The 144179-nt window shown below is 41.1% G+C and overlaps 1 protein-coding gene across 1 annotated transcript; it reads right to left on the minus strand.

The window, feature by feature from the left end:
* Nucleotides 1-22830: 22830 nt before the first annotated feature.
* LOC124788481 (UDP-glucosyltransferase 2-like) lies at nt 22831-121499 on the minus strand. Its single transcript, XM_047255752.1, has 7 exons — nt 121365-121499; nt 85886-86068; nt 76145-76323; nt 66575-67034; nt 66272-66494; nt 34929-35148; nt 22831-23943 (listed from the first exon to the last, which is right to left on the minus strand). The coding sequence occupies exons 1-7, from the start codon at nt 121497-121499 to the stop codon at nt 23667-23669; spliced, it is 1677 nt and encodes a 558-aa protein (XP_047111708.1). The 3' UTR covers nt 22831-23666.
* Nucleotides 121500-144179: the final 22680 nt, after the last annotated feature.

Here is a 144179-nt window from a genome sequence, read left to right on the forward strand (position 1 = left end):
GACAAATGAAGGATTTTAGGACATACGTTTATTAGAACGTTGTTATTCGTATTGTCTTAAGAAATCCCTTACAAATTTCTGAAGGTCTGTTCTTCGACACCCAATATAAAAATATAATCAATAAGTGCCACGTCATGTAGAATTATAGACGCAGCTCTATAACATGAACTTAAATGGCCATATTCTGACTTCCCGGACGATTAGTTTCAAACACTACCTCACTTTTTCCTCTGTATCAGTTAATTTTACTTTGACTGATTCCTTGAGTTGTTGATATCCCGGTAAATTTTTTTTCTGTGAAGTAGTTAAAAACTGTAGTTATTTCGGCCTACAAAATCCATAAAGCTGGCCTTTCCTCGTACAAACTAACTAGATGCGTAACTTCTTCCTTAGCCTATTTCCAGAAGTTTTCTTCCTTACCTTTTCGGCAACACATCGCTGACATTCAGTCACGGAGTGTATCCATCGGGATGGTACTCCCATCTGGCCCGCCGCAAAAACGCCGGTACACGTTTATAGTGTGGCACGTTGCAGTGTTGCTGTGGCGCTGTGTGTAGTGCGCTAGTCTGTTATTCACATTTTCTTATAAATCTGGGATCAAGTGCCTACAGTGACAGTTTCTTTAAATTTTCGTTTGTTAATAATACGATATGTTTATAGCTTATTTGCTGCGAAGCATTGTTTAAGTATGGAACTTCCGAAATGGGCTAATTGTTTGTTCTGTTGATTTAGGAGGTAAAATGGACAATTTTTCGTTCTGGAACATGCCACGGCCACGTATCATGGCTCAAAATAAGTAGTTTCGTGGGTGGGACTATGTAATGTTTTAATGAATACGTCAAAATATATTACAAGCGGTAGCGTTGTACAAATCTGGGACGCAAACCGCTTCTCACCACAGGGACACAGTACGGCCTCCCACCACACCCGAGTCGGAGTACTCTCAGCTCTCCCAACAATGCGGGGGTAGATTGTTTGGTCTGAGGGCCACGGCGAGAAGTTCTCTAGAGATGGGGATAGCCGTCTACGTGACACGAGAGGTCTAAACTCGCAGCTCCTGGCTATGTGACAGTTCGCAGTGCTCTCGCTCGGACAGTGCGGGCGAGCTGACTCTCGGCGTTGTTTACACGGCTTTTTCTTTATTTTTTATCCATCAGTCTTGTGCCTGGTTCGATGTAGCCTTCCGCTAATTCCTCTCCTGTGACAGTCTCTTCATCTCAGAGTAGCACTTGCACTCAACATCTTCAATTATCTGCTGGATGTATTCCAGTCTTTGTTTCCCTCCACCACTCCCTCTCATACCATGAGGTTTTAAAAGTTGCCCTACCATCCTCTTACCTGTCAGTGTCTTACGTACGTTCTTTCCTCGCCTACTCTGTGGAACACCTCCTCATTGCATACCTTACTGTCCACCTAATTTTCAACATTCGTTTGCAGCACCACATCTCAAATGTTTCGATTCCCATCTTTTTCCTCACAGTCCATGTTCACTGCCATACAATGTTGTCCTCCAAACATACATTCTCAGTTCTGTCTTCCTCAAATCAAGGCCTGCGCGTGATATTAGTAGACTTCTCTTGGCGAGGAATGCTCTTTTCGCCAGCGGTAGTCTGATTTTGATGGCCTCCTTTCTCCGTACGTAGTTGTTTATTTTGCTGTCTAGGTATCAGAATTCCTTAACTTCACCTACTTCGTGACCAACAACCCTCGTGTTAAATTTCTCGCTGTTCTCTTTCGGTGCTTCTCATTATTTTCGTCTCTATTCGAGTTATTCTGAATCCAGATTCGATACTCACTAAACTATTGGTGGCATTCAGTAGATCCTGTAGTTCTTCTTCACTTTCACTGAGGACAGCAATGTCATCAGCGAATCTCGTTATTGATGTCCTTTCACCTTGAATTTTAATTCTACTCTTGAACATTTCGTTAATTTCCTTCATTTCTTCTTCTAGATATAAATTGAACAGTAGGGGCGAATGTCTACGTTCCTGTCTGACACACTTTTTAATCTGAGCACTAAGTTCTTTGTCTTCGACTCTTATTATTCTCTCCTGTATCTGGTACACATCGTATATCAACGGTGTTTGTCCAAACCTAACCCCCCGTTTTCTCAGAATTCCTACATTTCCACCATTTGATATTCTCATACGCTTTTTCCAGGTCGACAAATCCCATGCACGTGTTATTGTTTTTTTTTTTAGTTTTCGTTCCATTATCAACTACCTCTCTGGTTCCTTTACCTTTCTTGAAGTCAAACTGATCGTCATCTAACACAGTGTTAATTTTCTTTTAGATTTTCTGTTCTTGTAATCAACTTGGATGGATGAGCTGTTATGCTGACCGTGCGATATTTCTTGCTCTTGTCAGCTCTCCAGTATTCGGAATTGTGTGATTACATATTTCCGAATCTCAGATGTTATATCGTCAGAATCATACACTTTACACACCAACGTGAATAGTCGTTTTGTGGTCACTTCCCCCAATAATTACAGAAATTCTACTGGAATGTTTCTATGCTTTCTACATTATTTGATATTAAGTCCTCCAAAGCTCTCTTAAATTCTGATTCTAATACTGGATCCATTATCTCTTCTCAATCGAATCCTGTTTCTTCTTCTATCACATGAGACCAGTCTTCCCAGTCACAGAGGACTTGAATGTACTCCTTCCACCTATCCGCTCTCTCCGCTGCTTTTAATAGTGGAACTCCCATTCAACTTCTGCTTTTAATTTCACCGAAGGTTGTTTTGACTTTCGTATATGCTGAGTCAGTCCTTTCGACTATCATTTTTTTTAAATTTGTTCTCATCCATCACGCAGTCATTTAATTTTAGTTTCCCTGCACTTCTTACTTATTTCATTCTTCAGCGACTTGCACACCTGTGGTCCTGAGTTTCCTAGAAGATTTTTGTACTACATTCATCGATCAGCTGAAGTATTTCTTATGTTACCCATAGTTTCTTCGCAGTTATCTTCTTGGTACTAACGTTTCCCTTTCAAATTTCTATGATTGCCGTTTTCAGAAATGCACATTATTCTTCCACTGAACTATTCAACTGAAGTGAGCTATCCGTTAATGCAGTATCTATAGTTTTAGAAAACTTAAGGGACATCGCTTCATTCGTAGTACGTCCGTATTCCACATCGTTGGTATTGATTCTGCCCGACTAATCTCTTCAACTTCGTCCTACTCTTCATCTTCACTCAACTGTGTTCTGCGTCTAAATCTGCTCCTAGGTGTGTCTAACAGTTCAGTATCTGGTTTCTGAATCTGGGTGACCATGATGTTATGTAACTGAAATCATCCTGGATCTCCCTGCCTTTTCCGAGTATATCTTCTCCTATTGTGGTTGTTGAACAGAGTGATCGCTATAACTACCTGAAAAATACTGCAGAACTCAATTTGTTTTCCTTCTCCCTCATTCCTCGTACCAAGCCCATATTCTCCCGTAAACCCCTCTTCCACTCCTTCCCCTACAATCACAATACAGACCCCCCTTTAGGTACTGAATTACCCGTTCGATATCCTCATATATTTTCTATATTTGTTCGTCTTCATTTTACGATGTCGGCGTGTATACCGGAACTACCGTTGTCGGTTTTGGTTTTCGTAGATTCCGATGAGATCAACCCTTTTTTTCTAAACTGTTTACTGTAACACGCTCTGTGTTCTATTTTTCTATTCATAGCGAATCCTACTCCAGTCACACGATTTTCTGCTACTATTGACAATAGCCCATGCTCATCTGACCAGTAGTTCTTGTCCTCTTTCCATTTGCTTCACTGACCCCTTTATATTTAAATTGACCCGTTGTATTTCTGTTTTCAGATTTTCGACCTTCCCTGCCACATTAAAACTTCTGACATTCCATGTCCCACTCGTAGAGCGTTATACTTTCGTTGGTTGTTCAATGTCTTTCTCGTTGTCTCCTCCGCCTGTGCAGCCCCCTACCGGCGACCCGAAGGGGATACTATTCCGGAATCTTTTGCCATCGTGAAACTTATTCATCATAGGCCACATGTCCCGTCATTATACATTATGTGTCGTTAATGCAGTGGTTTCCATTGCCTTGTTCATACTCATGCCGTTAATCATTGATGGTCCTTCCGCCTTTAGGGGCAGAGTCCAACCCCAAGGGCACGAGAGTGCCCTGATCCTGTGTCCACTCCGCCGCCCTCTTTGACAAGGCTGTTGGGAGAATGAGAATGACATTTTATGCCGTAAGTCGTCAGTCGCCAGTTCTAATGATTTCTATTCAAATTTTGAGCTGTGTCGTTATTCGAACCCAGGACTGAGGGCGTTTTTGTCGCTAATCGAATCCTCGTTCCCTAGACATCGACAATTATTGCTCACAATAGCTTCCAGAGGGTGAAAAACTCGCACGAGTATATCTCGATTAAACTTCCGCCTCCTTCATGGTGATCGTTTCTTGCAGAACGATCGAAACAATGACAATTCAGATCACATGAAAAATACTTCACTGAAATCGAAAACCACGCCTCTCTTACTTGATAGTAACCTACATAAGAAGAAAAAAAATCCACTGACAATCGACTTTCTTAAGTTTTCATTTATTCTGTATTAATGCTCAATACCAGCAAGCAGCAATTTTAAAGCCACTGTTGACGAATTGTGTGGATATGCTGTAGTGTGTCACTTGTAAGGAAAAACAAACTGAAAAGGCGCTGTGCAACTTAAAACACACTTCCGTCGATATTGTGGGGTCTTCCTGTGACATGGACAAGGGCAGGAAAGGAAGGGGGAAGTGTGTTACCTGGTTTCTTTTGGACAAACACGTCTGAAACAGCCATGTTTCAGAAGTGAGAGATTTTATCTTCGTCCCCAAAGTATTAATTGGTCATTATTTTTTGCTAGTGGCAATTGAGATATTTTTTACTTTCTTTTTACTCAAACCGTATATCTTGTTAGTCAGGCGCACCTACAAGATTAATTGTGGGTGCTCCCGCCGCGGAGCACCTATGTACTCGTAGCTGGCGCGCATGCAAAGCCGTAGTCTGATAGCATTTGTGGTGCATCTGTATGGAGTCAGAGGCTTCGAGTGCCGGCAAAACGGTTCCTGCTACATCTGTCTATTTCTGACACTTACTCTTCCACCATAAAAAGGTGTTCGTAACATAATGATGCATAAGCTCTCAGGCGTTAAGTGCCTAACGCACCTTTAGAATTTAGATGATCTCCTTCACTGGTACATTTTTTAATAATGACTTAAAGTTGAAGTTAACCCTTAGGTCCGTACACTAGGTACGAACGACTCGGGATTGTTTACCAAATGATGCACCTTCTGAATTAGAGTTATCGCCTGAATGTACAGTACTTCTGGGAATTTATATGATGTGAGTGCGGTTCGTAACATGCGGTGTGGTTCCTCTAGCTGAGTTGTCTCCTATTCTACACTCTATTATCAGAAGTGCCTGTGAATTTAAGAATATCATGCCTGTCGGATCTCCCGTCAGTTAATCGACAATGCGTAGTTGAGTCTGTCCTCCATACTGGTATTCTGATCCACTACAAATTTTTCCATCCGCGCCTCCCCATTCATACCATCCAGTCAAAGTAGTGTTGTTTTAGTGGTATTCTTGACAGATTCTAGGAGCAGGATGTAATTAAACTATATACTACCTGAACGCAGTAATATTCTAGTAGTAAATAAATCATCCTGATAAATGTCAGCCGGCCGAAGTGGCCGTGCGGTTAAAGGCGCTGCAGTCTGGAACCGCAAGACCGCTACGGTCGCAGGTTCGAATCCTGCCTCGGGCATGGATGTTTGTGATGTCCCTAGGTTAGTTAGGTTTAACTAGTTCTAAGTTCTAAGGGAATAATGAACTCAGCAGTTGAGTCCCATAGTGCTCAGAGCCATTTGAACTATTTGATAAATGTCACTTGTTAAACGAACTGAAACATTGGTCTAAAAATCTATATGCGAATGCTGCCATATAATCGGAAATATATTATTGAAGATGAAAATGATCCCGAAAACGAAGATTTACACAAATGATTGAACTGTTAACTACGTGTTGTTTAGAGAGTTATATGAAACAGTCCGTTGGTATAAATCAAGAAAAGTTTTTAACCGCCCAATACTGCTGGAGACAATTTGTGTTATCTGTAGGGTAATATGTTTAATCATTAGAGAAGGGTTTCCTTTAGCAGCTCAGCTGTGATTCTCTAGTTAACTTCAAGGAAACAGGTGAACGTTAGCATTCCTTAGTTACAAGTAATTAGGTTGACTCTCTCAGTAGGTAACTTCACGCTCGCAGCCATTCACTCTGTAATTCAGAGACCGCGGTGGCAGGAGGTAATTATCCGTTTCTGGAACGACAAACTTGCACAGAGAACGACGAGGAAGTGCTCGAAGCTCTAGTCCACGGCAGTACAAGCACCTTAATCAGGATGTAATTAATGTGGTCGCCAACACGTTAGAGTAATAACTGTTTTCACTGTCACACGACAGGAATTTCTCCACGAATTCACCTTCAGAAGCAATGTCTTCTTTAGTTAGGGTTATTTCTACATATTCTGCAAACTAAGGAAATCATGTAAAACACATTGAGTCGTGTGTAATGCCCAAGAGTCTAAATGTGAAGCATAATTTTAGAAAATGGCATATTAACATTACCTTCATATCGCTTGAAGTGGAAACCTAAAATGCATCAAAGAGAAATTGTTGATCATGAGCGTTTTTAAGGTCCAAGTGTTATGATGTGGGGAGACATTATGTTGCATGGGTGTAGTGACCACCAAGTCGTCACGCTCACGATTAACGCTATTGAGACTATATACTTCTTCCCCCTGCTCACGTTTTCAGTCAATGCGTGGCCTCATCGTACTGCGCAGGTGGAGAACGAGAGGGTATTTGGCGAATGAACTAGCCTGAGTTTCCCCCGTCTTCAATCCCATCCAGCACGTATGGGATGCGTAGGGGGAATGTATTGCAGCATGAGGATGTTGCATAACACGCATTGCCGTCCGTGATGATTACGCACTCTTCCAAGAATCACATCCCACCTTTTGCAACGTCCAGAGAAATATTCATAAATAAATTTGACTTCGGTGTACAGCACATCTGTTTCACCAGAGATGATGTGTCAATGGTCTCATTTGTACTAAGATTGGAGTACACGTGAGGTGCCCGTTTGCTTCCACTGCCCTGAGTGGAATGCATAAGTTTCAATTAATGTTCACCAACCTGCATTCTTCGATAGTTGTTGTCCCCAGTACAGAAAACAGCACGTTATGTCGTGAATCCGTTATCTTGAGGCTGTAATAAACTCTTAGCGAGGACCTGATATTTTAGAAATAATTAAGTTTCCATTCAGTTTCTCCATACGTGATGCCAGGCTGTGGCTAAGCCATGTCTCCGCAATAGCCTTTCTTCCAGGAGTGCTAGTTCTGCAAGGTTCGCAGGAGAGCTTTTGTGAAGTTTGGAAGTAAAGCTGTAAGTAAAGTACTGGCAGATGTAAAGCTGTGAGGACGGTGCGTGGGTTGTGCTGGGGTAGCTCAGATGCTGCCGGCACGGCACGGCCCTGCGTGTTCAGTTAGAGGGCCGATTGTCCTCTGTAATAAAAAAACTGGGTAAAGGAATCAATGATCAACTTGAACGGATGTCATGTGACGTCCGCCCAAAATGAAGGTGGTAGAGCACCTGCATGCGAAAGGCAAAGGCCCCGAGTTCGAGTCTCGGTCCAGCACTTAGTTTCATATCAGCGCACAGTCCGCTGCTGAGTGAAAAACTTCATTCTGGAACATGAGTTTCCTTATAGAGTCTCTCAACTGACACCTACCGTGGCAGACATGTCTGTCCTCCCACACATCGAACCAGCTAAATATTACAGCCGGAACACTTCGCCCGCCATCCAAGTTAGGTGCGATCCCAAAATCACCGAAGTGCTCCGCCTGCTTTTTCGTTTAGCAATTGTTTATTATTCTGGTGGTTATTAATACTTGTCAAATAATAGAATGATAGCACGCTGTTGAGGTATGCTTTAACATGAATGCAAGTGAATACGCTGTTTAGTTTCTCTAATTTTGGTAGCAGAAGTGTCGTTGTGGCACGTTACTTCCGAAAGCAGCAACCAATCGCGGAGAAGGGCCACAATTTAGGCTGTCTTTGTCACGATACCCGTATCAAAAAAAAAAGGAAAAAGACCATCTGTCATCTGTACGTCACACCATATTACGTCATTTTCCCACTGCTGCCTTCTCATCTGCTCCAGAATGAGCTTCTAGTACCTGAATACGATGGCTGAAAAGCCACAACTGTTTCAAATGTAATTATAGTTTTTGAATAAAAGAGTCATTTCACTTAGGCTCATTGCGTATTTCTTTGAGTTTTCTGTTGTATTACACTGCAGCAGTTCTTTGTATGTATGGTAGAAATTTCATAGAGCCGTCTCACACGGGATGTGTTTCTCACCGCGAAACGCACCAGACGTCGGGTCCATCGTGGTTGCTGCACGCCCTGAAACGACCTGCTACATCTCACGGCACGTGCTCCTCACCGTCATCTGAAACCTCAGCCTTCTGCTACATCAGATGCGTAAGTCACAGATCTTCTTTACGAAATGGACGCTCGTAAAATAGCTGCATTAACTTTGTTAGATATTGTCGAAGAAAATGGGACGAAATCGCGAGGAAGTTCCTGGATTTGACGACGGCTGGAACAGCGAATAATCCTGCACAGTGGTCTCAAATACATACCTGTATAAATAATACTTCAACTTCATAGAATTTTCATCCTGTTTACCATTTTAAATTGAATACAATTAATTTGTGATGTCCAGCGCCAGTTTATGCATTAATAATATCGCATTCTCCATATTGCATTGATTAAAATCAGTCTGAAGTAACGTATTTCATTATATAGATTTCAGGATCGAAGTTCGTTTCGTAATTTCATTTGAATAAAAGGGAAGATTTTTTTCGAAACTGCTCACCATCACTGAGAAAGATATTTTTTGACAAAACACTAACATGGGTCAGTCCATGAAACCAAGACATATGTAAATACATATTCCACTCACAGTTTCATAAGAGTAAAAAGTTCCCTTATGTAACTTGTGTTTACTTTCGGACGTGGACTGGCTGTTAGGGTAAGATTTTTGGCCACTGGAGAAACATTCAAGTCATTGGCATTTGCAGCCAAAATTGCAGCAGGTACGGTATTTATAATAAATAATATCGAACACTGTAGTTAATAATTCTATTAAATTATTAAGGAAGACCCAAAATATTTTAGGAAACAAAAAGTGGGAAAAAGGATGCAAGAAAGTGCATGCAGACGTGACACCCGTCGTTTCACCGCCTACGCCACTGTCAAGTGAGCTGCGGCTTCAACATAGGAGCCAGGTCTGCGTATATGGTATACACTGAGTAGGGAGTGTATCTACAACTTCATTATTTGATGTACAATTATGACAAAGTATAGGAAAACGATGCGCTTGCCGTTAAATTCTAACGGTATACTTCCATAGCACAACTTAGAGGAAGCCTTTATCTACCTATATGTAGTTATATCTCACTTTATTATGACAAATCATAGCTAAAATGACGCGTTTTCTAGGGATCCTCAATTCGCAGGTGTTTTGAAATATTCAGACCAGGTAATTTTAGATAGAGAAAATCAACTACATACGTAGTTTAACTTAGTACTATATTTCGGCTGCCCGGTTCAGCTTGGGAGCTAAAAACGATGCCGAATCTCATTTGCCGCGAGGAAATAATCTGACATGCCATATTCTTCATTTCACGCTCTGCAGTGTAGTGGAATGTGGAATTTCGGACTGTGACGTCACTAGCTCCTTGATCACCTGCGTTTTCATGTTTCGTGAGAGGACGCCTTTATTTAGCAGTGACACATCATCCTGAAGATACTGAGGTGTTGCATTGAGCAGCTTATGGTAAATCATTTACTGAAGTCATAATCGTCAAATATGTAATGTAATGTTAGCTGTGTGACATAAGATCGGTTCAACGATGTTAGAACTTGGGAGATCTGATTATGCATGTTTTGCCAAGAAATGCTAGACTCCTCGAGATAATTCTCTGTCCAACGCGGTTTGAGAAACAAGAATAAATACTCCCATGTTTATGCACATCGTCCACAGAGTCACTTTCCATCACCAACATCTACTTCATTAACTGAAAACGTACGCACCAGAATGACAATACTTGTTATTAAAAATAGTGGATACGCTTTGGGAAACGAACCGCTAGATGAAATTTGTAATGTAAGTTTTATCTGAGATGAAAGTATCGTCTTATAATATCTGTTAACGAAATATCGCCAGACGGAAGGTTACACTTAAAAAAGGGTATAAGGTTCAGCAACGTCGAAGAAAGAAATACTATTTCAATTTAAAACATATAACTGGTTCAAAACAGAATAAACATAGTAGCAAAAGACGTCTGAGCATTACAAAGATACATGTAATACCAGTCGGATATACCCTCATCAGTGAAATTAATCCCAAACGCGGCACGAAGTAAATCGAACAGTAAACCGAAATTAAGTAAAGAATGAGTGAAGTAACTGCATAATGTTTCGGATTAAATGACCAAAGTTCGAATTTGCTAGCAGGTTAGCGTCTACTGACTTCACAAGGCACAAAAAGTTTGCAACAGCGCCTAGAAAACATGTTCATCTTTGCAGTTTACAGCCCATTCAAACCACACGAATTAGTGAAAAACTTAAGCACGGAATTCCTCGTAAATGATTTTATAGAATGACCTTGTACATGTACAATCCGTTTGGATAACCACAATAAATCGGGGAATCTCACCAACACTGCAAACAACTGGTCACCACATTTAACACAAGTCATCCATCTGAAAATCGCATAACATCAGAGAGCAGCTTGAAAAGCTCCAAGCCCACGTGTTGGCCTACATCCCGAACATGGTGTCTGTAATCGACTTTGACAAACATCTGGCTCACGAGATAAAGTCAAAATCAAATATACTATTACTATTTTTCGGTGCGCCCTATCTTCCGTATTATTTAATCAAAAATTTAAGTTATTGTACTCTTTGAAAAGTCTATTTTGAAAATATTTTTACCAATAACACTATAGAAGGTGCCATGTTCCGCCAATCTCTTTAATTAAGATGCAGAACAGCTGTTGCAGTAGATGGAAATTTTTACGCAAGCGGAGTCCATCACGCGTTTTCGGTCGTCTAAGTCGGTATAAAAAATTTAGAAGGCGCTACCTATTGAAAAACTAATTTTACTATTATGCGTAGCTGTGGCTTGAGTTATTTACTTTCTTTAAGTAAGCGTTGTGTTCTATGCGAAGTAACACTAATGCACCAACGCTGCTCATTACAGTTAAGATTAGATTAGATTTGATTAGATTAGATTAATACTAGTTCCATGGATCATCAATACGATATTTCGTAATGATGTGGAACGAGTCGAATTTTCCAATACATGACATAATTAGGTTAATTTAACAACATACTTAAGTTAATATAACAACTTTATTTTTTGTGTTTTTTGTTTTTCTTTATTTTTTATTTTATTTTATTTTTTTATTTATTTTTATTTTATTTTATTTTATTTTTTTTGTTTTTTTTCTTAATTTATATCTAAAAATTCCTCTATGGAGTAGAAGGAGTTGTCATTCAGAAATTCTTTTAATTTCTTCTTAAATACTTGTTGGTTATCTGCCAGACTTTTGATACTATTTGGTAAGTGACCAAAGACTTTAGTGCCAGTATAATTCACCCCTTTCTGTGCTAAAGTTAGATTTAATCTTGAATAGTGAAGATCGTCCTTTCTCCTAGTATTGTAGTTATGCACACTGCTATTACTTTTGAATTGGGTTTGGTTGTCAATAACAAATTTCATAAGAGAGTATATATACAGAGAAGCTACTGTGAATATCCCTAGATCCTTAAATAAATGTCTGCAGGATGATCTTGGGTGGACTCCAGCTATTATTCTGATTACACGCTTTGGCCAATAAATACTTTATTCCTCAGTGATGAGTTACCCCAAAATATGATGCCATATGAAATCAATGAGTGAAAATAGGCGTAGTAAGCTAATTTACTAAGATGTTTATCACCAAAATTTGCAATGACCCTTATTGCATAAGTAGCTGAACTCAAACGTTTCAGCAGATCATCAATATGTTTCTTCCAATTTAATCTCTCATCAATGGACATACCTAAAAATTTGGAATATTCTACCTTAGCTATATGCTTCTGATTAAGGTCTATATTTATTAATGGTGTCATACCATTCACTGTACGGAACTGTATGTACTGTGTCTTATCAAAATTCAGTGAGAGTCCGTTTACAAGGAACCACTTAGTAATTTTCAGAAAGACAGTATTGACAATTTCATCAGTTAATTCTTGTTTCTCAGGTGTGATTACTATACTTGTATCATCAGCGAAGAGAACTAACTTTGCCTCTTCATGAATATAGAATGGCAAGTCATTAATATATAATAAGAACAACAAAGGACCCAAGACTGACCCTTGTGGAACCCCATTCTTGATAGTTCCCCAGTTTGAGGAATGTGCTGATCTTTGCATGTTACGAGAACTACTTATTTCAACCTTCTGCACTCTTCCAGTTAGGTATGAATTAAACCATTTGTGCACTGTCCCACTCATGCCGCAATACTTGAGCTTGTCTAGCAGAATTTCATGATTTACACAATCAAAAGCCTTTGAGAGATCACAAAAAATCCCAATGGGTGGTGTTCGGTTATTCAGATCATTCAAAATTTGACTGGTGAAAGCATATATGGCATTTTCTGTTGAAAAACCTTTCTGGAAACCAAACTGACATTTTGTTAGTACTTCATTTTTACAGATATGTGAAGCTACTCTTGAATACATTACTTTCTCAAAAATTTTGGATAAAGCTGTTAGAAGGGAGATTGGACGGTAATTGTTGACATCAGATCTATCCCCCTTTTTATGCAAAGGTATAACAATAGCATATTTCAGTCTATCAGGGAAAATGCCCTGTTCCAGAGAGCTATTACACAGGTGGCTGAGAATCTTACTTATCTGTTGAGAACAAGCTTTTAGTATTTTGCTGGAAATGCCATCAATTCCATGTGAGTTTTTGCTTTTAAGCAAGTTTATTATTTTCCTTAGTTCAGAGGGAGAAGTGGGTCAGATTTCTATTGTATCAAATTGCATAGGTATGGCCTCTTCCATTAACAGCCTAGCATCTTCTAATGAACACCTGGATCCTACTATATCCACAACATTTAGAAAATGATTATTAAAAATATTTTCAACTTCTGACTTTTTGTTTGTAAAGTTTTCGTTCAATTTGATGGTAATAATGTCTTCCTCTGCTCTTGGTTGACCTGTTTCTCTTTTAATAATATTCCAAATTGTTTTAATTTTATTACCAGAGTTGCTGATTTCAGACATGATACACATACTCCTGGATTTTTTAATAACTTTTCTTAATATAACACAGTAGTTTTTATAATTTTTGATAGTTTCTGGGTCACTACTCTTTCTTGCTGTCAGATACGCCGTTTACTTTTATAACTTCATTTATTTAACCTTCAATTCGTCATTACTCTACAGTATTTGGAATGTGTGTTATTTAATCATTCGTTATGTTTGAGTCATTTAATTTCCAGAGAAAGGTCTCCCTTATGCACACATTCTGTTCATTCTGTTAAATGAAGAAAAAGTAGTTTCAGTAGAAGATTTAGACTCTTCAGTTTGTGCAGATATTCAAAATAAATGAACAAACCTTGTACCTTTTGAAGTTATCCAGGAATACATAGGACCCGGATTTTGCAGTACTATTTATCCAGACACACCACGCATGCAACAAATAAATTTTCCAAAAAAATTATCGAAAATATTTTCAGAAAGAAACTAATTCAAGTTCTAATGGCTATCTTCCTTACAGGCGACACAATAACAGCGTTACAATGACAGTTCGATCATTTGTCATTGATAATCGGTAGAGCGTACCACACTGCAGGTTTATACGTAGAAAATGTCTGTGTCATATCAGTTTCGAGCCTTGTTCTTCAATCACATCTGTCTAATATCTGTAGAAATAAGTGTATACAGGAAAGGACTGTCCGGTGTTATGACTGTGTTTAGGATATGAAGGTCAACAGCAACTCATTGACGAAATGGACATTTACTTCAGCTGTCGTTATGTGAGTCCACCAGAGGCTATATGGCGATTAAACGAACGCCGATTTTTACACCAATTTTATAAGATCGAGCGACTGCCTGTCCACTTAGCGGAAAAAAAGTAATTATGTACTTTCAGGCGGTGTATTAAGCTGCCACTAACGTTTATAGAGACTCAAAACTCACGGCATTTTTTTCTAATTGTGCCAATATGATACTACCACAAGCAAGTACCGTCACCACGAAATTCCAGAATGTTTTGTGTGATCAACTAACAATAGATTATTCGCAAGAAAAGCACCAAGTGTTTTGGACACATCTATATTGTCAATCCAGCCAATGTGAAAGGAAATTACCTCCGAGTAATACTTGTGAAAGTCAAAGGACCGCAGTCATTTCATGATGTAACCTCAGATGGTGAGATACCGTGCAATTATTTCCATCAAACTGTAGAAAAATTACATTCAGTCGTTCATGAAACCGGTTGGAAAGAATGTTCGGTGGAGTTTGCCGACACCAAATGACAACCCAGTTGAGATGGCTTTTCGCCATCATCTGCATATTCTGTTCTCCTGCCAATATACATATACATGGGAGTTGAGCTACATATCAAGACATACATTCCGAGAGACATTACACCCCCACCTAAAGCCTACAGCCTCACACTGCTAAAATATGAGAATGTTTTTAACTACCATGACAAATCTTGCCAGCATTTAAACCTGCCGACCTTTCTTGTGATGGTCGCGCAACACACAACATACCCCTAGAGCATGGAGGAAGAATGTACGAACGGCAAGACAGCTTATGAAAAGCTAAACGAACAAAAGAAGTCAAATGCTGAGGAATTCTTACTTTCAGTAAGAAATAAGATTACAAATTTTTACTCAGTGACGGACCTGAAATCTGCGGAAAAATACTTATCTACAAAACTCTGTATCACATAGGTCTATCACAAGGTGAAATCGAGGTTTTTTCAACATTTGCATGAACATGGATTGATGCCATCTCCTACCAGGGGAACGACCATAATACTCTGTTTTCAAACCATCTGTACCCATCTTGAGTACATAGGTCTCATGGATTAGCACTCTCGCCAGGGATGAACAGCCTCTAAGTAACTCTGGTATCATTTATAGGGAAGATATAGCTGTGGCTCCCAAAGACACACTAATCGTTGTCGTCCAATTTTTACAGATCATAATGAATAATAATATCCCGTATGTAGGATAAATAACTCTGTTTGGTGGAAATTTCCATCAGCCTTCGGCAGACACGTCATCAGAAATGTCGTTGCAAAAGCTAAACTTAAACGGTCAGTCTTATCCCCTCATGTTAAAAATCATAAGTTGTCTCAAACTATGAGGCCAAATGGTGATCCCGTTTCCACTGAACGTTGACTTAAACTGGGTAACGGTAATTTAGGGCCTCAAGGAGATTACTTCAATGAAGCGATTAAAATTCCTAAACATTATTAGTGTAATTACGATAGTTTTATTACCGCCAATATCACATAAATTAATGAACAAAATTTTTCGCAATTCTATGTCACGAAATGATGACTGGATAACACTTAATGAATTCGTCATTTCTAGTTTTTTACCTGGATAATCATAGACTTACCGCAGTCCTGATTCTGACCAGCGACTAATGTGCCCACAGAGTTCTAGAACTCTTTAAATGGGTCAGGTTTATCACCTCATCAATACCTTTTAAAGAAAATAATGATATTAAGTTGATTAGAGTTTCTAACGATGATTATGGAGCTACTAATGGTGCAAGGCAACAGTTAAGTCACTTAAGCAAGTCACTTTATCAAGCGATAAAGCTGTAGTTATCATCGTTAGATATTGAATATCGCTTGATTTTTTTTTCCTTAGTGTCCAAAGCTTCAGCAATTGATAATTATTTTTTACTTGAAATGTAAGTACTGTTTCTTTTTTGCACTGTTAGTCAGTTTTCAGTCTTAAAATTGTATTTCTAAGCTCTTACGTAGACAAAAAGTTACCATGTCTGCTGCTGTCAAGTAAAACATAGCCTATTACTTCATATACTAAATAGTGTTCATATTAACATTCATCTGTCGATATTGTAAATGTTAAGTAGCCTGCTTGTATTTGTTGCTACTAGATGGTACTCTTGGTGTAATGTTCACCTGTCCGCAGTTGCAAATGCGAGCGCCTCTGTCTGTTGCTACCTGTAGCTTTATATGCATCATGAGCAGCCCATAGTGGCTTGCCTTCCATGTATTCTTTTTTTTTTTCTAAATTCTGACTAACGATTTATCGCTTGACATCTATTTTATGAGTGACATGTAAGTACTGTTTCTTTCTAGTACTGTTAGTCTGTAGTTACACTTTTATACAAAAAAATTCCCATAATTTTGTACTTACGTTGTAGGCCAGTTTTACTGTTTTATTTCTGATGAAGGCACTCATAGAAGTACCGAAACCAGGTCAAAAGACTTAATTTTTGCAACCGAGGGCTGTAATTGCTTTAATTTAAGTTTTAGGAGTATCTATTTGAGATAAAACACAGTCATGAATGTGCAAGACCTTGAGTTAAATTGTCCGCATCAGAAATGGCATGTGCTCTGCGTACAAGAGTCATAAGGATGTAATTGGTTTCAAATTTCAAATGGTGAATGGCACATGTACATACTCTCCCTGTATGATATTACATTTCCTTTACAGTTGTTACTTCCCAATATGGAACATTCAAATGAAGCTTCTGAAACTATGCTCCCTCCCTCCCTCTCTCTATCTCTCTCTCTCTCTCTCTCTCTCTCTCTATATATATATATATATATATATATATATATATATATATCTTGCAACCTGATTATCAGTGCTGTTTTAGGCGCAATGTGTAACATTTCTACATTTCGATAGTTTACTGCAGATCATCTTATTTCTCAGACTATTTATATTGTCTAGTCGTAAGAAGTGAAAAATGTATTAACCTTAGGATCAAAATCTTACTCATTTGGTGAAAATTCAATAGCTATGTTAAACTGTTGGATGATTAAGCGTACTCTGTATGTGACGTGTTACAAATGTGCCAGCCTTCATATACCTATAATTAGCAAATATGTAACAAGTACAGTGAAAACTGCATCTGTAGCTCACAGAGAGAAACGAACCACATTACTTCGCAACGTTACCGTAGTGAAACAGAGGACTGCGTCATCAGGTATAGGTTCAGTTAATTTTTGAATACGTGTGATTTTGCTGCTGTGTGTCATAACTGTTAAAAATGAATACTGTAAATAATTCTCCTACTCCGATAGAAACAAATTAAGAATGGCTAGTACGAGTACACATTTTTATCCTGGTGCACTGCTACAGGGGTGTCTGTACGATTAAATATACTTGCCATGAGATAGCGGTAGTTGTGTAGATTTGGGTTTCAGCATAAACGCACATTGGCTTCTGAATATTTTATTCCTATGCTGTTGGCATAGTTCCAAATTATGCACACATGATTGAAAAAGTAAAAAAAAATGTGAACTGGAAAATATCTCAGAATAATAAATACAATCAATAAAAGAAATAGATTCCGATATCATTTCTGAAATATTTACTCTGCCTTCCATTTCTATTACATCTTTCATATAATTTATTTTAATGACATAATGTGTTTAGTGATAGAGGTTAGTTCAGGCTAGATGAAAGTTACTGTTCAATAAATAATCTCATGTCTGTGTCACATGCTGTAACACTGCTACTCTTTTGTAGTATAGTTGGTATAGAATTGATGGAAAGCTCTGCAATAAACACGAACTTTTATTTGATAATGACTGTACGTGTAAGGAACGTATATGATTGAAGTTATGAAGTTTTTAAGATGCAATCAACATGTACTCTGAAAATCATACGTTTATCCGCAGGAGCCCAAGGTGTAATGCTAAATTTAACTGTTTTATGAGTAACCCAGTCGAGGAGTGCTCCTGCATTACCACAGCCTATTTGTATTACAGTGAAACAGAGAAACACCAGTAGGAAATAAACTATGATAAATTAATCGATTATTGTGATACCGTAGTTTCTCCTGGACTGTTTACGAGAATACAGCCTGGTGACGTCGTTGACATCTGCCGAAATTTCGAGATGAGCACACCAGGCAATTTGCAAGGCATAATTGCAGCTGGTAAGCACTGTGCAAGTGAATTTTAAAAGCCCAGTTTGCGGGGAAACTCAAGAAAGATAACACGCATGCGAATGCACGCACACACACACACACACACACACACACACACACACACACACACACACACATTGTAAGCATTAGCGACATCACACAAACCAAAGACGCAGAATTTAAAACAGAAAAAGCGCCGTCTCAGTATACTGTATTACTGCTGTCTCACCTGTTGATTATTTATTTCGCTATCAATAAATCCTGATGCCGGTAATGTTTGGTTTTTTCTGATGGCGCTAGTGTTTCCTTTCCACAGTGCTTATTTGATGCAGTTACACCTTGAAAATGGCAGTGTGTGTTCCTGTCGAAATAGTGGGGGTTGTCGACGACATCGTTTGGCTGCATTCTCGTAGTTATTAGTTTTTTTAATAATATTTTTCATCAAACTATAAAGTTACAGATTGGGTTGTTACATTTCTGTTGTTCACTATAATTTCGGAGGGCTCAGTGATAAGAACAATTTACTTATATTCACAACATAAACAAATTACAAAAGAAATTGTGTATCAGTGACATTTCAAGGATTAGGTATTGAGGATGGCATACCCTAGCAGCAAGAGGTTTACCATCTGACGCTTGTTAGCTGCATACTATGTTTTTACAGGAGTAAGCTTCCAAAGTGGATAAGACTACAGTGATCTTTTTCTTTATAAGCTCACAGAAAGTGTCTTGGCCTGTTTCGCAAAGATATAACGTCACCTTTTGGTGACATATCATAAATTCACTGCCATGCAGAAAGCGAACAGACTAAATTTGAAACATTATACAATTTATTGTCTGTGCTTATGTCATAGTTGTTGCTAATGAGCAGGATACATAGTAACAAAGTGGCAAACAGCTTTTCTATTGTAATCACCATTATGGTATACTGTTATAAGATCTTAATTACAAGCCAGCCGCGGTAACCGAGCGGTCTTATGCGCTTCAGTCCGGAACCGCGCGACTTCTACTGTCGCAGGTTCGAATCCTGCCTCGGGCATGGATGTGTGTGATGTCCTTAGATTAGTTATGTTTAAGTAGTTCTAAGTTCTAGGGGATTGATGACCTCATAGTGCTCAGAGCCATTTGCACCATTTCTTAATTACAACATTTTTTATTGCGAGGCATTTCATTTTATGCACGATTTTAACTAACATCATTCTACAAACGACAGGGACAACTAATGCTGCTAATCTCCTGGTCATGAATCATCGTGTTAATGTTTGTACGGCAATAGTAATAAAAAGAACTGCTAGAGATTTAATTTAACTAGATTCTTCCAGAATAGTATGACTTTCAGATCGTCCCCAGACTGAACCATTGTCAAACTCACATAAATAAAACTTGTCTTTCTTCTGATTTGCATGTATTTTGATGAACAGTGTCATTATGCCACAGCACACAGGTATGACATTTTAAGTTACTGAGAAACAGTGAAAATTAAATAGAAACTTATCACTGCAAAGTTAGTCACATTTACAATGTGTTTTTAACATTCGTGTGAAGAAAGTGGCCTTACAGCATAACAGCTACAGAGTGAACAGATTTTGTTCAAGGCATCAAATATGGACTGAATACTGTAAATGCGTAAAAGTAACGAAAAATATTTGATGGAGTCTTCTACTTAGATGAAAACTGATTTCTGTATGACGACACCACACTTTTCCTTCGTGGTCACTGTTTTCCGTGCTGTGAGTGTAAGACTAACAGTGTAACGAAAGACGGAGGCAGACTATTGAACTGTAATGTCATGGTAAATGTAGTTAGTACAGATGTGTTAACTTTTTTTCTGTATTACTCGCTTTCGTGAGCAGTACAATATGAACTTTGGTGCCTATGTGATGAGAAAAACAAGAAGTTACAAATAAAGAAAATCTTTTAACGCAGCAGAAATGAAATTATACATTGATAAATTAAACAAGACACGCGCAGATGAGAGATGAAGTTCCTACCACAAATGTGTTGTGTTACTGCAGCAATGCGTTGACTGGAGATGCACACAACTGAAGTTATGGGCAGAGCAGTACTCTTTCATCATTTAACAGTAAGTACTGAAACTAGGTTGTAATAAAAATGATGTAGACTAGAAGAATGGTAACAGGAACTGGACACATCGAGTATTTTCCTCGTAGCAGTTTCCAGTTTGATGAAATACGCATTCATGTATGCTGCGCACATTGATTACAGGGGACAGTCTCTCAGAGATGGTTCCAAACTCACTCACATATGCTGCGCTAGTTCATGCGTATGATGCACCAACATCTCAGTCTCACATTTTGCGTGAATCGAGAAGGTCACAAAGATCTGTTACTTCACAGCGCACTCCTCTGGAGCGTCGTTTGTTTCACAGTACGAGTAAAACTCGGAGGGGGTGCCTGACTGCGACAAAATATATTATTCATTGGTAATGTTGATTGTTGCCTACTTACGTGGTGGGCCTTAATCAAAATGATATTTCATTCAATTTTGATTTACAATTAAAGGCTTTTGTGAAATTCTCTTTTCTTTAACAATATTGAACCTTTGTGAAAATATTTTGTTACGTTAATCAACGTTATACTCTCTGAATCTTAAAACATGATCATACACTCCTGGAAATGGAAAAAAGAACACATTGACACCGGTGTGTCAGACCCACCATACTTGTTCCGGACACTGCGAGAGGGCTGTACAAGCAATGATCACACGCACGGCACAGCGGACACACCAGGAACCGCGGTGTTGGCCGTCGAATGGCGCTAGCTGCGCAGCATTTGTGCACCGCCGCCGTCAGTGTCAGCCAGTTTGCCGTGGCATACGGAGCTCCATCGCAGTCTTTAAAACTGGTAGCATGCCGCGACAGCGTGGACGTGAACCGTATGTGCAGTTGACGGACTTTGAGCGAGGGCGTATAGTGGGCATGCGGGAGGCCGGGTGGACGTATCGCCGAATTGCTCAACACGTGGGGCGTGAGGTCTCCACAGTACATCGATGTTGTCGCCAGTGGTCGGCGGAAGGTGCACGTGCCCGTCGACCTGGGACCGGACCGCAGCGACGCACGGATGCACGCCAAGACCGTAGGATCCTACGCAGTGCCGTAGGGGACCACACCGCCACTTCCCAGCAAATTAGGGACACTTTTGCTCCTGGGGTATCGGCGAGGACCATTCGCAACCGTCTCCATGAAGCTGGGCTACGGTCCCGCACACCGTTAGGCCGTCTTCCGCTCACGCCCCAACATCGTGCAGCCCGCCTCCAGTGGTGTCGCGACAGGCGTGAATGGAGGGACGAATGGAGACGTGTCGTCTTCAGCGATGAGAGTCGCTTCTGCGTGTTTGGCGCCGTGCAGGTGAGTGCCACAATCAGGACTGCATACGACCGAGGCACACAGGGCCAACACCCGGCATCATGGTGTGGGGAGCGATCTCCTACACTGGCCGTACACCACTGGTGATCGTCGAGGGGACACTGAATAGTGCACGGTACATCCAAACCGTCATCGAACCCATCGTTCTACCATTCCTAGACCGGCAAAGGAACTTGCTGTTCCAACAGGACAATGCACGTCCGCATGTATCCCGTGCCACCCAACGTGCTCTAGAAGGTGTAAGTCAACTACCCTGGCCAGCAAGATCTCCGGATCTGTCCCCCATTGAGCATGTTTGGGACTGGATGAAGCGTCGTCTCACGCGGTCTGCACGTCCAGCACGAACGCTGGTCCAACTGAGGCGCCAGGTGGAAATGGCATGGCAAGCCGTTCCACAGGACTACATCCAGCATCTCTACGATCGTCTCCATGGGAGAATAGCAGCCTGCATTGCTGCGAAAGGTGGATATACACTGTACTAGTGCCGACATTGTGCATGCTCTGTTGCCTGTGTCTATGTGCCTGTGGTTCTGTCAGTGTGATCATGTGAGGTATCTGACCCCAGGAATGTGTCAATAAAGTTTCCCCTTCCTGGGACAATGAATTCACGGTGTTCTAATTTCAATTTCCAGGAGTGTAGAAGTTGAGCACTGGAATAAATTTTCTCATATTAATTTCCCCGGCTAGTCAGTTCACTTTAAAGCAAAAATCTTTAGTTCTTATTTACAATTGCGGCCCACACATGCGCGAGAGTGTTTTTTCTTACCTCCGTTAACCATCACATTGTAGTCGGAGTCCTGGCTGGCTCTGGCTATCGGCTGTTGTACTGAAAATAAGAATCTTAAAGCTACGTATTTTCAGCAACGTCGGGCAGCTGTGGAGAAAAATGTATATTACGTTAATAGTGGTCGAGTTTATAGCTTCCGCTAATATTTATAAATTAATATCGCCACGTAAAGGCGTCGCTGGCTGCATCGGCCGCTGCGATTGTTGCACTGTAAATTGCTGGAATGCAGGTTAATTCAAGGAAAGCGGACATGAAATCGGGATCACCTCTTACAAATTAAAAGTGAACAATAATATTAAATCAATATATTATCTGCTTAATTAGTACAAATATGCTTACATCTGCCAGCACTCGCAAGATGTCCATCTACACGCAACCAAGACAAGAGAAGAAGTGAAGACGACTAAAAATTTAACAAAAGAGAGTATCACATCGTCTCTTTAGATCATTTTGTTATGTTTCTTTGCCCTCGGAACTTACACAGAGAAATTTTTATAATACGGAGAAAAATGTATGTTCGCCTGAGCTGCTGGTGTCCACTTATTATTCAAATTTCAAATGTCTCTTCTTTAAAAATACTGTTGTTTTATGTCTTTTCTTATTATTTCACTTGGGACGCTATACGCAGTAGAAATGAAATTATACAGCGATAAATAAACCAAACACATTTAAGACATGCGCAGGTGAGAGATGAAGTTCCTACCACAAATGTGTTATATTACTGCTGCAACGGTGATGCTAATGCGTTGACTCGAGATACACATAACTGAACCTCGGGGCAGAGCAGTACTCCTTTCTGGCATAACATTAAGTATTGAAACTAAGGTATAATGAAAATGATGTAGACTAGAAGAATGGTAACAGGAACTAGACACATCGAGCATTTTCCTCGTAGTAGTTTTCAGTTGGATGAAATATGCATTCAGGTATGCTGCGCACATTCATTACAGGAGACAGTCTCTCAGAGATGGTTCCAAACTCCCTTACGTATGCTGCGCTAGTTCATGCGTATGATGCACCAACATTTGAGTCTCACATTTTGCGTGAATCGAGAAAGTCACAAAGATCTGCTACTTCACAGCGCACTCCTCTGGAGCGCCGTTTGTTTCGCAGTACGAGTAAAACTCGGAAGGGGTACGAGACTGCGACCAAATACGTTCGAAGCGCTGCGTGATGAGTCCGCCAGTCCGCTGGCACCTGCGTCACTGTTTCTTCAGTTTGCTGGGCCTGCAGATGAGTGCCAGCAGTCGGCGCGTCAACTTGTAGAGCACAAACGTGACCGCCGCCGCTGCCGCGACGACGAAGCCTATGACGTCTAGCAGCAGCAGCTGCCACCAGTGGAGGTCCAGGGCCGCGGGCCGCAGGTGCGGGGCGCCTCTGTGGCGGATCACGTACTCCACCCACCACAGCGCGTTCTCCAGTGACGTCGACTGGTGCTCCCGGTAGATGGCGGAAAAGCGCTTCATGTTCTCGCGGTAGCTGCAACAGGAAATGGAAATTGTGCACAGACAAGTTCACGAGACATATGCACACCCATTCACACGTGTTAGAAAGATGTATGTAAGGATGGATGGATGAATGTTACACATGCCCTTCTACACCACTGGACCTATAATAGCCGAGCATGGTGTATGCAACACTTACTATGTGGAAACAGTTGCTACCTATGACAGTGGTGGGATCTCTCTTACATTTTCGCTATTCCTCCAATAAAACTGCAGCATCAAGCACGAAATTTTATTTGTTGATTCCTTAAAACTAATTTCATTCGCAACGCATTTCTCATACAGTATATACATATGACACTGAATGTACCTACAATGGGTCATATGGCGTTATAAATAACGCGAAACGTCAAAAATTGTCCCGTCATGCGCAACTGGTACGTTTAACGTTATCACTTCTTTGCAACAAATTTCACAGTCAGTATCCCCATATGCCCAAGTATAACTACAAATTTCTGTCATTATAGGACAAAACGTTCTGTAGATATGACGTCATAAATATTCAGTTGTGTGAAAACAAAACGACAAGGCGAAATTCGCTGCAGAGACAGGTGAAATATGTGTACAAATACGTGTGAAATGTATAAAATACAAAGCCACTGGCAGAGAACTCCTACTACATCTCGGGATCGATTTCATCCGAACTTGGTACACGTATTATTTACTATCAGGAAAGAAATATTGTTGGGCTAAAAACCAGCATACCACCGCTACGGGTGGGGTTGATGACGTGGAGAGTGATGGCGGAAGAAAGAGATGGACAGAGAGTGAAGGAGGACATAGACAAAGATGTGAACAAGGAGGATATGGAGAGGGAGGGGGAGGGGGAAATGATGAAGCGAAGATGTGGAGGTACACAGAAAGAAGGGGAAGAGGAAGTGGACAGAGGATGGATACTGGATATGAAGTGAGATGAGGAGAATGAGATGGACAGAGTAAGCAAAGAAGAGATGGACAGAGAGTAATGCTACGAATAGATGGATACGGGGAGAAAGAGATGGAGAGAGGGATGTGGTAGACGAGGTAAAGAGAATGAGGATGAGACAGAAGCGGTAGGAGGAGATAGGAAAGAAGGAGGCAGACGGAGCAGATTAACCGGAGGAGAATGAGTAGGTAGACAGAGGGGGGTAGGAGCAGATGGTCAAAGAGAGTGAGGAGGAGAAGATGGATAGAGCGAGTGGTTAGCGGCAGATGAACATACAGAGGCTGAATAGCAGATGGACAGAGGGCAGAAGGAGTGACAGGAGGAGATATAGAGAGTGGAGTGAAAAAGGTGGACAGAGAAAAGAGGTAACTAACGAATAGATTTGAATTAATACATACCTGTACCACGATGAGTACATAGCTGTTATAACTAAAATGTACTCTGTAGTTCACATCCATAAGTTTCCTGACCATTTATTATCATCATTTCATTCTAAATTGCCAAAATATAGTAATTACTTCTTCTCAGTAGCTCCGATATATTTTCTTCCATTTCCACAATTTTCATGATTTCCTTATTTCTGATGTTCTGTAATCATGAGACTACAGCACTTCTTTTACAGCTATCAGTTTCCATTGCCAGCAAATCTTTCGCTCTGTTTCAACAACATTTCTACTATCGGCTTGAATTTTGTGTTTGGTTTCTTATCGCATCATTGGAAAGGATTGTGTTCAGTTATCGAATAACATGTTTGTCTTGTCCAGTCTTATTTTTAATATCTTCCACTTTTTCCCAGTTGCAGATATCTTGGTAGACCAGAGTATTTAAAACTTCATTAACTAATAAAAAAACCAGCATTTTAAAATTACCTGCAGTCAGTGAGACTGCTCGTAACCAAGTACTTCTGCACACTCAATTTTGTTTGGGTTTATTTTTAAACCCCTGGAATGAATACTTAATCCATCTCACCATTTTCAACACTTATCACCTGGTCATCAGTAGTAAGAGATAACATAGTTTATTTTCTTGCAGTGTCATTCCTAGTATGCCGTATTCACTCCTCCATGTCGCTAACACCTCTTCCATCACTTATGAAACGTGTCGTATCCGTTTCCTTAATTTGAATTCCTCTCAAAACACATTAACAAAATTTCTTAAGATCCTACACCAGAATATATGGCTCCAACAGCATTTCTGTTGGATATGAGGACAGCATTACTTCCGCTCAGCAAACATTTATGTCAAAGTATTACATTCTATGCCCTCCATACGCCTCCAAACATGAAATAGACTATTTACTTGTTATAACTTTCTTGGAGTCTTTTATGACGAGATGCAGGAAACAATGTAAGCAGAAAGGGACTGCGAGTTTCGTGGTTGTAAATACTTAGCAATATCTAAACGTATTTATTAATTAGTTCAAGAAATTCTATCACATGTACGAGATTACTCAAGCAAGGTATTCAGTGCAAATTTCGCCAAAACGCAAAAACACAATGAAGCACACAATAAAATAGCCTTGATGTTAGAGTTTTACCACATTATAACAAACGTAGGCATGAAACAATGTACCAAAGATAATAACGCAACAGTGCATGGGGAATACACACAATAATCTAGCTTGTCCGAGAACACTAACACCTAAAATATATTCAAGCAAAAGCCAACACTCAAAAGAACATCGAACAACAATTAAGAAGAGGCAAATATCAGGAATAGAGTACAACAGTCCAAGTTGCACTCCGCTGTGTTCAATAAATGAGAACCACAACAAAAACAACTAGAAAAATGTATGAAACAAGGAGAGATTAAAATTTCACTGAGAACTCTAGATGTCGCTGATGCATGTCATTTCACATAATGCCAGGATGTAGAAACGTCACTCGTCACTGCACGGCAGCATACTTCGTATCTTTGTAGTGTTAACATGTATGGTGTATTGATGTCCGTAGTACTCGGAATCTCAAATTTTTTGACGAAGCTTGTACGGCTCTTGCTATAATTCTAACCTTAGTAGCCATCATTTCTAGCTTCAAGATTCCTTCCTCAGAGCAGTAGGACTAGCTGCATTGTGCACATGACGTAACCAGTGTTGTGTGGCACCAATATCAGATGGTATCTTTTTCGTGGAGAAGATCACCAGGTTTGTGGATGACTGAAACATGGGGAAGCTGCGTCTCCCAATAGTAACTTTCTTTCATCAACATTTCAATAACTGTGCATTAAACTTGCTTAACGTTCTGGCACAGGTACCTCTAAATAGCAATCTTCCACCAGCTTAATTCGAAAGTCAGAATGACATGTGAAGCCAAAAATTAAATCTAAACGAGTAGGCAGGTAAGCTCTTCGCGCGTCTTCGGAACTCCGCCTAGACCAGGCTCCCAAGCAAAGTAGCGGTACTGCCTTACAAATGTGTGCCTGACGCTGACAGTTCTACATCAGTTTTTTTCAAATTCAGTAAAGTATTAATCAGATCGATGGCAGCAGACATAGTTGACAGATGTCTGGGGCGGTTCGTCAAATCTTAATTTTGCGCAGGAATAGTGAGTCTAGAACACTCTAAGAATACGTAACATGTAATCAGTTACTTATGTCACAAGATAAAATTTTTAAATATATCAGTAACTTGTGATCGGTTTAACTGTAGTGCATAATGTTTGGGACTTGCAGTTATCATGTCCTTCTGCAATAAGTACAAGTGACATCCCCATAAACTGAATGAATCTGTTATTTACGCAACAAGAGTTCGTCGTTAACCACTTAGTACAGCCGTAAGAGAACGGATCTAGAACCTACGTGCTGCTGTCAGCGTAGGAGACATCTTTAGAAGATTTTCAAACGTAACAGAACTCTAGGCGTTTAACTGAGGGCAGCGGAAGCAGCTAGGCACCTCACATGTTACGCATTTCCTGAACAAATGAGATTATTGACAAGTAACTTGTGGTAACACACAGGAGGTTGATGATTTGATTTATTAATTCAATTAAACATATTAATTGTACGCCGAACTATTTAATGAGACTGTACTTCAAAGTACAAAACGACACAAATTATGTAGCACGTTGCATTTAGTCAGGAATAAAAATGTTGCGATGTATCTTTATAATGTTCTTTGATTATGAATTTTTTTGTAATTCGGAAGCATTTTATGTGAAGCTACCTCTTTATGGTTATTTTTGGATCTGATGATAGTCGTTCCTAATAGAAATTCATAACCTAATTGATAAACATTTGTCGTTCGTAAATGTCATAATCTAACAGATAAACATTAATGGTTGGTATCTGAACTTACAATGAAATAAATAAATCCTGGGTCACTGGAGAATACACAGCAGGCCATTAATATTGCACTTCCAGGAGGGATAGAATAATACGGAATCAGAGAGAACTGGACAGGACAGCTGTCGGAAAGGTTCTCAAGATGAGAATCTTAGGGTAACAAGTGGTGCAGCATTATGTTTTTGAAATATGATGTATCGGGGACGTGGAAGAGTGTGTATCGAAGTGTAAAGGCTGCTGTCCACATTGATACCTATGGAAATCTGAGTTGACCATGTTGGATACCCCTGACACCTCACATCATTACGGCAAAACCTGCACGTGTTTGACAACAACTAATGTACTCTGACAACATCCATTCTGCCCGGAAGCTCGACAGGCAGTTACAGGGACTGGACAAGAAATAGGAAAACATCAAGACAAGTGAACGCTCGAACATAAAATCAGACGCTAGCTTAGCCTGCGGGTTTATCGCACCTGTGCAGTCTCCTCAATACGTTACAAGGGTCTGTCGTGGTCAGAGAAGTATTCTAGAAGTATTCTGATAATTGTGTGTGTAACATGGACCAATTGTTAGTGCTCTTATGGTTGGTGCTTCCAAGCCTACGTGTTTGGCTTCTCAAGTGCCAGAGCCAGTAAAATTTACACAGCACGCAGGGGAACGGCGAAAACTTCATCCAGAAAGCCGCAACGCGGACGAAAGTTCGTGTTGAGTGAGCATCGCAGACGGTCGTTACAGAGGAGGGAGGAAAATAAGGTAGCTGTAAAGGTCAGTGCAGAGCTGAAGGTGTCCCTCGTGAGCTGTATCAGCACCAAAATAACACGAATGGAGCTCAATAAGCAGGGAATTGGAGGGCGAGCAGGAATTGTAAAACCACTATCAGGAATACAAATGCCCGTAAAAGGAAGACTTGGTGCCGAAGTTATTAAACCGAGACTGTGGAGCAGTAGACGAATGTCATTTAGTCGGGTGAATCTTGTGTGCAGGCATCCGTGGGCTCTATGGTTACTCTGTAAGGTCACATTACAGCCCAGGACTGAGTGAGGATTTCGGCTGTGTGTTCCAAAACGACAGGGTTTCGTAAACACAACTCGCATAGTCCAAGACCGGTTTTGTAAGCGCGAGGACGGTATTGTAGGATCATCCCTTGGCAACACACTCACTAGATCTCAATATTATTGAGACTTTGTGGTCTTCTTGGAAGAGAAGATTGAGGAATCGCTGTACACCTCCATAACCGTTACCTGTACGTACCACTATTTTACAGGAAGTGTGGTATACGATTCCTTGTAAACCGTATACGATCTGTATTTAACCATTCCAAACGCCTGGGAAGTGTTTCCAAAGTCAACAGTTTTCCTACACCTTATCACGCATGCTAATGTGTTTTGATTGTTGGTGTTTCCATATTTTTATCCACACCCCGTTCGGCCATCATGCTTCAAGGCGCAAAACCTTTATTCATATGTGTTCAATGTTATCGTTGCACGCACTGTTGTGTGCGCGCCTTCTTGTGCTGACGCGTAAGGGAAGCCGATACTATCTGTTCTGACCAAGGTGTGACAGACGTCATCACATTGTCCATGTTTATACTTACCTTCCAGCAAAAGAGTCAATTCCCCAGTTCAGATTGCGTAACGTGAGCGTGTGTTTCTGGACGCTCGAGCGCACGTCTTTTCTCTCAAGTGCTACTCGCGTTGGGTTGCTGATATCCTGCGTAGTGTGAATGAGCTAAACTATGACATGTTGATGTCTGTGATATCTGTGAATGGCACTTTTCGGTGACTGCTATTTTTAGCTGCTGTCTGTTGCGGTTGAAAATCATATTTTACTAATTCACGACTTCTGTCCCTCTGCACTCCATCAACGTTAAAACGCGATTGCGCAATTTATCAGCGTAGATGTTTACACTGTCGTTGGTCGCAAATAATAACCAGTGAATATCGTTTAATACGGCCTAATTAACAATGGTTTCACATTCACGTGACACTAGTAGGGTCGTGACCAATGCGAGCAGCAACATCGCTAATTTATTAAACACATTCCTAATGACGATCCTGCCATTATCAAATACCATCATGTACCGCTACGCTTTTCTTGATCTTATGCTACGTTCTTCTCACTATCATATCCGAGTACTGACTGAGAAATGTTTTACGTATGATAAACAGTTCCCAATGTGCGATATGGCCACGTCTTCTATCTGAATCCGACAAATTCCACAGACGGCTACCCCTTTGTCTCGCCTTTCGTAAGTCCCATAAACGTCTTTTTCTGTTGAACAATACTATAAAGATTATTGACCACATTTGAATACTTGTCAATGGAATTGGCCTGGCCAATCATTACTTCAGACATTCACTCAATATACGAAGCTATCTGTATCCATTTAAAGTAACAAGTAACTGTGAATCAGTGAAATATGTTTCCACAAACTCATAATAAAATCGGCACATGTGGGCTTAGGACAGGTCTGACATGCACATCGCCACATAGATAGACTTCATGAACTGTACTGCGACCTTCGTTATCTCTATGGCAACAATGTTCTTTTTCATGATTGTGTTCCATTTGAAATTTTTCCTGACGATACACTTCCTTATGACATAACACCCGTCCCATTTTGTTCTAACATAAATTTCGTATTCTCAAATTGTCCATTGTCTTGTTGAAAATAACACCATCATTAAATTGAAGAACCTGGTGATTGCTTGAATGTATAGTGTGGGTGATTCTAGTCAGCTCTATCCCCAAGATGAGACACTGTTAGAGACCACAATAGTGAAGAACATAACATTGTCATCAATTTGGGGATACAGCCTCCTAATGCAACTACTTGCTCTGGACATAGCGCCAAATCGCTGTGTACATCATGCAAACTAATAGTGTATGTGCTTTCTGACTCCATAACATATCCTACACCAGAATTAGCCCCAAACTACGGACTTTCTCACCTACTCCGACGTATTCTTCAGACAGTCATCGAACCTCGCCATTCGCAGCAGTTGGCAGATCAATAGTTAGATGTTGACTTTCGTTTCCTGAAGCATAGCGACCCAAGACAATCCAGGTGCTGTGTAACAAAAGGCAGGATTCAGGGTATATGAGATGCATGCACTCCAACAGTTCTCAAAACATCAGCAAGCAACCGCTCTTCTCTGTCAAGTTAAAGATCGAAATATTACCCTAAATTAAGATGTTGAACTCCAGACATATATTCACAGCATGCATATATTCTGCACGCAATATGCTTTGCCTGTAAGATTACAGGTTGATGCAGCTATGTCAGATAGTCTGGTTTCCTCGAGTTTTTCCATGCGGTCCTGTCACCTGTATGGGAAAACCCACTTCCTCGTACGGCCTGAAACTTTGCGTCCTGATGCAGTGTTTCAGCAAGCTTGTGGTGCTTGCGTAAAACGAAGCGAGTCTAGGAAGTCGAGGGTAATTCTTGGCGTCATTCGTGTAGAGAATTAAATATATTTTTCTACACTCTCAGGCAGGGCATCAACCTGATCTTTCCCCATACTCAATTGAGCCAAGAGTTCAACAAGAAAGTGAGATACATACCCACAGATATTGTGAAAGAAAATCAACATGTGTCACCGTATGCTATACTTCAGTTAACATGCATTGTGAGCTTGACCACGGAACTTTCAAATATTACAATCAACCGCATTATTGTACAGATCATCATTCTCCTGCTACTTGTACTTGAGAACATTGTTGCTGTAAAGCTTATCAACCTCCTACGAAAATTTTTTGAGCTCAGGGAACAGCCAAACCACAGGATTATCTGCAACAAATGCTTTGTGGTGATTAGGCCTAGAATCATATGTACACACAATCTGGTATACATGTACACATGATATATATTTTTCTGAGAACTACGTGAGGCTGTGGCGTCGCCATCACAGGAGCAAGGAGGCAAGAAATGTCAGTAAACACTACAAAGGACACCGAATCTAACGGTCAGCATTCTTAAACTTTCAGAACCTGTTTCCCTCTGTCGGCATGACAACGCCTACCGGTTTCTTGGTTGAACAGTTCACAAGATGGTTTGCTAATATCTCGCTTTCAGAAAAATCATAGAGATATCTGAAGCAAATATGTTGTTCATGCCCATGTTTACTCAATTGGGATGAAAGGAGTAAGGACATACCTTTGACCCACACCTAGTGAATATGGTTATTACTATTCTCCTTGCAGAATAGCACTATGTTTTCACGCATAGTTCATTGACCGGCAAATTCAGACTAATGAAGACGTCTCCAAATTTCGATTGTAACATTACTGTTATCTGATTTGCACTCATTCAAAGCATAAACATGTGCGGTTATCTGAGTATTCTGAGCCTAAAATTTAGGAATATTCAGGACCTTAACGGGGAACTCGATACCATCAAAGTAATGAAATTCAAGAACGTCAATATCTCTGCCTTATCAAGTAATACGCTGCGGATCTTTCTTGTAACTCCTCTCGCAATCGAGAATTGACCGTGTAAAACAAAACTCATCTTCTTTTATTTTGAACGTTACTACATGCCGGCTTACAGACTATCTTCTCAGGAATTGGGATGTAGCTCGACCAAACATTTATCGAACCAAAGACATGTGTCTGGATGTCGAGATGTAGTATTTGGTCTAGTGCTTTACCTGAGCTTCTAACTTCTATCTTTGAAAACTTGGCCTGTGTAGCACTCTAGGTGAATTCATGAGACCACTTAGTGATTGAGGTACTCCGGATACCACGCCATTTCCCCCCAAAATGTACGCAATACCCGTCTTTTCAACGTCAGAGTTCTGTTTGGGCGGGATGCATGAGATTACAACATAGTACAGTGCTACACTTTATGAAAGAGTACCGCAGTTTTAAGGAGCTCTGATTCCAGAACAGAGAAGTACGCTTTAAGAACACTAGTTGAATATCTGTGGCCTTCTGCTGGATTCTGTATGTGAGAAAATGGGATGCTCCTCAAATGCATCCTCAGTCACCCCATAGTTTAACTGCACCATTGAGTCACTGATCTCGAGCCTTTTACTAGTAAGATAGAAGAGGAAACTGCTGCTAGTCATAGGATCAGTAGAACTACTACTGCTAGACGATGATGACTGAATCCTTCCAGTCGACAAAGCTGGCTGCGGCGAAGAGCAAGGAGGTACTTCATGGTGAGCTCACTTTGCGAGGTCATTGGTTTGGACAAGAAGGAGATGCTGTTTCAGGCCAAAACAACACCCAGGATGTAGGGATGGCTAGCATGTGAAGATATACAAAAAAATATTATATTAACAAATCGATTTCATAGGCGCATTCTTCAAAATTCGGTTTAACTACGAAATCTAAACTCATACCACGAAATAAAGTATGCACTTACATGGCAGTTCGTCCTCTGACAGCCTCAGACGTTTGCTGTCTCTATCACTGCTGTTCTTTGATGTCGATGAATGTTTCATTATGAAGCTTTCACAGATATCGATGACAAGCACACAAGAAACTGTAAGCACAGACTGATGGTTAAGACACTCACACATACACACGGCTGTAACCACAGTTTTGAGCAAAATGACAATGAGGGTGGAAGGGGTAGGATCTACAAATGCTCTATCTGTGCCCACTAATTTGGCGGGAACCTGTAGGAATGCCTATACAGGGGAAAAAGCCAGGCCTGAATTTGGCAAGGAACCAATAGGATTGCTTCTACATCGGGAGAAACCAAGTCTGCAGGTTCAGACAAGTTAGGATTTTTCATTTGACAGTTGTTGTCACATGTTTGAAGAGCACACATGCTCTTGAGTTTCAGATATCTAAAGAACCAGATATAAATGTTCATGCCTTGTCTTATACATGCACACGTGGTTCTTGGTGACACTCATACGACACGCCTGAAGATTTCACGACTGGAACGTCGAAACTGGTTGCCTAATAAAACCATATGAATCTAATGACCATTGGTATGATATTATTATATTATGTCAGGTATTTTTCATATAGTTCATGACAGCCATCATGCAGACCAGATATGGGAAGACAGGAAACATATTGCTAAGCAGCCAGTCTTTCCAGGAATGTCCTTGATCCACATGTCACAAAGCAGATGTTTCACATCAAAACAAGTTGCCACTAATGCAAATCGCCTGTGACGTTTTGGATGGGGCTACATTGTTCACAGTATCGGGTGTTGCAGTGCAGTTTCGGAATGTCCTTTAAGTTTCTCCTACCAGTTTCTGGTGGCACAGGAAAATTTTCCCACAGGATGCACTAGTTGTTCTCTAAATAAAGGAACACCCGATGTCCTTCAACACTGGCAGCTCAGACTGATCATTTCTCACCAATTCACAGATATGTAAGGGGGAAGGGAGTGGAGGGTGAAGAAGAAGGAGACTGTGGACATGAGGAGGAGGGGGGGGGGGGGCGTGTGGAGGGGAAATGCCAAAACATCGTCTGGTGATCTCATCAGTGTGACGCTGCCACATCTTTTGACGCCATCTTGAATAAATATGGGAACACTGAGGACAGTACTCATCTCCACCTGGTGCCCTTATTAATGCAGGTGCACGTGCTGTTCTCAACCCTCACACTCCATTGTGTTGTTTGCTTTAAACATTGTTCTGATTTCATTGGTATAGTCCATTTACTGGTGTACTATACGTTTCCATTATTACAAAGTGTTCGTGACATTCGTACACCCAGCAAAAGGAGCCAATAATTTATATCAAAAAAGAGAAAGTTCCGTCATGGAATGTTCTTTGTGACTTACCTCGGATTTCCCAAAACTGTCCTCACTGCTTCTAAGGTAGACTCTTTGGTAATAAGCTTAAAATCCAGTTTCACTCCAATTCCTGCACTGACCATTTTGGCCACGTTGTACCCCTGGTCACCAAAAAAAGGCATTCCGATGAGAGGTACGCCGTAATATGATGCTTCATTGATGCTTTGAAGTCCTCCCTGAGTGATAAAAAGTCGAATTCTTGGGTGAGCTGGAACAGAAGAGTGGCGAAACATGTTGTTGGTGTAGCATACACAAAATCGTAGCTTAAGATTGCTACAATGTACAAATAACTTGCGTAATTATCGGTATTGAGAGGGTAGATCTTGAAGTAGTAACCACAATACAGAGTATTTTAAACGTATGGCAGTTTTGATACGTATGCCACTGATATGATTGAATCCATGCACCATCTAATGGTTAATGAATAAGAACTGCTTGCTTTTATCAGTCAGAGCTGTAGAGCTGTGCACATTATTACGAGTAGGATGAAGACGAGAATACACAAATGTAACAGCATTCCGGACTATTATGCCCACCTTCAAGATATCCTTCCCAGATGAGGACGAAACGTTGACTTTCAGAATGATACTCTTCTGACCAGTGCACAATTACATTAAAAGCATAAGTTCGGCAAAGAGGGAGAATGTGTGACGGCACGTCACGTAAATATTGACATTTTTATCGGTTGTAAACCGTAGTTAACGTATTTTATGAATATAATTAGTATAAATGATACAGTTGATGTTCTTGAAACAACTGATATGCAGCAATAATTTAAGAGTAACATCTTTATTTAAAATATGTCTATGAAAATAAAAAAGGATCGAAAAGAGACGCGACAGTACGCCCAAGGAGGAAGGACGTTCTTTCTTACACACACTGTTTTGTTTCGCGTTACGGAAGGCAGCCATTGAAAGGCTACACATATTTATGTAAGTTATTCTGTATTCTGGTAAAATAAACTAATCATTGTAATCAAAAAATGAATTTCTTTGTAATAGTTGCCACCTCGAATGCTCGCAGTGGCTAATTATTTTTAATAAGCATTTTTTCAGTAATTTGCGCTGCGGGAAGCTCATCTTGCGATGCAGCCTCTGGTCGGCCATTACGCGCCGAAGTATTAATTTATTTTTCAGTGTTAACAGTAACTGTAAATGCGAGAGATTTCGTCGTAAGAACATTTTTAAATTGCAACAGTTAATTAATTTACGTTAAGGCTCATTTTTTTTTTTTAAATTGTACAGATTCCATGACTTCAGTGAGTTTTATCTTGGCCGCTCCACGGCAACAATCGAAATTCTCTCGAGCCTTGCTATGCAATCAATAAATAGAAATCAACAAAATTACATTCATTTCAGTTAACGGCAACTATATTTTAGTCATCACGTTCAAAATCGAAAGTTGGTACATGAATAACAGCGGCACTTCAAGAACCCGTTTCATATTGACTTATGCTCATAAGTAAAAGTGATAAGAAAAGACAAATCCCTGAGAGAAAGAATCATGCTCTAACAAAAGAAAAATTCACCTGATAAATTGAATATAAAATATATATATATATATATATATATATATATATATATATATATATATATATATATATATATATAACGTAACAAATGGCACCGACGTAACAAATGTTACTAAATTTCATAACGCAGTGTAGTCGGGGAGGTGAAATGTCGCAGTGCACAGTCCTGCACAAATATCATTACGGCGGTCTTCATACGAATCTGACGTTATGCCTGACTAGTAGGAGGGAAGGGAGCGACTACATGTTCATTCGTGATGGCAAAAAACCTAGACTGGTCCAAGACTGAACCGCAAATGGGACATACGAACTGGTAAGCGGTCGTTTCTAAACAAAGTATTGCCACGGCGTCTGGAATGGTTTGGAGAAAACACGAGAGCCAGCATCTAAATCGGCGCTCAGGTAGTTTAATCTAAAGTCATCTCAGTTTGAGTCAAGTGCTTTTACGTAGTGCACCATGCCGCGTGATAATGTATCCATTCTTGCTCATAGAAATGGGTTTAACCGATTGTCTCCCTGCATTATATTGCACTGGTAAAAATGAAAAGGCAAGCTGGCGAAATCAATTAAAATAGCAACCAAACTAATGATCATTCTTCAGTGAAGCAATCCATACCATATCTATGACAATTCTCTCACTACAAATATATGTAAGCAGAAGCTCAGTTTAGTGTAATCTACTGAATGAAAGGTACCGAGCGCTGAAACATTCAAGGTCTTCTTCTACTAAAACTGATTTAGAAATGAAGAAATTTGCGTCTTGTGAGGAACTGGAATCCGCATAGTCGTCCATGAAAAACAAAAGACGATACTCATAGATAGTATTTAAATGACCTGGATCGTGGTGCGATCGGTTCACCATCCTAAAAGGTTGTATATGCCGTCACGAGGCACCATACTCATTAACTGACATGATTTAGTGGGGTTGCAAAAAACGGTTAGAGCAAGGCAATTCAGGTTTACTTGCCACATCGTTGTCGAGATAATGACTTTGCTACGTGAGAATTCAAGGTACCAAATCAGTTGCTTCCTTAATGACAGTTTAGTAACCTCGGTAAAGCCATTTTAAATCATTTAACCTTCATTTGGATGCAGCAAGCGCTTAACAGAATAAGTATAGTTGGGCCACTTATACAAACAGTTTTGGATATATACACTCCTGGAAATGGAAAAAAGAACACATTCACACCGATGTGTCAGACCCACCATACTTGCTCCGGACACTGCGAGAGGGCTGTACAAGCAATGATCACACGCACGGCACAGCGGACACACCAGGAACCGCGGTGTTGGCCGTCGAATGGCGCTAGCTGCGCAGCATTTGTGCACCGCCGCCGTCAGTGTCTGCCAGTTTGCCGTGGCATACGGAGCTCCATCGCAGTCTTTAACACTGGTAGCATGCCGCGACAGCGTGGACGTGAACCGTATGTGCAGTTGACGGACTTTGAGCGAGGGCGTATAGTGGGCATGCGGGAGGCCTGGTGGACGTACCGCCAAATTGCTCAACACGTGGGGCGTGAGGTCTCCACAGTACATCGATGTTGTCGCCAGTGGTCGGCGGAAGGTGCACGTGCCCGCCGACCTGGGACCGGACCGCAGCGACGCACGGATGCACGCCAAGACCGTAGGATCCTACGCAGTGCCGTAGGGGACCGCACCGCCGCTTCCCAGCAAATTACGGATACTGTTGCTCCTGGGGTATCGGCGAGGACCATTCGCAACCGTCTCCATGAAGCTGGGCTACGGTCCCGCACACCGTTAGGCCGTCTTCCGCTCACGCCCCAACATCGTGCAGCCCGCCTCCAGTGGTGTCGCGACAGGCGTGAATGGAGGGACGAATGGAGACGTGTCGTCTTCAGCGATGAGAGTCGCTTCTGCCTTGGTGCCGAGGATGGTCGTATGCGTGTTTGGCGCCGTGCAGGTGAGCGCCACAATCAGGACTGCATACGACCGATGCACACAGGGCCAACACCCGGCATCATGGTGTGGGGAGCGATCTCCTACACTGGCCGTACACCACTGGTGATCGTCGAGGGGCACTGAATAGTGCACGGTACATCCAAACCGTCATCGAACCTATCGTTCTACCATTCCTAGACCGGCAAGGGAACTTGCTGTTCCAACAGGACAATGCACGTCCGCATGTATCCCGTGCCACCCAACGTGCTCTAGAAGGTGTAAGTCAACTACCCTGGCCAGCAAGATCTCCGGATCTGTCCCCCCTTGAGCATGTTTGGGACTGGATGAAGCGTCGTCTCACGCGGTCTGCACGTCCAGCACGAACGCTGGTCCAACTGAGGCGCCAGGTGGAAATGGCATGGCAAGCCGTTCCACAGGACTACATCCAGCATCTCTACGATCGTTTCCATGGGAGGATAGCAGCCTGCATTGCTGCGAAAGGTGGATATACACTGTACTAGTGCCGACATTGTGCATGCTCTGTTGACTGTGTCTATGTGCCTGTGGTTCTGTCAGTGTGATCATGTGATGTATCTGACCCCAGGAATGTGTCAATAAAGTTTCCCCTTCCTGGGACAATGAATTCACGGTGTTCTTATTTCAATTTCCAGGAGTGTAGAAGTAAAAGTGATACGGTGGCCTGCTAATAAAGAACTCCTGAAGACAGACGTTGACTGTGGATATTGGATCACAGACACAGTCCCTTTGTTCGGAGATGTCAATAAACCCGCCGAAAGATATAAACAACCATGCATGAGCAGCGCCTATTAGACGGGGGGGGGGGGGGGGGGTCGGACCCCCGATCAGGTCCAGTCATTCTACCAGGAACGAGGTACACGGCTCTTGTTGTCTGAAGTTCAACCATGCCTAGACGGTCATTACCGCGGTTCGATGGCGTCCGCATTATTACTTTGTGCCAGAAATGGCTCTCAACAAGGGAAGTGCCCATTCGTATCGGAGTGAATCAAAGCGATGTTGTTTGGACATCGAGGAGATACAGAGACAACAGGAACTGTCGATGACATGATTCACTCAGGCCGTTCAAGGGCTACTACTGCAGTGGATGACCTCTACCTGCGAATTATGGCTAGAAGGAACACTGACAGCAAGGCCACCGTGTTGAATGATGCTTTTCGTGCAGGATGCAGTGTTACGACTCAATCTGTGCGCAGTAGCCTGCATGAAGCTCAACTTCACTCTCGACGTCCATAGCGAGGTCCATCGTAGCAACCACGACCCATGTAGTGTGATACAAAAAGCATGTCGATGGGCCCACCAACGTGCTGAATGGACCGCTAAGGATTGGCATCACGTTCTCTTCACCGATGAGTGTCGCATTTGCCTTAAGCCAGACAATCGTTGAAGACGTGTTTGGAGGCAACGTGATCAGACTGAACGCCTTAGACACACTGTCCAGCGATTGCAGCAAGGTGGAGGTTCCCTGCTGTTTTGAGGTGGCATTATATGGGGCCGACGTACGCCGCTGCTGGTCACGGAAGGCGCCGTAACGGCTAATCTATACGTGAATGTGATTCACCGACAGATAGTGCAACTATATCGGCTGCATACTAGCGAGGCATTCGTCTTCACGGACGACAATTCGCGCTCCCATCGTGAACATCTTGTGAATGACTTCCTTCAGGAAAACGACATCGCTCGACTAGAGTGGCCAGCATGTTCTCCAGACATAAACCCTATCGAACATGCCAGGGGTTGGTTGAAAAGGGCTTTTTATGGACGACGTGACCCACCAACCACTTTGTAGGATCTAGGCCGAATCACCGTTGATAAGTGGGACAATCTGGACCATTCGTGCCTTGATGAACCTGTGGATAGTATGCCACGACGAATACAGGTATGCATCTATGCAAGAGGACGTGCTACTGGGTGTTAGAGGAATGGGTGTGTATAGCAGTCTGGACCATCACCACTGAAGGTCTTGCTGTATGGTGGTACAACATGCAAGTGTGGTTTTCGTGAGCAATAAAAAGGGCGTACATGATGTTTATATTGATCTCTAATCCATTACTCTGTGCAGGTTCCGGAACTCCTGGAACCGAGGTGATGCAAACCTTTTTTGGTGTGTGTATATCCTGTGATGACTGTTGCATGATTACTTCATTGTCAGGCATATGCTTCTAGACGAAGTGCCTGTCCTCAGCACCCTTTTTCTACCGTGTGGAAGGTTTATTTGATGTCTTTTTTCGTATATTACACAGCGAAGAAACCTAAACGTGACGTGTCTGTTTTATGGTGTCGTACGTCAGTCGGTAGAGACGGATCACTTAAAGGATCACTCTGCCTCTCTGTTAAGACCCTATTTTTGCTGCGGAACTCACGAAGTTATCAAGTTAAAATTTATGTTTCATATTAAGGTCTGTGGTCTCTTGGTGGAATCAAACCATGAAGGTCCTAAATTAAGGCACTCAAAAGATATGGCAATTTAAGTCATGTATTTCGATATTTGTTAACTCACTCAACAGAACAGTACAATATTTCCCGTTGGCCTAGAATTACGGAATTCGACAAGAAGCATGATTTCACACTACAAGAAAAGAGAAAAAAGATTCGAAAACTGTTAATCTGCAATCATGCCCATTAACGTGTATTTTAGCCATTTGTCGTCCGTCTATCTGCCTGTCCATCTCTTAAGGCACCGTTTCCTCTGAACAGCTGCAAGTATAAAGTTGAAAGTTTGTCGGGTACTAGGGTCAAAGGTTCCGTGGCTGTGTAAAAAACGTGTTCCTGTAAGTGAATGTAATCAAAATTTAGGTAATTTATGTCACATACCTGGTACTCGCAAAGTCAGTCATTAGAACGTGTAGATTAACTAGAAACACCACAACACAGTGCCTAATACAATTTTTTATAGTTTTTGTAACCATAACGTAACTGCGAAGTAATTTCTGTCATACGTACCTTTTATTATTTTATTAATATTGTCGTATAATTAAACGTAAAAGATTTAATTCAAACAAACTAGAGAAGAAAGAATACTCTAATTATGACGAAGTAAAAACGGTGGCCTAGTCTGCGATATTTGCTATTGTATCGAGCCATAGAACACGTTCCAAATAAGGAGTACTGTCTCTGGGTTCGTAAGCGATGAGTCGGGCAGAAGCAGTCCTCAGAAACAGTCGCTAGCGACAAGCGGTCAAGTGCGGAAGCGATGCGAGGACGTGTAACGAATAAAATGTAAGATTTTGTGTATATGGCAAGACATATTATGTTGTTGTAAATGGGCACAAGACATCGTCAACATGCGAAATTAATATTCAAAAAGAGTTATGTGGAGCGACGGTAAAGGAGAGCCTGATGCAACATATTGTCGACGTATAATGCCTTCCATCGCACCAAAAGCAACTAATCAAAGTAAGATCAGACCAGTTTCATCTTTACATTGTACAAGGCTAGTCATCATAGTAGTTCTTCATATCTGAATAACAATGTGTATATATATATATATATATATATATATATATATATATATATATATATAATAACAGCAACTGTTACTGTGTAAATGGCTGTTATCTCAATCATTTAACTAACTGGGTCCTGCACTGTCACCATTACCGACTCCGAATCTGTTACCACTACAAGAACAATAAAACAGTGAAAGTGATGTGCTTTTATTAATTTCGGTACCTAGACAAAGAAGTGCAATTACCAAAACTGAATATAATCCAAAATTGTTATTTAACAGAACTTAAGTTTGGTGCTTGCTAGAACAACTAGTTAAAGCATAATGCCTGACAATGAAAGAGTAAAAGCATAAATTAAATGAATATTAACAAAACATTATTTCAGAATATTACGTTTAATGTTTTCGTATTCAATGATATTACGCAACAGTGTAGTGTAATATTACTTATTCTTCGCTGGATAAAACATTACGAAGTTTCCAGAAATAACTTACCATAATAAAATCAAGTGTTTATGAACATCTGCATTTCTAAAATCTGTAACAGCATTACAGTGAGTAATGCAAAGCTATTCATTAACAAAAGTGTTTTCAAACAATTAACTTTTATGTGGATGAGTTCAGTACAAATTGTTTTGCTCATTTTCTGATTAGCTTTAATTTCTGGTATTAAGCGTGGTTTTACATCCGAGTTCAAGTCAGTGCTTTTGATTCAGTTCTCACCTAATTATAATTCAGTGATTACTTCATAATTAAAGTGTGTAAACACTTAATCATCATACAGTAATTTTTTGCTTACACAACAAGCTTGTGGACGTTATTGAATAATTTGGTATCTAAAATTATAACAGATTCAGTTTATTTATTCCAGATTGCACTAATTATTTCTTATTTCTGCCTTCGATCGTTGTCGTTCAAAAGTAGTGATGTAGTTACGATCCTGTTGTGGCTGTATCTGCATTTCTCTAGATTTCCATTATTCTTCGGAACAGATACCTTTCCCAAACAACAGGGAATAATTGGGGCAGAAGTTTAGGTCCATTATTCGTGACGATATTACTGACTAGGACAATAATCACTCGTACATTGTCCTGAGCCTAGCAAAATTAAAATCTGATTTTGAATTTAAAACTAGTTAGTGAAGCTTCTGTTCGAACAACACAGGGAGCAAAGATGCTGAATCCTATAATGCAGGCGAAGCAGTTACTAAAAATTCTTGGGGGGAGCTCACAATTGTTTGACGGCGAGCTGACTTAGGATAGTAGAATAAGTAGTGCAATGGATATGGTTGATGTAAATAATGTAACCATAATATAAGAGATTGTCGATTCTTATCATGAGAATTCCAACGAGACATTTAGAGAGGATAAATCATACGGAAAAATTTGAAACTAAAACGGAATCAACATTACGTCAGTCACATGGTTCGGAACCAAACGGTTTGAAAGCTTTCGCTCAAATAATAACTGACGCAATATCTTCTACAGCCAAATCTTTCATCAGTGTTCGTTAAGAAATTAAATACCTGCTTCTAACCAATCACTGAGCAATAAAATAAGTTGTTTGGGTCAGTCAGTACATAGTCAGTTGCATAATAAAATAAGGTCTTTAGAGACCAGAGTCGGTGAGGAGATAAAATCTTTAACCCAACAAATGGACGGTAAAACAACTGAGGAGATAAATGAGCTAGATGGTAAATTTGAGAGTAAACTGGAGCCATTAAAGAAATTACTTAAGTGTGAAAGAAGAGAGCAGAAGGAGGACTTGTACGATGCGGTGAGTACTAAAGTAACTCAGAATGTCATTTCTATTCACGGGGGTTTTCAGTGGAAAGATTCGGGAGGATGACGGTTCTATCCCGCGTCCGGCCATCCTGATTTAGGTTTTCCGTGATTTCCCTAGATCACTTCACGCAAATGCCGGGATGGTTCCTTTGAAAAGGGCACGGCCGATTTCCTTCCCCATCCTTCCCTAACCCGAGCTTGTGCTCCGTCTCTAATGACCTCGTTGTCGACGGGACGTTCATCACTAATCTCCTTCAGGTGAAAGTAGACTAGGATATTAATGCAGTCAATGATATACAGGAATCAATCCGTAATGAACTGGATCGATCTGTTAAGAGTTTGAATGGACAAATCGTGAAGATTCTGAACAAAACGGTAACTAAGTTAAGGAGACAGTAACTATGATCAACACTGATGTACAACATAAAACCGGAGAGCTATAAGTTAGCTTGAATCATAAATTCGGTAAGTACAAAAGCAAGGAGGTAGAGAGTTTGACGTCTGGAAGAAAAAAAAGAACAGTCAGCTGAAAAGCCTAGAGACAGTAAAAAATTTCGTTACCACGTTGACGTTCGTATACATGATAAACCAGATGTGGTAGTGAATGAAATTGTGAGAGTTATGGAAACAACACCGGGTCCGGTGCGTGCGGGTAATAAGGCGCCACCAATAATAGCCTGGTGTTCGGGTGCGAAGAAGCCAATTGTCTCTGTTAATAAACGCGAAACAGTAGGACATGACAGGAAATGGCTGATGCCACTAGGTAAAATGTATGATGGGTTAGAAGAATGGAAAGTAAATGAGAAAATCAGTTTTGGTGGGAAGAGAGTTCAGAATACGAAGAGTAATGATAATCACGAAATGTGTGAGACGAATGGAGTGAGCAGCCTGAGAGAGATGATGCTTAATATACGAGGGTGAGTCAAAACCTTAAATATTTATTGTGCAGAAGTGGTACAAAGCTGTATTACTTTTCAACATAATCTCCCCCACGCTCAATGCAAGTCCTACAGCTCTTACGAAGTGTATACATTCCCTTAGAAAAAAATTCTTTTAGAAGTCCGCGCAAACACTCATGCACCGCGTGGCGTACCTCTTCATCAGAACGGATCTTTGTTCCTCCCATTGCGTCTTTGAGTGGTCCAAATTATGAGGAAGACACTCAGAAGGCAGGTCTGTGATTGTTGCAACTGTTGTACAGGCAGTGCGTGGCCTTGCATTGTCATGTTGCAAATGGACACCTGCTGACAGCAGTCCACGTCGCTTTGATTTGAGTGCAGGCCGCAGAAGATTTTTTAAGAGATCTGTGTATGATGCAATGGTGACAGTGGTCCTTCTAGGTATGTAATGTTATAAAATGACACCTTTTTCGTCCTATAAGAGTCAGCATAACCTTCCCTGCTGATGGTTCTGTTCGAAACTTCTTTGGATTTGGTGATGAGGAATGGCGCCAATCCTTGCTCGGTCTCTTCGTTTCCGGTTGGTGGAAGTGAACCCAGGTTTCGTCCCCAATAACGATTCTTGCAAGGAAGCCATCACCTTCTAGTTCAGAGCGCCGAAGAAGTTCTTCACAAGCATCAACACGTCGTTCTCTCATTTCAGAAGTCAGCCTCCGTGGCACTCATCTTGCAGACACTTTGTGAAACTGGAGCACATTATGCACAATGTGATGTCCTGACTCATGACTAATGTGTAAACATGCTGCAATGTCGTTCAGTGTCAATTGGTGGTTTTCCTTCACGATGTCTTCAACCGCTGCAATGCTCTGTAGAGTCACAACTCGTTGTGCCTGACCTCGACGAGGAGCATCTTCCACGGAAGTCACACCATTTGCGAACTTCCTACTCCATTCGTAGACTTGCTGCTGTGACAAACATGCATCACCGTACTGAACCTTCATTCGTCGATGAATTTCAATAGGTTTCACACCTTCACTACGCAAAAACCAAATAACAGAACGCTTTTCTTCCCTCGCAAGTGGGGTGGCCATATTATACTCATACTGCGACGGTATATGTGCATCTGCTCTATGCTGCCACCTTCAGGCCATTCTGCACGCTGTTTGTAGCACGCTTACCAACTTACAGGATGACGGGGCGAAATTTCGATTTGTTTTTACAATTAAAGATTTTCATTTGACTCACCCACGTAGATAAAGTTAATGAGTGTATAATGAGTAATATTGCTGAGATTTCTGAATATGAGTATAATGAGAAGGATGGGGCACGTGAAGTGCACATGTATATAAGTTTTGTTGATGCCATTTACAATAAAGCCGAAATCGACCGATGTGAATGGACAGCCAGAAACTGTAGCATACGGCAAGATTATACAGCTTCTGAAAGTCAAATGAAATTTGTGAGCGAAGCAGATGACTGCAATGTATGCGAAGTGAAGTAAGAAGTAGTTCGCTCAGAGGACAGTGATGAGGAGAGTGAACCTGCCAATCATTTAAATACATCGAAAGTTAAACATGTTTTGTATCAAAACACGGGTGGGAACAGGAGAAGGCAGAAAAAACACACTGAGATGTTTTGTGGAGTGATTTGGAAGTGAAGTAAGATTTTTTAAGGGAAGGTAAAGCCAGTCGGTCGAAGTGATGCGATCAAATTATGATACCTAGTGGAGTATGTTGAATAGAGACACAGGTGTTAATGGATAGTGGTAACCAGGTTAGTGTTCTGTCTCAGCCATTATATGAGCACATTGAAGCTGTAACAGATATTGATGATATGCCTATTATGGACTAAAAGTAATAGGTGCCACTGGTGTCTACAGTAAATGAGTCAAGACTCAAGTCTTGTTGTAATTGTCTATTAAGAGCATCTTCTTTGAGCAAACGTTTTTGGTGGTGTCTCATTTCAGTACTGAAATTATTGATTGCATGGACTCGATGATGAAACAGAAGGTTATTATTCACTACGATAAGAATGTCTTGGGAGAAAGTAAATTAGAAATAACTTTCGATGAAGTTGAAAGGACGGCTGACGATTAAGATACATCGTTAAATCTAATTATGTTCCCTTTGAACTAATGTTATTGTTATCATATTGTCAATGATATCATGTAAGAAATGCGAACATGATATCTCCCTCCTATGATGGATTTGCAACTGTAGTGTTAAACGTTTAGCGTATTTCTACGGAGCAGATGGAAGAGTTGTGTAATTTTCTGATTAATGACACGGAGATATTTGCAGAGAAACGCTGTCAGGTATGGGAACGTTACCCAATGAGGCGTTCGTTCGATCAGTTACCAGGTACCATTAGCTAGGAAAGAAGCAGTGGAGAAAGAGTCAAACCACATAGAGGGACGGCGCGTTGTAGCACGATCTAAGAATGAATACAATAATCCACTCGTTTTCGTAGAGAAGAAAGATAATGGTGTTGGAAACTGGACAGATGTACGTGATGTTAATAAGGTTGTGAATCGTGGAACGGGTCGTCCTCAATGTTTAGATGAAGTGTTGCAAAAGTTTCACAATGTGCGGCATAGTCTCAGTCTCACTGCTGGCTGCTGTCAGATACCTCTTTTTAAAGGAATCAAGAAAATGGACAGCATTCATTTTTACAGGAAAATGCTATGAATATAGCGTTATACTGTTCGGTTTAAATACTTCAATCTCAGAATTCATTCGAGCCTGGATGGACTGTTAAGGGAAGAGCATAGTACCGGAATTACGATCTAGGTTGACACTTTACTGAAACGTGCTGAGGCACGAATTAACAGACGTGATTCTAATTCAAAATAGGTAAAATTCAAGAAATGGAAGAGTGTCCTCATGAAAATTCACGAAAAAGCTAATGAAATGCGCAATGAATTCTCTAAATTCAAATTTATTCGTTATGAACTGTATGAAATTGAAAGCATTCCACACCCTAATGTTTTCTGCTCTACATACCCTCACGCAGTAAAAGATAAGAGGTGCATAACTTTTTGGACTTGAAGCACCAGAGCAGGAATAATTAATATTTATAACATATGCAAATAATCGTTTTTTGTAATTAGTTTTATTTTCGTTTTTATTTTTATTTACTTTCATTAAATGAACAGCAATTAGTTTTAGAAGATATATTGTACATCTAATTAGTGACCTCAGATGAACGTAGACTTGTCATTTAAGTTGCAGGTAAAACAGAAATAGGTGGACGTTTGTTAGAGCACAAAATAGTGTTTGTTACATTACGAGAGGAATAGAAAAATGAAATAAATTACATATGTAAAGGTGTGCCTATGCACATAGACCACATGCATGCCAAAAGTGAAAGCTGAGCTGCAAATGGTACCAGGCAGTGCTCCACTAATCCTTTTCTATTTTCAGGAGAAATAAATTATGAGAAAGTAATTATAAAAAGAGTATATAGTATAGATGTAAACCATATAGTGTCATAAATATAAACAGTGATTATAAATTGTTATGTGGACACAGATGGTGTCAACACGATGTGAACAATTTAAATGATTTACTTGATTAATGGTAATTAGCTTTCATGGTACATTAACTAATGAAGATCACTAATATAGGAAACAGACAGTGATTTAACCAGGTGCAATTACACACTTCATTTGATTTGTAACAGAATGCTAGACAACAGTGTAGCATGTCTAATAATGTTCCTTGCGTACATACCTGTGCATGTGAGAAGATATTTTCTGATAGGAACTATATTAACAGTAAACAATTTTCATGTGAGTATTTCATGACGACTGTGTAAAATACAGAGCAACATAGTTCTCTAAATTTTCTGATTTGATTACGTTGAAAAGTAACCAATGTTATCACCTTTTTGTTGCTTGTTGGGACGCTTCCTTTAGCTTTTATTTGACAGTCTAGACAAAACACAGTACCTAATAAAATTTCCACATAATTAATTCTATAACCATAATGTAAGGGGATATAATTTCTGTCATATGTATCTTTTACTATTTTGGTAATATTGTCATATAATTTAATGTTAAGGAATTAATGCAAACATACTAAATAAAAGGTATATAATATTATAATGGATGGAAAACGGTGGCCCAGTCAGGTAAGTTTGCTATTGTATGTGTCAAAGAATACATTTGAGGTAAGAAGTATTGTTTTGGGGCACTTAAACGCAGTGTCGGGCAGACGTAGTCGGTAGAGAGAGTCGCGGTCGTCAAGTGGTCAAGCGCAGACGCGATGTGCGGGAATGTGAAGAATAAACTGCAGGATTTTTAATATATGGCCAGGAATATTATGATGTTGTAAATGGGCTCAGTACATTGTCATCAAGCGGTATTAATTTTCAAGACGAGTACTGTGGGCCCAAACATACTATATGGTGCTACGATAAATAAGAGCCTGTTGCCATCGTTTGTAGACGAATAATGCCTTACATCGCACCAGCGGCAACTCATCAGAGTAAGATCTCACCTGTTCCACATTTAGATTATACAAGGTTAGGAAACATAGTAGTTTTTCTTAACTCAATAACAGAGCGTTTAGTGTAGCACGTGTTATAGTGTAAATGAATTTTAGCTCAGTCATTTATCTAACAGGGCCGTATCATATCACCATCACTGACTCCGAGAATACCACCACTGGAAGAATAGTAAAATATTGAAAGTGATGAGCCTATGTAGATACGGTACCTAAGTCAAAGAAGTGTAATTTACCAAACTTTGTAGTATCCAAACCGTCATTTAACAGCAATGATCTCCGTTGCTCCGTAGAACAATTAGTTAGCGACTAGCGCCTTACAATAAAGAAGCAAAACCGTAATTTAAATGATTATTGGAGAAATATTACTTATGAATAATGCAGTTTATAATTTTTGTGTTCATTGCAAACTCTGCTCGCGCTTGCTTATTGCGTGGGTAAGTGAATCATTTGGAACTTCCCAGATATAACTTACTATAATAGAAAACAAATACTTACGAACATTTGCATTTCTGAAATCTGTGACGGTTGGTATTACAGCGAGTAACGCAAAGCTATCCATCAGATGAACTGTTACGCAAACGATTAACTTTTACGTGTATGATTCCAGTACAAATTATTCTGCTCGTTTTCTGACTGACTTGAATTCATGGTATTACTATGTTTTTGCATCTGAGCTCGAGTCAGTGACCTTGGTTTGGTTCTCACCTAATTACAATTTAATAATTACTTCGTAATTACAGTTTATAAACAATTAATAATCATACAGTAACTTTTCTTCACATATGAGCTGGCGGCCGTTTTTAAGTGATTTGGTGTCGAAATGTATGTCAGATACAGTTTATTTATTGCAAACTGTGCTAACTATTTCTTTATATATACGAAACTACACTTTGAGTTAATTAAAAGTTCTAAATAACACGTGCACCTAGTATTCCCTGTTGTTTGGGGAAGACATCTCTTCCGAAGAATATTGCACATTCGGATAAGTGCCTATTCAGTTGTAACCGAATAATTGTAGCACGACTACTTCTGGACGACAACGATCGAAAGTGATATTGACGAAATGGTAAGAATAAGAAATATATATATACAGGGTGAGTCACCTAACGTCACCGCTGGATGTATTTCGTAAGCCACATCAAATACTGACGAACCGATTCCACAGACCGAACGTGAGGAAAGGGGCTAGTGTAATTGTTTAATACAAACCATACAAAAATGCACGGAAGTATGTTTTTTAACACAAACCTACGTTTTTTTTAGTTTTGTTAGCACATCTGAACATATAAACAAATACGTAATCGGTGCCGTTTGTTGCATTGTAAAATATTAATTACATCCGGACATATTGTAACCTAAAGTTGACGCTTGAAACCTCCGACGTTCAGTTGCGCGTAATGGGGCCCCTTAGGGAAATGGCAGCAAGAGAGGGGAAGAAAACCAATGTGCACTCCGTGTGCATACTGGGGGGAGTCATTCCAGATGTGGAAAGGGTCCTTCCGGATGCCATGAAGGGTACAGGGTGCACCCATCTGCAGGTGGTCGCTCATGTCGGCACCAATGATGTGTGTCGCTATGGATCGGAGGAAATCCTCTCTGGCTTCCGGCGGCTATCTGATTTGGTGAAGACTGCCAGTCTCGCTAGCGGGATGAAAGCAGAGCTCACCATCTGCAGCATCGTCGACAGGACTGACTGCGGACCTTTGGTACAGAGCCGAGTGGAGGGTCTGAATCAGAGGCTGAGACGGTTCTGCGACCGTGTGGGCTGCAGATTCCTCGACTTGCGCCATAGGGTGGTGGGGTTTCGGGTTCCGCTGGATAGGTCAGGAGTCCACTACACGCAACAAGCGGCTACACGGGTAGCAGGGGTTGTGTGGCGTGGGCTGGGCGGTTTTTTAGGTTAGATGGCCTTGGGCAAGTACAGAAAGGGCAACAGCCTCAACGGGTGCGGGGCAAAGTCAGGACATGCGGGGACCAAGCAGCAATCGGTATTGTAATTGTCAACTGTCGAAGCTGCGTTGGTAAAGTACCGGAACTTCAAGCGCTGATAGAAAGCACCGAAGCTGAAATCGTTATAGGTACAGAAAGCTGGCCTAACCCAGAGATAAATTCTGCCGAAATTTTTACAAAGGTACACACGGTGTTTAGAAAGGATAGATTGCATGCAACCGGTGGTGGAGTGTTCATCGCTGTTAGTAGTAGTTTATCCTGTAGTGAAGTAGAAGTGGATAGTTCCTGTGAATTATTATGGGTGGAACAACCGAACTAGGTTAATAATTGGCTCCTTTTACCGACCTCCCGACTCAATAGCACTAGTGGCAGAACAACTGAGAGAAAATTTGGAATACGTTTCACATAAATTTTCTCAGCATGTTATAGTCTTAGGTGGAGATTTCAATTTACCAGATATAGACTGGCACACTCATATGTTTAGGACGGGTGATAGGGACAGAGCATCGAGTGACATTATACTGAGTGCACTATCCGAAAATTACCTCGAGCAATTAAACAGAGAACCGACTCGTGGAGATAACATCTTGGACCTGCTGATAACAAACAGACCCGAACTTTTCGAATCCGTATGTACAGAACAGGGAATCAGTGATCATAAGGCCGTTGCAGCATCCCTGAATATGGAAGTTAATAGGAATATAAAAAAAGGGAGGAAGGTTTATCTGTTTAGCAAGAGTAATAGAACGCAGATTTCAGACTACCTAACAGATCAAAACGAAAATTTCTGTTCCGACACTGACAATGTTGAGTGTTTATGGAAAAAGTTCAAGGCAATCGTTAAATGCGTTTTAGACAGGTACGTGCCGAGTAAAACTGTGAGGGACGGGAAAAACCCACCGTGGTACAACAACAAAGTTAGGAAACTACTGCGAAAGCAAAGAGAGCTCCACTCCAAGTTTAAACGCAGCCAAAACCTCTCAGACAAACTAAAGCTAAACGATGTCAAAGTTAGCGTAAGGAGGGCTATGCGTGAAGCGTTCATTGAATTCGAAAGTAAAATTCTATGTACCGACTTGACAGAAAATCCTAGGAAGTTCTGGTCTTACGTTAAATCAGTAAGTGGCTCGAAACAGCATATCCAGACACTACGGGATGATGATGGCATTGAAACAGAGGATGACACGCGTAAAGCTGAAATACTAAACACCTTTTTCCAAAGCTGTTTCACAGAGGAAGACCGCACTGCAGTTCCTTCTCTAAATCCTCGCACAAACGGAAAAATGGCTGACATCGAAATAAGTGTCCAAGGAATAGAAAAGCAACTGGAATCACTCAATAGAGGAAAGTCCACTGGACCTGACGGGATACCAATTCGATTCTACACAGAGTACGCGAAAGAACTTGCCCCCCTTGTAACAGCCGTGTACCGCAAGTCTCTAGAGGAACGGAGGGTTCCAAATGATTGGAAAAGAGCACAGATAGTCCCAGTCTTCAAGAAGGGTCGTCGAGCAGATGCGCAAAACTATAGACCTATATCTGTTACGTCGATCTCTTGTAGAATTTTAGAACATGTTTTTTGCTCGCGTATCATGTCATTTCTGGAAACCCAGAATCTACTATGTAGGAATCAACATGGATTCCGGAAACAGCGCTCGTGTGAGACCCAACTCGCCTTATTTGTTCATGAGACCCAGAAAATATTAGATACAGGCTCCCAGGTGGATGCTATTTTTCTTGACTTCCGGAAGGCGTTCGATACAGTTCCGCACTGTCGCCTGATAAACAAAGTAAGAGCCTACGGAATATCAGACCAGCTGTGTGGCTGGATTGAAGAGTTTTTAGCAAACAGAACACAGCATGTTGTTATCAATGGAGAGACGTCTACAGACGTTAAAGTAACCTCTGGCGTGCCACAGGGGAGTGTTATGGGACCATTGCTTTTCACAATATATATAAATGACTTAGTAGATAGTGTCGGAAGTTCCATGCGGCTTTTCGCGGATGATGCTGTAGTATACAGAGAAGTTGCTGCCTTAGAAAATTGTAGCGAAATACAGGAAGATCTGCAGCGGATAGGCACTTGGTGCAGGGAGTGGCAACTGACCCTTAACATAGACAAATGTAATGTATTGCGAATACATAGAAAGAAGGATCCTTTATTGTATGATTATATGATAGCGGAACAAACACTGGTAGCAGTTACTTCTGTAAAATATCTGGGAGTATGCGTACGGAACGATTTGAAGTGGAATGATCATATAAAACTAATTGTTGGTAAGGCGGGTACCAGGTTGAGATTCATTGGGAGAGTGCTTAGAAAATGTAGTCCATCAACAAAGGAGGTGGCTTACAAAACACTCGTTCGACCTATACTTGAGTATTGCTCATCAGTGTGGGATCCGTACCAGGTCGGGTTGACGGAGGAGATAGAGAAGATCCAAAGAAGAGCGGCGCGTTTCGTCACAGGGTTATTTGGTAACCGTGATAGCGTTACGGAGATGTTTAATAAACTCAAGTGGCAGACTCTGCAAGAGAGGCGCTCTGCATCGCGGTGTAGCTTGCTCGCCAGGTTTCGAGAGGGTGCGTTTCTGGATGAGGTATCGAATATATTGCTTCCCCCTACTTATACTTCCCGAGGAGATCACGAATGTAAAATTAGAGAGATTACAGCGCGCACGGAGGCTTTCAGACAGTCGTTCTTCCCGCGAACCATACGCGACTGGAACAGGAAAGGGAGGTAATGACAGTGGCACGTAAAGTGCCCTCCGCCACACACCGTTGGGTGGCTTGCGGAGTATCAATGTAGATGTAGATGTAGATGAAGCACGGACCACGGTCGGCGAGCAGCATCTGCAGGGACATGTTTACGATGACAACCGTGTTTACGAGCGTGGCTGTAGTTCACTGTTGTGGTTTGGTCTAGCTGTCGCAGTGTCCGCATGTCGCGCTTGCTGCTATTGTTATTCTGCATTCGTCTCCGCACGCAGACCAACTGTAGTACACCGTGTTACCAGACGTCTGTGATAGTGTAGTGTTGTAGGAGCTGTGACCATGGTGTATTCGAACTCTGAAAAGGCGGAGTTGATACTCATCTATGGCGAGTGTCGACGAAATGCAGCTGAAGCCTGCAGGGTGTATGCAGAACGGTACCCGGACAGAGAGCATCCAACGTGCCGCACATTGCAAAACATCTACCGCCAACTGTATGCAATAGGTATGGTCGTAGCAAGCAAACGGGTCCGTAACAGTCCCGTCACAGGAGAAACGGGTGCAGTTGGTGTGTTAGCTGCTGTTGCCATGAACCCACACATGAGTACACGGGACATTGCGAGAGCCGGTGGACTGAGTCAAAGTAGTGTCATGCGCATACTGCATCGTCACCGCTTTCACCCGTTTCATGTGTCGCTACATCAGCAATTACATGGTGATGACTTTAATCAAATGGTTCAAATGGCTCTGAGCACTATGGGACTTAACTTCTGAGGTCATCAGTCCCTTAGAACTACTTAAACCTAACTAACCTAAGGACATCACACACATCCATGCCCGAGGCAGGATTCGAACCTGCGACAGTAGCGGTCGCGATGATGACTTTAATCATCTAGTGCAATTCTGTCAATGGGCATTAACAGAGAATGCTTTGCAGTTCTGCCTGTTTACCGATGAAGCGGGTTTCACAAACCACGGGGCAGTGAATCTACGGAACAAGCATTACTGGTCCGTTGACAATCCTCGCTGGCTCAGATAGGTAGAGCGACAGCGACCGTGGACTGTAAATGTATGTTGCGGAATCTTTGGCGACCACCTCATTGGTCCTCACGCAACAGCTGTAACATACATCGCGTTTCTACAGAATGATCTGCCAACGTTGCTCGAAAATGTCCCACTGGAAACGCGTCGACGTATGTGGTATCAGCATGATGGTGCACCTGCACATTCCGCAGTTAACACTAGGGTGACCCTCGACAGGATGTTCGACGGGCGTTTCATAGGACGTGGAGGACGCATAAATTGCCCAGCCCGTTCTCCTGATCTTACAACTTTGGACTTCTTTCTGTGGGGTACGTTAAAGGAGAATGTGTAACGTGATGTGCCTACAACCCCAGAGGATATGAAACAACGTATTGTGGCAGCCTGCGGCGACATTACACCAGATGTACTGCGGCGTGTACGACATTCATTACGCGAGAGATTGGAATTGTGTGCAGCAAATAATGGCCACCACATTGAACATCTATTGGCATGACATGTCGGGACACACTGTATTGCACTCCGTAATTGAAAACGGAAACCACGTGTGTACGTGTACCTCACCCCTCATGGTAATGTACATGTGCGTCAGTGAAAAAGACCAGTAAAAAGGTGGTAGCATGTGGACGTAATGTGCTGTTCCAATCTCTTCTGTACCTAAGGTCCATCATCGTTCCCTTTGGATCCCTACGTAATTCGATGCTCTCCGTTACACGCGATCGAACAGCGGAGGAGTGGTACTCAAGCGTCAACTTTAGGTTACAATATCTCCGGATGTAATTAACATTTTACAATGCAACAAACGGCACTGATTACGCATTTGTTTGTATGTTCAGATGTGCTAACAAAACTAACGGGGTTCTATTTAAAAAAACGTAGGTTTGTGTTAAAAAACATACTTCCGTGCATTTTTTTTGTGGTCGAACCGGTAGGTCTAGCGATAAAGTGCATGCCTGGAAACCTAAAGGCCGCGGGATCGGATCTCGGTCGGAGCAAGGATTGTTCACTCTTACTTCTAAACCAGCATTCTACTCTCAACGATGTGAAAATTCTCCAGAAACAACACGTGCTTCGGATTCCACTTTAAACTTAAAATCCCCTTTTCCTAGTTCGGAAACTGCCGTAGTTTAAGGACATTGAAGTCGCTGAAGTGCTATCAAATAGAAATACTTATACATGGTGTAAAGTTTTTAAGTTCACAAACCAGGACAACTTGAAAAAAAAGCTCAGACGAAAATGTGTGTAGAACACAAAGTTAATTGTTTTCGAGAGGGACATCTGCTGGTGCTAAACTTAGACCGCCACCCCAGCCCCCTGTGTGTAGGGTGGGAGGCAACATTAAAATTTCAAATGGGAACCACCATTTTTTATTGCATAATCAGATTCTACATAATAAAGAATGTACAATTTGTCTTAAGCATTTGTTTTGATTCTTGGTAGTTGGTGCTGTATTTAAAGATAATCCATGTTCTCATTTTTGCATGTAAAATTGTCACGGCTAAATAAAAAATGCTTATTTAATTCATAAATATTGATTCACTTAAACTAAATCTCTCTCTCTCTCTCTCTCTCCATACGGTGGGGTTTGAGAGAGAGGAATTGGAGTTTTATAAATGATAACCCAGATATTAATATTTATTATTATTATTATTATTATTAGTCGTAAAGCTCCCAACATGGAAGACGCTAAGTAAAGATGGTTCACTTCTGGGGCTTCTTATTCTTCTTGTTTGCCCACCAGGTCTTCAATCTTTGCGAGAATTCAGCTTTTCTTTCTTCGCTCCATTTTGTTCCAGTTCTCGGCGCTTTTGTCTCTGGTTTGACCTCCCATTTGTCAACTTTAAGTTTGAAATTGTTTCTTTTGTTCATGTCTTCAGTAGTAATGTTGGCTAATTCCAGATCTTTCTTTACATTTTTGATCCATTCTCCTCCATTAACAAGGGATGCTACGTATCTTACTATTTTTTTTGTAAGTCTGTGATCGGGAAGTCTCATTATGTGGCCATAGAATTTTAGACGCCTCTTCCTCATGTCTAGCTCTATGTTAGAATATTCTTCAATTTTATAATTTTTCTGTAATCTATACCCTCTTTGGTCCATCTTGGTCCCAGAATTTTCCTAATGATTTTCCTTTCCTCTTTCTTCAGGTTTTCCATATCTGTTTTCCTTTTAAGTGTCAAGTTTTCGCTGGCATATAGCATTATTGGTTTAATTACCGACTTATAATGTTTAATTTTTGTATTTATAGATAGACATATTTTATTGTAAATGTTTTGGACCAGCCCTAGACCCCTACGAGCTTTTAATATTCTTTGTTGTTGTGAGTATTCTTCAGAAATTATCTCTCCTACATATTTAAAGTATGGTACCCTCTTAATTTCTCCATATTTGGTTTGTAACTTAGAAATTTCTAGATTTGTTGTTGTAAACACCGTTTTCTCAAAAGATATTTGTAGGCCAACTTTTCCTGCACACTCTTTTAAGGTTTCTATCTGTTTGACTGCCATTTCACTAGAATCTGCCATTATTGCAAGATCGTCTGCGTAGGCTAAGTAGGGGATTTGTAGGTCATCTTTTTTGGTTCCCAGTGATATTGGTTTCCAGTACTTTTCTTTTTTGAGTTCTTTTTCCCATTCTGCCATGACTCTATCCAGAACTAAGCTAAATAACAGAGGTGATAATCCATCACCTTGTCTAACCCCAGTTTTTATCTCAAATGATTTTGAAAGTTTTCCCATGAATTTCACTTTGCATTTTGTATTTGTTAATGTCTGCTCTATGATGTTCCGTGTCTTCTTATCCAGTCCTTGTTCTTCAAGAATTTTAAATAGTGTGGGTCTGTGAATTGAATCATATGCCTTTTTAAAGTCGACAAAGACGTATACTGTAGGCTTCCTTCGCATTTGTCTCATCCTTGTAATCAATTTCAAGTTTAAAATTTGTTTTGGACACGATCTGTTTGGTCTGAAACCAGCTTGGAAATCTGAGATTTTGGGTTCTAGCAGTTTCTGTGTTCTTTCAAGAAGACAAGCTGATAATATCTTGTATGTGACGGCAAGTAAGGAGATTCCTCTATAGTTGTTCACATCCGATTTATCCCCTTTTTTATGTAACGGATGTATTAGGGCACATTTCCAATCTTCTGGTATTTCTTCAGTAACCCATATGTTTTGAATAATTTTAACTAGCTCATTTCTTGAGTTAGACCCTAGACTTTTGAGAAATTCGGCTACAATTCCATCTTCTCCTGATGCTTTGTTATTTTTGAGTTTGTTTATGTGTTTGATAATTTCTTCTTCAGTTGGCGGTACAGAGTCTTGCTGTTGCGGGGCTTTAGTGCTGGATATTGGAAGAGCTTCTGATGGTTCTGGACAGTTTAGTAGCGTTTCAAAATATTTGGCTAATTCTTCACAGTTTTCTTCGTCGCTTAGTGCCAGATTCCCATCTGATTTCCGAAAACAGACATTTTGAGGGATATACCCTTTAATTTGGTTTGCAAAAGTTTTGTAGAATCCATGCGTATTATAATTTTTAAAATCTGCTTCTATTTATTCCAGTTGCTGAGTTACATACTTTCTCTTCTCTTGTCTAATAAGTTTATTTGAAAGTTTCCGTGTTTCTAAAAAGTTTTGAAGAGTTTTCTCATTTTTATTTGAACTGTACTTCGCAAAGGCTTCTGTACGAACTTGAATTGCCTTTTCGCATTCCATATTCCTCCATGGATGTTTGTGCTTCTTCTTCAGTGGTATTTGCTCCTTCGCTATTTTTGTGATTTTTTCCTTGAATGTTTCCCAGTTGTTTGCGGGAGAATTTTCCCCTTTTTTAATTGTTTCTGATTCTGTTAGTTTTTGTAGGTCAAATTTTGGGATTGCTGGTGGAATTCTTGGTGTTTTCCTTCTTGGGGTGAATTGGACCCGAACTCTTGTGAGATAATGATCTGAGTCAATATTTGCACCTCTCCTAATCTGGATATCTCTGATCTCTTTTTGGAAGTTATATGAGATGGCCACAGGGTCAATTTGAAATTCTCCCAATTGGCTTATAGGGGATCTCCAGGTCTTCTGTTTTCTTGGTTTCTTATTGAACGACGTTGAGCTGATTTTCATGTTGAATTGTTGACAAAGTTGGATTAGTCGCATGCCATTTTTGTTGGTCAATTTGTGTGCTGGGTATAGCCCAACCGTCTTCCTGTATTTCTTTTCCCTGCCAATCTGTGCATTGAAATCTCCAAGAAGTATTTTGACATCATTCCTCGGTATCTTTGACATTTCAAGTTCTAATCGTTCCCAAAATTTATCCACATTGTCTAGGTCCTTTCTATTGTCAACGTTGCAGGGTGCATGAACATTAATTAGGATGTAATATTTATTCTTGTGTTTCAACCTAAGAAACATTAGTCTATTGCTAATAGTTTTTACAGAGTTTACAAATTTAACTGAGGATTTTTCGACCATAAAGGCCATACCAAGCATGTTTGCCCCTTTACCAATTTTTCTGTCCGTTCCACTTTTGAAAATTCGGAAGCCATTGTAGTCAGTGATTTGATTATCAGGAAATCTGGTCTCTTGTACTGCTAGGATTTGGATTTTCAGCTTCTTTAATTCCTCTGTTAATGTGTATAATTTTCCGGTTTGTATTAGTGTCCGTATTTTTACTGTTCCAATGTAATCTTCATTTTTGGGAAGTTTTCCAGAGTGCTCCGATCCACGTACAAGTCGTGTAGGTCCGGTCTCCCCAGAATCCGATAGACCGGTTGCCACCTTTCTGCTAGGTGGGTGGATTTCACCACCTGGGGTACTTTTGTTATTACATACACGAACCATGATCTTACTTGTAATCTTCATTTTTGGGAAGTTTTCCAGAGTGCTCCGATCCACTCACAAGTCGTGTAGGTCCGGTCTCCCCAGAATCCGATAGACCGGTTGCCACCTTTCTGCTAGGTGTAATTGTATTTTGGTCTGACATGTGCCAGTTGGTAGGATCAAGGTTGTGGAGCCTTGAAACACAAATCAGCCGCCATTAACATGTGGAACAGACGCTGTCGGGAAACCGCCACTGACATGTTGACCCGTCGTGCCCTAGTTTGCTAGTTTTGGTCCACCCCGGGTATTTTATTTCCCCGGTACCCACCATATCAGGTGAGCATTCCCCTATCCGCCACGTGGGGGGCGCCTGGTAGGAGACTAGCAATATTAGGTTCTTGAATCTGTTAGTTTTATAATTAATGAATTCAGTTGTTAGTAAGTAGGATGTTTGGTTTGGTAGTTAGCTAGTCAGATGATTTGTTTGATAATTGAAAGTTGTGTGGCCTCATGACCACGAAACAAACATAACTTAAACGAATCTGCGGCAAAAATTAACATTTGGGTCAACGTTTGTAAAATTCTAATTTCTCTCTATCAGACCCCACCCTGTGGGATGAGAGGGAGACTTTTAGTTTTAGTGAATCAAAATTTACGAAGTAAATAAGTATTTTTTATTTATCCGCAATCATTTTACACGCAAAAATGAGAACATGGATTTTCTTGAATTACAACGCCAACTACCATGAATCAAAACAAATGTTTAATACAAAATGTACGTAGTTTTTTATGTATAATTCGATTCTGCAATAAAAAATGGGATTCCCATTTGAAATTTTAAAGTTGCCTCCCGCGCCACCCCCAGGGGCCTAAGGTGGGGAGCTAATTTTAGAACCAGCAGATGTCCCCCTCGAAAATAATCAACTTTTGATCCTACAAATTTTTTCGTGTGAACCTTATTTTTGGAGTTATTCTTGTTTGTCAAAATTTACACCCTGTATAATGCCAATGACCCATACTAAATTATTATAGTTACGTATATAAATGATTAAGTTTGCACGGAACCCTCGGAGGAGGAGTCACATCCGCACCTGGCCGCTCGAGAAAGATTTTAATTGAGAGGTGTCGATAGAGATGCAGGACTCAGGCCACAGTACTATGTTTAACTGTAACTGCCACGTTAAGCTAATAGGCGCAGTAAGATGCAGAAGCGGGCCACAATATGCAGCGTTAGTGTTAATCGCACAAGGTGCGGTGGAGAGCATCCGTGACGTTTGGAAAGGAGGACAGAGGAACTGCCAGAACTGAAGGACCACGCCATTTTGTTGGCCATTCACAATTTTGGTGGCATTGCACTATTTTCTGATGCATGCCAGATGGTATAGCTATGTCGATAATGCCCTTGAACGGTGAATATTGTGGGATATCTCTGTCACTTTTCTTCTTCATTGTACTCTAATTTTATACAAATGTCACACTGACCGAAATGACATATGTTACATCACGAGCACCTTGACCCAATGTTGCCAAAATAATACTCCAATATTTCTCTGCGTGCTGATTAAAATTGCATCCTTTTACGAGCTTATTTTCTAGGCAGAAAAAGGCTTTTGCTGAAAATGAAGAGTGGCGTGAGTACAAGTTTGCAATTGGTTATGTCTGTTGATACGAACCGAACATGACATCATCTGCTTCATCTTCTCAAGATGTCAATGGAACAAACAATGCTCTCACTTTATATAGGGTCACATAATGTTCTTGTGAAAAGTTAGTCTAGGCTTGGGCAGAATGAGATGACTTAGACACTTGCCTCAACCCATTTTAACACTATCTATCATATTTAAATTGTTTTTTCTTGCTTAGCTATAATGTAAAAGAGCACTGTATGTGTGAAACATTGGCCCGATGTAAGAGAGAGACTTATGGACCTAGTGAGATCAAATTAAATAAATAAATAAAACATATGACAGGAAAGCACTCAACATACAACGTGCAGTGGGTCGAGTGTGGTTGGAAACTGACTCAACGGTATTACTCTCACTGTGCCAAGGCCTCTTTCGATCGGAGCTGCACTATGGTACCATTGTGTATAACAATTCTTAAATGTATGGATATGTCCTGAATAAAACAGATCCTGAACACAACTGACACCCGCAGCCCCCTATTACTATAGTTATACTCTGAGCACGATGAATTCCACCCCGAGTAATATGTTGCTGATGGATGCCATTCAAAATTCCTAGGTATTTATTAACCCAGAGATTTATATGTTGAAGAGCAGCGAAATCAGGATACTCACTTCTTCAGGGATTCAGGATGTTCACATAAATGTTCAGCGTCAGGGACACACCACAGAGAAACTAAAAACTTCAGTTAGTCTTCAGTTACCGTCAGGTAGACAGCACCATTCGACTCAGACCTGGGTACAAGATTCTGTGTTACAAGCCATCTATACAATATCGAGAAAACCATTTGTCCACGTCTACCAGCGATGAACTAAATATCATTCACCTTTTTGTCCGAGCGCCAGACGTTGTGTTATATATTGACATCAGTCGATTCAAGGAGCTGGATGTACATGCTTCTCTCCTACTAAAGACCGCAATCGTGAACCATCTTCCCTCTAGAAGCAGTTGATTTACAGTCCAGGTTCTAGCACTAAGTGAGGCATGTAGATAAGCTCTGTACTGTCTCAAAATAATATTCTTATTCGTGAATCGACCAAGAAAAAAGCTAGAACAACTATCCTGGAACCTGAAGACAAAGAATTACTTCCAAGACTTACAGAAATTAATTTATTGTGTATCGCACAGCACGTATCGCTGCAACATCCCTGGATGAAAGGTTATTCAGGAATGATAGAACTAGTCGACGAAATCGGACAGAGTAGTATGGCGGAAGGAATATCTTTCTTCGTACCTTCGCTTTCTACAGACTTCGTAACATCTGTGACGAAAGGCGCATGTGATATATGGTACCGATTCAGGAAAACCTCACAAATGATGTGAGAACAGATCTTTGGAAGAACTGAACCATAAAAAAACATGGTATTCCATGTCGAAACCTTCACGATGACATAACACATCAATCATGAGAATGCGAAATGCTCACGGGTGTTATCCCGATCATGTCCACAGAAAGAAAGTTTTAGCCTCTGCGTAGCGCGTAGATCATCCCTCTGACCTGGCAGATCTATATCACCTACTGCCTGGTAATTCCCATTGCGCCAGACATCAGGCCAAACTCAGAATTTCTCTACGCTAAAGCGTCACAAAGTGCCTGACAGCTGTAAATTTACGTCCACATCGAATGCTAATTTCAAGAGACGGACATTCATTCCCATATTCTAATATGTGAAGACACCGAGTTGCAGCTATCGTAATACACTACTGACTCCACAGGTCCACACCAGGTGGCTGATACCAGATAAAGAACCATCTCCATTCATTTCATGTGTGGCTATTTTTGTACAGCATTAGATTCTTGTGGAATTAGTTATCTCTTTCCAATGATGCAACCCACAAATGTTACTCGAGTGAAATATTATTGCCAATTATAAACCCCCTCAGCATAGTAATACGAAAATTTCTTTCTTGGAGTGATAAAATGAAATACAACAGTTGTCTCGAAAATTCGCTATTATCATTACAAATGTTTATGTAATTGTCAATAGTTTGGCAGCTAGAGAACTAACAAATACAATAAAAATAAATCGCAGCCACGGGAGCGTTTTAGTAAAAATTTTAATTCTCTTACTTTTTTTCTGTTAGTTACATCTCCCCTACATTTCTTGTATCTAACGGAGGCCCCTTAGATAGTGAGGGTGTGACAGGTGCATAGGCCCGCTCACTAACACATTCTCAGTGAGTTTTCGTTCTAATTGTAAGAATGTTCAAGCCTGAACTAATAAAAGTGCCACATCCAGTCTGTGATCATCTCTGTTTAATAAAAACACAGAAAACGCTTTATAAATCTGCAAATGAGAAGACGACGCACAGTGAACCTCTCTCTTTCACCCCACTGGCCCCTCATCTCACTTCAGCTACATTTTCACCACAGCGTTCGTACTCTACAGTGACTCGGTATAACAGGCTATAATGGCAGATGGATTGGTATCTAGGATAAATTGCGGCTCTCGGTTAAGAACAAATGGATTCGAAGTTTAAACTCATCTGACATTTGTTATTCTGTCTACAGCAAGCTTAGCGAGAAAGCAGAATTCTGAGAGCCTCTTCTCGCATATAAATACTGCGTGTAGAGAGTGGCGCCCACAGTACATTAGCTGATGACTTTAGTATGCTCCTGTTGATTTTGACATATGAGCATGTGACGGGGAAAGGAAATATCCTTAACTGTTGAGTACCGGAAGGGTACCTTTTATTCAATTCAGCATTAATTCCATTTCATATAAATGCCCTTGAGATTAACGTGGGGAGTACTCATCAACTGTAACTAACTCGATCTGGGTAGGGAGAGCAGGTATTGATCCCATCCAAAAGGTGCAAAACCATTCACTCCACTCGTGGTGGACAGAGAGGTTGCCTCCTTCCATAGCTACAAAAATTAGCACATCAAACTGAAACTATCCGCATCTTGACTTAACCCGTCCACACACAAGTATCCCACCACTGGAAGCAATCAAAGCCGTCGTTAGTATCATTTCCTCCTCCTCAGTCCCTGGGGCGTTAACCAAAAGACATTGTTTGCATTTACCACTAGCCATACGCTTACCTTGACTGAATAAACTTCACTCGATGAGTTGGTGATCAAATTTAACACCCGCACACTTCATATCTCAATCATTCAATAGGACGTTTGGGATGTCGCATTGTCCTGTTGGGATTGGACAAGTCCGTCGGAATGCACGATAGACATGACTGGATTAAGGTGATCAGACAGGATGCTTACGTCGGAATCCACAATGGACATGACTGGATTCAGGTGATCAGACTCGATGCTTACGTACGTCTTACCTGTCAGAAGCGTATCTAGACGTATTTGATTTGATGTTCTTCTGTATTAACAAATTCACACGCTGAGTGTTTTATATTAATTAATTCTGACATACGCTCTTTCGTATTACAAACACACTAAAGAACAATTTGGTTCATCAACAGCGTGGGTTGACGAGACAATGACCATACAGCTTACTAACCACTAATAACTTTCTTGAGCAGTTTTATATTTTCACAGGAAAGCATTTCAGATTAATGAGTACAGACTGATACCTTACATGGTAGTGGGTTAAGCATGAGATCGGATTTTCACTGTGGTTTCCACTTGGGGACAAATCGTTCCTTACTTTCCGAACAGCGCTTGAATATATCCCAACTTTCAGTTACTACCTGCAGAAGAACAGCCTAATTCAAGAATCTACTTAATTATTTCAGACCTCTGATTACGACGAAATTTACGGCACCACCATGCCGTCCTTCAGTCATGGAAACTGATCAGGAATTAGCTAATGAATCAACCAAATAAGAACACTAAAGGAAATGTGAAGGAAGCTCGTCAGTAAATAATGTGAAGGGAGTTCGTCAGTAAATAAAGTAAAATAATTCCTGCATATGTCACTGGTACTTCTGTTTCGAAGCATATAAAAGATGAATGAAAGAATTTCATGAGTTTCGGATCGTATAAGTGTTGATTAAAGTGGAACGTTCCTGGAATTTTTGGGGTGTGAGTCAGCAAGCCCGGAGAACAGGTATATGTAAATTTTGGGATTTGATAGAGGTCGAATTGTTGGCATGAGAGGCATTGGAGTATCACGTCGACAGTTTTGGGCAGACAGACTGCCGTAATGCTGTGACGGCACACTGAGCGCTGAGATGATGGACAAGAGTTAGGTAAACATAGTAGTCATGTTTTCTTCCACATACACAACCCCACGACAACATGTTGAAATTGTTCGACTGGCTATAACGAGTATAGAGATGATAACAGTTAAAATCAGGCGTACATAACATGCTGAATATCACCACGGAGCGTCGGAAACGCATTACTTGAAGCAGGTTGAGATACCGAATTGCCATGCGTGACTTGCCTTGACGCTGTAGCACAGTCAATGGAAACATGCGTGCTGTAGAGCAAGAATCGTCTCTCACAGCGAGTGGTATTCTATGGTTTTCAGTGCTTACTATCGCTTCTGTCTGACGCAGCGACATTAATACCAACTGACCTGTAAATGTCCGTGTGGATGATCATATTAAGCAGCGGTCCTCCAGACACATAAAAATGATGTGGAGATGTACTGGATATAGCAAAGGGAGTAACCTGATAATTGCTGGGAGGAGGTTGAGTACCCGCCTGTTTGTAGCAGTCATGGTACCCTTCGTGGCATATTTCAGCAAAGTAACGTCTGGCTTCAGGAATGGTAAAGGCACGACAAAGAATAGAAGTGTGTGTTCGTATCCCTGTGAGTTACACCTTATACAGATATTGATGATGCACTTCATTTCCGAAAGCAAAGAAAGTTTAGTACCTATAAGGTGATGAACATCTCTACTAACGTTGATAATTATACGACTGGTGCTTCATAATGGAACAGTTCTCACTTCTGTTATTGTACTACGATCCATTTCATTTCTCCTCCTAATTACACTGAATGTGGTCGCGGACACCAAACCCAATTCAATTGCCATCTGGACCATTCGTGCTCATTTATATGCTTATTTATAGCTGCAATAACACATTAACAAAGATTTAAATTTGAATGACTTACCCAATACCTCTTCTTGTGGGAGCCACTTTGAAATCATGACGTTGCTTGGTTTTCCTGGCAGAGTATCATCTTCAAATTTCCAAAGGACCCTCTGAGGCAGTTCCGAAAAAGCCGCCATTAAGGATTCACGTGTGACTTCAGGAAGGGTGTTGCTCTTTACGTTGGAACCGAGACTGAAGTATATGAATCCATGTTTCGCTCCATCCAGGAAAGATTGTATATCCTGTAATACCAGTCACACCATTACTCCTCAATTTGGTCATTCTACAATCGCAAAGAGGTGAAGTTCAGGTAGGTACGTACCTTCGGCAGCGGGTTTTGTGCTCCTTTGATATGAAGTCCTGTCATCTGTATCACATTAGGTTGCATAGGTAGCGGATAGCCAGAACAGAAATGACTGTTTGCGAGTAAAAGGCTAAGGTTGTACTGCATTATGCCTGTGCTAGGACAATCACTTCCGAAATGAGCTCTCATTACCTCGTCTTGAGATGCTACCAGTGACAGGGATGTTATTCTAATGTCATCCAGTACATGATACGCATTGGTAGCTCTTTCCCAAAATGTCATGTGATCCGTGTAGCTATCCCCAATATCCGGGAAGTATGCGGGATTAATAGGGTTGCCCATCATTCGATGTAACTGTGGGAATAACTCTGCTGACCAGAAGCCTACCACTGGTGGGTGCCCCAGTTTATGAACGAGGCCGAAGTAACACATGTACAAGAACATTTCCATTATCACCAGATCGAATTCCCGTTGAAACCTACAACAGAATATAGGAAATCAAAGTGCCAATGCAATTAATATAAAGTTTTATCAATAATAAACATGGTATTCTGGAAAGTAATGTGTAGCTTAAGTATCAGAAATCAGAGGCCAACACATACGCAGATGGTCAGATCAACGTGAAACACCTATTGTGTAAATTCCATCTAGGAAAAAGTTTCGAATCTCCGAAACATTAAAACTAAGCCTCTATTCCAGGCGGCACATCGAATCAGTGGCCAAGGAAAGTCAATTACAATATCATCAACTACTGATATAAATCATTATTGCATTTCTCTTCATTGAGTTTTATGCATCTTGGTCTGGTGTGCCGATGCCTCACAGGTATCTTGACTTTTGGAATCGGTGAAAGACAGACAACATCAACCAAGTCATACTCGCAGAAACTTCAGTACATCGTTTTAGAGAACATCGATCACTCAGCACTTTTTATGACACTGAAATGCTAAAGTTTGTGGTAGTTTCATTGACGGACGCATGTAACACGGGAAATGAGGATGGTGATATTGTGAGAGGAAAATACCTGTCAAAGCATAAGGTTGGGTGAACAGGAAATCTAAACCGTGTCTCCAGAGGTTTCTGATTTTACAAATAAAGCACGAATTGGTACACCTCCCTAATATCGTGTAGGGCCTCCGCGAGTACGCAGAAGTGCCGCAACACAACGTGGCATGATTTCGACTAATGTCTGAATTACTTCTGGACGGAATTGACACCATGAATCCTGCACGGTTATCCATAAATCCCTAAGAGTACGAGTGAGTGGAGGTCTCTACTGAACAGCAAGCTGCAAGACATCCCACATATGCTCAATAATTTCCATTTATGATGAGTTTGGTGGCCATTGAAAGTGTTTAAACAAAGAAGAGTGTTCCTGGAGCCACTTTGTAGCAACTGTGGACGTTTGGGATGTCGCATTGTCCTGTTGGGATTGGACAAGTCCGTCGGAATGCGCGACAGACATGACTGGATTAAGGTGATCAGACAGGATGCTTACGTCGGAATCCACAATGGACATGACTGGATTCAGGTGATCAGACTCGATGCTTACGTACGTCTTACCTGTCAGAAGCGTATCTAGACGTATCAGGGGTCCCATATCACTCCAACTGCACACGCCCCACTCCATTACACTCCAACACCTTGAAAAGTCCCCTGCTGACATGGAGGGGCCATGCACTGATGAGGTTGACTCCCTAGCCGTACGCATACATCCGCTCGATATAATTTGTAACAGTCTCGTCTGACCAGCCAACATGTTTCCAAAAGTCCAATGTCGGTATCGGCAAGCCCAGGCGAGGTGTAAAGATTTGTGTCGTGCAGTGATCAAGGATACACGAGTGGGCCTTCGGTTCCGAAAGCCCATATCGCTGATGTTAAGTGGAATGGTTCGCACGCTGACGCTTGTTGACGGCCCAGCACTGAAATCTGCAACAATCTGCGGAAGGATAGCACTTCTGTCACATTGAAGGACTCTCTTCAGTCGTCGTGGCTACCGTTCTTGCAGGATCTGTTTTCGGCCGCAGCAATGTCGGAGATTTGGTGTTTTACCGTATTCCTCGTAATCGTGGTACACTCGTGAAATGTTCGCATGGGAAAGTCTCACTTCATCGCTACCTCGGAGATGCTGTGTCCCATCGCTCGTGCGCCGAGTATAACATGACGTTCGAACTCACTTAAATCCTGATAATCTGCCGTTGTAGCAGCAGTAACCGATGTAACTGCGCCGGACACTTGTCGTCTTATACAGGTGTTGCCGATCGCTTCGCCGTATTCGGCCTCTTTACATTTCTCTGTATTTGAATACACATGCCAATATCAGTTTCTTTGGCGCTGCAGTGTATATTACTAGTATTTCATATTAGTGGCTATTTATGGACGAATAGCGTTACGTGTACCTCTAATATACGGTATTAATACACTCATCAAGATTTCATCCGTAACTGAGTGGCGTACGCATATAATTGATGTGCGGGGAACCCTGGTTGAGTTCCGAGCTCTACCAAGGATTTCTTCTTGAAGGAAAATCTGAACGGCGTGCACTCAGCCTCGTGATGCCGATTCAGGTAATCATATTCTCTGTTTCGGATAATCAGTCCTCTGACAGGTTTGCTACACCCACCACGAATTTATCTCGTGAACCACCCTCTTCATCTTAGAATAACATTTGCATCAAAGTCATCAATTATTAGTTTGATATAATCCAATTTCTGTCTTCCTCTACAGATTTTACCCTCTTCAGCTCCCAATAGTAACTTGAAGTTTCTGTCTGTTGTCTTAAGACATACCCTATCATCCGGTCCCTTCTTCTTGTCAGCGATCTTCATGTGTTCATTCTTTTTCCATTCCGGAGAAACTCCTCCTATTTATCAGTCCACTTAATTTTCTGCATACTTCTACAGCACCACATCTGAAATGCATTGATCCTCTTCATTACAGGTTTTCCCATCCGTGATTCACTTTCGACAATTCTGTGCTCCATATGTACGTACTCTGAAATTTCTTCCCCAAGTGAAGGCCGATTTTTGGTACTAGTAGACTTCTTTTGGTCAGGAATGCTATCATCGTCTATGTAGGTTAATTTTTTTATGTCGTCTTTGTGACTTACGCCATGCGCTGTTTTGCTCACAAGGTAGCAGTGTCCCTTAACTTCGTCTGCTTCGCGTTCCTCATTTTTAATGCTGAGTTTGAAACTGAACTCTGTTCTGCAGTTCCACATACCTTACGTCTTTTTCTGATTTAACCCTCAGTCCACATTCAGTATTCATTAGACTGTCCAGTCCGTTCAACACGTCTTGTCATTCCTCTTCACTTCCACTGGAATTAGCAATGTCACCAGCGAATTTATCACTGACATCCTTTTACCCTGACTTTTAAATCTTTTCCGAACCTATCATTTATTAGCGTTCCTGCTTTTTCGATGCACAGATTGAACAGAAGTGTGGAAAAAGAAGAAGGCTGCAGCCCTGTCAATCACAGTTCTTCATCCGAGTACTTCGCTCTTGGTTATCCATTGTTACTGTTCGCTGTATATTAGCCATTTTCCCAATATATATTCTAAGAAGAGAAATATCTGCACCATTTAACATTTTTGAATGCTTATCCTAAGTCACCAAGTCCTGTGGATGCGTCTTTATGTTTCTTAGGCAATATTACCATAATCATGTACAACGTCATGCTTGCCTATCTAGTGCCATTAATTATTGCTGCCAGTAACTTCGATGTATGACCTGTCAAGCTGATTCTACGACAGGTTTCGCACTTATTACCCTCACTCTCTTTGCGACCGTGAATGATATTTACCCGTAAGTCGGACGGTATATTTCCAGTAACAAAGAATGTACAAATCAACTTGAACAGTCGCTTAGGTTCCTCTTCCCCGAGTGATTTTAGAAATACCGAAGGGATGTCCTTTTTAATTTTTGCTTGATCTCAAGTCTTCCAAGCTGTAATAGTGGATTTTCTTTGCTTAAAAATGGCCGAAAGACTTTGTGACAAAAAAAATACTAATACTTCTTTGAAATTTTTGAACTTATTTCGAAATCAGAGTTCTCCTTAGATACTAAAATGTTTTAATATAAAGAAATTTGGGCAACTCTCTTAAGTAAAGACAATAAACTTGATATTATGACCTGATAAGTCTAATGTTTCAAATAAAACGATTTGTACCAATGCTTTGTATTTACGGCTATTTCTAAGATTATGATTTTCTTCCATCACATGTTGTACACCCTCATATGTACTCCAATTTCGGTCATCATTGCAAAATACGCGAACTGGACAATAGTCCAAGCGTAACTGTGGTTCTTTGTTTCAAAAAAGTATTACGCGTCTCCCCATAGCCATTCACAGAAATTTTTCTACGAATTGGCAAGATTCGAAACTGACATTTTTGACATAACTGAATCGATGAATCTGAATACATGTCGCGCCCCAGAAACTAAATTTGATAAAATTACACAGAACTTTTTGGTGGTCAAAAGACTGAAAATTTGTTACTTAGCTACCTGAATGGAAAGCATATTTCAGCAGTACATGGAAAGTAAGTCCTTCATGTTATTAACACGATCATGGTTGCCACCGGAATAGTGAGAGTCCGGCTGTTCAGCCCAGTTGTTGTCAACGTTTTCTGCACAATATTTAGACAGTCAACGCAGCCTCCTTCTTCAGGTGTTGCTTGATTTGTTATCGTGTTTGCTCGTTGCCGCATCCAGCCAGACTGTGAGCTATTATTGGGCTCACGGCGCTATTTATAGCCGAGTTCGATTGCCGTCGTCCACTGCGCCCTCTGATGCTCTTTCGTTTTGCGGAGCACGCACTGATACTGCGCGAAACGCCAATTCTCCCTGCGTATTCTAACTCTGATGGATGAGATCTTCGGCGACATTTTAATAAATTATGTTTCGGACCCAAGTGTTATTTCCATTGAAATCTCCATCCTCGTTTATTAGATTTATTTCGATAGACTCCTCAGTTAGGTTATCCCAAAAAGTTGTTGTTTGCACCACGACACTGGTCTCGTCGTACTACATTTCATCATGATATTCGAGGCACTGCTCAGAGACAGCTGGCTTGCTTTGCTGTTATAGTCGTGTGTGTCGCTGATATTCTTGGCCTCTTTCCTCCAGCCGGCCGGTGTGGCCGAGCGGTACTAGGCGCTTCAGTCTGGAACCGCACGACCACGACGGTCGGAGTTTCGAATCCTGCATCGGGCATGGATGTGTGTGATGTCCTTACGTTAGTTAGGTTTTCGGATACACAGATCGTCTTTAACATTACAAGTAAAGGGAGGGAGATAAACTGGATGTCACGTTTCGGTACGAGTCCACCGATATTTTCAGGCTGTTGGGCCAACATAAGGCAGACATGAGACTGTGGCTGCTTTTTCTCTGTCTCAGTCTCAAAACCTTTCTTAAATGTTCTGCATTTTAAATGCATCCCCTGTTCATTTTGATGCTCTGAGTACTCATTGCGTCATAAAACCAGTCGTAGGTGTTATAATTATAGGGCAAGAATTTTCTTGTGTGAAAGTGTTCGACCTCTATGGACCAGAGCCCTTAGCACCGAATTTCTTTGTGTCCGATGTTGATGGCTCGAGGGGTGAAGGTAAAGATTACTGTGTGTAAATGTTCATTATACTCTGTGACCTTGGGATTCATCCTGTCTGCTCTTGACTAACACACCGAGGAATGATAGAGGGGGTCATCTCTTTCAGATTTCACCGTGAGTCGGTGCAAAGAATTCAAACGTTACAGTAAGTCTTGAAACTTTTCCACTCGATGTCACCAAATCATAATGGTATCGTGCAATACCGATGGAAAACAGTAGGTCTCAACTTCACTCATTCTAGTGTATCTGCTTCAAAACGTTTCACGCCCGCATCTCGTGGTCGTGCGGTAGCGTTCTCGCTTCCCACGCCCGGGTTCCCGGGTTCGATTCCCGGCGGGGTCAGGGATTTTCTGTGCCTCGTGATGGCTGGTTGTTGTGTGATGTCCTTAGGTTAGTTAGGTTTAAGTAGTTCTAAGTTCTAGGGGACTGATGCCCATAGATGTTAAGTCCCATAGGGCTCAGAGCAATTTTCTCAAAACGTTTCACGAATAGATTCGCCACGACAGGCGATAACGAACCATTGGTTTGTTCATAATATTTTCCATCAAACAGGATATAAGTTAATACCAGAAAAATTATGTGGAACACTCGTCGAACTTTCTGCGAATTGTTTCGAGGAATCAGAGAGTGTAAATCTCCTAAAGAGGAGGAAGTACCCTCCTAAAGAGCCGCAATTAGGCGGCGTTGCGAATGTGACGTTCGTACTTCCCCACATACTGGCTGAAAATGGGTTTCAGGTATACTGACGTCTGCATATAGGTGCGCCAATGTTATTAACTACAAGTCGTACAGGAATTCTGTCCTTGTGTACCTTAGGAGGGCCATATAGTCATGAAGGCAATGCTGCTCGTAGGATCGTCATCTGTGTGTATGAAACATAAAGCGTAGTACGTGGACAATATACGACAGTGAAAGCGGCAAATCGTGCGTAACCTTGATCAAATTGGCCGTAAAATCAACTTCCAGCAACCTAGGACAGCACTAAGGCATTCCTCGTCTCTCCAGTTTGTCAGCGTACTATGCAGCATGCCATCTGGGAAAGCAGAATTCGTATCTCTGTGACTGCGCGTTGTGCTGTGATGTCTTACAGACTTTGAGAAGGTCCCTATCCTGGAGAGCATATTTTTCCCCCTCTTCTAGCGCGAAATTGGAATTTTCCTTTTACGACTGATGAGCTAGAGATAAAGTGTAGACGTACACGCATACACTGCAGCATGGATGTGTTCTCCCGTTCGCATTATAATGCGTAACTCCGAGTCAGTAAGCCAGTATGTGTTTCCTAGTCCACAGACAAATGACGACTACTGTCATGATTGCAACGCCATCAAGCAGCTCTTGTGAGAGTCGGTAATGGATGGCTGGCACAGGTAGCTGCCATGTTTATGGTGTTTTGAGGAATGGCGACGGAATTTGTGCACCAAGGTGCTCCTGAATGTAGTCCTTTCTGCGGCACAGTGAAGGCTGAACGAGTGAAACTTCATTCTGTTTTGTAAAAGTTCGCATCCACCTTGAGTACAGAAAAACGGCTAATCCACAGCCGTACCGCGGAATCGGAGTAATTCAAATGTTTCTGAACACTATGCGACTTAACTTCTGAGGTCATCAGTCGCCTAGAACTGAGAACTAATTGATCCTAACTAACCTATGGACATCACACACATCCATGCCCGAGGCACAAATCGAACCTGCGACCGTAGCGGTCGCTCGATTCCAGACTGTATCGCCTAGAACCGCACGGCCACTTCGGCCGGCTCGGAATAATTCCCGTGAGTAAAGTGACTAATTAGAAAACGCAAGATACATAGTGACTCCTAAAGTTGTAGTATTTTCCATGGCAGTTTAGTGGATTCGGAAACAATGATTGCTAGAAATTCTAGAGAATTAATGTACACCCAGATTCCAGGAGTGGGCTAGTTTCTCTTTCTGTCCCCTCCTCTTAAGAGACACCAAAGAGTCTGCCTGAAGTAAATCTTTACGTGTTACTGCAGTCGCTGTAGTCCTAGTAATCGTTGCGATCTGTTTTCCTTGTCCAGTTCCACATCTGGAATTCGTGTCTGCAGATTAGCCACTGTATTACGAGAGCTGTTCATTAAAGAATGATCATAATTTTTCTGTGGTCGTAATTTCTCTGGCTAAAATTTAATATTGTGACAATTTCTTAGCTTAATGTACAACAGACACAGTGTTAGAAGTCCTGGGCCCTACCTATGAGAGGCAGGCAATGTCGGACACGTTCAGTATCACCTACAGCTGCAATGGAGAAGGTAACAAATCTTAAGCTGAGGCCTATACAGTGTTACAGGAGGCCTCTGGAGGGTCTGTTCTCCCCTACAGCACAGCTCGAAGGTGGTTTGAAATGTTTAAAGAGGGGAGACAAGCAATTTCAAAGGAAAGTGGAACCGGTGCTCCAATTACAGCTCTTACGGAAGAAAACATCAACACTGCTTCTGTCATTGTGAGAGAGGATCGACGAATTACCTTAAGATCACTTTCTTAATTACTGAACATTTCACTGGGTGCCACCCACACTTTGGTGCCAGGAAACGTACACCTGACACGTGTTTGTGCACGATGGGTACCACGACTGTTGATTCCCTAGCAAAAGGACATCCGCGTGCAGGTCTGCATGCAGTTGCAGTTGATGTGATAGGAAGATCCGGTGATGAACTAAATACAGTAAACGGGTTTTGTTGTTTAGACATGGAAATAATTGGTCATGGATAGAACAAAGAGGGCATTTCATTCTCAACCACAGTAACCGAAATTTGATACAGTCAGTCAGCAATATATGTATCAGTAACTCGTTCCTAAAGGTGAGAATAATTCTCAGCAGTGTAGCCTTGTACGGATGTGAAATGTGGACAATAAAGACTTCAAAAAGAAAGGAAGCCTTTGAAATGCTGTGCTTCGAAGGATTGCTGACGATTAGATATCGAATAAGGAGGAAAAAAGTAATTGATGTCACAACTTGACTAAAAGAAAGAGTCAGTTGACGCGAAGCATCCTGAGGAATTAAATGGACCTCCAGTCTGATAATGAGAGCAAGTGTTTAGAGGGAGGCAAAGGCTTCACGGCAGGAAGAAAGTTCAAATGAAGTAGGTTTCTACAGTTCTGTGGACGTTGAGAGCCTATTAGAGGATAAATTAGGGTGGAGAGGTACGTCAAACTGAAGAGTAATACAAAAGTGAGAGTGTACATACAAAATGAGAACTGGGGAAGGAGAGATGTTGGAAAGGGTTTGGCATATATAAAGGGAATGTTCTCATTTCAAGTATGCTAGTGTTAGGAGCAATTCCCTGACATTTAGGTAAAAAGTGTCGTGCCAGTGCTGATATAGCACGATTGTAAATGAAAGTGAATTGAGTAGTAAATAACTAAACCGAAGAAGGCAACTACAGTGATAAAATGGACGTGTGTTAAATTTTCTATCTTTTGTGGCATGTGCGCTGCAAATAATGTACAAACGAAGTAATCATTTTGTGTCAGCATGGGGTTAGAGTTACTGTATTTCACTTTTGTTGCCTCTGCAACAGAGTTTGCGGCTGATGTAGGATGATACAAGTTAAACAGAACAGAATACTGGTACAGAGCAAGAAGAAGTGGAGAACAGCAAAGCCACCCACTGTGTATTGCAGAAAGTACCCCGATGTGACTAGGAAAACTATAAGCCATTAAAGGAAACGGGTTGCTTTCTCAGGCTGCGCCACTAATGTGAAACTAACAGCAACTTTTTTGAACCCCATTGGCAAATAAATTTCAGAACTCTAATGATACCTCGGAAAAAGACACAACCTTTCACGATTGCAAATGTTATGTGCGGCGACAGTCAACCCGAAAACTTAAAAAAATCATCACGCTTTTGATATCCATAAGCATTTAACGATCGCGTTTTAAGGATGAGTAAATGTTAAATGCATTATGTTACGTTAATACTATCAGCAGTAGAGTACTACTGTAAAAATAGATTATATTACTTACTGAAGCTCTTTTATAATTGGAGTTTTGAGCTGTGCGTCACAGTCAGTCTTACCAACTTTTATAATCGTTTCCATCATTTCATGTCTAGATAGTTGAGACATTTGGTAGAAGTTTATGTCTTTCTTCCATTTTTCGTACATAAATGACATATCTATCTGAGTCACGTTTGGTGGAGGATCCTGCAACAAAAAACAGTACATAACCTTCTTTAAAGAAAGATATTAAGACGAGATTGTTATTTCGAAGACAACTACTAAATTAATGTACTTCATACTGATGCTATTTAAAGCCGCATACTGTGAATCTAGATTACAGCTGCTGCTATATGAGGGAAGACCACTTCTTCTTTGTCATATCGATGTTCACAGAAAGTGTTTCGTTATTTCCTTCGCGCCATCGTGAATGGTTTGCATACCCAATAAAAATTACATTAAGTTGTGATAAAAACTTACATAGAAGATTCATAGATGCAAATAGGTTTCGTAGTTCCCTAATATCAGTAATGGCTACTCACAACCTCTATGTCAATTATCTTATAAAACACAAACACATTTCATATTCCTTGAACCACTTGATTCTCGTAAAGCTCAACACTGGTCTCCTTTCGACAATACCGCTGCTATGAATAAAATGAACACAACGCAATGGCATGGTAGTGTTCCAATCAGAGCCGTTGTAGATTGTGGTGAATACCATGAACTGTAGCATGGCAGTGTCTTCCTTAAGCCTTCAAACCTACACCAACTGAGGGCAGTACCTCAGTGTTGATTATGAATAAGCATTCTGCCTGTGGACATTCATGTCGGTTGAATTAAATACCTAAAACTGAGCTAAAATATTGTGACTTGAGACCTAAAACGTAAGCCATGAAGCCGTAACCTGAGAAGGAATGTGAAAATGCTTCAGTGTAGCGGCAGGATTTACAAATACAACAGAAGCTACGGAAACGACGTCAGAAAAAATACTAACTCTGATAATAAAACAAAATAACGTGAAAAAAGGACCGAATCTTATATGCTTAAAAAAATAAGGAGTGAAATAAATATCATCGATCACAGATAGCAACATATTGAATCCTCGACAAGAATTCCATCAACACACGAATTACGTTCCATAAAAGCAGTCCGAAAGACAACGGCCCCACGTGAATGTAGGAAGTAGAACCAGTATATGAAATCTTACATAACGTCGGGCTACCAAGTGATGCACCCTAAAGTACATTCATAAGGTACTAAGATACCACTACACTCTGTGCAAGAAGTTCCCAGATACACTATTCAATGTAGTCTGTGTCATGTTGTATTATATCTGACGTTTTCCACTTAGATTTATATTGTATGTTAACGGTAAAATGAACAATGACGGGAAGTAAAAGCGTAAGGGACACTTACGATTAAATTTTATGTACTGATGAAATTATTTGTTGCAGATTGGGGGCAATCCATTAGCAATTCACTAGTGACTTAAACAGCCTGTTTAGAACTATAGCATGCGACACGGAATGAAATATGCACGAGCACCATGTGAAATTTTATTACGTAGACACAGAGGTAGGCATGCTATCGTTTAAAATATATTAGTATTTTATTAGTACAGGTTGTGGAATAAAGCAAGATATGTATCAGCTTGATATGCAGAACAGTAGAATTGCTTCAACGGATTTATGATGAATTCATGTTATGTATATTTTGCGGTACATTGGAATTCCGTTGAGGGATGGATTTCTTTATTGCAGACGATAAGCTGTCCGCTGAAATTCATCCAAAATTCATGTAAGCTTATGAAGTCGGTGTTCTTTCGTGTTCAATTGTTAAGAAGTAAGACACAGAAAGAAAACGTCTCAGATATGGAACATTGAGTACTTTAGACGACGATCTTCATGAAATATATCTCAAAACTGTAAATACGAATGAAAAACAGGTAGACTTAACAATATAACACAGCTATATTCTAGGTCTTTGGAAAGTAGGAGTACTGGGCTTTAACGTCCTATGACGTCATCGTTGTTAGGAAGGACTGAATGCTTGGACAGGTGGAAGATGGGGAAGGACATCAGCAGTGCCTTTTCAAAACAAACTTCCAAGCATTCGCCTTAGGCGTTTTGAGTAAGTTAAAGAAACCGCAACCCCAGATGGTGGTGTGAACCATCGTCCTTCCACATAGGAGCTCGGTGTCTCATCCATAGCGTCACCTCACTCTAGCATCTAGAAAGAATGCATCTCTTTCTGGGTGATGATGTGTTGCTGTGGCTGAAGGGTGAGGCAAGGATGTGACGTCGAAGACGAAACAGCAGTCAAAGCAGTAGGTGGCGTTCAGTGCTCCTGCACTGTGCTTGCTGAAGTCAGGTACGTAATTTCTCCAGCGAAAAAATGAGTGGTCTAGGTAAAATACTTTAAAATTGGATGAAAAATAAATAGCAAAAAAGCAATACTAATGACTGCAGAGAACTATGTTCATACTATCTATTAAATTTGGAATGCTTATCCCTTTTATTTCATATTAGAGAGTACCATGATGGGTCCTTGATGTTTTGTATGGCAGTGTTACAATGATGTAACCTATTATTTTCCTACGCCTATTTTACTTATTATCTTGTTGATAAATTAGTCACATTTATCTGTGGGACGTGATATACATTGCAACAGTTGTCTTTGGCAGTATTTTCACTTGCACTGAGTTCTAGAAGCAGTCTAAAATATTTGACATGCATTTCTACATGCCTGCCCTCATGCCAGTACTTTTATTTTAAATCCAGTCGCCGTAACAGCTCTGAAATTCTCTTCCGCTGGATGGCGCATATCGTTACGTCCACGCCGTATGCTTAGGGATCATTTATGTCGTTTAACCCCTTAGGGCTGGCGCAGACGCGTCACGTGCGTTGCCTTCTGATTTAAGCATTTCTTTCTGTGAACTGAATTTAGAAGGAATAGGATCTATTAAAGGAGAGAATGAAATTTTACATTCACATAAATCCTGGTCGTTTTCTATGATAAAATGTTTTAAACATGTTGCTCCACAGGACGAATTCACGTCTTCTCGTGCATACTCTACTGCCAATTGTGGGAACTTTTTCCGTTGTTATTGGAAAAAGTTTTGGAAAATGCCTTGGTATAAGGCAAGTCGCGTTTGGTGTAGTAGCTGCTCTTCGAACTAATGATCCCTGTGATGGAGACGATGTGATCAACTGTTCTCCGAGACTTATTATGAATGTCAGTCTTTCTTATTCGCCACCATGTTTTTGTACAGGACGTCTGTATTCCGACATGAACCGTGGAGTAAATGTCAAAAAACCATCCAATAATACACTCCTGGAAATTGAAATAAGAACACCGTGAATTCATTGTCCCAGGAAGGGGAAACTTTATTGACACATACCTGGGGTCAGATACATCACATGATCACACTGACAGAACCACAGGCACATCGACATAGGCAACAGAGCATGCACAATGTCGGCACTAGTACAGTGTATATCCACCTTTCGCAGCAATGCAGGCTGCTATTCTCCCATGGAGACGATCGTAGAGATGCTGGATGTAGTCCTGTGGAACGGCTTGCCATGCCATTTCCACCTGGCACCTCAGTTGGACCAGCGTTCGTGCTGGACGTGCAGACCGCGTGAGACGACGCTTCATCCAGTCCCAAACATGCTCAATGGGGGACAGATCCGAAGATCTTGCTGGCCAGGGTAGTTGACTTACACCTTCTAGAGCACGTTGGGTGGCACGGGATACATGCGGACGTGCATTGTCCTGTTGGAACAGCAAGTTCCCTTGCCGGTCTAGGAATGGTAGAACGATGGGTTCGATGACGGTTTGGATGTACCGTGCACTATTCAGTGTCCTCTCGACGACCACCAGTGGTGTACGGCGAGTGTAGGAGATCGCTCCCCACACCATGATGCCGGGTGTTGGCCCTGTGTGCCTCGGTCGTATGGAGTCCTGATTGTGGCGCTCACCTGCACGGCGCCAAACACGCATACGACCATCATTGGCACCAAGGCAGAAGCGACTCTCATCGCTGACGACGACACGTCTCCAATCGTCCCTCCATTCACGCCTGTCGCGACACCACTGGAGGCGGGCTGCACGATGTTGGGGCGTGAGCGGAAGACGGCCTAACGGTGTGCGGGACCGTAGCCCAGCTTCATGGAGACGGTTGCGAATGGTCCTCGCCGATACCCCAGGAGCAACAGTGTCCCTAATTTGCTGGGAAGTGGCGGTGCGGTCCCCTACGGCACTGCGTAGGATCCTACGGTCTTGGCGTGCATCCGTGCGTCGCTGCGGTCCGGTCCCAGGTCGACGGGCACGTGCATCTTCCGCCGACCACTGGCGACAACATCGATGTACTGTGGAGACCTCACGCCCCACGTGTAGAGCAATTCGACGGTACGTCCACCCGGCCTCCCGCATGCCCACTATACGCCCTCGCTGAAAGTCCGTCAACTGCACATACGGTTCACGTCCACGCTGTCGCGGCATGCTACCAGTGTTAAAGACTGCGATGGAGCTCCGTATGCCACGGCAAACTGGCTGACACTGACGGCGGCGGTGCACAAATGCTGCGCAGCTAGCGCCATTCGACGGCCAACACCGCGGTTCCTGGTGTGTCCGCTGTGCCGTGCGTGTGATCATTGCTTGTACAGCCCTCTCGCAGTGTCCGGAGCAAGTATGATGGGTCTGACACACCGGTGTCAATGTGTTCTTTTTTCCATTTCCAGGAGTGTATTTTGCCAGTATAGTACTGGTTATCTGACAGCTTTGCAACTAGGAATCGCTCTCGACTACACCTCTCATGTTCTTGTTGTAATCCGTGACCACACTTGCTTTCTCACGATACCATTCTTTGGATTTACTTCTTGAAACGTATCGTCACTGATGGTATTGTCCATCATGACATCACTCTTATAAAATAAATAAATAAATAAATAAAATATAATATTAGTTATTGTACATTTATGAGAGTGATTGGTTGTAATTAATATTTGCTTATCTGGAACGTGGACGTTTAATTATTTGATATCAGACGCTTGACAATGGCTTTTTCGTAAATGCAATGCTATTTGTAGTTGACCGTGAAATAAGACTCAAATAATCGGACTTCGCATTTAAATCGTTTCCAAAGACTGCTGCGGTAGGTGCGGACTCAAAATCTCAATAGTAGAATAATTTGCCAGCCATGTCAATACGTCGTACAGAGGTGCCTGTCTACTAAACATAAAAAAGTTTACACAGTTAAATCAGATACATCCAACGAATAAGCCTACAGTTAAATAATTCAACTTACTTTCATAAATATAGAATCTGTACAGGGTTGAGTGCCTAGTGAGATTGCAACTCACAGTGTTCTTATATAACATCAAATATAGCGATGTACCATTTAATAAAATATACGTGCTTCCCGCCTCAGCTATTCTACAAGACCTACTTCTTCTTAATGAAACATATGAGTGTCGTAATTGTATTTTGTTTTATCAGCGGCATAGCGCTGCAGTTCTGTGCCATAGGCTTTATTTATTTGTCAGAGATTAATTATTTAATTAAGATTTCGCGTTTCCAAGGAAATTCACGCACGGCATGCAAATGTGCCTTTATACTCTTTTCCTTCAATTTCAACTCGATCTGAATCTTTCTGTACGCCTTTAGGTAGTGCTAGTTCCCCAATTTCTTATTTTTCGGAAAGTCACGGAAGTCCTTTGTGGTTTACCGCGTTGTGCCAGGAAAGTCGGTGTTGCTACAATCTGTCGAGCTAAACACAGCATCCGTTTCCATAAAGTTCACGAGAAAACTCGAAAATTATTCGAGACTCACTGTCTTTTCAGGACAGACAGCCATAGTACGTGTCCATATCAGTATTAACGATAAGGTTCCATATATTATATCCACAACAGCTTTCATACAATTAATAAATTACATGATATTTGCTGATGAGAGATACCCTTTAGCGGATGAAGCATTATCTAACGGGATCATAACACTTGCTGGCCACAGACTTATAATTCTCGTAAGACACAAGCCACAGAAGACAGCAGGCGGATACATCCGACGAAACCAGTGATACTGAGCTGGCTATGAGCGATAATATCCATCATGGTCACAGAAAGGGATAAAAGGGATAAACTCTATCTTTACTGGCACGCAATCTGCGAGTTTCCGGCAAATCCCCACAGACCGCTATCAATATCACTACAGCCGATTAGTATTGTTTATCTCCTCTGTATATATATTTTTATCAAGTTTTGATGAAATTCTCTCTATAGTAGTTATTACATGAAGTGTACCTATTTCTTAGATTGTTATTATCTTTGTGCAACTATTCTATATGTGCCTTATCGTAATAACAGTTTCACGTTCTCTATGCCTGATTGGCTATTGCTAAGGTAATGCTGTATTCGGTGGGTGGACTATCGTGCACTTAAGCAGAAACTCCGTTGTTCTCCACAGCAATTGACGTTCATGGAGCCACAAAACATGCTCCTTCCACCGTCACCGTTCACCACCGCGGATATTTGGGGTGAATCAGGACGAAAGGTACGTGTTTTGACGGGTGATAGCATTACTGATTCTGAACAATAAACTTGATGTGGACATATGCTCTTTTCCAAATGGTTTCCAAGATAGAACATTTTTAATGTACATTTCTATTTATTTTCTGTATTATTCATTGTCATTATTTACAACGTACCATAGTAATATAGAGGAGGTTGAGACGAACATTTTGATACAGGACACTTGTGGTCTTTCAAGTGGAAAAACTAGCCAAGATTGGCCTGCAAAAAGTACCTAAGCTACAAATCACGCGCGTCGAGCGAAATGATTTTCAATATTCCCACGATCCCTCGGCGCTAACTGTTAGTCCTAGACAATAAATAAACAGGACCTTTTTTCTAGCAAATTTAATTTAGTTCAGTTGTGAACTGGGACACGTTTTTGTTGGAGTGTGCGTTTTTCTAGTTATTAAAGAAAAAGTTATATTAAACGTGTTCTACCTCGGAAACCATTCGCAACAGGGCATATGTCCTTAAAATTCAGAATCACTCTTACTACCGCGTCTCAAAGTATGTACCTTTCCCCCTGACTCACCCTTTATATATATATACATTGTTTCTTTTGCTTGTGCCTTGTCCCACAGTTTCCGAAGGGTCGGCATTGTTACAATCGCAGTTCTCTTGGTTAATTTAAAGGGGTGGCCAGATGCCCTTCCTGCCACCACCCCATATCCTCCAGGATGGAATCAGTGTACCTCAGGTGTCTGCGTCTAGTGTAAACCATGAAAGGGTGCGAACGTGTTTCATATGCCTGTGAATCGCTTAACCGAGGCGGAAAGAGGAGACCAGCGCGGCATTCCCCTAGTGGGATGTGGAAAACCTCCCAAAAACCACATCGAGGATGGCCTGCACACCTGCCTATGTCGTTAATCCACCGGGCGCATTTGATCTGGAACCAGCGTGCCTACCCGAGTCCAAGAAGGAGCACATTAGCGCTCTCGGCTGACGAGGCGGGTGTGTTTATATGTTATACATTTTACACGTTGATACTATTAACAGACTTCCCTCTACAGCCATTTGGTGTGTATATTTCAATATAAACGGTTTCAAGATCGTCACATTCTCACCGAAATGTTACCATTGCTAAGAATTATTTTACTATGACCAAGACTGTTTTTACTTCAGTTTTAAGGAAGTCAGATATATCTATCATTATCGAAGATGAAGTGTAGAGGCTCAGTGCCGTTGTCTACTGTATCGCTGAAAAGCTGAAAGATCCTTGCCGCTACAGTTTCGCGTTGGAGTGAGTCAGTCAGTGGCAAACGGCCAAGAATGACACTCGGACTGCTGCCAGAAAGTGCATACAAAAGATTAACTTTGATTATTTAATACAAACTGATAGAAGAAGATGTTTTTGAGTCATGACTGAATATTCATGGGAAACAGTTTTGTGTAGTTAACTGTGAACATTCGTCAGCTGTGAACATTTGAATGATTGTGGAGTGATACGCTTAGCAGTACATGGCAAACTAACTCCGTTATAGGCGGTCGAGTACAAAAGATTGATGCCCGAAAGAGTCTCAAACATTTGAGTGTCATGTAACTAAATAACTACAATATTCTTAAAATGATCAAGATGAAAGAAACAGACAAATGCCTAGGCAGGGGCAGGGGTATTGGAGTGAGAGAGAGACTGATCGGGGCCCATAAATTTGCTGTATATGAAATAAAATTGTATTTAGACTGAGTGACTTAAGGCTCCATAACTATCGTTAAATATCGTCACCGATATATGTAGGATACAATGGATAATTTGATTCAGGCACGTGTTTTATTTCAGTAGCCAGCTGCGTATGTAATGAAACAAGCCACTTTCGCTCATTCTTTGGCCACACACCTGAGTTATCTTTCTTATTCTACAATGTATAGGAGGGACGGGGGGGCTCAGTTTCACAGAGTAAGCTTCCAATGTCTTCTGGGTTTGAAGATGGATTTTTTTTTCTTAAAGATTACTTCGATGAAATAGCAGAAACCAGCGAATATCACCCTAAACTTCCGGACTGTCGGCATGAAAAATCATATCAGGGAAGTCTTCATATGACATACATGTAAACAAGTTTGTTGACACTGTGAACCAGGAGATATATGGGATCTGCTATAAATTTTAATTACGAGAGTTGTCCAGAAAGTAATCCACCTCATTTTTTTTTCTTCAAGAATTCTTTATCGAACATAACGAGAATTACACATACGAAAGAGTGGTGTTTTATCTACGCACACTATTTTTGCACGTAATCTCCATCCCGTTCTATGGTATTCCCCCAAGGGCGGAACATGGGCGTGTATTCCCTGTCTTCATATGACATACATGTAAACAAGTCTGTTGACATTCTGAACCAGGAGATATGCAATCTGCTATAAATTTTAATTACGAGAGTTGTCCAGAAAGTAATCCACCTCAGTTTTTTTCTTCAAGAATTCCTTATCGAACATAACGAGAATTACACATACGAAAGAATGGTGTTTTATTACGCACACTATTTTTGCACGTAATCTCCATCCCGTTCTATGGTATTCCTCCAAGGGCGGAACATGGGCGTGTATTCCCTGTGCTTCACTGTGTAATTCGCTTCCTCGTCATCCTTAAAATGTGTTCCACGAATGCGTCTGTCCTCGCGAATGACAAAATCAGCTCGCTCCAACATATCAAGTGTGACAGCCGTGAATGGTCTCCCCGACCGCTGCAAATCGTGGAGCTCCGCCTAACCGCATTCTGATGACCTTACCCGCCGTTCCCAGCGACTAACTGTACTTGTGTCGACAGCAGATGCTCCATAGGCTCTACACAGGCGTTTGTGAATATTCCCCACAGTTTCTTCCACTGCAGTGTGAAATTATATGACGGAACGTTGCTTGTAACGTACAGCACCTACAGGCGTCATTTTGAAACTGTCCTGCAGTTACGCTATCTGTCGGAAGTGGTGGAAACTCAGGAGACTTCAAATAAAGCAAACGTAACGTTTCGCATTCGTGGTATTCTTTCCGGCTGAGAAAAAATTGCGGTGCTTTACTTTCTGAGCAATCCTCGAATGACGTCAAGATGTGCGACTTTGATTACATAAATTTTCAGTCTCTAACACAAATAAAATAAATAAATGTTAAAGACTGACGACTTATCTGCTAGATCGGATAGGCTGTCTTAAATCTCTGGCAGGCTGTGTTTTTCGACTACAGTGGAAGGAAGATTTAGTTACCTTCATAGGATTAGTGGTGATGATGGTGACGTGATGTCCCTTTTCAGCAAGAGCTCGCATGATGATGAGGAAGGGCAGCTGGTGACTGATAGAGGGCGTCGGGTTGATGCCCAGGATTCTCGCACATGAGCACACGTGGACCAGCAGTGGTAGCAGCAATAGCCTGAGCTTCATGGTGGAGCACTGCGGATGACACAAATAGCACAGTCAGTTGCGAGAAGCTTTTACAGTGCTGAATACATTCAATGTAAAACACAGAGAACATGGCAAGACACTTGGCCTATTCCTGAGGTGATAACACTGATACCACAGTGAGAGTAAGTAATGCATCTATTGCGCCTTTGACCCACTCTGATGTTCAAGCGACTGCTGAAGATCACCAGGTGTTAATGTAGGTTTATTCTTACAAAGAATTCTTAAATAAATAGCAGTATTAATTATTTACTTAATTAAATACTTAAATAAATAGCAGTATTTATAGTTGTTGGTTGCTATTATCTTCTTTGTAAGAATCAACCTACATTAATCGTATACAGCCACAGTCTCACTAAGTGAGTTTTAGAAAAAATATATTCAGGTGTTTATCAGACACACGCTTGATGTAACCATTTACCTTAAACAAATGATGTCATCAAGAAGGTGGAGGGTGAGAACTTTATAAAATGCAAACTGATGGTGTGAGGGACATTTAAAACCGCTAGAAGGCGTTGTCGAGACAATTTATAACAACTGTATGATGGCATTTGTGGAAAACTTAAAAACTGCAAAATGGCACTACTGGGATACTTTTTTAAAATTGGCACTAGTGGGATACTTTTTAAAGTTTTTTGGCCACTATTCAAAATGAAACAGCCAATCACGTCACTTAAGCTCTCACACACACACACACACATACACACACACACACACACACACACACACACACACAAAGAGAGAGAGAGAGAGAGAGAGAGAGAGAGAGAGAGAGAGAGAGAGAGACCGAAAGGGAAAGGGGGGAGGGGGCTCACATACGCTTTCTCGCCTTTTGAACTGTGTTCGTAGTGTTCACTCTAGCAGTATTTCTAATGTCAAAAATACGTAAACATCTAAAATTCCAGCTCATCACTATATTTTACACATCTCTCTCTCTCTCTCTCTCTCTCTCTCTCGCTCTCTCTCTCTCTCTCTGTTTTATACATCAACAGAAATGTTTATGTCAAATACTATTCCTGCTCTCACGCATATCTGAATTATTTACCAAACATGTGTAACTAGCTATGATTCTGCTGCGCGCATAAATTTCTCTTTTATACTCTATTAAAAATGTTTATGTGTCATAGACTTCAATGCTTGCTTGAGTGAGGCATAAACTTTATAATACATCACAGAGGGAATGAAGGAGAAAAATACTCCACATGAAAATGTTGTTGTAAAATTTTTATTCACATAATAAAATAGATTTAAAGTTTTTCTTTTTACTTTCCATGCATACACTAAAATTAGTAATCTTTGTATTGTAGCACAAATCATTTGATACCTTATGTTGTAAGACAGTTGAATAAAAAAAATTTAATATACACAGTTATTCATCTTCAACACATGTTAGAATGCCGTCTATAGCAGATATAGATCGTTACATTAACACATGTGCATCTGCTAAGCTCTCACCTTCTGTGATGACCAGTCTGAAATATTGGCACTATAATTCTGCTTCTACATTCAACTCTTCTTTCAAATGGAATGCAATCTCTCACTGTCTGTTTCCAAAGTGTGCTGTTCGCTAAACAAAATCACACCTAATAATTACAAGTTCTGTTTCCGAATTTTTGAGTCTGAGGAATGCACCTTTTGTGAATGCCTTTCAACTGACCGAACGTTGTCATATGCAGTTTCCCATTTTGCAACAAACTGTTTCAGTTTATTATTTCAGAGTGGTACTATAATCGTCAAGCAACAACCACTGCTTATCGAAATTCTTTTTCAGAAGATATGTAATGGTCTCGTGAATTATGCCCTACCGATTTCAAACGTAGCGATTAACCTGCTCTACCAATTCATCCGGTTTATACCAGTGGGAATAGTCAATATAGTGAGATCTGAGTTTCTCCTGGCGTATACAGCTTTCAAACAACTTACAGGAATTCTGCCAGTATTTACAGCGACCGCCTATATTTCGGCTGGAGTACACTCCGCCGTTGTCAAAGCACAAACTGTAACGGACAGGTGATCTACAAGCAAATTTAAAACCTACATCCCTATTTACAAGGTTGCTCGCTAATTTAATCTCAACAGCTTCTTTAATAACGTTGTCCCGATAGCTGGACGTGCATACCAATATTTCGGTATTGTTCAATAACACAGGACGACCAGTATCCAAACAATGTTCGGCAATGGCAGATCTACTTGGCTGCTGTAATCGTGTGTGCCGTTTATGCTCAGTACATCGGTCCTCCACAGTCCTGACAGTGTGACCAATGTATGACATGCCACAGCCACAAGAATGCGATATACACCCGCCTTACACGAACCAAACTCATGCAGAGCAGAACCCAAAAGCACTCCCATTTTGCAGTTTGTACCTTGAAACAGGAGGGGTGTACTCCCGCCGAAACATCGGCGTTCGCTGTAAATATAATCTGGCAGAGTTCCCGTAAATTGTTTGAAACTGGAGGGGTGTACTCCCGCCGCAACATCGGCGTTCGCTATAAATATAACCTTCCAGAGTTCCCGTAAGTTGTTTGAAAATAGTCAGTATATGTTCTGAGCCGTTGGATACTGTCTTCCAACTGTGAACATCAGTTTCTTTAGCGTAGTATTGTTTACTCCTCTTCTACTTCATCATTATCAGCCTACGCGTCCTCTTCTTCTTCCCCAATACCTCCACCATCTGCTTTAATAAATATAGTGTTTCCTTTTGATTTACTGTCTTTTCCTTCTTCATCTTCATCTTCCTCTTATTCCTGTCTTCTTTTTCTTTACTTCTTGTCCTTCTTATTTTCCTTTTAGAATAGCCGTTTTTTGTATCAACCTGAGCAAACACGGGTCTGATGGAATGTCGAAATGGATACTCCTTGAATTGTACCTTGTCCTCTGATAAAACCTGGGCAGATTTATTGTATCCAATCTTAGGCACAGCAAGATTAAGGCATGAAATCGCGTTCTCTCCCATGACAATATGCATGTCATCACCTTGAAAGGTGGCTTTCATTTGTGACATTCATTTCGCAGATTATTCTGCATATTTGGAGTAAATAAACCCATATAAAGGTTAATTAATCTTATTAGGTGGATTAGAAAGAGAGATATGTGATGATTAGACACATGTCTGAAATAATACGGACCTTGGTAATGATAATATTTAGTTGCATGCTGTAGGTGTAAGCAAAGTGGATTTGCCAGTGGATGCGGGGAGGCGAAGGCCGGTCAGCGCCGGAAGAGCATTGTGCAGGGGCCGGGGATCCCAGGGGATGCGGCCACTGACCGGCAAGCATCAAAAAGGAACGCCGCCGGGTGCCGGGTGAGAGAGGGAGGGGAAATGTCGAGCAGACAGAGAGCGTCCAACGTACGCGCTGGTGCCGCCCGGTCGCGCGCTGTTTTAGCGGTAAATGGGCTGAGCTCTGGTTGGGCAGTTCATAAGAAAGTGCGGGAAACGCTGAGGGTCAACGCCCGCTGTTTGGGACAGAGAAATTTTTGGATAGGTGGAGAAATTGTATCACCCCACGAAGGAGATGTGGGAGGCCTTTGCAGCGTCAGGATTGGCTGATTAAGAGTTTGCCGGCAAGACGGTCGCAAGAGCATCGTGCAGAGAGCGACAGGTTAGAGAGCGTCTGGTGCCGTGAAAGCGGAGAGTCGCAAAGTTCCGTAGCTCTGAGATGGGGACTTAGATTCTGAATACTGTGCTGTTTATGATCTAGAGTCTGCAGCTACAGTAGGACATCAGCGTCCACAATAGGCATTGCATTGCATTGATTCCGCCTGATAGGCTGGCAGTCACCATTGAACGTAGTCAACAAGTGCACAGAGCTATCATACTGGTATTGCACGTTAGTACCAGACACACTGGGCTGCACCTTAAAGGTTGTTGAGATAGTCTTGAAAGCGTCGTATACCATTTAGAGGAAATATAGGGCTTGTGGTATTAGCAGTTTCTGAGTAGTTTATTCTGCTCAAGATATTTGAGAGACTTATCCTAATTCAGCGACTCCGCAGCTTCAGTCGTCGCCCCAGCAATATCGAGGGAGACGCACGCTGGTAGACGGTATTGTAAAACTTGCAGCAGCGGCAGAAAGTTCAGAAATAATTGTTGGATCGTGTTCTTGCTATCCACTGAGCATCCGTGCAGTTTTGCTTACGATTCGTTATTGGTTATTTGTCTTTTTGCATGTTGTTTGGTTTGTTTCGTGATGGTGGTGTCCGAAGTGCGTATTATTTCGGACACTAAAGATATTGTAGAAACGCAGTCAGATCGCATTTACCATTTGCTTATCCAGGGGCATAATTAAATCTAACTTCGCATCAACTTAACATTAAGAGTTGAGAGACAATCTTACCAGTGTAGTATATCTAAGAACAGTGTACAATTTGTTTAATTAGTTTTTTTTTCATGATTTGTTCAGTGTGATATAATTTCTATCGTGAGATAATTTACAACAAATACAAGTTATTTACAATATCGCTTTTGATTCAGTAGTAGGTGGTAGTTAGCCATCACTGTCACATTAAGATATTTTATTCAAGATTAATATCGTCTACTACCTCATAAGAAGTCCTTTACAGCCTCTCAATGTTGACCTGCCTGTTTTATGTACATCAGGTCTAAGGATCCATGTTCTGGAACTCATTCGTCTGTAGGAGAGGTATACTTTCTGATGAGCGTTAATTGCCCTGAGAATATTTTGAATATTATTATATGAATATTATGTAAAATATGAATATTTTTAAGATGTTGTGTTGTGTAACTCTTTCTATGAGATTTAATTGTAAGCAATATATAATCCTCTTGTTTCCCGCTATGTTACATTGTGAATTATAAAGGTCGTATCCAACGAATAAAGATCATCTACACTCTTGCTGACGGTTAAATCCTCATAGGGTATAACGCAATAAGTACCTTGGTTTACTAAAAAGTAATGCTCACAGTGTAGCCCCACCCATCTCTGCTCTAATATTTTTTCGCGACTCCTGCTGATCATCATCGCCATTTTCCTCCTCATTTTCTTCTATTTTTCTTCTTGTTCTACACGGTCAACTTTCATAAACATATATAGGTTCCTTTCAACAACTTCTTTGTCTGGGTATATCTTATTTTTGAAGAGCTGTCTTTCTTGAATGAATATCTGTAGCTTTTGAGAAAAGGGTTTTAATAAATTTTCTAGGACAGAGTCAAGTTTAGCGCGCCTTCTTTTTTTTTTTTTTTTTTTTTTTTTTTCAGCAACGCCGCTTTCCTGTAATTCATTGAGATTTCAACACATGAGATTATAGACAATTCATTCGTCCAATGGAACTGAGGTGCACAGGATATGAAATGTTTCCTGTTTTGACGTCGGAGTGCTGTTTTAAGGATGAAGAAGTTTGAGATTTTAAGTACGAAACGTGAAGGCTACTTAGAGGAAAGAAACTGCGGTGCTGGTAAAGTTGTTTTTTTAGCAATACATAGCTGAATTGCAGGAATGTGGCTGACATAAAGAGCTGCGAAGAAGCCCAATGGTAATAAATAATCTAGAGAATATGATCAAGAAATTACAGGGAGCGGGAGAATTAGCTGGTGAAGGAGGGAGAGTGAGGCGGCCCATTCCCACCGCAGTAGAGGATAAGTTGTTATAGCTACAGCCGACCGTGTAGCAAACGCATCAAATTCTGCAGCCAGTGCTCGAACTGTCCACAGGAATTACCTCTCGCCTGGTCAACGTTTCAAAACACTTTGTGGAGTATTTTACGGTTTTACCTACAAGTTCCAGAATGTGCACCAAATGAAGCCATAAGATAGATTACAAGGCCGTGATTTTACGCTTCGTTGTTTGGCACACGTGGTAATGGAAGAAATGTGGTCGGGGTATATTCTTTGAACGGATAAGGCACAGTTTACTCTACTTGGTGCCCTGAATGCACAGAACTGTCGCGTATGTGCTTCTACTCCGCCACGTGTTGTGCAGAAACATCCAGTGCACGCTGTTTATGCGACTGAGTGATGTAATTTCATAAGTTCCTCCAATCTCGGTCCATTTTGCTGGAGTAGGTGACACCTCACGGACCTGTCAGATATACAGACATCTCCGCTTTAAGTGGACCTCCTAGTACAACACGTGATTCCATCTTTGGACGAACACAACTGTGTTCACACCACTATTTTCATGCAAGATTGGACGACACCTCACGTCGCTAACCAGATAAAAGATTTGTTTCGAGAAACCTTCGGTAACGACCGCATTATGTGTAGGCAGTTTCAAGATGTTTGGACTTCCAGATTCCTGGACATAAACCCATGTGACTTCTGGTTTTGGAGAGAGACCCAATCTATTGTCGACCCTACCTATCTCCGGATCAGCGCGTATTAATGGTTTCGCTTAACCAGACGCACGCAGACATTGCAGTACCCATATTCTGCGAGACCTCACTTTAGAGAAAATTAACCCTTATGCGGATATGGCAGTAGACCTTTTGTGTTGGCCATCATGCCGGTATGGGGGTGGAGGGGTAGCACCTTAAAAAAATGGTTGAGTGAAAATCTGAAAGAGCATGTCCATCATGGATGCATCCGGATTCTTCCTAATCTGAAATACAGCACACGGCGGCATGTGTTGCTGAGTTGGGAGACGATCCTGATGTTGCAACTTGTGACCATGTCCTGATAAAAGAGCCAGAACCAACCACCTCTATTATGTGTTTGCACGTTCCTCGCTATCTCCTTAACGAACAACATATTCAGACTGCTTATAGTGCCATATTTTTAGCTAGTGGCAGAGAGTGGAACTGCTAACTTTTTCAGCATGATCCGCGAACGTATCGATTTTTCAGCGTCGCGAGATGTATATAACCAATACTGCAGCACATGGAACACTGTCAGTTTAATTACAGGAACCTGGTACATATACGGCTCTCGAAGTTATAACGTCGTCATTCACACAGACCGTTAAAGAAAGGCACAAATAACTATTTCATGTGCACATATTTAAGAAATTGGACAGGTCAGAATATTTTGGACAGGACAGAATACCGTTTCAGTCGAAATTTTAACCATACGGATTATTTAAAAAAACTGAAACGCGCAGAATTTCATTCACGCTAGCCTTTTACAGGAAAAAGGAACAACCCGAAATTCATTCACAGAGCTCTGATTTGATCCATTATAAATGGTTTTTGAAAGCCGGCGACTGTGAAAATCGTAAGTTTGTTTATAAATAAATCTCCTGCTACCGGTCACGATTTTCTTCATTTACTTTTCGCAAGAACGCGTTTCGGGAAATGATTCCCATTTTGAAGCGCGTTTCTTGTGTGTATTATGCCATTTCTATTGATGTTGTCAATGTGTGAGAGTCTACTTCATTTCGTTGACTTTTACTGCAGTATATAACAAACACGTGATTTTTTAGTTGGATATCGATTCTTTTGGTGAAGTTGGTGGCGAAATTTAGACGAATTCGTATTTACAGTTTTCTAATGGTCCATTTGCGCAGAGTCTCCTAATACACTAAACATCACACAAAACTTGTTGTACAAACAGAGATAACAATACAGGTCTTTCACACTTTATGATATATATAGAAAAAAATGCAACGCTTCAGAATTTCACTCGCACAGAACATTTAAGAAACGTAACATCTCAAATTTCATTCATACACACTGTTTAAAAGGCTTAACGGCTGAGTATAGCTCTCGCAACTACGGTTACGTACAAACTTAACTATGTAGATATATGGACAGTAATAATTTCCTGCGGTTGGATGAGCTGGTGCTCCACATCGGTGACCTGCATGTCCCTAATCTAATCCAGTTTTCATAACGGTGGAAGGGGACATACAGTTTAACGAGGAATCAGAACAACATCTTATTTCTAGCAATTCTTCACATCGGTGGTACGTGGTCCAACTGAGATACGATCCTGTACCCTCTCGGTTTCCGGGCGCACACTTCACGGGTAGATCACCAGGTCTAACATGTATGTGCTTAGTTCACCTATAGGTTTTACAGAGTGAGTTTGTAAGTGTCAAAATACGTGACATACATCACCGTAATTTTGACTGCATTGACGTAGAATGTTAACATTTTTACACAGTCAAGGCATCGCATACCTTACTATTTATATATTTCAACTTCATACTTTTACTCATTCCCAAGGAAATGGGTCTTAACAGGCAAACGTAGAGACAGATGGACAACAAATGGCAAAAAATTTATATTTTGTGTAATATGATTACAAATTACCAGTTTGCAGATTTTTTTCCTATACTTGTCAAATCACATGATTCAAGTTCAACTGCATGTGCCCTATTGTAAGTAGGTCGTTTAGGTTCTCTTATTGGTAACGCCACGTAGCGCTCTGTCTGAAAATCACTGGCTGTGCTGTGTGCAGCCTGTAGCTAGTTTGCATTGTTGTCTGCCATTGTAATGTTGGGCAGCTGGATGTTAACAGCGTGTAGCGTTGCGCAGTTGGAGGTGAGCCGCCAGCAGTGGTGGATGTGGGGAAGTGAGATGGCGGATTTTTGAGAGCATCAGAAACAGTACATTTGTAAGAATGGATGTCATGAACTGCTATATATATTATGACTATTAAGGTAAATACATTGTTTGTTCTCTATTAAAAGCTTTCATTTGCTAGCTATGCCTGTCAGTAGTTAGTGCCTTCAGTAGTTTGAATCTTTTATTTAGCTGGCAGTAGTGGCGCTCGCTGTATTGCAGTAGTTCGAATAACGAAGATTTTTGTGAGGTAAGTGATTTGTGAAAGGTTTAGGTTAATGTTAGTCAGGGCCATTCTTTTGTAGGGATTTTTGAAAGTCAGATTGCGTTGCGCCAAAAAATATTGTGTGTCAGTTTAAGCACAATCATGTATAATTGTTCAAAGGGGACGTTTCATATGTCGGCCCTTAGCCGAGGATACCTCACTGGAATCTACTGATTTTTCCTTGTAGTTTGTGTAATTAGTGTAGCTATTGTTTATTGCTAGCACGTAATCATAGAGAGAATTTCCATTTTAGTTGTAGTTTTTCACTGTTGTACAGTAATACAGTTGTGAATGCATGTAGATTTGCAAGTACTTCGTAGCTGCGCTTGCTATTAAGTAGATATTATTTTCAGTGCTATGTTAATGTGTTTTCTTATTTTGCTCTTCAAATTGTGCTTTTCTGTGTTATCGTGTGAAATACGTGATAATTATGGCGTGTGAAAAACGTAACACTAGGCTCCAAAGTAAACTGAGAAATAATAGTGACGACGAGCGTAGTTTATAAGCACCACTGTGTAATGAGTTAACAGACATTCAAAGTAGTAATTTGGTAATTGTGCATAGGGAAATGGAGCGGGCGGCATATAATGGCGTAGACAGTGAAACAAATAGTGAACAGGGAAGTATTATCGATCGATCGGTCGGCAACAGCTCGCCTCAGGAATCCGAAATGACAGGGCACAATCTTGCAAATACTGTAGATTCAGGTTTTGCTTCCTCACCGTTTTCTCAAATAAGTCAAGACACATTTTCTGCTTTTCACAATGCGAATATTGCCGGTTCAAATGCTCTGCCGAATAGCACTGAGGAACATGTTTCAGACACCAGTGCATTGTTATTACAGTTAATGCAACAAATGAGACAAAGGCTACAAAAGTTAGACACAATGGAACGAAATCTTCAAAAGTTAGACACAATGGAACAAAATCACCAAAGGTTAGACACAATGGAACAAACTCTTCAAAATTCAGACAACAATGCAAACTAGCCACAGACTGCACACAGCACAGCCAGTGATTTTCATACAGAGCGCTACGTGGCGTTACCAATAAGAAAACCTATACAACCTACTTACACTATAAGCCATGAAGAGTGCGTTTGCGATTACCGAAAAATGTCATTAAATAGCCGTATCTCTTTATTGAATTGGCTTAGATAATGAAAGGTGGCTACACTGAGTCACAGCGCCAGAGATTGAGCCAAAGTTTATTATTCCGCCGCCTCCACTGGAGCAGTAGTAGTTCAGAAGTTGCCGTGGGCAGTGCTTGTTGAGAGGAGGTCGAGAGCAGTACTAGTTCAGAGGATGTCATGTGCAGTTGTTGTTCTGTTGGGCGAGACAGTAGATGCTGTTCGGTTGGTGTAATGTATAGATGGAAGATGTTGCAATGATCACAGTGTATTTTTCGTCAATATATATGGAGGTAACAAAAAAAATTATTTCACATTTCCTTAATGACAGTGCCTCTTGGTCACAGCTTCAGTCAACAAAACATCTCGCTCACGTTCATGTATTAGACTTGTAATTCTGGTTTCCATGTGCAATTATAGTATATCTGGTTTTTCAATTAGTTCATTGTAAATGGTGTTTAAAATATCTTGTCGTATTGAGGAAGAACTGTGCCGGATACATGTACGTTGAATCACCCTACCACACACAGAACAGTTACACTTGTGCTTTTTTGTTTCGTAGCTTTTATAGTTGCTGGGGACTTAATTAATCAATTGTGTTAACGGAAATTTCCTTTCATTCTTTATTGTTATTTTATGCAGTCAGATTGCGTACTAATACTACTCAGGGGCAACCGGTTACTAGACTTCGTAACCGGGTATTCAGCTGCTAAAATTATTGCATAGTAATTAAGCCCCCATGCACTTAGATAACGTAATTCTTGCACTGTAAAGAACCTGCAGGTTTTAGTATGTGACATAAATTTCAAACTGATACTACACACTACTTAAGAGTCGGAGAAAGAGACAGACAAAAAGTGATCTTATGCAGCAACTGTTTTTACCAACAGAGGTACGGAAGCCTAAAAACGATAAAGGTCAGAGTTTCATTCACACTGTTTAAAAAATTGGAAATTATCGGTTCATCATTCACACAGACCGATTAAAAAAATAAATAAATAAATAAAAAACAGAACGAGTGGAAATTTCAATCAGGCAGACTGTTTAAGAGAAATGAAGTGGACTGGAATTTTAATCACACAAATTGTTCAGACAAATAGAATAGGTGGGAGTTTCAATCCCACAGCCCACCTAAATGTCGGTAGAGCTCGGAATTTCATGCAGACAGACCGTTTAAAAGAAAATATATAGTGTATCGGAATTCCTTTCACACAGTTTAAAAAACTAAGTGGTTTAGAATTACACTCTCACACACAAAAATAAGAAACGGAATGGATCGAAATTTCTACCACACAGACCATATGAAGAAACAGAACTTGTCGACGTTTGAATTTCATTTACAAAGAACATTAGGAAAAGTGGAGCAGCTGGTAATTCCATTAACACAGACTATTTAAAAAATGGAAGACTTCGAAATATCATCCACACTGTTTAAATAGATGCGGTTGGAAACCTCATTCACATATACTGCTTCAAAACACCTTATAACTTCGTTCACTCAGACAGTTTATAAATACGGAACGAATCAGTTACTTTCCCACAAAAACGATAAAAAAATTGGATTGGTCGGAATTTCTTTCATATAGGCTGTTTTAAAAATGGAACAGATCGGAATTTCAATCCAGGTGACCGTTTAAATGAAATGGAATGTCCTTGGACATTATCTGCAGTAACGGTAGCACTTCCCCTCCCCCCTTTCCGACCACTTACATCACAGGGGGAATACTACTATTAAAATTTAGCAGGTCTGGTTGGAATTGCACAAAACCGTAGAACATATTAAAGAAATAAACTGTTGTACATTTTACAATACTTTCAAATTTGGAATGGCTGTAGCTTCAAATCCTTTATATCATAGGAGTTAAAATTCATATATATTAGAAAAAGATGATGTTAATACGCTGAAAAAACCGGCATTGCCCTGGTATTTATTTTGCCAATTTTCTGCTAGAAACGAAAGCGAAAAATGAACTTCGTTTGTTGCGCCATATGAAAAACGTTTGAAATTATGAAATAGTTCAAAATGGTTCAAATGGCTCTGAGCACTATGGGACTTAACATCTGTGGTCATCAGTCCCCAACAACTTATAACTACTTAAACCTAACTAACCTAACGACATCACACACATCCATGGCCGAGGCAGGATTCGAAACTGCGACCGTAGTGGTCGCGCGGTTCCAGATTGAAGCGCCTGAAACAACTCGGCCACACATCGTGTACTTACAGAATGAAAACATTCGAAACCACCTGAATAAACGCCTTTATATCTCATTTTACACGATCAGGATAATTACTTAAAACAATAAATACAATTGTATTAGTACACGTTACCTTAAGTTACACTCACTCACTCTCCACAAACTGTGGACATGCATCGATATGGAACTGAATTTTTCACATTGTACCATCAGCCTTGGGCTCAAGGCTGATGATACAGTACGTAGTACTGTCGAAAGACCACTATCATTTGTAGCACTCTAATCTTAATCTGCGTCTCTTATCAAAGGATATGATGCAATATGTAGAGCTCACAATATGATTTATCATGTGTGACACTACAATCTTAACGTCCATCTCTTATCAAAGGGCCACTTACAGATGTTCTCTTTCTCTGACGCATCGTAGCGTAATACATTGAAATTACTCAGTGTTCTCTTCTAACCAAATTCCAACGCAATTGTCAGTCTCTAATTGAATGGAGACATCAGGATGGAGATATTCCTGTAAGCAGATGGTAAATCGAGAAATGAGTTCATGATAAATGTTAATGTAACTACCGCATCATTATAAAATGTGAATTTTTTATCAGTTTTGTCAGGAAACTAAATCTGTGTGTCTAGGGGACTGATGACCTCCGATGTTAAGTCCCATAGTGCTCAGAGCCATTTGAACCATTTGAACTAAATCTGTAAAGAAACTAATTTGCTCTTAAACTACAATAATAAGTTCTGAATTTCTCAAATTCGTCAATAATCTGTGTCGATTGTCTCTTTGTGTACGGTTTTCCTGTCTACTGTTTTTGCTTTTAACACTACACCACGCTGCACGTCCTATTAGCAATTTTCAGTAGAATTTCTTCCCCATAAATTATGTATACTATTACTTCGTGTCATGCTTCATCCATCTTATTAACTCTATCATCCAACTCTTTAAATACTTATGGTGTCACGTGTTCGTATTTTCCATCGGACACAAATTTCTTCCGAAGTTTCTAAAGGAAGGAATATTCGGGTTTAAAGTCCTGTAGACATTGAGGTCACTGGATTGCAAACTCGAAATCTTTCCAACATGGAGAAATAAATCGACAATGCCCTTTCACAGTAATCTTCGCGGCATTTCTTTGGAGGTTTCCGTGGAACACCTAAACCGTTAACGGCCGGATGAGGATCTGACCTGTCGCCTTCACACATGTGCTTCATCTGTGGGCCACCTCGCTCGCTGTTAATTTTGATGCAAATACTGTGGGAAGTATAGTAATTCCCAACCAAGGCATAATAAGGATATACTACAATATAAGAGTCTCAGTAGAAACTTGTATAAAACATTGCCCTTCATCGTCTGCAGAAGACACAGCTGGACTCTAAAAAACTGTCACATTACCATCTTCACGAATGCATTTGTTTGTTGAAATTACAAGTCACGAACTCTAAGGCATAATAAGGATATACTACAATATAAGAGTCTCAGTAGAAACTTGTATAAAACATTGCCCTTCATCGTCTGCAGAAGACACAGCTGGACTCTAAAAAACTGTCACATTACCATCTTCACGAATGCATTTGTTTGTTGAAATTACAAGTCACGAACTCTGACGTCACGCATTCCAATACTGCTCACTCCTCTGCACAACACAGAATTCACAGGACAGTTTCTTTAGCATAACGTTCTGGGTTTTATGGTTAAATTGGTAAGGGGTTTACTCAGATGCAATTCACATTTTATTGGCGACATTTATTATGGAGGCGGCAATTATGTAATTACTCAAACTGATTACTGAAGATCACAATACAGACACCCACGAAGTGAAAGATAGGACAACAACCCATTCCAGTACAGCTATGGTTCACAACATTGAACTTAGTACTTTGCATTTGCTCAGAAATGTACAGTAACGTTAAGAACACCATAAGCAGTATTTTACCGGGTTATTATAAAATCATTGCACTCGAAGAAAATTAGGAACTAAATTTACACAAGTCGAAAAGTGCAGTATTGGTTCTGGAAGGGCGCAGACGTAGACCGGCAACTCATGTAACATTAACAAAACTGGCGTAATGCAGGAATCATTGTCCGTAATATGAATTAGTGTTGAAATATAGAAATTGTTTTAATGTGTAGGGTACAAACGGGTCTTTGAATGTAAAAATTATTCTTTCCTCTTTAAGTAAAAAGAAATGTTACAAAAGGTGGTGCCATCAAAACCACTTTTAAGTTCTACAGATTTAAAATCTAGGATCTTCACTGTGATTAAGTATAATTTCATGTCATTTTTAAATTTCAAATGGCGTCTTTCCTACTTCCCTCCGGGCAAAATTGCTTTAACCTTTAGCACAAATTTCGAAATGAACTAAATTTTGTAACTTTTTGTGATGGGTGGGTATTAATTGAGAAGTTATGTGTTGTCCCACCATGACTGAGATATACTAGATAATGGCCATTGGGGCCGAAAACTGTCTTCGCTTTAAAAAAAAAAAAAAATCAACTTCAGTTGGAATCTTGTCCAAAACTTACTGGATCAGCCCTTCTTCGGGTTTCATTTTGAGTACACGATCCATGTTCCCTGTATGCCATACATCTATTTTTTATTTGGTTTTTATCTTAACATACACACTGCATTTTTAACTTCTGGCGTGTTAATAGTAATCTTTACGTATTATTCAAGTTATGGCCATGACACGTTCCAGTGCACAGTGCACTAATATGTTGCACAGCCCTCCAGATCCCTATTGGGCCACCTGGGACGAGCCTTAATTTATCTCAGGAAATGAACATAACTGCCGTGGTGTATAATCTGTGTGTCACGTTAATATAATATATTGTTTCCGAGGTATAAAGTAAACAGTTGTAACGAGCAACGTAGTTAGTAATACTGATTGTGGATACTCTAACACATTTTGTATACTTTGTTCATTCTGGCGCAGTTTATTCACATTCTGTGGGGAAGTCATATCCCTTATATCTATAACATCATCACTTGACCAGCCCGAACGACCTTCCAGCACCCCTTTCCCTTCTCAGCCCTTCTCCTGAAGCCAGTCGCTTCCGACGGAATGATCCCGTACCATCGACACTTGCAACCAGGTTTTGGGTGAAATACTTTGAAGCAAAAGTTGATGCACTTAAGCAGAAAGTGCCAGGATGCCACGGAAATTGTCGCTCACAGGATCGAAAAAGGAACGTGCAAAACGTTGTGACCAACAGTCGAAAGCGTTCTGTGATGGAAATAGCGGCAGTCGTCCGAATGTCCAGTCGTATTGTGCACAGAATTTTAAGGGATGATTTAAAGTTGCGATCGTACAAAATGCAGGCTACGCAACAATTAACTGAGAGCAATTATGAAAACAGAATGAGTATGTCTGTTGAGCAGTTGACTAAAATTTGTGACAGTGATGACGCCTTAGAAAAAGAAAATGCCATGAATGAATGACGAGGCACATTTTCGTCTCAGTGGTTACGTCACTAAATCCTGACGAACTCAGTCTTCATTTATTAAACAGTCATAATGTCGCATTTCGGTGCCCTGTTTCCTCATTGAGCATAATGCACAATCAATCCTATACTTCTTTTAAGATGAGGATGGACGAGCATCCACAGTCATATCTCAGTCATACGCTGCAATGGCTTAAATATTCTCGCACCTGACCTTCAACAGCAGCAAATGAGTACTGGTTTCAGTTTGATGGTGCTACATCCCACTGCGCTCAGATTTTAATGGCCGCAGTGCCAAGAACGTCTGGCAACCAGATCTTCCTCTTATCGGTCTGTGATTACTTCATTTGGCTGTTCGTTAAACACAGGGTGTGTGCCTGAAGTCTATACACCACTGCAGGACTGAAAGAGTGCATTAGTGCAGAAATCAGGAACATTCCTATACTGATGCTTGAACGTGTCGCGAACGATTTACATTTGTTTGAGTCAACATACCATTGGTAGTTACCTACAAGAGATCATTTTCAACAGTTAAGCACTGCACTGAATGGCAATACGCACGGGTTTCATTGTTGTGTTTGAAAATGTTTTACAGTACGATCCTCGGACTGTTTCCCTATATCCACGTCGGCCCAGTTTTCTGCCGCACCACGTATCACGGAAAACACTTCACCAGAAATACGTATATCGTGGTTTTAGTTTTTAATCTCTAATTTTTGTGTAACAATTATTTCTAAATGAACTATGTTAGTTAGTAGAGTGCTTTAAATAAATAGTTTAAACAAAGATTAAAATATACAGCAACGTTTTATGTGTAGAACAAACCTGGCGAAAGTGCCCCAAAAATGGCAATGGTGTGGGGAAGTTTATGGCAACAAGCTTTTAGGACGGTGAGGCAGTTTTTCCCGTTCACAACTTGTCTCACAGCATCCCAGTCAATGCAGACAGGTACTGTAATGTCGCGAGGAATCTGCGAGCCACCATCAAATGAAAATAACCCGAACTTGCGTTGTACAACGTCAATAAAATAAAATTATTTCAGAGAAACATTGCTACTGTACAGCTCTCGTATATATATTTGCGTTTAAAACGTACTAAAGAAGTAACTATAAAATTAACAATTTTTGTCACTGTCGTTTTACGATTTTCGATTAGAAGAAATATTTCTCACGAACTTTGAGATCAGGGTAGGATCTCTACGTCATGTTCTGCTAAAGAAAATCCCTTAACATCTGCGCCAGTTGATATTATGTAACTAGATAATGATAGTGAAGATGCTCCTCCATTGTCTCTTTATACATGTCTACGGTAGCGTTTAATACCCGGAGGCTGGTTGGGGTGCTTACGTACTCTTATCATTCTGTCATTACAAATAAGTCAGTGTCCCAATATTCCATATTTAAACAAAATTTTAAATTTTAAGTTTTTACAAACGCAAAATGCGACTTATTCAAATTAGCGATGGCGAAATTGCAATCAGCATCTCTGCCATAGCTCTCGAACGTCGTACTCTCATGGAAGGCGTGCTGAAGGAGAAAAATTCTCAGGATCGCCCTGAACTTGATAGTACAGAGCGTCGCAAAATATCTTTAACTGCTGACAGTGCCGAACATAAAATACTGTAGAGCAACGACAGAAAATTGATTAGTGTGAAAAAACGGTTAAAAAGAAACAAATCCATTTATTCAGTAAAGAAGAGGGAATCTCGTGGAATTAAACTGCAAGTATTTTGTTCTCAGAATCCGGAAGCAGCTAAAGCACTGACACTATGATCCTCCCTTGGACGTCAGTGCTTGGAGGAGCCAAATTCAGATCCTGTTAACACCATCGTAGATATAGCTATGATCGGTGCTCCTGTCAAAAAACGGAGATGTTCGTAATGTTGCTCGTACCTGCATCATCTTATCAGGTATACACACGAAGCTCCTAGAACTCGGATTAAAAATATCAAGAAATCGCACATACATACGATTGTTCATCAGAAAACTTAAGATTCCGAGGCGGAGAATCACGTGACCGTCACCGTAAAGGTCAGCCCTCCCGAAGCCCAACATTATCTTTCACAACCAGACCTGCATTTTTGTCTCTCTTCAGTCTGGAGACGGTGGCTTCAGTCACGGTCCTGATAGAGTTATTTATTTATCGCAGGGTGATAAAGCGAGTGTTTCGGTGGGACTAAAAGCAGAAAACAAATTGGCACCATTGTTCATGCACGTAGAATACCAAGTTCTTCGACCGTAACACGATTTTGTGATTGCTTCTTAAAATAAATTAATTCAAAGTGTGTACGCTATGTGTGAAAATAAATCTAATGGAATGAGGCGCCCTGAAGCTGTTAGTTACAAATGGTTCAAATGGCTCTGAGCATTATGGGACTTAACATCTGAGGTCATGAGTCCCCTAGAGCTTACAACTACTTAAACCTAACTAAACTAAGGGCATGACACACATCCATGCCCGAGGCAGGATTCTAACCTGCAAGCGTAGCAGCAGTGCGGTTCCGGACTGAAGCGCCTAGAACCTCTCGGTCACAACGGCGGGCTGTTAGTTACAGTCGGCATACGTGTGTCTCTATGCGCATTGCCAAGGACTCTTCGTCTCCGGCGGCATCTCACACTTAAAACTTTATTGGGTTGTGTCTTGTGCGGCTTTTACAGCATCTATGATGGACAATGAGGCAAAGTAAAACCAATTCTTATTATTTAACTAAAATACGGGGTTTCCTAATGTAATATCACATGCTGTAAACCGCTTCATAGAGAACGACTTAGACTCCAAACTCTTGATGAACGGTGCCCCTGGAAGCTCGTTTAACAAAGTAAGAAGTCGAGTGCCGTCTGTGAGCCGGTAATTGCCAAGCATGATTCTTCCTCACGACCCATAAGAATCACATGTAAATAAGAACGGCAGACCAGCGAATCCCACCTTAAACTTGGACAACTTCCAGAAAGCTGGCGAGATTCTGGGCGAAATATGGGGCTCGATATTAACGGACTGGGACGGAGTCGCTGCCGTATACACAAGGCCGGAGGAGAGCACGTCCATTGTACCCGGTTCATAACACTGTTATGCAAATCATGTCATAGAGAGCCAGTATCTGCTGAAGGTGTTATACATGTTGAAAATAGTTCAGATGGCTCTGAGCACTGTGGGACTTAACATCGAACCTCATGCGTCCCCTAGAACTTAAAACTACTTAAACCTAACTAAGCTAAGGACATCACACATCCATGCCAGAGGCAGGATTCGAACCTGCGACCGCAACGGTCACGCGGTTCGAGACTAAAGGGCCTAGAAGCGCTCGGCCACATCTAAAATGACTATCAATTTCGCATCTGCAAATTTCGAATTCTTAGTCATATTTAAATTTGTATGTGTAGGTGATCAAGTGTGAAAATCACGACTGCAACAGGCCATTGAGAAGTGCGAGCGTGTCATGCCCCGTCTTATCAGAACTTCCAAGTGACTGTGCCGGAGGCTGGAAAACAGAATGAGAAGACATTCGTACTGTTGCTACAATTACTTACGGTATATCCCAAACGTATGGGCTACGACCAAGTGCCGGCCGGAGTGGCCGAGCGGTTCTAGGCGCTACAGTGTGGATCCGCGCGATCGCTACGGTCGCAGGTTCGAATCCTGCCTCGGGCATGGATGTGTGTGATGTCCTTAGGTTAGTTAGGTTTAAGTAGTTCTAAGTTCTAGGGGACTGATGACCTCAGAAGTTAAGTCCCATAGTGCTCAGAGCCATTTGAACCATTCTTTTTATTACGAAGTGCCGTACAATTATTATACCCATCACTTTTGACGAAAGATCGAACTATCCATAACATACGCTGCAAGATTTGAAGCATGTAGAATAGAGGCGTATACTTTGTTTCATGCGTGAAACTGCAGAAACATACATCGGCCGGCCGCGGTGGTCTCGCGGTTCTAGGCGCGCAGTCCGGAACCGTGCGACTGCTACGGTCGCAGGTTCGAATCCTGCCTCGGGCATGGATGTGTGTGATGTCCTTAGGTTAGTTAGGTTTAAGTAGTTCTAAGTTCTAGGGGACTGATGACCACAGCAGTTGAGTCCCATAGTGCTCAGAGCCATTTGAAACATACTTCGGCGCTTTAGGCAACCCCGCGAGCACTTGTGGTCAGGGTTTGCCCAGCGCGTGTGCTCACCGGTCGGGCTGAGGGGCTGCTTTGCGCCGTGGGCAATAGACTGGAGTGGCTGCACGAGGTGGATGTACAGTGGATACGTCTAATGACTTTCTTGCCTACCACCATGACAAATTTATGTCATGTGTTCAGTCATTACAATAGAGGAAGTACATAAATTTGCGTGAGGTCAGTGAAAAATTGGGAAAGATACTGTCTGATTTTTGCATTTGTTTACTTGCGAATGTTATTTGGAAAAACCGCGATATATGGAGAACAATTTGTCAGTGAACAAGGTATTTAATTTCATTACACTCGCCACAGAGCACCTTAGACGTAGTTATTATTGTCACAGAAAAGCAATGTAGTACTTGGAAGATATGTTTTAGCTATTTTTAGTGGTATGAAATAAAATCATGAACGTATAAGATGAGAATGTTTATGTGAAAAATGAAGGGTAAACCTCACTTGAGGGGGAGGGAGGAGTTTCCCACCACATCTCGCCAAATCTAATCACGAGGAGAGGGGTAAGGAACGTCCCAAGCACGTCGTTTCCGGGATTCGGGGTGGTACGCCCGCCCCGAATCGAATCTGCTTGGATGATTAAGAACCGAACCCAGTGCGTCGGTCAGCATGAATGTGGATTTAAGGCGAATTTCCACGTCCGACTTGGTGAATGCAGGGGTGGAACCCACGTCCTGCCTCTTTTACGTAGCCAAAACCGGAAACTATCATGTCGACTTCATGAAGATACAGAATAAAGGCCACGAAACAGATGAAAGACAGATTGAAGCCTAGGAAGGGAAGGCCTCAAGATCGCGTGAATGAACACATGACGCTAAGGAATCAAACAACATTATGAGGTGTTTTCGATGCACTAGGCAGTGTTTCCTTCAGTGATAGTCAATGTCCGATACGTAACAGATCCGGATCGACCATTCCATTTCCCTCATGTCAGCGTTCATCTGTTACACTGTTCCGTTTCATCCATAATAATTGCTCAATTTAGGTTCTTGTATTTTATAAGCTCTGCTACAGAACGGAATTCCTTACGTAATCCATAATATTGTGTCGAGAACAGGTCTGGCAGATGAGACAGACTTACGTCTGCACAGTTTTGTGCTATGTCACTACCTGCCAGCAACTACTCTCATTTGAACTCTTTTCTGATGTGAAGAAGTGAGGGACTTCACATCCGTCACGTTGCAAGTAATGCAAAAGAAAGTGGTTAACATCTTATGGTCGGGTATCTCAGTCATATAGAACTTTTTTTAGGCTATTAGGGATGAGTGAATAAATTATTTATTTCACGACTGCAGTTTCGATCTTTGTGGCATTTTCATGTGGTACTGAAAAATCTGCTGAAGCAAAACCATTTGCAGCACCGCTTGAAAATTCCCAAGAGGCCGAAATGGCAGTTGCGAAGTAAATAATCCGTATAGTCAACAGCGAATATCATGTCCCTCAAAAATCGGTTATTCATGATATGATCGAAATGTGTCTGAATATTCGAACAGATAAGACACCCATTCTTTCTCATATAGCTACGAAGTCTTTTACGACGCAGTCTTTGGATACAAAGTGCTCGCTTAATTTACCACATCAGATTCAGATAAAATCTTTAGCTGTCATTGATGCAACAATAGCTTGGTATTATATTCGAATTTGACGCGGCAAGTTTACGAAGAACATTTCAAGTTCCTCATATTGTTTGCTCGTGAAAATTTACCATACTCTTTTTTCAAATAGGCATAGAGCATGAGTTATTGCACACGGCTTCAATCGATCACCGAGGAACATAGAAATCTGCGTTTTGTTGAAATTTTAATTACTGGCTTTAAAAATAGTTTCTTGTATCTCTTCTTCTATCATCTCTCACCTCCTTACATCTTGAACGAATTGAGGCTCAGTGAATTCCATTATCTTTAAGATTGTTGCTGGTGTGTTGCAGTGATTCATGGACTGTGGGAAAACCAGAAAAGAAGAAATTCTAAGAATTTGAGATGTGGTGCAAGAAAAGGATGATGAAAATTAGATTTACTGACAAAATAAGGAATAAGGAGGTTCTTCACAGAATCGGCGAAGACACGAACATAACGAAAATAGTGACAACAAGAAGAAATATCATGTTTCACATTCTGTCATCTTGAACGAATTAATGCTCGGTTAATTTCTACCACGAAGGTTCAAATGGTTCAAATGGCTCCGAGCACTATGGGACTTAACATCTATGGTGATCAGTCCCCTAGAACTTAGAACTACTTAAACCTAACTAACCTAAGGACATCACACAACACCCAGTCATCACGAGGCAGAGAAAATCCCTGACCCCGCCGGGAATCGAACCCGGGAACCCGGGCGTGGGAAGCGAGATACCACGGAGGCACTGCTGTACTGGCGCAATATATTCATAGATAAGTGACTACGGTTGAGCTTCGGGCTGTTAGCTACTTAGATAGCATGGTGTACTACTTAATTTATGGACTTCTGTGGGGCAGGCAGCAGCAGCATGCAGAGCCACAGAGTTCTTATCACCCTTTTTTTAGTTATCAGATATATGACATATTGCGTCCTCTTCGAATTACCCCACAGGGGAGTAGTACTTGCAACCTAAGTCCTCAATTATTTGTTGGACGTATACCGATCTGTCTTCCTATGCAGTTTACATCATCTAAAACTCCCTCTAATAGTGTGCGAGTAATTTCCTGACGTCTTAACAAGTGTTATATCGACCCTTCTCCTCTTCTTGTTAATGTTTTCCGTATTTCGTATCTTCGCCGATTCTGCGAAGAACCTCCTGATTTTGTCAGATAAAACTGGTTCAGTACAGTTTTTTGCTTCCAACCGCTGTCACTGGAATATAATTCCGAATCAGCATACTTTTCTAGGAAAGGAGTCAGATCAAACAGGCGTTATATGTGAAATGTTCACAGCCACACTTTGTAATATGGGGCAAGTCCTTCTACATCCGCTGGTCGTTGATCTAAGGATTACTATAATCTGATTTTAATATTGTACTAATGTAAGTGTCTCACGACACGTTAGGTCAGATTATAATTTTCTTTTTAGTGCCTGTTTGTATTTGCGGCTACTGGATGGCACTTTTGGTGTAATGCTCACTTCTCCGCAACTGCTAACGCGGACGTCTCAGTCTGTTGCTACTCCAGCTCGACATGTTAAGCAACCCATAGTGGCTTGCCTTCTATTTTAAAATTTTGTGACTAAAGCTTTATCGCTTCATATTTGTTTTACACGTGACATGTCAGTTTGAATGTTTTAGAAAATTTGGAAATTTGTGGTACGTTCCTATGGGACCAAACTCCTGAAGTCATCGGCCCATAGGCTTACACACTACTTAATCTAACTTAAACTAACTTAGGCTAGGGGCTACCCCGCGTGGCTTGGAGTGTTTTACTTCTGGTGGAGGCACTCTTAGTAGTTGCCGAAACCAACGTCAAAAGACTTCGTTTTTGAGACCGAGGGTTGTTATTGCTTTAATTTTACTTCTTGAAATACCTTACATAAACGTGTGTAAGTATCACACTCCTCTCAGTCTTAGTATTGCGACACCTTTCGCGTCAATGATCATCATTACAGAAGCATTTTAAGCTCGGTACCCATTCCCTAACTTTTGAAAGTAAAATATCTCAATCCTTAAAAACTGTCAGGTACTGATCAACGATGCACCTCCTTTAGCCATACGATCCTAGAAGAACGGCCATACTCTCATAACATGTCTGTAGTTACACAAAAGTAGTGTCCCCATATGAGATCACCAGTACGACAAGCAGCTAGGACTGAACAGGATCATTGTAATACCTGGCTGATTAATTACACTATAGTCCCTCAGCATCCTCCCATTACAACTGACAGCGACGTACTTCTTATGAAATAAAACAGAAGGTGCCCGGGCGACTAGAACGTGGAAATTTGCGAAATTTACTCTACCCAGAAATCATGATGAATTTGTACTTCCTGCCAGTGGGAAGCGATGGAAGGTAACCACATACTTATCGTGTTATATAGCCGACCACACACGGGGTGTCCTAGGACGAATGTTCAGTATTCAGGTATGTGACGAGGCAGATCATTAGAAGTCTTGTAACCATGGGCTCAAATGTGCATATATCAAGAGCTATGAGCATTTCTTCAGCCTTGATACTATGCAGTAAATCTCTTCTACTGCAAGATCATTGATTTCCATATTTTGGGAGGAGGAAGTATGAACCAAAAAAAGAAAAAAAAGTCTTGAAAGCATGGACTCTAACATGAATACCTTAAGAACTATGAATAATTGTTTAATAAAATAGATGTGTTTCACTGTAGCAGCGATGAACAAGTCCACACATTTTCTTCTTGTTTTGTATATCACTACCTCTCAAAGTATGGAAACAAAGAGCTGCACTAGAAGAGGTTTGTTTCAGAGTATCGAAGATGAAGGAGTGCTCATGACTCTTAATTAATCTTAGAGTCCCTGTTTACTTGACATGTTGCTTCCAATGATCGTTTCGGTCACATCCCTGAATATTGACCGTTCCTCCTCGGACACCCTGTGTAATGCATGGAATGAAGAAATTGAGTAAAACATATTGAGTTGTAAGTATGTTCCATTGTTCACGAAAAGCAAGCTCCTACCAGCATATTTTCAGTTTCTACAGATGCACTTACCTTTTGGTTGTTGAATATCCAGGGTTTCAGATCCACGGTTTCAGTTTTTGATTGAATCTGTTATTTACTTCATAAATAACGTACATAATCACTGAGTGCATCTTGTTTTTTATGGTATAGTGCAACAACAAAGTGAACTTGCGCTATCTTTACAAGGATACATGACCAACATGGCCTCATATTTTAATGACGAAGTATGCCACTAGAAAGATATCAGCTTCAGAAATCCCAGGAGAATGTTTGTGCCATAACACTAATCTTATGCTAAGATAAGATCCGATGATGACAGCACAGCTCTATCTTTCAATACAATTATTATAAGCATACTCTTCATCTGCAGTTTTCTTCTGTTACCATACGCTGTAGATCGCCGGCAGACTGACCATGTCAAGAACATATAAAACAAAATTTTCATGCACTGGCTTTTCTGCTGTCTATGTTTTTCGGAGACTTTCTTCTTTCGCGTGTTCCCTTTCTATACCACCCATTTCTCAATATAGCCTCTGTATGTGGTCCTGTCGAATATTCTGTCCTGTGTGTTTCCAGACTGCGTTAGATCTTCCGTAATTCTGTCAGCGTACATGCACTGTTCGGGTGGAATATTATATGTTTATCAGCCAAGACATTACGACCACCGATCCGCTATCTATATAAACCGGTTCAGGCGATAGCAGGAACGAGTGCGAAGAACGACTGCTATTCATACACTCGCACGGTGCATTGAGTATCAGTGAGCGTGCTGTCCTTGTGTTGAATTCTAAGTTTGACCGAGGGCAGATGGTGACGGCCCGGAGACTCGGGACGATTATTTCGGAAAATGTTCGACTTTTCGGGTTGTCGAGGAGTGTTGTAGTAGTGTCTTCAACACAATCAAGGCGAAACCACGTCCATACGTCATGGGGTTGGGCGGCTACCCCTCATTGTAATTGTCGGACGTCGTAGGCTGTGCAGACTGGTAAAGCAGGACAGACGGCCAACTGTGGCAGAAGTATCATTACACTTTAATGATGGGCAGAGTACAGGTGTATCTGAATTCCTAACGAGGCCTCCACAGCCGCAGACCCACACATGTGCTAATGTTAACACCATGACATCGGTAACTACGATTGCCTCGCGGGATTAGCCGAGCGGTCTCATGCGCTTCAGTCATGGACTTTGCGGCTGGTCCCGGAGGAGGTTCGAGTCCTCCCGTTGGCATGGGTGTGTGTGTTTGTCCTTAGGTTAATTTAGGTTAAGTAGTGTGTAAGCTTAGGGACTGATGACCTTAGCAGTTAAATCCCATAAGATTTCACACACATTTGAATATTTGGTAACTGCGATTGAAATGGACATGTGACCATCGCGTCTGACGTTGGCGCAGTGGCAGAGCGCTGCACCGTCTGATGATTCCCGATCCTGCTTCATCATACCGATGGAAGGGCGGGAATCTGTCGTCACCTTCCTGGGGAACAACTCCTAGACACCCGTACTACGAGTCGGAGACAGGCTGTCGACGGCTACATTATGCTCTTGGAAACATTCAAGTGGGTGACCACGGGTCCAATGGAACTGGATCGACATTCCATGACGACCAAGGAGTATCGTACAGTGGTTTCAGATCATGACGATCATGTTTCCCGCAGGCAATCGGATTTTTCAACGACATAACCAGCCCCAACTCGCCAAATCTGAACTCGATCGAACACATCTAGGATGCGATTGAACGTGGCGTCAGAGTTCATCGCTCCCCTACCCGGAATTTACGGTAATTAGCTGAGTTGTGTGTACAGATTTGTCAGTTCCCTCCAGCGACCTATCAAGGCATCACCGCTTCCATGCCACGACGCGTCGCCGCTGTCATCCGTGCCAAAAGTGGACGTACCGCCTGATAGGTAGATGGTCATATCGTTCTGGCCAGCAGGTGTGATTCAACAGTGACAGATTTTTAAAGCAAAGAAAATAACGCTCAACAAGAGATAACTTGTACTGCACTTGTAAATCCTGCATAAAACTGTTCAAAATCCAGGATTGAAACGCACACTTCGATGCAATGAGCAGAGCATTATCGCTTATTGTTCCGTTGAGACAATGAACACGAACCTCTTAGACATTCCAGTGCATGATACTTCGTGTACGGGCATTAAGCGGCTCCACTGGGAGGGGGGATTGGGACAATCGGTGAGAGAGAATGTTCAGAAGCTGTAGATTCAGAAGAACATAACTACGCGCAAACAGAATATCTTCAAGCGTGATCAATTGCCGAGGCTGAGTCTTGCACATGTGCTTTTTTCTGCTGCATATACGAGGTAAGGTTGTTGATGTTTCCCTGATAGTCACAGTTACCCATACATTATTCCTTACAGTAGAAGAATCTAGCCCATATTACTCGACACGCGCCGGCCCGGGTGGTCGAGCGGTTCTAGGCGCTTCAGTCCGGAACCGCGCGACTGCTACAGTCGCAGGTTAGTATCCTGCCTCGAGCATGGATGTGTGTGATGTCCTTAAGTTAGTTAGGCTTACGTAGTTCTAAGTTCTAGCAGACTGATGACCTCAGATGTTAATTCCCATAGTGCTCAGAGCCATTTGAACCATTTGAACTCGAGACGCTCCAAAACCGTCCACACAACTGCTGCCTACAGCTGAGGCTGTATCTTTTATAATGGTAAGCTGTGACGTCATTCTCATGGCGTCAAGCAAGCCCCATCTTAGTGTTTCATCAATCAAATTCATATCTACACTTTCCAATTGCGGCTAAGACCAATTTTTTACATGATTTAGTGAATGAAAATATTTTATGTTCCTCGCAAACTGCCGGTTCTGTTTCATGCAAATCATAATTTTAATATAAACAAGGTTGCAAAGGGATGGAAAGCCTTAGAGTGTACAAAAAAATTTATAGAAAAATAACAAAATGAAAATCAAATGGAATGTATTTGTGATGTGTTTCAAGCTAGTACGCTCGATCTGAGGATTGCTAAACTGTAGATGGGATTTGTCTGGGCTAAGCATTATGAGAGCTATCGAAGTGTCTTTATCGATCTATCAATTAATTAACAGTAATCAAAGAACCGCCTTCTAGGCAAAACTAATTATCGCAACCGAGTTATTGTGGCATACTTTGATTACTACAGCTCTATCGCCTCAAAAGGCTTTCCTAAAAAAAGTCTCGAAACCAAGTTGGAGTGTGCTCTCATAACGTACTTACAGGGTTAGTTCATCGATGTTCTGACTTCCAATATAACGGAAATTGGAACAATTCGAAGATAACTGATAAGGTAAATACAAGAAAACAGATCTATATGGAAACAGACCGATGATTTCAAGACATTTTATATAGGGGCCGAAGGTGTCTGATAAGTTACATCAGAACCAACATTATTGCGTAGAATATTAAGTTATAGTTTACAAAGTAGTTTTCATTTGAAGCATTCAGTTTCGAAATACGAGTACATCTAGTGATCGCAAATGATCTTGAATTGGTGAAAAGTATGGCGAACTCAACAGAATTACATTACAGCATGAACAGAAGTTAACTAATGCACTATCATTTCAAAACAGTTTCAGCTATTTGTGTTGGTCTCAACCCGTTTTTCTCAAAAATAGAGATGTTCTCGTAGGCTGCCATTGTGGTTTGGTAGTAAAATCCGCTATTACCTACAATATTCTCTCCATGTAGTTAACCCTTTAAATTACACTGGTAAGTTTATATCAAACTGGTCTTACATGCTGTTTATTAATTTACTTGCTACAAACAATCCATTGTGTTGGTATTCATACATTCACAATAGTTTCTCTAATAATTTACAATACCATTTTTATGTTCCTAAGTCGGGAAGCTTGCGATACTTCTGCATCTATATCATGCTCCGCAAGCCACCTAATGGTGCATCACTTAGGGTACTCCTGATACCACTTACAGATCCACCCTACACTTTAGCACTAGCAAATGGCAAATGGGAAGAATGACCTTCGCAAAGCTTTAATTTCCGAAATTATTTCGCCGTGTTTATTGCCGGAGATGTACTTGGGAAGGAGTGTTATCTTTTCCGGCCCTCCCCGGGGAAGTCCTGGCTAGAAATTTCAAGAGTAAACCTCTCCATGATGCACAATGCCTGTCTTGTAACATCAGCGATCACGTTTTTAATGACATGCATATTTAACGATGTTCTTTGAGTTACTGGTATTTATTGCTGGTTTTCTATTCTAGCATTTGTAACCTGTGGATTTATCTTCTGATATCATTTGATACAGGAGGGGATAAGTTCATTTCACAGTAATATTTCCTAAATTATAAAAATATAAAATTAATACGGGAGTCGTTTGTAGGAATGTAGGTAAGCAAGCAGTTTAAAGTGGATTCAGTTCTTAGTTACATCGAATTTTACCGATAATGTAGTGCTAAAGGCTTCTTCTAATGAAGAATAGACATTGCAGATAATATTGTTTCACACTTGTAAATATTTGCCGCTGAGGCAGTACAAACTATTTTCGCTGACAGTGCACTTGTGGAATGATTACTAAAAACATGTCGCATGACGCAGTATTTTAGCAAGCACTTTTAATAGGATTTTTTTTTTAATTTACTTATCTTTGGTTGATCGTTATACTTAGAGGGATTATACTAATGTACTTGAATATTTATTTTGGCTGTATAACAATAGGTTGATGGAAGTGACATAATTCGTGGCAAATGAAATTCCAGTTGGCCGACTGATAAACTTCTGGGAAGAGGTTGCAGAAGCGCATACACAACATTGAGATAAATGGTTCAAATGGCTCTGAGCACTATGCGACTTAACTTCTGAGGTCATCAGTCGCCTAGAACTTAGAACTAACTAAACCTAACTAACCTAAGGACATTACACACATCCATGTCCGAGGCAGGATTCGAACCTGCGACCGTAGCAGTCGCTCGGCTCCAGACTGTAACGCCTAGAACCGCACGGCCACTCCGGCTGGCCATTCAGATAACTGATAGTAGTCTGGGTAATGGCGTCAAGTGTACCAGTCGTCTAATACTGCTGCAGGAGATAGGTAGGGTAGGCTGTGTGCCTGCCTCGCAAGGAGCATATCAAGAAAGTTGTGAAATTGACTACGGCACTAAAGTGGCTTATACTTTTGATTTCCATGAATGGTCTAAAGTTTGTTGTGGACCCAGGTCGTTGGGAAATGTCGGTCTCCTGAGGGCATGTGTATGCTAGGTAAAGTTGACATTACTAATGTCGTGGAGATTTTTTCAAAAGATTTAAGCACAGATTTTCTGTTCTTCATTCACTGGTATGAATGTTAACCACCCCATAACTCATTGTGGCTCACAAATTCATACATATTATCAAAATTCATATATATATATATATATATATATATATATATATATATATATATATGTGTGTGTGTGTGTGTGTGTGTGTGTGTGTACGTATGTTCCACAGCACCTCCTAAAACAATGGAACGATTTCAGCTAAGCTTACTACACATATCCGTCACTGTTAATGAACAATCGCTGTAGGAACCATGCACCTATAGCAGTTTTTGGGGATAGGACTTAATAAACTCTGAGGTATGAGGAAAACTGGCAGATTGTGAATGACATTGAAATTTATTACTTCCTATCTTCTATCTCTATTAAAAACATATTACGCTGACAGTATCCACATATGCAGCTGAATGTAACTAGAAAATCACACCATTCTACACTACTGGCCATTAAAATAGATACACCACGAAGATGACGTGCTACAGACGCGAAATTTAACTGACAGGAGGAAGATGCTGTGATATGCAAATGATTAGCTTTTCAGAGCATTCACACAAGTTTGGCGCCGAGAGCGACACCTACAACATGCTGACATGAGGAAAGTTTCCAACCGATTTTTCGTACACAAACAGCAGTTGACCGGCGTTGCCTGGTGAAACGTTGTTGTGATGCTTCACGTAAGGAGGAGAAATGCGTACCATCACGTTTCCGACTTTGATAAAGGTCGGATTGTAGCCTATCGCGACTGCGGTTTATCGTATCGTGACACTGCTGCTCACGTTGGCCGAGATCCAACGACTGTTAGCAGAACATGGAATCGGTGGGCTCAGGAGGGTAATACGGAAAGCCGTGTTGGATGCCAACGGACTCGTATCACTAGCAGTCGTGATGACGGGCATCTTATCTGCATGGCTGTAACGGATCGTGCAGCCACGTCTCGGTCCCTGAGTCAACGGATGGGGACGTTTGCAAGACAACAACCATCTGCACGAACAGTTCGACGACGTCTGCAGCAGCATGGACTATCAGCTCGGAGACCATAGCTGTGGTTACCCTTAACGCTGTATCACAAAGAGGAGCGTCTGCGGTGGTGTATTCGAGGACGAACCTGGGTGCACGAATGCCAAAACGTAATCTTTTCGGATGAATCCAGGTTCTGTTTACAATATGACGATGGTCGCATCCGTGTTTAGCGACGTCGCGGTGAACGCACATTGCAAGCGTGTATTCGTCATAACCATACTAGCGTATCACCCAGCGTGATGGTATGGGGTGCCATTGGTTACACGTCTCAGTCACATCTTGTTCGCATTGACGGCACTTTGAACAGTGGACGTTAAATTTCAGACGGGTTACGACCCGTGGCTCTACCCTTCATTCGATCCCAGCGAAACGCTACATTTCAGCAGGATAATGCACGACCGCGTGTTGCAGGTCCTGTACGGGCCTTTCTGGATACAGAAAATGTTGGACTGCTGCCCTGGCCAGCACATTCTCCAGATCTCTCCCAACTAAAAACGTCTGGTCAATGGTGGCCGAGCAACTGGCTCGTCACAATACGCCAGTCATTACTGTTGACGAACTGTGGTATCGTGTTGAAGCTGCATGGGCAGCTTTACCTGTACACGTGATCCAAGCTCTGATTGACTCAATGCCCAGGCATATCGACGACGTTATTATGGGCTGAGGTGGTTGTTCTGGGTACTGATTTCTCAGGATCTATGGAACTAAGGGAAACCCTGACAGCTGGCAGCGCTTTTGACAGCCTTCAACTGCTGAACACAAACGGCTCTAGACGAAAACTACAGCTATCTATTAATCGACCACAATAATACTGCAGCTGGACTCAAGGGCGCTTTGGTCGGTTTATCTTGAGTTTTTAACGAGATGGTTCACAAGGACACGCTGAAGGACTTCATACATCTGTAAATCGTTTACAGTGCGATGCGTTTTCCTCAATGGCCTCTATAAATGTTTACTATAACGTCACCGCATGTGGTTGCTGAGTGCAGTATTATCGTGGTCGGGTAGTATAGCGCTATGAAGAGGCGTTTACAAAATCGCGTCGTAGACATGCGAAGTAGCTGCACCCAGTGTAAAGAAACATTCTGAGATCAATTTTGTTTCTTAATTTAGTTACTGCACCAATGTGTTTGTACATTACGCAAATTTATTTGCATGACATAATTTAAAATGTGTTTTCACACACACACACACACACACACACACACACACACACACATATATATATATATATATATATATATATATATATATATATATGAATTTTGTTAATATGTATGAATTTGTGAGCCACAATGAGTTATGGGGTGGTTAACATTCATACCAGTGAATGAAGAACAGAAAATCTGTGCTTAAATCTTTTGAAAAAATCTCCACGACATTAGTAATGTCAACTTTACCTAGCATACACATGCCCTCAGGAGACCGACATTTCCCAACGACCTGGGTCCACAACAAACTTTAGACCATTCATGGAAATCAAAAGTATAAGCCACTTTAGTGCCGTAGTCAATTTCACAACTTTCTTGATATGCTCCTTGCGAGGCAGGCACACAGCCTACCCTACCTATCTCCTGCAGCAGTATTAGACGACTGGTACACTTGACGCCATTACCCAGACTACTATCAGTTATCTGAATGGCCAGCCGGAGTGGCCGTGCGGTTCTAGGCGTTACAGTCTGGAGCCGAGCGACTGCTACGGTCGCAGGTTCGAATATATATGTGTGAAAAAACATTTGAAATATATATATATATATATATATATATATATATATATATATATATATATATAGTTAAGGCTCACCGGTCACTTGATCATCTTCTTCTTCAGTGCGGATGCAAAAAAATTGCCCGAATTCTTACGGGAATCGGCAACGCGCCGCGAGAAATGAGTATAATGGGCGGGGGCACTAAGAATGTAATGCGGGACAATACCGTGAGCATGTGGGTGTCGCGGGAGGCGTGCCAGAGATAATTCCCTGCAGTCGCACTATCCTCTGTGTCCTCGGTGGCTCAGATGAATTGCCGGCACGGTAGCTCACCGTGTCCAGTCAGAGGGTTACGTATCCTCTGTAATAAAAAAAAAAACTGAGTTAATGGATCAACAACGAACTGAAACGGGTGTCTTTCGACGTCCACCCAGAGCAGATACAACGAACTGAAACGAACAAAATGAGATTTAAAAAAAAAAAAAATAGAGCGTCTGCCATGTAAGCAGGAGATCCCGGGTTCGAGTCACAGTCGGGGCACATATTTTCATCTGTCCCCGTCGACTTATGTCAACGCCTGTCAGCAGCTAAGGGTTGCCTTTTCATTGTATTTTCACAGATACATGCAAAGGGATTTCTTTCGATAGTTTCCCACAAACACAGTTGATTTCTTGTTTCCGTTTCTGAGATAAATTGATAAAATAAATACCCAAGCGGTGCTATGTCATAACTAACTGAGTAATTTCTCTGATTACTACTGGCAAAGAGTAGATACTGATAAGTAATTTATTGTCACTTGAAAGGTTATCAGATGTGCCACTGATGTAATACATAGCTGGCTCTCCCATGTGTAGAGTAAATACAGCATAAAAAATCGTCACATCAATGAATCCGCCACGGTACAGAATTACTCGTTAACGTATTTGAGGGAGCACACCTAACAGGTATAGCAAACAATATTTGTGAAGGTATTCCACTGACCAACTCTGCACTCGATTTACTGTACACCTTGTGGTATCGATAGCTACGATACCACGTCATACGTTAAAGTTCATAGGTTGGCACTACGGCACCGACACCGTCGACAGCGCCATCTGGCTGCCGCTGCGCAGCTCTACGAGCGCCGCTCCAGATTCTGCCCATTTGATCCCGAGTAGACGATTAAGCAACATTGTTTCTAATTCGTAGTGGGCGAGCCACTACAGATTTTGCCTTTGTAACCTGATGTACAGCTTCGCACCTACGTGCTCATCTCGACCAAAGTTACGAAAGCCTAATGCAATCCTAATTCTTCCTATAGTAAATGTGATTTAGATTTAAACGCAGTACCGAAGCATTTCACCTTTTCCCGCTTCTACTCACTTCCTACATTCGGCCTACCCTTCAGTTTACAGGAGCAGACCCACGCGCTGCCTTCCAGGAGGGATACAAAACACCTGTTAGACAACATGTACGATTTCATGTTCAAAATAAATTGTCTAATAAAATAATGGGCAAATGAAATTATCATCCAAAAGAAAAATACGTCCCACTGCGGTCTATCATTTATCGAAATCCTCTGGTGAGTGTCGGCTGAAGCTGATCACTCGTATGTCGGCTGAAGCTGATCACTCGTACAGGTAAGACTTGTTATATCCAATAGTTACGTTCCGCAAAATCACCTCGCATGCCGAATTCGCGTGAATCTAGAGTCGTTTTATATATAAAATGGTGGTTAAGTTGTCCTTTCCTCACTTTTTAAGTTCAAACGATCAGTGTTTCTTAGTATTTTTACTAAAAATAAGTATTACAATTTTGATGAAATATATTTTAATGCAAAATTTATGCACTTAAAAATTAAACACTGAAACGAAATAATTAGTATAGTCATTATTCCATATCCAATGAACTCCCGGCTTGCTTTTGTCACAACCCTTTAGTGCCCCCAGGATTTCGCGAACAATGCAACCGCATTGCATTCTGCAACCTGCTGCATAATTTCCTGCGAGAAGAAGGGAGCATGGGTCCTTGGGAGCCTTAAATCCAGAACTGTGTTTTCTTCAACAGAAATGAAAGTGTGTCTAGGCATTCATTTCGAAAACAAGCCGACCTCAACAAAGTGGAAACCTTCTTTGCGGTACAGCCTTTTTCTATCCAAATTTTTGAATACTCTCTTTAAATATCTCGACTCCAACATCGTGTCTCATAGCTGCTTCTTATGCCATTTTCATATTTTGAAACCCAAGATGATGCTTGAAGCTATCAAACTACTATGAATAGGTCGAGAAATGAGCTTCATCGTCCTCTTCGTCCGTTAAATCTGCATGCTAGCTCTTGGCTTAATCTTGAATAGCAGCTCCAGAGAGAAGCATGTACTGTTGGCTGTGGTGCTCACTCAGTCCAGTGGCTTTGCATTTTTGTCCATTCTTTCCATCGCCTCCCTGTGATACTTTGTCACCCTAGTCACTCTTAAACCAGTTGAACAGTGAGCTGTTTTTGAAATTATTTCGCATTTTCATGCACTGTTCTCACAGTGCATTCAGTAAGTCCCACAGCTCTCACGTTCCTCATACCGATGCGAACTGTTCTCTTTGTTTATAGTGGATACGAACTTCTAAAATGCTTCGTTTCGTCGACAGGCCCAATTTTATTTCTTCCTAAACGACTTTTTAAAAACAGAACTTGTCATGTGCAAATACACAGCCCTACTATCCTGAACTGACTATTCACGAATCGACAAAGACGATTGAAGATGTACATTGAGATGCGCTACTGTATTATTGCTTCCTTGCACTGTTAACAGATGGCAGCACTGGACCGCAAACTAAATTCACACATAAGCGAAAACGTGGATAACAAATTCGCGAGTAGCGGGATCTGCCTGTACTGTATTTCAGAATGCGTACTCAGTGATTTACTGCGTCTTAATGATTGGTATGAGTAACGTCGTAAATTGCACGGTCACAAAATGTAAGAGATAATAAAGACGGCAGCAACATCGCAAAGGGAAAGTTTGCGTGACTTACCAGTAAGCCGGCGTCGCAAGCGGACGAGTCCCAGAATACCGCTGGCCTTTGGCTGCCAAACGAATGGCTCGCTCGCAGTACGCGCGTCTGCGCCGTCCGCTTGTGACGCAACGAGTGATTCAAGGGCGACGTCATTAGCCCGACCACAGCGCTGACTCAGCAGCTCTGTAGCGCACCACGGTCGCAGCTGGAACCTGATATTCCAGTGTACTGACACCGCCTCACTCTATGGCGAGGGAGGATTGGAGGAAGATAAACGTAAGTAACTCGACAAAATCAGGGACATGTGAGTCTGAGGAGTATTTGGTCCGACAGGCGACGAAGATGGAAGACTTCCTTCTTGCTAGAGGGACCTAATTCAGCACACAAGTGATGTGATTTAGGCATATCACAAGAAAGTTAGGCATAATACAAGAGCGCTGGACGGATATCATAACCGTGTTGCTGTGGACAACAAATCAATAGTACAACGACTATGACAGCTCATTGATAACTTCAAAGTCAAAATAAAATAGTTTTGATTGTTCGGAAATCGTGAGATGTAGTACTCACTGCTATAACAGTATTTTTGTACACTGGAAACTCAAAAGTGTAGACGCGGTGGAAAAGTATAATACATAGATTTAATAGGTACGTTGATGAAATGTTCAGAATATTATCTACAGCTTGTACAGGGGCAACTCCAAAAGTATGCAACCAGCAGAAATCTGAAACTTTATGGTACTTAAAAACTGTGTGTTGGAACTAGACTCAAAGTCGGGACCCGTGGCTAATCCAAGTTTCCGCAATATCCCTTCTTTCAGAAGTGCTAGTTTTGCAAGTTTTGCAGAAGAACTTCTGTGAAGTCTGTAAAGTAGGAGACGAGGTACTGACGAATGTAAAGCTGTGAGCAAACATCGTGAGTCGTGGTTGGGTAGTGCACTCGGTATAGTACTTTCCCGTGAAAGGCAAAGGTCCCTATTTCGAATCTCGGTCTAGCACCGTAGTTTTAATCGTCAGGTTGTTTCATATCAACTGACACTCCGCTGCAGAGTGAAAAATTCATTCTAATAGAAATCTGCAGAAATATAAATTCGGTAAATAAAGTGGAAACGTGATGTAGTTTTAAAGAGACCGGAGTTAGGTGGAAGACTCTAAATGGGAAACAGCAGTTGAGAATTGCAGCATACGACCAATGTTATTCAATTTGTCCACTACGTTAGGAATAATGAGAACCAAAGAGAAATTTGAAAAATTTCAGGGAGAAGATATTGAAATCTGGCAATTGGTTGATATCGTTGCAACTCTGTCAGAGACAGTATCGAACCGGGACGTCAATTAAATGGTATTCATAGTCTATTGAAATGAGGTTATAAGATAGATATCCAGAACAGTAAAACAAGAGTAACAAAATAAAGTCGAATGAAATTACGTGATAAGGAAGTAACTACTAAATGGAGTGCTACGGGTAACTGATGAGATTTGTTGACTGGACAACCAAATGACTGACAATGACCGAAGTGGGAAGGATATAAGATGCAAGAAGTAACGGAAAAAACTCAGGAAACGACATATATGTTAACATCGATTATAAATGAGTATTATGGAGTCTTTCGGATCGTATTTGTCTTGAGTGTAACCTTGTACGGATGTTGACTGTAGATGATAAAAAGCTCAGATCTGAAGAGAATAAAACTTCTCAAATGTTGTGATGCAGAACAATGCTGAAGACTTTTTTATTTGTTTCAGGCAAAGCTCGTTTTTCCAGATACAGTTTTGCCAGACAATGATACAAATATCATGATTGTCTGATTTTATTATAAATCATAAAACGTTATTGTACGAAATAATTAGGCTGCAATGTTATTAAAATAGGAAACATTATTGTACGAAAGCGTTATGCTATAATGGATATCATTTTCACCGCAACATCACAACAAAAGCCACTAACATTTAACACAAAATCTGATTATACAGGAATAAATGGTGAATCACAAGAAAAGATTCCCAAACTTTGCAGTTCGCCTTTGCAAAGATAGACGAAATCGCAAATATATTTGGCATAAAGTTATCTATTGGACTACTTAGGAAACTAAGAGAAAAATCATGCTTATTTTTTAAAATATTGTACAGCGTAAGTGTTCTTGCATGACTAAGCTTATCTTGTTCAACTGAGATAGGTATAATGCTCACGTAAATTAGGGGAGGAATTACAGCTTGAAGATGGAATTAACTTTAACAAACGTTTAGTTATATTACTAGGAGAGTGTGTTCTACCTTGGAGCACTTTTCGTACCTTAACCACTAGACAACCCTTTATCAGAAGTTAAATATATTTTATTATACCATTTCGAATTGATAGCGTTCACTTTACGTGTGCCACAGTCTTTTCCCAACGCTACAAACATTATTATGGAAGAATAATGTTTTTCCAAACTTAAAAATTATTGCAATATACAACATGGTCGTGAACCTAGGTGCTAATGTAACAGGGTTGTATTGTACAAAATTCTTGTCAGTGATTTATGTAATCTTGTATGTTTCACGTTATTACTATACTACTCACCTGCAATCAGTAAGCGAAATCAAATTAAGTTGAAGCATTTTCAATAACAGGTTTAATACATTTTCAAACAGAAGCTATGGCCAACTAATACAAACTTCGAATTTTATAACAGGGAATAACGGGAAACCGATTCATGCTGGAAAGAAGTTAGTTTCTATTTTGGCCGCATATCGTCAGATACTCCAGTGTTCATATTGAACAAATTGTGTAAGCGGCAATTAATAACATAGACATTATTCATTTCTCACTTGTCTGACCTTTCCTACTCACGCCTCGTTCCTAATATATTATATTAGGATACATTTCTATAAGTCGTCCGCAGCTCGTGGTCTTGCTGTAACATTCTCGCTTCCCTTGCGTGGGGTCCCGGGTTCGATTCCCGGCGGCGTCAGGGATTTTCTCTGCCTCCAAATGTCTGGGTGATGTGTGGCCTTCATCATTATTGACTCGCAAGTCGCGAAGTGGGGTAAACTAAAAAGAACTTCCAATACGGCGGTCGAACTCCCGCGAAGGGGCCTCCCAGCAAACAATGCCATATGATCATTTCATTGATTTCCATACGTTTTTCTTGTATTCACAGCGCCAGATTGGCGTATAGTGACCAAAATTGTAACTAATTTTTTTGCGGAGTAAATCGATTCTGCATTAACACATTAGAATGTCTTACAAGTTTCGCTACACGAGAACTGCAGCCCACAATGGAGCTCTGTGAGTAGCTACACTTTAATTATAGCCTCCTGACACCATTAGCAGGAGGTTGCTCATGTTCCTGTCCTAGGAAAGTCGAATATTTAATCATGGGGCTACTTGGGGGCATCAGAGGCAACGCCATATACCGTATTACAAATCTCTGTGACGTATAAATTCTTAATCATAAATAATTTGTAAAACTTCAATGTGTATTCTAAATTATGTAAATAATACTCAACTTTTAAAGATAACTTTGACACAAGGTTTAGAAGTACAACATTTTGTCGATACATCAAAGTTTTCAAGTACAGCGGTTTTAGTAATGGAGGAAACGGAACCTTCATCATGACAACCTATAATTTATTGTAACAACGTGTAGGAATGACTGTGTATGGCAACATCACTAATGTAAACTACTGGGCTAATGCTCAAAACTGAAGTGCAAACATATGTCTCCCATAGTTCAAAATGTCTAATTCAGGAACTTAAATTAAGTTTTTAACAACCAGTTGCTGTACAGTTAAGATCAAGACTTGCGAGGCTTGACCTTCATAGTACTGTAACTGGCTGTTGAGAAACAAAATGTAAGTAATTGAGACCCACCAATTTCGAGACAAGTCTGGTTCTGGGCTATTCACGTCTCGTCTTGTCTATCGCGTACCGTGATTAGCATCATTAGAAAATAACCACTGCAGTGCTTCAAGTTCAGTGTATGTCGTTGATTGCGACAGATATAAACTGATGAGAAACAGGCAGCGAGCGATAGTTAATTAGCCTTTCAAAAGACGAAGCAGCGACTTTAACATTTGTGGATGATGTTAGTTCTTATTAGTGTGGCCATATCGTCCGTAGTTCCTTTTACAATCCTTGACGGGATTGTTGTTCTGTCGTTGCAACCAGTGGTTTGCTTTATAGAGATAAAGCATCGCCAGTGGTCTGTAATAAAGTTGTTTAGATTTAGATTTGCTTTAAGATAGAAAAACACTTTGTGAACAATATGTTCTTTTTTACTTACGGTGATTTCCACTTCATGTCCCGCCTCATCGTGAAATGCCGTCTGCTGGAATATCATTAATGTTTTTCCTCTTTAGACACTGATAGTTGTAGTCTAATGTTTAGCTGTTCTGCAACATTGTGCATTTTATGCGCTTTACACAGCGCACTTTTCCGCACACCACTGTTTTCTGTTTTTTTGGTAATGTTTCTATATGATTCATGAAAATGTTGGCTAACATGACAAAATTATTTTGAATTCAATCAAAAGTACTACATACAAGGAAAAAGTTTGACCATGGGTTCACCTATCTCAGGAACGTTAGCATAAATATAAATCATACAAAAAAATAATATTTAAAGACATAATAACAAAGAAAAACTAGAACATCATCAGCTGATACTGATACATAGATGACATAATATGCGTGGTGGATGAACATAAATACAGAATACAGCAACTACGCAAAGACATGAATACTGTACACAAAAACATAAAGCTCACAACAGAAGAAGAAAAAGAAAACTCATTCAGTTTTCTAGACATGACCATAATAAAACACAAAAACAAACACACAATGACGTATACAGAAAACCCACAACAAGTGACACTAACTTAAATGTAGCCTCAAACCACGCACAGAATCACAAACAGGCTGCAGTCAGATACATGTTAAACAGACTGAACAGGATCCCTGTAAACACTTCTGATTACCATGAAGAGCTAGCTACTATAAAACAAACCAACACACACAACCTGCTCTACTACATACAAGGACATACAATGATCTATCACAACAAATTCTCACAGAAATAGGTGCCGAGGCATAAACATTGCTTACAAAACAAACAACTCAATCCAAAAGTGAGCCGCGCGGGGTAGCCGTGCGATCTGAGGCGCCTTGTCACGGTTGGTATGGCTGCCCGTCGGAGGTTCGAGTCCTCCCTCGTGCATGGGGGTGTGTGTTGTGCTTAGTGTAAGTTAGATTAAGTAGTGTGTAAGCATAGGGACTTTGACCTCAGCAGTTTGGTCAAATAAGATCTTACTACAAATTTCCAGTTTCCACAAGTGAGATATTGTCAGTGTGGTACTCCGCTGGCCACACCAACTACTTAGGTGCCAATTTCAAGTCGATCGTGTGTCGCAAGCTAAGGTCTTTGATCGAGGTGTGTGTGTGCGTTTAGTTTGACGGAGCCTTGAGAGTGAGTTGGCTGAGGAGCACGTGGCTGACAAGTTGTGGCTTTTGGTGGACTCCGACTGTCTGGCGCGGGTCTCGCGAAACAGCGTAAGGTTAAATCGGTCGGAAGCAAACCTGCCCGGTACGCTTAAGGATTGGTAGCGACGGACGGCGCGAAGACAAGAGAGACGTCGCGTGAAACCTGATCGGCAAATTTAAGCTTTACGACACCTCGACGATTGCTCATATCGATTAGAGGCAATAACGTCCAGGCTGGAATCCTGCAAGCCACGGCTCCTTCACGCCTGAGTATAGTTAGGTGTTGTTTTCTTATTCTGAGTACTTGATATTGTAAGGAAATGTCTGTGTATAACCTGTTGGACCTGTTATATTAGCTCTCCTACGAATGTTTTGAGCGCGTGACCATCGGCCAGTGCTACGAATCGCAACCCGCGCGGAGTGGTCGAGCGGTTTTTAGGCGCCATGTCACGGATTGCGCGGCCCCTGCCGCCCGAGGTTCGAGTCGTCCATCGCGCATGAGTGTGTGTGTTGTTCTTAGCGTAAGTTAGTTTACGGTAGTTTACGCAATGTGTAAGTCTAGGGACTGATGACCTCAGCAGATTGCTTACTTAGGAATTCACACACATTTGAACATTTAAAGTAATTGCAATTTGTGTTCTAGGCTACATGTCGTGCAAGTGTAAGAGCGCTCCTTGTAATAGGTTCTGTGAAGGGAATAAATTGTAACATGATCTGCATGGGAGGCATGATGGTACAGGTTTATTTATTTATTTATTTATTTATTTATTTTGTAACAACAGTCACTGATATGATCACTTGTAAATACTGGTAACTTTATAGGGTGTTAAATTTAAGCTGTATTAGTATCCCGTTTGCCATTACTGTATACATTTTACTCCCTGTCCATTCTTGTGTGAAGCATTATTCGCGAAGATTATTATTGTTCCCTTTTCATGTGTGTTGGCAGGGTAGCTTTCCCTGCAAAAGAAGCTTTCCTATTGCCTGGGCCCACAGGAAATGCGTGTTGGTTGGCGCTGCGGCAACCACGTCGTGATGACACAAGTGGGTGTCGCCGTTTAAGCGGGAAACAGTAGCTGAATCTACGTGGTGAGGTTAAAGAGCTGAGGAGGTTAAGGCGGGTTTACCAAGCCTCAGGTTCTTCCCCATTATACCTCGGTAACTATTCGTTTAAAGTCGGCATTCTTTTTACTACTTCTAATTGCCTTAGGCTTAAGACCTGTTACTTATCAATATAAACTGCTGAACCTTTCCTTGATCCACGGTCATTAGCTACTACACCTGCTGTGAAATTTGGCTGCTCGTTCGTTGTTGGCTGTGATAGCCGTCTGATATAGCTCTCAGTTTACTTTGAATTTTGTGCGATTGTATAGCTTCTGATGGTTGTGCCAAAGTTTCTGAGGTGTATATTACTTGGAAGTACACTTAAATTGAATGTAAATCCCAGTTATCTTGAATTTGGGGACACTGTGTGTTTATTAAATGTTGTGTCAACGTGAATTTTTGGCAACTGTATGATTATTAAGGGTTGTTGTTAATGTTTGGTGGATGTATGCATGGGCATTTATGTTCAAATTTTATGCACGCACAGTTGGTCTGTTCGAGGGACTGTGTATTCTGTGCTTAAGGCATTTTCTCATTACAAGTTATGCATTGCTAAACGGCTTTCCAACAGTGACGAGCACTTTCGTGTTTTGCTATCATTCCCATATTTGGATGAGCATCCCCCTGTTGTGTTACGGTAACATAAGCTTGCAACTGTTACTACATTTAACAGTTGTTACAGTAATTTATTTGGTTTATAAAATTGTTTGTTGAATCTGCTAGCAGCCACACCCAGTTAATGTGACTTTTCTTGTTTTTGGGAACTCAGCACATACAATTTTCATGTCCTGCTCTTAATGGTATAGTTGTTAAAGTTGTTTTTTTATGATTTGAGCCTGTTCATGTTTTGGTGGGAATCCTGATTTTTAATACGTTTAAAGTTGTAATGTTAATGTTGTTAGTATCTAATAAAGTCTTTTATATGAAACAACAAATGACGAAGTATGTGGGTCCACCTTCCACGTGTTTCCCTTAAAGTTATCCCAAATCTAGACGTATCAAAAAGCACATCCCACAACTGAAATCGAAACCAGACAGATACCAACAGCCTGGCACCTATCAGCTCAGGTGCGGAGATTGTGAAAAGATATACAATGGAATGACTAGCAGGATATTCGACACAAGATATAAATGACGCGTCAGAGCATTTAAATATGGTACAAGCGATTCAATATTTGCAGATCATCTAAAACAAAAACACCGTAGACCAAGCAATACTGAAGAAAATATGAACACCGTAAAAATCAGTAGAGACGGACACCTCCGTTTCCAAGAAAATTTCCGCATACCCAAGCAAAATAGATACACTCCTGGAAATTGAAATAAGAACACCGTGAATTCATTGTCCCAGGAAGGGGAAACTTTATTGACACATTCCTGGGGTCAGATGCATCACATGATCACACTGACAGAACCACATGCACATAGACACAGGCAACAGAGCATGCACAATGTCGGCACTAGTACAGTGTATATCCACCTTTCGCAGCAATGCAGGCTGCTATTCTCCCATGGAGACGATCGTAGAGATGCTGGATGTAGTCCTGTGGAACGGCTTGCCATGCCATTTCCACCTGGCGCCTCAGTTGGACCAGCGTTCGTGCTGGACGTGCAGACCGCGTGAGACGACGCTTCATCCAGTCCCAAACATGCTCAATGGGGGACAGATCCGGAGATCTTGCTGGCCAGGGTAGTTGACTTACACCTTCTAGAGCACGTTGGGTGGCACGGGATACATGTGGACGTGCATTGTCCTGTTGGAACAGCAAGTTCCCTTGCCGGTCTAGGAATGGTAGAACGATGGGTTCGATGACGGTTTGGATGTACCGTGCACTATTCAGTGTCCCCTCGACGATCACCAGTGGTGTACGGCCAGTGTAGGAGATCGCTCCCCACACCATGATGCCGGGTGTTGGCCCTGTGTGCCTCGGTCGTATGCAGTCCTGATTGTAGCGCTCACCTGCACGGCGCCAAACACGCATACGACCATCATTGGCACCAAGGCAGAAGCGACTCTCATCGCTGAAGACGACACGTCTCCAATCGTCCCTCCATTCACGCCTGTCGCGACACCACTGGAGGCGGGCTGCGCGATGTTGGGGCGTGAGCGGAAGACGGCCTAACGGTGTGCGGGACCGTAGCCCAGCTTCATGGAGACGGTTGCGAATGGTCCTCGCCGATACCCCAGGAGCAACAGTGTCCCTAATTTGCTGGGAAGTGGCGGTGCGGTCCCCTACGGCACTGCGTAGGATCCTACGGTCTTGGCGTGCATCCGTGCGTCGCTGCGGTCCGGTCCCAGGTCGACGGGCACGTGCACCTTCCGCCGACCACTGGCGACAACATCGATGTACTGTGGAGACCTCACGCCCCAAGTGTTGAGCAATTCGGCGGTACGTCCACCCGGCCTCCCGCGTACCCACTATACGCCCTCGCTCAAAGTCCGTCAACTGCACATACGGTTCACGTCCACGCTGTCGCGGCATGCTACCAGTGTTAAAGACTGCGATGGAGCTCCGTATGCCACGGCAAACTGGCTGACACTGACGGCGGCGGTGCACAAATGCTGCGCAGCTAGCGCAATTCGACGGCCAACACCGCGGTTCCTGGTGTGTCCGCTGTGCCGTGCGGGTGATCATTGCTAGTACAGCCCTCTCGCAGTGTCCGGAGCAAGTATGGTGGGTCTGACACACCGGTATCAATGTGTTCTTTTTTCCATTTCCAGGAGTGTAGTTGCTCAGTGACCAAATAAATATTTGAAAACAGAATCTATGTAAAATAACTGATGAAACTGCATGAAAAAGGAAAGAAACTTTTCCGCCGTTCACCCTCTCCCACTCTTCCACTCAAACCACCACCATTCGCTTCTTGCTCCTCACCTTCTCCTGGGTCGCAACTGGGCTGAGATCTTGTATGCTCGAAACTATATTGACCTCAGCGTGGGGCTGATGAGAGGAACGTACTGTCTTCTGGAGAGCCTCCCATTGGCTAATGCAGACTGCAGCGAGCCCTTGCTAATGTCTGTAGTATCGCTTCACGTTGCCGACTTTGGTGTGGCGCCGAGATCTATGGACGATACCACAACATGTTTATTGAATGTACGAAAACTCTAGACTGAAAGATCTTATGTAGGACATGATTTGTTTCAAATTTTTCATTTGTAGGTGTTTCATTCATTGGTGTTGATACTGTATGTGAGCTAGCAATTAGCCTGGTTAATCATATTAAATTTAACTACTGAATTAATTATTTTCGTGGTGTATGGAGCACCACTCCAAAGACCTAACACTTAAAGATGCGAAGCATCAACGTTTCACCAGTGAATATCTTTCCCGCGCTGGAGAAGAAATGTTGATGAACCGTTTTATGGGCCCTGATGCACCACAAGCAGTCACCTGGCAGTTTCGACAGATATAAGCACCAGGAGTGAAAGATATTACTGCATGTGTACTATGCAGGGAAACTGATTACGATCTCTACTACCTTGAATATACACGACAACTGCTATGGCAACTGCATAACACATCGCGACTCAGCCTCCATGAGAGGATACGCAGTCTAAATTAAACCTAATTTTTTGTGTTAAACGTCCTATCTTCGCACAGTGGTTATGTCAACTTTGACGAAAGTAGGATTAACCTCTGAAGACCACACAGTACCGCTCTGACTATAGTGTGATTCCAATGTGTTCTTTTCTGACAATGGTGGGATTCGTTCCGATAACGTGTGCGGATGTGGCAGTTGTTCGGCCTGATTACTGACCGCTTTTTCTTTTTTTTAAATTTTATATGCGGGTCCTCACTCCTCAGCTGCTAAAAATTTGTTAAACTAAACGCTTATTACAGATTCCAACACAGGTTGTTTCTTCCGTGTGGCATGTAACCTGCTGTAAGCATAGGGATTATTGTTCTGTTAGTGCTCAAGGATGCTATATTAGCTAACTGCTAAATAATGAAATAGTTTCTCTGAAAATGAAAGAAAAACACGCTGGTGATGGAGTGATGTGCATTATATTGGGTAACAGTACGTCTCTCGTGGTACACCTCTCAATGCTCTTCGGTTCTGGAACACACATGCTGAAACTGATAAGGACTGTATCGCCCACATTTTGTTAACTATTTCATCTTGATGGGTAATAACTCGCATGCTCATCACGCGATTCTCGTACACACATTGTTTCAGCATTCTAGAATCACTATAATAGAGTGACTTGGGTGTTTCCGAACATAAGCCCAACCGAACACCTGTATGGTCAATTGAAACGAGCTGTTTTTGGACGTAGGGAAAGATCACATGCAGCTGCGAGACGAATGCCGTCGAAGAGTAGAAAAATCTTGATCATGGGTGGCTTGTTGAAGTCTTCGATTGTATGCGACGACAAATTGAAGCATCGTAGCAAGTGGACGTTCCGCCAAGTACTGACGTTACTTACGAGTGCTGTGAATACCTCCAACGGAAACAGACGAATTTGTCATTATACACATGTTAGTTTTTTTGGTTTATTGATCTGGACACAACGCAAATGGATATATACGCCTATCTCAGAGCCGGTTTTGACTAACTTTGCATTGAATAACGAAATGAAGGGACGATGCAGATATTTTTTGATGCGTGTTTACTTGTGTTGTAAGGTTACTACTAAGCAAATTTAATACATCTCCGTCAAAGCGGTATCCAGTGCTCTGCTGATGTGGGCTAAGCCCGAAGACTGGTTTTATGAAGCTCTCTATAGCATTTTATCTACAACAAGTCCCTTCATCTATGGACATGCACCGCAACCTACATACGTCTGAACATCCTTACTGTACTCAAGCCTAGGTTTCCCTCTATAATTTTTGTCTCCCACAGTTATTTCCATTGCCAAACTGAAAATTCCTCGCTGCCTCAGGTTATGTACTATCAACACATGATTTAGTTTAGTTATATTGTGCCATAAATTTCTCCCCAATTCGATTCAATACCCTATCAGTAGTTAATCTACATATCTAATCTTCAACATTCTTTTATAGCACCACTTTTAAAAAACTTCTGTTCTTGTCTCAGTTGCCTACAGTCCACGTTTTACTTCCACACAAGGCTAAACTCCAGACAAATATCTTCAGAAAAGATACCGACACTAAAATTTATATGAACACATTCCTCTTACTCAGGAATGCTTTCCTTGTTATTGCCGGAATTATTTTAAATCTCGCGTACTTCAGCCACCATGTCAGAATTCTTATTCTAACAACCTCAGAATTACCTGAATAAATTCGACTATATTCCATTGACAGTGTTTTATTTTTATTGTCGTTCTTCTTATAAACTCTTTTCAAGGCATTATCCATTCCGCTCAACTGCTCCTCCAAATCCTTAGCCGTCTCTGACAAAATTAGAATGCCATCGGCTAACTGCTGAATATTCCTTCCTTCTGTTTGGACCTCAGTTACCTTTACCACTTTCTCATTTTACAGATTGAATAACATCAGCGATAGGCTGCAATCGTGTCTCACTCTCTTATCAATCACAGGTTCCGTTTCATGTCCTTCGATTATTATAATAGCAGTGTGTATTCTGTAACACTGGTAATAATCCTTCATTTCGTGTACTTTATCATTGTTCCCTTCAGAATTTCGAGAAGTGTTGTCCAGTTCACATTGTCGATAGCTTTCCATTAAGGTACAAATGCTGTAAATGTAGATTTGTCTTTCTTTAACCTACCTTCTAAGATAAGTCGTACGATCAATGTCGGCTCTCGTCTTCCTACATCTGTTCGTAACGCAGTCTGATATTCCCCAGGCCTGGCCACTACCACTTAATCCATTCTTCTAACCAACAGGATGATGTTAACGATAGTGATTCGAAGACCAAGAGAAAGTAAAATATAATACTCAACAGTAAGAAAGAACCGTCCCTCATCATGTACCGAAAGACGACTAAATTTACATACTATACACCTTACATTTCACTAGCATTTATGTATGACATCGTAATAACATTTGTTATATTCTATTGTAATACCACTTCAAAGATACATCGCCCTGCTACTTTGTATTTTATTCCCTTTCACTATCTCTGCTTCAACATAAAGAACGTTATCGCTGGAGGTCCCTTTAGTGGCGGGACTACCTCATCCCGACTCGAAGCAGCACGTTATAAAGTGCTAAGTCAGTCTGCTATCGGCTCTTGCTAATGGAGATACCCTTGACTCACTTCGCTGCGTCATGTGGCCACGGAGCAAACTCGTGTCACAGGATTCTCTTTATCTTTGCAGACATATTTCGGCCGCCTTTATCTACCATCAAAAAACAGATAAGATCAAGCTTTGACTAGAAAACATATCGGACCTGATGGAGACATTGCTGCTGGTGTCGTTTCGTATATTTATAAACAGAGAGTGAGTTAGGAAGAAAGTTACATACTTTAAGGGGCGACAGTATTATTGATTCTGAACAAAAACCTTCATATGCACATAGATCCTACTCCGAATGTTTTCTTAGATATGACACATTTATGTACTTCGTTACCTATTTTATGCTTTATTCAAATGCTGCCATTGTTTACAACTTACCACAGTAGTTTAGAGGAAGTTGAGGCGAACAATTTGATAAAGGGCTCTTGTGGCCTACCAAGTAGGGAAACTACCTTAAATTGGTCTACAAAAGCTACCTAAGCCACAACGTTCGCGCATGGAATTTTCAATATTCTCGCGCTCTCTTGTCGCAAACTGATAGTCCTAGTATAACACTACCGTCTGCTACTACTGTACCATAACCTTAATACTGGAAACAGGTTATGAATTAAAACTATTTTGTTCAAGCAATAATGGTATATAGCAACAGAGCAGTGTTACCCTCTGAGAGGAATTTTGTTAGGTTGACCGTGCTGTACCTAACGGGAATGGCTTATCGAAAATGAAAGTCAGAATTATGTAAATATTTGAACAGTACGAACAAAATTTTGTCTATCTGTATTGTTCAACTGAGAAAGAAAACGGTCGCCAGCCTAACTAGGCAAGAGAATGATTAACATTCTCGTTTAAGAAATTAGTTATCAGTAGCTATAACGGATCCACACAACCTATACTTTGTCACACGCGAGTGCAGTGAACTATTACACATACATATGTTTACGGTAAGATTGGAACTAACAGCGCAGCAGAAACAATTTGCAAAATTATAACAGCTACCGAAACACACTATTACTTTCAGGGCTTACACAAAGTGAATGGTCTTTATAACATTACTATTAATATGCACTTCTAATACACCAGAGAGACTAACACTTAGTAAACACGAGTATATAATGTTTCACAACTGCAGCTTTCTCACTTTTACTACAGCGAAACACAATGTTGACAAAATTGCAAGAAACTGACTCACCTTTTAGAATTTACTAGAGACAACAATGTGAACGTTTGCTTTATAAGCCTCAGTCTTAAGAAATTTTAATTTTGAAGTTAGCAACAGCACTTTAATAAGCAGTTTTAATAGGAATATTTTCAGCAAACAACATTTGCTTTAACTCACTCTCTTGCCACATTAACTTTAACTTTTTTTTACTATGTTGAAGATGCATTAATGAGCAAAATATTGGGCTTTTAATGTTCTTTTAGTAAGGACACTCGGATATCACTTTAGCTCAAACGGAGAGGAACCTGAGAGGTGTTATGATGAGGAGAAAAATCAAGGTAGGTACATAAATTCAGATATAAATTACCTTATATTTCAGCACATTAGCATATCCATTAATCTGATCCTTCACTGTACATCATTATAGTATTACGTTACAGTGATTGCGCAACGTGGTGGCAACTGCATGTTGGTAGGTGGATTAGTAGGCAGAATAGCTGGACTCTGGCCCTTCTTGGTGGCGATGATGAATACCAAATCCAGAATCGTTCCAGCTACTTACCCATCCATCCGAGGCATTGGAAAGTAGCAGAAAAAGCCTCTTTCGAAAGCAGAACAATATGCATCTTTTACATGGCAGTGCACAGAGTCGTAGCTCGTCTCCGACTGACTATAAGTTCAACCTTTTCTACATAGGCCAACCACAATTTGCGCGCGCTACACAGTTCCGTTCCCGAGGGGATCCACTACACCATTTACATGCAAACTAAGAACCCTAAGTGAGGATCAGCAATTTACATAACAGTAACCAAATGCATTAAATAAAACAAAACATTTACACATATTGACATCTCTACAAAAAAATTATTCACACAAAATTACAATTAAATACAGTAAGTTTTGTTCCCTCCAAATTGGACAAAGAGTTTAAATGAAAGATATGCTACATAGCATAGAACCAAACCATGACATCAAAGTTTGTATAAAGAAAGCAATATACAATTTTTATGTTATCGATTCAATCACACACATTTACAGAAGCACAGCAATGTAACATTAAATGAAACAAAAGCAAAATAAATTAGTACAGCATTATAGCTATGGTGTTACACCAGGTAAGAAAATATATACATAGCACCCTTGCTGTAGGAAATTTAATGTAGTTTGAACTGGTTTTGCGACACGGTTCCGCTGGAGGGTGCGGTCTCTCAGTATCTCGAGAAAAACTAACAAAAGTGATTTTAAATGAGCTGTGTTTCGGAATAGGGCATAAGTCCATATGAAATTCTTTGTTCAGAATCATTAATACCAACACCCCTCAATGCTTTTACCATTTCTCCTGACTCATCCTTTGTTTGAAAACAGCTTTAGTTATGAAAGAAGACTTTATCACCCAAAGTAAACGAAGTTTTATTTGGAAAGTATATCTGCAGATGTGTAACTCAGTTACGTATATCTCAGTACCAATGTAGCCACCTGGTAAGAATAAGAGTTAAAATTTTCTGAAAAACACGTCAGCTAGGATGTGCTGACTCCTCAGCGCCATCTGGGGAGAGCAGGTTCTTCATTTCGGTTGTAGTTTTATAGCTTTTCTCTGTGGTAGTGACAAAAGCTGCTGTGATATATTTCACAGAACTACTATTCGTGTTTTGAATAGTTATGATAATTCAAATGGCTCTAAGCACTATGGGACTTAACAACTGAGGTCATCAGTCCCCTTAGAACTACTTAAACCTAACTACCGTAAGGACATCACACACATACATGCCCGAGGCAGGATGCGAATATGAGATCGGAGCAGCCGTGAACACTTACGACATATTAATAAAAAACACTCCCTCGTGGCAGAGGGATCAGATATTTTAAGCCTATCTTGTATGTCCTATTTCCTAGTACCTCTCGTGTGTGCCTTCTTTCTTTCATCAAAGAACAACGAACTTCTTTCCCACTTAACAGTTCCATTACCGTCTAGAACAATTCTCACCAGGAAATCAGTACCCAGAAGCAGAAAATGATATTGTGCTTCAGCTTAACAGATGACCAGATGGCTAACTGAACGATCTTTCAATTTTTGGTTGACTGCATGAAATATCTGCTGTCCCAGACATTAGTTGAAGGGGTTATTACAACAAATAGTAGTTGATAAAGTAATGAGGAGTGGCTACGGCTGTTAAACTTCTATAATTCAAAATTGCTTTCAATTCAAGTAGCTAATCCAGTGGCGCCTCATACGATACATTCCTACATGCATCCACTTAGTTACAAAGCTATAAAATTGGCGCGTATCTTGCGCGACACAAGCACTTTGAGCACAACGAGTCACGAACCGATACCTTCGACTCCAGAAAATCTGTTCTTAATCCAGCTAAATACTCCTCCCTCTTTTCCTCCCCCCTCCCTCGCCTCAATCAAGCCTGGAAGAACAAAGCAGATGGACTGGACTTGTTTTTAGAATGAGATTTTCACTCTGCAGTGGAGTATGCGCTGATATGAAACTTCCTGGCAGATTAAAACTGTGTGCCGGACCGAGACTTGAACTCGGGCCCTTTGCCTTTTGCGGGCTAGTGCTCTACCAACTGAGCTACACGAGCACGACTCACGCCCCGTCCTCAGAGCCTTACTTCTGCCAGTACCTCGTCTCGTACCTTCCGAACTTTACGGAAGCTCTCCTGCGAAAGGCAAAGGTCCCAAGATCGAGTCTCGGTCCGGCACACAGTTTCAATCTGCCAGGAAGTTTCAGGACTTGTTTTTGTTTGTGGTTGACGTACCAATGTGTGCCATTAACATAGTTATAAATGATTCAGAAAATGTAATGAGCTAGTAAGCTACCTCCCACTTCAGAAAACTAATGACACTACTTATGCTGATGACCCCAGGTGAACAGCCTTTGTCGCCTCATACACTGTTTTACGTAAGGCTTCGTAAGAAAGAGACACAACCGGGCAAGAGATCTGCAGGTAGATTGGAATTCATCTCCTGCTCATTGCCTGACAAACAAAATGAAGCACCAAGAAGGTTGCAGGAAACGAAATGTAACATGACGGCCTGAGAGGGAATGTGTCATTATTTCACTGATTACAAAAATCTAGTCAAATTTACAAAGAACTTGGCAAATTGAGCCCACTGATTACGATGATGTTGCATCCCCTCTGGTCTGGACGCATTCACTGATTCTGTTTGTGGGAGTGGCGGAGGGGGAGAGGGGGGAGGGGAGTATCACGAGGCCATTACTTAAGTAAACCTGCTCCTTGATACCCTGGACAGTCACACCGAGACACAGTTCACGTACGAGCTTGTCCCGCACATTTTCTATCGGAGACAGATCTGAGTGTCTTTCTGGCCATGGTAGTACCTCAATATCAAACAGACACTGTATTTGAACAACGGATCTGTGCGTAGTCGACCATGTTCTTACCCCGCCCTCGGTTGACTTTGTGGTCACACTTGGTTGCGATTGTACTGGATAAGATCATTTCGTGCAGTCCTTGTCGCAGTTCATCGTGAAGCAAAATTTGTGTATTTCTTTTCATGATACATTAGCATCTCAAAGATTTAACTGTCTGGGAGATAGTAGTGATGACTGTGTTGTTTATTCGAACGCGTGTACCATTGTCACATTTCGCGGTGTTTGCCAGTACGACAGATTATACTATAATGGATATTATCTAGCGTAGTCCACTTTGCCTTTCTGGTACTGTGACCAACGTTCTTTTCTTACAAAATTATACATAGTCATCGTGAACTGCAATTGTTTTTCCTGTCCTGGCACCGCTCCAAGTTACCAGTATGGAGTTGATGTGGTCTGTGTGGAGCAATCAGGCAATTAACGACGATTTCGTTCTGTTGTGTTTCTACTACTTAGCCTTATCTTAGAAGCTAGAATAAGGAAAGGCAAACCTACGTATGTAGCATTTGTAGACTTAGAGAAAGCTTTTGACAATGTTGACTGGAATACTCTCTTTCTAATTCTGAAGGTTTCAGGGGAAAATACAGGGAGTGAAAAGCTATTTACAATTTGTACAGAAACCAGATGGCAGTTATAAGAGTCGAGGGACATCAAAGGGAAGCAGTGGTTGGGAAGGGAGTGAGACAGGGCTGTAGCCTCTCCCCGATGTTATTCAATCTGTATATTGAGCAAGCAGTGAAGGAAACAAAAGAAAAATTCGGAGTAGGTATTAAAATCCATGGAGAAGAAATAAAAACTTTGAGGTTCGCCGATGACATTGTAATTCTGTCAGAGACAGCAAAGGACTAGGAAGAGCAGTTGAACGGAATGGATAGTGTCTTGAAAGGAGGATATAAGATGAACATCAACAAAAGCAAACCGAGGATAATGGAATGTAGTCGAATTAAGTCGGGTGATGCTGAGGGAATTAGATTAGGAAAAGGGACATTTCAAGTAGTAAAGCAGTTTTGCTATTTGAGGAGCAAAATAACTGATCATGGTCGAAGTAGAGAGGATATAAAATGTAGACTGGCAATGGCAAGGAAAGCATTTCTGAAGAAGAGAAAATCGGTAGAGATTTAAGTGTGAGGAAGTCGTTTCTGAAAGTAGTTGTATGGAGTGTAGCCATGTATGGAAGTGAAACATGGACGACAAACAGTTTGGACAAGGTTTCGAAATGTAGTGCTACAGAAGAATGGTGAAGATTAGATGGGTAGATCACATAACAAATCAGGAAGTGTTGAATAGGATTGGAGAGAAGAGATGTTTTTGGCACAACTTGACTAGAAGAAGGGATCGGTTGGTAGGACATGTTCTGAGACATCAAGGGATCACCAGTTTAGTAGTGGAGGGCAGTGTGGAGGGTAAAAATCGTAGAGGGATACGAAGAGACGAATACACTAAGCAGATTCAGAAGGATGTGGGTTGCAGTAGGTACTGGGAGATGAAGGAGCTTGCACAGGGTAGAGTAGCATGGAGAGCTGCATCAAACCAGTCCCAGGACTGAAGACCACAACAACAACAACCAACCATTATAACGGAGTCGAGGCGAACAAGAACCTTCTTGGTTTTTTACGGCCGGTGTTGGAATCAGGGAAGGATATTTGACAAGCAAATTCATCTGACACTGTCAGAATAGGAGAAAGCGATGGTAATCAGATGAAAAATTATAAGTATTTTAAAACTGTCTGTAAAGGATTTTAAGACTCTCAAAATTTTTTATAATCTCAGTCGCATTTAACATTAAAACTCGAGGTAAAATGCTCTATACACAGTCACGCTATCTTGTCAACAATTGAAACAAAATATCTGTACAGGGTCGCATTCTTTTTCTTGCGTTGGTGGGTCCATGTAATTATTTTCTTTACATTCAGTAAACACAAACAGAGATTCTCTGTACATGAGGTCGATAGTAAAATATAAATTGTACATACGATATAGTCACAAGAGTAACTTGCTCACCGCTTACTGTTTGGACAAGTTACCCAGTGTGACGATGTTGCAATTATATTTTATTTTTTACTATTGACTTTAAGTATAGCTTACCTGGCAAATCTCTGCTTGTAGATACTGTCTGTAACGGAAAAAATCACATGAACGCTTCAATGAACAAGAAGAAATAACGAAGCTGTACTACCTTCTTGTTTCAGTTGTTGTCTTAGATAGCGTAGCTGTACGTAGCTCATTTTATCTCAATATTCAAAACAAGAATTTTATGAACGATGCAACCGTTTCGCACACTGAGAGTGCATTTATAATGCCACATGTCGTCTAAAGATGGTAGTAAGGCTACCGAAACTGCTCATCACCTTGTACAAAAGTAAATTAATGTTATATGCAATTGAGACAATATGCAGAAAATTGTGAAAGTCTTAAAATATTTTATAGAAAGTTTTAAAAATTTTCTAAATTTTACATTTGATATGTTTAACAGGCGTGATGATATGCCAAAGTAGCATAATTATATGAACTTTTTGAAAAGATTTATTTGCCATTAGCCAAATTTTTATGCAAGGTGTCTGACCAAAAGGTCAACACTGACATTAGTTAAGTACGTCAGATGAAGCTCACGGAAGTTAGCTGCACAAAACCAAGGTTACTAAGACTGAAACTATGTAAACTCTATATGGATGGTGGTATGTCGAGGGCCAAATGCAAATTGTAATGAAAACTTAGGTAGTATAAAGTATAGTTCGTCTTGTAATTGACCTTCTGTAGCTTCCCTACCCTTCTCTGTTACTCGCGTATGCTAGGAGAGGTTCAGCCCCTGGAATTTACGCATGATCATTTGAGTGAAGGAAGTAGATGCAATGAATAATACACGGTTTGGTGTTGCGGTTGTTATTTATTAAATGCAAGGTGATTTCACATTCATTAGGCTTCACAATGCTTGTATATTACAAACGCAATGAGTTTGATTATATTCTTCGTTTCGTATGCATCTCAGAAAAGACTGATACTACTGACCAATGCTTGATGTCTGAACCTCTGCTGTACAGTATGGCAAGCACACATGATGGAAACAGAGCCTCTGAATATGGTGTAATAAAATCAAATCAGCCTTGAACGGGTTTCTAGATACTATTTCTTCTCACTGTTACCATGCAAGTGCAAGAGGTATTGCTAGTGTTTGCTGGAATACTTTGACGGACAAGTTGACAACAAATCGTGGCTCAACATGACCTTTGCGAAAAATTACAGATGAACTGGGAGTTCAGAGATTAAGTGGCCCACATTGATCTTTGAAAATATGTATCACTTTTCTCATCACGTGTGGACGAGGTTTGAACTCTTGTAATATGATTTGTAGAGTTGTAGAGGAACGGTACCGTACCTCTGGATGTTAAACCCACTCTGAAGCTACATTTACTGTCGAGAAGTCCAGATTACTATCGGTACATGTTCATCATAATTGTTTGTTGAACATTCTTCTTTAAGTTGCACGGCACAGCCTTTATAAAAGAGAGTTCCAATGACTACAACCTTTTATTTCCGACTACGTTCAAGACTAAAATCATTTTCTGTCAATGTTCAAAAATTTTTATTTTGTCTACCATATATCTACAGTTTTAAAATTCGTTAAAGGTGCTAAACAGTCATAATATAAGTAAGGTGACATGTAACATACACCATACAAAATTTTTAAGTCTGTCAGTCAATAGCTCTAATGCTACAACCAACTGCAGAGTGATATAAAAATAAAGAGCTTATAACATCTTTGAATTAAAGTGTTGTTTGTATTCACTGGATCGAACTACCCCGACAGCTGGGCACGTTAAAGCGCCGCTAGCGTCACGGGAAAGGACACCGGCACTGAATAGAACACGGTGGGTTAACGACGGTGCTAGGTCTGCTGGCCAGCCTGGATGTGATTTTTAGGCGGTTTCCCACGTTCGAATTGTAGAATAACTGGCTTGAACGAAGTCCCGCCTAAGTTAAACGATTCGTAAACATTTAGTAAACTCTCGTGGATTTTCAAATGAACGATACTACACGCAGTCATTTGGTGTACACACATTTCATCCTGTGGGGTGGTGACTTGAAGGGTAAAAGCCTCCTACTAAATATCTGATTTGCGATTCTGTTAATTCAGACACGACTGTACTGCGGAAATTACCTGTCTTGCAGATAATTGACGGGCTGTGGTATGATCAATTCACTTCTCTCGCTGCCTTCCTCGGTTAAGAGATATAATAATGGGCGGTGCGAAAGAATTACAGGATGGCGCACGAAATGTGTTACCAATTGTTTCTTTCACAATTTACGACGCACATTAGATATCCAGCTGGGATCTCTACAGCAGTACCAGCAGAGCTTGGAAAAACACATGAGTTACGAAATGAGGTCTAATTCACGATACTGACGCCAGGAGACTAGTAAGCAGCAATGGCTGACAATGGGTGACTGACGACACAGCAACGATCGGCTATTGTGTTACTTTTTCATAAAACGGAAAGCCTTGTTGCGACTCTGAGGCGTTTTCGACAACAGTTTAACACTCGATCGGTCCCTTGCAAGAAGACCGTCTGCAGGTTGTACGATATATTTGTACAGGAAGGAACAGTACTGGAAGCGAAGCGACCTCGGCCTAAGCCTGTTTGTTCGCCGGAGAATACTGAAGCGTTACGAGTTGCTGTATAGAGAAGTCCCGGGAAATCGTGTAGAAAGGCAGCAGTGCAACTGGGAATATCCAGACGCTCCGTTCAACGCATTCTTAAAAGTGACCTCCATATGTAAACATTAAAGATGACCTGTGCACAGAAGTTCACTGAAGAACACAAGCAGCAGAGACTACTGTTTGCTCAGTGGGCGGAGGATAGGGAAGAAACTCTCAACAACGTTTGGTTTCCAGACGAGGCGCATTTTCATTTAGACGGTTTGGTTAACAAAATGTACACTTTTGGGCCACTGAAGAACCACAAGTGCTTCATTAACGACAACATTATGCTCCAAGGATTACAGCGTGGGTAGCAATTCCCAGTCACGGACATATTGGACCATTTTTCTTTGAAGAAACTGTGAACGGCGAGCGTTATTTGAACATACTTCGCAATAGCTTCATTCCACAGCTTCTTGCTACTGCCTTGCCCTTCAAGACGCAGTGGTTCATGCAAGACGTAGCAAGGCCACATACTGCAAACACTGTGTTGAAGTTTTTACACGAGCATTTAGATATGCGGATCATTTCACTTAGGTTTCCAGGTCGCTTCAATGACGGACAAAATTGGCCCCCCAATAGTCCAGACCTCAATCATTGTGACTTTTTTCTTTGGGAGTACCTAAAGGAAAAAATTTCCCGAAACGTCCACGTGATTTAATGGAGCTCAGAAGACTTATTCTTCAAGCTTGCAGTGAAATTAGGAAAGACATGTACCGTGGGGTAATCACTAACTTCAGCGTTCGTTTGAAGGAAGTTAGGAAACGAAATGGTGGACATACTGAGCATGTGCTGAGTTGGAACAATTTTCCATTGGCCTTCATTGTACTATATGT

Source organism: Schistocerca piceifrons, chromosome 3 (genome assembly GCF_021461385.2).
Source record: "Schistocerca piceifrons isolate TAMUIC-IGC-003096 chromosome 3, iqSchPice1.1, whole genome shotgun sequence".
In the NCBI taxonomy this organism is placed as follows: domain Eukaryota; kingdom Metazoa; phylum Arthropoda; class Insecta; order Orthoptera; family Acrididae; genus Schistocerca; species Schistocerca piceifrons.

What these genes read in the sequence shown, in the direction of transcription:
- LOC124788481 (XM_047255752.1), bottom strand. Translation starts at nt 121,499, where the DNA reads ATGACGTCGCCCTTGAATCACTCGTTGCGTCACAAGCGGACGGCGCAG. An exon ending in TCACCACTAATCCTATGAAG is followed by an intron (nt 76,324 to 85,885) that starts GTAACTAAATCT and finishes TTTTTGTTGCAG; the next exon opens with GATCCTCCACCAAACGTGAC. An exon ending in CCCACAAGAAGAGGTATTGG is followed by an intron (nt 35,149 to 66,271) that starts GTAAGTCATTCA and finishes CTTCTGTTCCAG; the next exon opens with CTCACCCAAGAATTCGACTT.